Source organism: Sceloporus occidentalis, unplaced genomic scaffold, assembly GCF_023333645.1.
Source record: "Sceloporus occidentalis isolate IW3139 unplaced genomic scaffold, rSceOcc1.0.p SCAF_3, whole genome shotgun sequence".
Classification (NCBI taxonomy): domain Eukaryota; kingdom Metazoa; phylum Chordata; class Lepidosauria; order Squamata; family Phrynosomatidae; genus Sceloporus; species Sceloporus occidentalis.
The window spans coordinates 22,131,399-22,275,577 of NW_028316983.1; the positions used below are offsets into that span (position 1 = coordinate 22,131,399).

Sequence of the window (144,179 nt, forward strand, 5' to 3'; positions counted from 1 at the left end):
GGAAGCGGTCATCTTGGTCTTCCCCTAGGCGCTGGGTAGACGGGCCCTACGGGGTGCTGTCATGACATGCGAGGGGCGGCACTTCCAAACGGGACTCGCCCCTTGCACGTGATGAGGGCGTCAAAATGGTGGTGCCCTGTACATACGGGCGCCACCATTTTGACGTGACGGACGCATAGCGTCTGCATGTCCCGGCGCCTTTGTGATGCTGCAAGTGCGCCATTGGTGCCTTGCAGCATCATAATGGCGCCGCAGAAAGAACCTGCTTTTTGCGGGTTCTTTTTGCTGCGCGAGGGAGCTGCGTGGTTTGTCCGCTGTGGCTCCCTCGCACAGCAAAGCAGGGCAGCGGCAGACCACCCTTTTGGGGCAGTCTGTATCCTGCCCTAGATACCAAAATGTTTTCTGGAAAGAGCTAGTCTTAATAAAAATATTAAAACATTGTTATCTTTACTCTTCTTAACCATTTCAAACCAGGATCTGAAATTCCAAGCTTTACATACACGTACACACACTTTGGAGCATCAGTAATTTTTAAGAGATTTTTCTCTTTATAAAACAAACCCAGAAACAGCAGCTGTACTGCAATGTTCTGCATAAGAAATTGTGGCACACTCACCTAAGTGCATGAAACACATATTTACAAGAACACATACAGAAGGTTATGCTGTAAATTTATTATTAACTTTCTCTGCCAGACTAAGACCACAAATGATACTTTGCTCTACCAAGCTACATTTTAGCCAAAGCTTAAGCACCTTAAATTCCATGTACTGAGAGAATTAAACATCTCTGTCCTTTTGAAAACTGTGAGACATAAAGTGCTTCAGTTGAATGGGTTATGTGTGTATGTACCTCCAAGTCACCTGCCAACTTATGGTGACCCCATTAATTTCATAACATTTTCTTAAGCAAGAAATATTAGAGGTGGTTTTCTCCCTCTGAAATATAGCCTACAGCACCTGGTTTTTGCTGGTGGTCTGCCATCCAAGTATTAATCAGGGCTGATCCTGCTTAGCTTTCAAGCTCTGACAGGAAGGCTGCATCCTCTTTTGTAGCTAGGAGCTGTGGATCTATATCAAATCTAGAATTTTCTAGCTCAGAATCAAGTTTGTCCTGAATTTCTGAGGATGATCCACATATGGAAACAGTCCTTGGTGCAACCTGAAACCATTTTTTGTACCTAGCAGGATCTAATCTAATTAAGTCTGATTGTCATCTAATCTAATTAACCTTAAAGTTAAGTATGCTACAAAAATACAGAAACTTCACATTCAGGAAACAAGAAGTGATCACTGCTGCTGCTGCTAAAGAAATAGATTGTTGAAGTTGAAGGCTTTCATGGTCGGCATCTATAGTTTTTTGTCAGTTTTTTGGGGTATGTGGCCATGTTCTAGAAGAGTTTATTCCTGATGTTACACCAGCATCTGTGGCTGGCATCTTCAGAGAATGCTGACCTGGAAAACAGTGGGTACCATGTATATATATACTGTGTGAAATCACCCAGGGTCAGAAGCCTTCCCAGCAAACAATGATCACCAATTAACAGACACCAATCCTCTTTTGCATATCCTTCCATCCTGAGGCCCTGCCATCCATAACAGAACAATACACAGATTAACACGGGAATCACTTCTCCTTACACAGGGTCATACAGTATATATATACTCACTCTTTTCCAGGTCAGCATTCTCTGAAGATGCCAGCCATAGATGCTGGTGAAACATCAGGAATAAACTCTTCTAGAACATGGCCACATAGTCTGAAAAACCCACAAAAAAAGATTGTTCTTTAAATGTAATAGGACTGTTAAGAAATTTGAAAGAAAATACTGTAAATGCAGTATTATCAGCAGCATCTACTGGCTTTTCCATCCCACCCTGTTTTTCCTTTCCCCACCATTTCCACTATTTGCTTGCTTGGTTAACATACACCCTAAAAAAGAGTTCAAGGCAAATGCACATTACTTTGTAACATGTTAAGTGATCTTAAAAACATTAAGTCTTGACACTGCTTCTGAATTTCTTCTAGATTTGGGGCTCATGCACCATTTATGCACTCCCCTTTTACATTACCACAACTCACTCTATGTGGGGTTACCCTTGGGAAATGTTTTAAAAGCCTATGCTCGAGCTCCATTTAAATGAATGGGGCTCGTGCAAGCGGCGGCGCAGCAGTGCACGCATGCCATGGGTGCGTGCCCCATTCATCCCTATGGGATGCACTGTCCCTTCTCCCCATGCGGCTTTCAGCATATGCTGAATGCTGTGTTAAGCGCGCCCACATATGATGTGGGTGCAGTATACTGCTAAATATCGTTTCCCATTACACAACTATAGTACCATAATTCCACTTTAATTGACAGGCCAACATTCTATGAAAACCTGAGGTTTAGAGTGTAGTGAGGTGCTAGAGCTCTCTGGTCAATATTTTGAAATATTTCTTCCTAAACTACAAATTCTAGAATCCCATAGCATGCTGCAATGGGAGTTACAGTGGAATCAGAGTGCTGTAATACGGAACAGCTCTTGGTAGATGTTCTCCTACTGTTGATCCAAACTGTTTTGTACAGGTAGGGGCCTAAACTTACTCTCCCCCCCCCCTCCCCATAGAGCTTCATTAATTATTTAGCAGCCAAGAGAAGGGAGGCCAAGGCTTTAAGAAGTTACGTTTTAAAAAAAAAAAATTACAATTTATAGAATCCCTAGCCATGGGGCATTCTGGAGTTGTAATCCAAAAGGTAACTTTCTCAGGCTCGATCTGGGTGAGTATTTCCGGATAGAGGATTAGCTTACACAAATCTAAACTAGAACAGTATTTTTCTTTAGGGAGTAAAAAGGAAAATGAATGAGGAAGGAGGGGGCGGGGGAATACACTACCTTAGTGCAATGCTCAAGTTCAGCAGCTAAACCACAAGAAATCCCTCTGATGTTTGTAGCTTAAAGGAAATACTTTAAATCCAAACTCATAATGTACCATGAGACTGAAAGTTGTGCCCTGTTGTAGCCAATTCTCATTCTAGTATGTTTTTTTCCACAAATGACCCCTTTATGGCACAGTGGTAAATGTTTGTGGGAAAATGTACTGTGCTTATCCTACCATTAAAAAAAAATACCGGAAGTCATGAAACAGGAAGTATTAACATTTTTCTCACTGTTTATACAATGACTAGATAAAATATAGCTGTGTCTTTTAAGGGCAGCTTTTGTCTTTACTCCTAGCTTGATTTTAGCAGGAACACAAGTAACCCACTGTTTTTGTTTGTTTGATGGCTGTTGAACAAATACAAATTCTTCCCTCTAAATGTTATAGTACAACAATTCCATATTTTCCCTTAACTGATAAGAGATGTACAGTTTATAGAATATACCACTTTTAAATTTAAAATTCATACTGGAACCCACCCTTGCAGCAGAATTTAATTAAGGTATAGTTAAATAATCTGCATAGCCAGCATGGTGTAGTAGTTCGTGTGGGATAAAGACTCTAGGTAACAAGGGTTTGAATCCCTACTCAAGTGTGGAAATCCACTGGGTAATCTTCTGCAAGTCACACTCTCTCAGCCTCAAAGAAAGGCAATGTCAAACCTCTTCGGAATAATCTCACTGAGAAAACCCTATGACAGGATCAGAGGCAACCTGAAGACACATAAATAAGTAACCTAGTGACATAAAGCTCTTTTCTCCTGCTCTCCCTCTGACACTTTCTGGGCCCAAGTGCTATAGAAACAATTAACTGAGCTCCATGGCTTCCTTCATCACCACTGTGATGAGTGCAGAGATAGATTTCATTCTGACAGTCCTCTTGGATCCAAGACTCCAAGGAAAATTATTTATTGTATTAAAATATCCCATCCTATCTAGAAAAAAATTTGAGGGTGGCTTATAATAAAATCAATTAAAAACCAGTAAATAAACAACAACAACAACAATATCTATAATAGTAATAACTATTTTATTGCACTAATGTTAGTATTTTATTAACTATATTTTTATACTGTATTGTACTATTTTATTGATGTAATCCTGCCTTGATCTGCAGGGAAAGGCGGGAAATATAAATAAAATTATTATTATTATTATTATTATTATTACAAAATATTTAAAAAATTAAATAGTTTATCAACTAAAAACCTGACAATTTAAAACCAGTGAGAACATATATGAACAGAGTAACCATAGGACATGACCAGCCTGAATAAAATCAGTTAGGACCACAGTCTTTAATAAAAAACCAGGTTTTAACTTGGTGCTAAAACACTGGTGTAACTGGGCCTTTAAGGGGAGGGAATATTGTCTCTGATGACAACAGAGATGTCATGACACCATTCTTCAGACTCAGTTTACTGCACTCTTATTTTTCTTTCTAATACAGAAAATACATAAAAGGAGACGTGGGGTGGAACAGATCACTGCGAAGGGGCAGTTTGAAGACTCACCCCTGAGAAAGGCAGGCAGAGGTTGCAGTCCAATAACATCAGGTGGGCTGCTCATTGAAGAGTAAGTCCTGTTGTTGTTGTTGTGTGCCTTCAAGTAGTTTCTGACTTATGGTGACCCTAAGGCAAACCTATCATGGGGCTTTCTTGGCAAGATTTGTTCAGAGGTTTGCCATTGCCTTCCCCTGAAGCTGAGAGCATGTGACTTGCCCAAAGTCACCCAGTGGATTTTATGACTGAATGGGGAATTAAACCCTGGTCTTCAGAGTCTTAGTCCAACACACAAACCATTATGCCACACTGTCTCTCAATCATGGCCCCATTAACTTCTTGCCTATTACCAATGCAGCTTCTTATATGACAGAACATATACAGGGTAATATGTAATAATTACAAATTCCAAAGCCCCATTTATGATACTTTAAAATACTAATTTTAATAATGTATTTTCCCATTTACTCACATTTTCAGCATGGTACCAAAATGTGCAGTTTTGGAGAATAAAAATATCTGCTTGTTTTATTATTTATTTATAGTCCCTCTCTTTCTTTAATGAAATCTAGTTGGTGTACATAGCAATGCAGCACTAACTCACCCATAAGTACAATAAGCATAATTGCTATGTCATGGGCCTTCACAACTGTTTCCTGATGCTGTTGGTTCCTTGCCATTTCTAGTTTAGTTACTATTTTGCTGAAGAAAAGCATATCTTGAGTCTCCAGGGCAGCAGTTTTTGGCTAAAATTCAACTTGTGACACTTTCAATGGAACTGCCTCTGCATCTCTGGGCTATCTTACATGTTACAGCTGCGTTTTTAAAAAGGCATGTGCATGCTTGAAAACACGTGATATATATGCACCTGAGAAATTTAAGAAATCATGGCTCTCATGGGCTTGCTTTCTATGTGTTTTCAGTCATCAAAATGCCATGAACATATTATTCCAATGTGGTTACAGTGGTTGGATTGTTCAGGTGTGACTTGGGAGATCCAGGATCAAGGTACTACAAAGCCACAGAACTCTCTCAGGGACCTTTGGTCAGACTGATCTACCTTACAGGGTTGTTGTAAGGATAAAATGAGAACCATGTACAGTATTTCATCATTGAAAAGCTGGATTCGATGTAACAGTGAACAAATAAATAAATGGGGATTGACACGCTGGACCAATAATAAATATAAAACTGGTAACATGGCTCTCAGACAGCCAGCCAAGTTTCAATACAAATAATAATTGGATAGTTAAAGTGAACTATCTTCTATATTGGCTAGCCTTCAAAGTAATCTAAGCTTCAGTGACTTCCTGAATTCCAATATTTTGGGAAAGTCTATCTTTAACATAAGGTGACTTTTATAATTACTGCACCCTATTATGCATGCAATAACATCTCATAAAATTCATTTGCCAGTTTTCAGTGTCATGAACAGCAGATGAATTCTCTTTCCAGCAACAAGGGTCAGAAATCACAAGTTCATCTAGAAGACAACAGTTAACTGCATGGCTAGAAGGAAGCTTCATGCAAAAAGCACCCAGTGGGGCTGGCACTCACAGAATTATCAGGATGCTAGCAAGAGTTGAGATCTCCTACCTTCTCTCACTTTCTCTTTAAGGGTGAGATTTCCTAAAGGCAACCTCCTATGCCATCATGCAAAATGTTCCTCAGATGGAGACCACTTTAGTTGCATCCACACTGCATAAATAATCCAGTTTTGATACTACTTTAACTGTCATGGCTCAATGCTATGGAGTTCTGAGAATTATAGTTTTGTGAAATATTTAGGCTTCTCTGCCAGAGAACTCTGGTGCCAAAACAAACTACAGTTCCCAGAATTCCATAGCATGGAGCCATAGCAGTTAATGTTTTGTCAAACTGCAATATTTCTGTATTGCAGATGCAGGTTTAGTTCTCCTAAATGCTCCTATATTCAAATCGATGAGAGTTAAGCACAAGTGCTTCATTTTGGCCGAATTGTCCCTTTACTTTTTCCTTGCCACAAGATTTTTCCTGTTGCTGTTTAATAGGCATACACCCGGTGCTCCTCCCTCCATGCTGTTTTTAATTTACTTCTGTAAAAAGCCTAGACAGTGCCTAATTGTTATTAAAAGAATAGATCATTTCCCAACCCATAGCACTGAGCCATGGCAGTTAAGTGGTGAAAACTGGATTAATTCTGCAGTTTTAAGGCAGACTTTATCAGGTTTAGTGAGGTATGTATTCATAAAATTATTGATTTCCCACTATCCCGCATCCTTGCTTCATCAACAGAACTTGTAAGGATGCAACCAATGAAATAATATAAATATAATATAATCTAAATCTAGGACATAAAATAGCAGAACAAATTTCATTTAAAGCAGGCTCACAGGGAGAGAGAGAGAGAGCACACAAAGACTTAAATACCTATTTAAGCAGAGACTAAATATAATCAAGCAAGAATCTGTATGAGCCTTCCGACAAGATACTTCCACAGATTTGGTGCCATGGATCAACAAAGCCTTTTTTTCCCACTTTGTAGGGGTCTTCTTTAAAAAAATAAACAAAACATAAATCCAATGCAGGGAGAGAAGGCAGTTCTTTAAAATATTCTGGAGATAAACAGTTTACTGCTTTAGAAAACAATCAGGAGTCTTGTGATATGTTAAAAGACCAACAAATTGATTATCACCTATTCCAGCCTTTATTGCCATGGTGATCTCCTAAAATTTTGGACTTCAAGCTTCATGGACAATCACCGCTGGAAGTGTTACTAGGAGATGAAGTCCAAAAATACAGAGGGAACCCAAATTTCAGAAGACTGACATAAGTTTTCATGAGCTAGTGTCTATTTATTAGATGCATGAATCTGATAATTCTATAAAGAGTTTAAAATATAAGGTAGAGAAACACCTCAACCTACAATAAAAGCTGTTTATAATTACATAACTATCCTAGATTTGTTGTGCTAGTTAACACTTAATTAACACCTACAGTGAGAAACCTGGGGCAGAACAGACACAAACTTCTTAATAAGGAACATAAATGAATCACCTTTCTTGATCAACTTCCTTTCTTTTTCCTGGGAAATTGAAATGTTCTCCCTCAGGTTTCTGTAATACCAGTTTTGTGTCTGTATAGACCTTTGTATAGACAATGAAGTGTTATCCTATATAGAAGCCTAATGAGCATCGTTAGCATGCAATAGCATATAATTAGCTTTCCCCCACACCTCCAGATGTATTGGATTATACCTCCCATCATCCCCAAAGAACACAGCCATCAGTCATGCCAGTTCAAGGCAACTGAGCAACTGCTACTGGACAATTACCAGGTTGCAGAAGGTCACAAATATCAATTGTGTATAAAGTTAATGAGCACAATTTTCAATTCTGCCTGGGAACAGTCAAAACTATTGCTGTTCCATTAGGTGTAATTTCCAAAAACTTCTCCATGCTAGTTCTGCAGAAAATGTGCTCATACATATTACAGACAGATTACGGCAATAACAGTCAGTGTCGTACAGTGGTTTAAGTGTTAGACTACAATTCTGGAGACCAGTGTTCAAACCCCCATTCGCCCATGGAAACCCACAGGATGACCTTAGGCAAGTCACACTCTCTCAGCCTCAGAGAAAGCAAATGCAGCCCCCCAACAAATCTTGCCAAGAAAACCCTATGATAAGGTTGTTATAAATTTGAAAGTAAAGAGCAACAACAACTTTCCATATCTTGCTTAATTTAATCTGTTGTTACCCCCATACCCTGCAACATTTCATAGATAAAACCTGGGACACATCTGTCCAGGCAACATTAGACAGTGTTAATATGGCAAAAGTTATTAATCAGGAAGAATTGATAATCTAGAAGAGGCTGCAGAAGTTGGCGTTCTGCCTGCACATACTGGGAAAAGCATAATTATAGCCCTGCTCTCCCTGCTGGGCTAGCAGAGATATGAACTACTTTTACACTTTGAACTCAGTTTGGAGCAAAGAAGTAAGCTGAGGATAAAGGGAGAAAGTGGGAGGAGGAGAGAGAAATTGGAACATTTTAACCACAGCAGAAAAAGTGGGGTGACAGGATTAACTGGGACTGACTCTGTCAAACTGGGGCAGTTGGAGGGTATATCCTCTACACTTCCAGACATATAGTACTATTTCTCCCATCATTCCCAGTGAGCACAGTCACCTTCAATACTGTTATTCCTTCCTTTCTTGGTTTCTTTGGATTTATATCCCACCTTCCTCCCAGAATGGGACCCAAAGCAGCTTACAATGATTTAAAAGAACATTACTTTGAAATCTTATTTTACAAACAAGGGAAATGGTTTTAAGGAGGGAAAGGGCAAAATAAATAAAGTTAACAATTATGGTGTATAAGAAACTGCTGAGGTATTCGGTTGGGTCTATTTGGATATTTATATTATCCTAAGGATATCTATGCTGTTCTTCAGCATACAGAATTTTCCCAACATGGCATACAATAAAAGCATTTTAAAATATAATGAAAATGTTCAATTAAAGGAGTGCTATAAAACATTCCCAACTAGCAGTCTCAACGACAACAAATATAAAGGAGCAACATAATTTTATATTATTTAAACTGCCACCAACCCTCTTTTAACAAAAGGCAGACTGAAATGAAAATGTTAAATGTTCACTTGAGCAGCCTCCTTTCTCTTTCATTTTCATCTACCTCATTTGCTCTTTGCCAGAATAAAAGAATGTAATAACATCCCTGGTAAAACTATTGTATCTTGAGTATGTTGAATAAAGGGTGGGATCATAATGTAATAAAATAAACGATGTCACTTCACCTGTGTTCATACTAAGACAGTGATGGCGAACCTATGGCATGTGTGCCAGAGGGGGCACGCGGAGCCCTTTCTGTTGGCACGCCCACCACTGCTCCAGTTTGTTATGGCTCTCCTGTCTTCCAATTACTATTTTCCCCTTCCATTAATTGTTCAGAAGCATAGCAAGTATAAACTTTTACCTTTCAATAAAAAGCTGTATGCATTGTGTTTTTCTTTTAAGATAAAAGATGTTCCTGTAACTAAAACCTCAGTATTCAGGTTAAATTGCCGTGCTGACACTTTGCAATAAAGAAGTGGGTTTTGGGTTGTAGTTTGGGCACTCGGGCCCTAAAAGGTTCACCATCACTGTACTAAGGGCTAGAGTCTTCAATTAATATAAATATATACAACTTCACGCCTAATTGTGCCATCAGCACTTCACATTTTAATCTCTTTCTCTTTGTAAAGGTGAATTGCACAGTCCTGCCTAAAGGTTTATCTAAATTAACTTGTCTGTAGCTATATATCTCATTTTGCAACATAGCTGCAAACTATTGGATTCCAGTGATTAGTCCTGTGTTTGTCAACTCACATGCTAATGATCCAATTTCAACAGATCTTTTTTTGAACTACAAAACCTTAAGTTATTTTCATGCCTGAGGAGTTTGGAGTAACAGTGCTTTTTCACATGAGAAGGACATTATGAAAGATGGAGGGAGAGAACTTTTTAAAAAAATCTTTACCATTCATGAATGGATTTTGATAGTTGATTAAATTTATTAGTTTGTTTAGTTTAGTTTATTTAATAAAACAGTGCCAGGTGGTACTGTCTTGGTACTGATGTTAGACCCCATTCATGAACCTTATAGAGATTTTTTTAAAATCCCCTTTCATGGGACAATACAACAAAATCAAAGAATAGTATGAAATTAGTTTTAAAAAACTGGTTCTGGGAGCATTTTCCCCACCCTTCTGAAACTACAGGCAGCAAAAATGTTAAATTGTCCTACAGATTATTCCTGAGGGGTCTGATCTGCCACTAGAGAACTCCTTAATAATACCAAATAGCATATAATTTTTAGCTGCTTTTCCTAAACATACAATGGCTTAAAATAACCATGTATAATATATTGTTTTTAGGTCTTACTTTGTTCCCCCCACCTCCCCGCCCCACTTTAGAACTGTATGTATCTCAATTGTTTAACAATGCCAGTCTGACACTGTAAATATATGCCCAACCTCAAAATAAAAGAGCACATTAATGTATCCTAGAGCTGTTTTGCTCTTTGACCCCTTGCTTCTTAAAATCCACAGCCACAGTAGGTCAAAGTACTTGGATCACAGCCCAAATCAGATTAACTTCTCAGCACACTTTCCTGGCAATAAATGCCAATGAATTCAATGAGGGTTTGCTTCCAGATAAATGCATTTAGTACTGAGGTGCCAAGAAGTTCTGTTGTCAATCGTTGCTAGTTCATCCAAAAAGTTTTATTTTATTTTTACAAAAGTTGTATGGATTTCCCCCCTAAACCTCTCTTTCTTCTGTTGTATCCATTTAGTTTTCACTACTTGGGCAAAGGAATAAAGGCTGCTTGCATTTTGGTGGCTTAATTATATCAGGGCTATCTTCAGTTTTAAGTGAGTCCATGCATAGCTTGGAAAGTTACTTTTAAAATAAATTACATTTAGAATTCCAAAGTCAACTCTTATGATTATAATTAAAAAAAATACTTTCTACTTTCTAATTTTTCAAAAACAGCATACATATTATATATGTGTGGGGTGTGTGCATATACAAACACATGTTATAGGGATGCATGTATAGAGCATATGCGCACACACATATATCTCTCATATAGATCTCATATTTGTTATGGTAGAGAATATACACACACACACACACAGTCATATATTCTATATACTGTAACATATATGTAATTATATGTTATAAAACAAATAAAATCTGGCATGTGACCAACCATTGTCCTCTATAATGTAAATCATACATTGGTAGTGAATCTCCCTGTGTCCCAGAGCTAGAAATGTTATTTTGAAAGACATCCAGGATCCTCCAGTCAGCATGACTAGTGACTATGCTGGCTGGGGGATTATGGCAATTGTCCACAAAACTAACTTTTCCACACTCTGCTGTAAAATGAGGAAAAAAACACATAAATGTATGCCACAAAAAGGAAATAAAGTCATATATAATTCTGTTACAATAAAGTAATGTTTATTGCTGAGAATAATTAAGTACAAGTAACTTGTAACTCTAAGAGGCCTGAAGACACCAGATCATGTCTGATCTTAGAAACTAAGCAAGGACAGACCTGATTAGTATTTGGATGGGAGACCACCAAGGAATACCAGGTGCTGTAGGCTATATTTCAAAGGAACTAGGAAAACCACCTCTGAATATTCCTTGCTTAAGAAAACCCTATGAAATTCATGGAGTCCCAAGATGTCAACAGGCAACCTAAAGGCACACACACAAACACAACTTGTAACTCCAGTAACTCTAGTGACTTTAACTTTGTTTCTCCTACAGTGGGGATACTATTTAAGCTGCTAAAGGAACCAATATGTCAGATTTGTTGATGAATTTATTTGGATTTTTGATCATGTCAGTGAATTGTAGTATCTTTTGATTTTTCTAATAAATATATTAAAATCTTTTTTCTTTTCTTTTTTTAAAGTAGCTTGTAATTGAGATATCGTGGTTTTGAGTGTTGGACAAGGAGTCTGGGAGACCAGGGCATGAATCCCAGTTTAGCCATGACAACTCAATGAGTTACCTTGGCCAGGTCACACTCTCTCAGCCTCCGAGGAAGGCCATGGCAAACACTCTCCAAATACATCTTGCCAAGAAAAGCCTATGACAGGGTTGCCTAAGTGTTTCCATAAGTCAGGTATGACTTGAAGGCACACAACTGCTGCTACCACCACCACCACCTTGTAATTACCTCTGAGTTCTGGTCCTTTTCAAGTACCATCTGGGAACCCTTCTATTATGGTGGCAGACCCCTCTGGACTAACCTGTTGGTAGTGTGCAGGCAAAATCAATAGCACAGGCAGCACCAGGCAGCTGGGCCTGAGACACCAATATAATTTCCTAAAATGTTAAAATAGTAAACTGAGAGCAATTAGAATGGATGGTCCAGCTGCCAAGAGCAGGGGCCTAGGGTGTTACCAAAACCAGGCTGCTGGAAGACATTTCGCTCAGAAACACTTCTCTTCCTTCTTGGCAGGAAAAAAAGTATAATAATTAAATCAATTTACTACCAATTTGCTGCCCTTTCACAAAAGCCTGAGGCAAACACCTCACTCTGCCTAATAATAGGGCTGGCCCTGAGTAGGGCTGCTGTTGATTGATGGAAGAGGCTGGAAAATGACCTGGTTTTGGATTGCATTGATTGGGAAATTCTGGAAGTTTAATTCAAAAATAGTAAATATTCAAAATTCTGTTCTGAAGTTCCTGTTAAAAGAACAACAAGCAATTAGCACTAAAGAGTCAAGAATGCCTCAAAGCCAGCCAGCCATAGTAATAGATTTGATGTTATTCTTGTGTGCCTTCAAGTTGATTTATGGCGACCCTAAGGCAAGTCTATCACAGAGACTTGTTCTGAGGGGGTTTTGGCAGTGCCTTCCACGGAGACTGAGAAAATGTGACTTGCCTAAGGTCACCCAACAGGTTTCCATGGCTGAGCAGGGATTCAGACCCTGATCTCCAGAGTCACAGCCCAGTGATCAAACCACTACAACACCCTGGGTCAGTAATAAGGTTAGAGTGGCTCAAAGTGCCCTCCCTTCTTGTCTACCTGTGATATAAACTGATACTCTTAGTGATGTCTTTCTCTCAGCTCTTCCCTAGAAGGTAGCTATTTTTGATTAACACCCTGAGTAACTTTCCTATCTTAGAATGACGATTCTATAATAAAACGTTTGGTTTGTTTCTCCAAACCATTGGTGTGTTTAATCCTTAATCAGGATCTCTAAAGTCGAATCTACACTGGAGAAATAATCCAGTTTAAGACTGCTTTAACTGTCCTGGCTCAGTGCTTGAGAATCCTGGGAACTGCAGTTTGTTGTGCTACCAGAGCCCTCTGACAGACAATGCTAAATGTCCCACAAAACTACAGATCCCAGGATTCTCTAGCACTGAGACAGAGCAGTTAAAGCGCTCTCATACTGGATTATTTCTGCAGTGTGGATTGGAACAATGTGCTTCATATACTCTGTCAGTTGCTACTGGTTCTGATGGGTAATTCTTAAAAGCCACAGTACATATTCTGAATAAAATTCTTATTTTGTAAAAGTTCAAGAAACATTTAATAAGTACAAGAAAAGACTGAATGGGAATTCTCCTGGTTGATGCTCTTGAGACATATATTTAGTTAAGATTATAATAGGTTTTCTATGTATTAGTTTAGGAGGGGAAATAAAGATCTACAGCTTTAAGAAAGACCAGGATTGTGGGAAATCCCAGGGTCTTATGCTGTCTCCCTCTAGTTAGTTTCAGTGTGTAGTAAGATTTCAGCCAAGTCAGACCTGGAGAGAGTATTTTCCTTTGACAAAAAGATAAGTCCACAAAAAAGATAAGTCCACAAAAGAAGAAAGATAGTCCTCAGAAGAAGAAAGATAGAATCCACCAAGAAGAGAGCAAGGTATTCAGGAAGGACTATTGAGAAAAAGGAGATCAGTTTCGTGTTTGTTGTGTTTATAACCAGTAAAGCTTTTGGAAACTTAAGAAATTTGTGGACAAGTCTTTTGTTCTGGCTGTGATCCCGAGAGGCAGAGGCCTTACTACACCCAAAGTCCGTAGTATTGCTCTTGGGACAAAACACTTTCCCTTTATTTATAAATGCAAGGGGGGCATTGTTATTGGGCTTCTCAACCTGATTTTTATAGTACTGTTGCTATCTGAATAGAATAGGTCTACCTCATTAACAAAGTAGATATGTTTCTAGGTATTATTTCTTTAACAGAAAATTTGGTACCAGATGTAGAAATAACATGAAAAGAATAGGTTGCTGATGAGGCAGGCTTATCTCTTTTCCCCTTTCCACACTGTTTTGCTATTCACACATGTTCAGTGAGGGGTTTGCTGTTTACCTGGTGAGGGCAAATTTACACAGCTACAGTAGTATCATCATGTGTGAATTCTCCTGGTTTTAATGTTTAGTAAACTCCTCTTACTAAAGGTTTGATGCTGAACATAAAGAAAACAAAAATAATGATTACAGAAGAAATACACAAATTCAAGGTAGACAACCAGGAAATTGAAACCGTTAAATGAATTCTCATATCTAGGTTCAAACATTGACCAGAATGGAGACTGCAGTCAAGAAATAAGAAGAAGACTAGGAATGGGAAGGGCAGCTGGGAAAGAACTGGAAAAGATAGTGAAGAGCAAAGACAAAGCACTAAAGTCAGAATCCTTCAGGTCATTGTTTTCTCAATTATCATGTACGGATGTGAAAGCTGGGCAGTGAAGGAAGCAAAGAGAAAGAAAATCAACTCATTCGAAATGTGATGGTGAAGAATAGTACTTAGAATACCGTGGAAAGCCAAGAAGACAAACATGGGTTCTTGAACAGATCAGACCAGAGCTCTCCTTGGAAGCTAAGATGATCAAGTTGAGACTATTGTACTTTGGCCACATAATGAGAAGGCACGGATCACTAGGAAAAAATAATAATGCTAGGAAATGTAGAGGGTAGAAGAAAGAGAGGAAGACCACAAACCAGATGGATAGACTTGATCAGGGGAACTATGGCCAAGGGCTTGCAGGATCTGGGCAGGGCAGTGGAAGATTCTGGGAGATGTCTTATCCACATAGGGATGCCATATCCCGCCTGTAGGCAGGGCAATCCCACTTTTGGCGGTGCCAGCCCGGTCCCGGTCCAGTTTCGCGCCAAAACCAGGACTGCCCCGCCCGCGGCCAGCTCTACCCCCACGCGCACCTTCTTTGTGGCCGCGGGGTCCTCCAAGGCCTCGCTGAGGCCTGGGAGGGCTCTCCGCGGTTGGAGCTCCGGCCGCGGAGACGCTCCCTCCTGGGCCCCAGCGAGGCCTACATATCAAAATGTAGGACTTTTAAAAAGTCCTACATTTTGATATGTTGTCCTACATTTGTCCCGGTTTGGAGGTCTTCACTTATGGCAACCCTATATCCACAGGATTGCCATGAGTCGGAACTAACTCAAGGGCAGCTAACAACAACAACAAAGTTCCCGCGATTAACAGAAACCCAAACTCTGTTATATATTGTTTACTGCAGACATGATGCTGCAACCCAATACCAATGTATGTTTTTCCAGACCGCCTTCACCATCCTCCTAATACCAATGTTTCTAAAAAGCTTCCAGATGACGATAAGGAGGAAAAGAGGGGGATTGAATGGCTATAAAAAGTCTTTGTAAAAGGTATCTTCCTTGTCAGAGACTTTGGTTCAAAACACACTGAAGAGATAATCCAGTTTGAGAACGGTTTAACTGCCCTGGCTCAATGCTAGAGAATTCTGGGAACTGCAATTTTGTAAAACATTTAGCCTTCTCTGTCAAAGAGCTCTGGTGGCACAATAAACTATGGTTCCTAGGATTCCCTAGCACTGAACCAGGGCAGTTAAAGCAGTCTCAGACTGGATTATTTTTGCAGTGTGTTTTGGACCTTTGTTAACTGAGGTATGTCTGTAGCAGAATAATCAGTTTGGAAGGGAACTGAAAGGTAATCTAGGCTAACATCCTCACAATGCAAGCCATTGCAGGAGTTCTTTGGAAATGCTACAGGGCCTAATCATTGTGGCGTAGGAGCAGGGACGTAGCCAAGGGGGGGGTTCTTGGGGTCCGGACCCCCCCCTTCCATTAGAAAAATGAATGGTGTGTGCTGCTGCGTCGCCGCACTCAAGCCCCATTATAATGGTGACACTTAGTCTGGAACCCCCCCCCCCCCACTCCTAAAATCCTAGCTATGTCTCTGGTAGGGGAGAGAACAAACTTGTAAAATGGATCCGCTCTCACATTCATTTCATAATCTCCCCTTATTCATACAATCTCACATGTTATAGAGAGAAAGATTCTATTTCAACTTTGAAACAATGTATTCTAAAGTTCTGAATTTAGGGCCCAATTTGGAACTTTTCTACAGTACCTCTGCTAATCCCTCCCCATGGTTTTTGTTCTTTTTGTTTAACACATTTATTTATTCATGATATATTGAATTATTTGTTTATTACCTCTCAGCCTGCTAGCCTCCTCCTCCAGGTGATGTACAACCTGGGGGTGGGGGGCATATAAAAACATTATTATTGAACAAAATGAAACTTGTCTGTATGTACAGCGCTGTGTAAATCTACAGTGCTATATAAATAATAATAATAATAATAATAATAAACCATTCCCTTTAAACAACAGTTTTAAAATCATACACAGCTAAAGTAATGTTTGTGCACTTTCAAGATATTTTGATAAAATGAAGAAAATATGTTCGTTTTATGTTAAATATATATGAATACTTTGGTGTGCGAATGTGTACCCCTTGATTTATGGTGACACCACAAATTTCATAGGGTTTTCTTAGGCAAGGAATAGTCAAAGATGGATTTCCCAGTTCCTTCCTCCGAAATATAGCCTACAACACCTGGTATTCATTGGTGGTCTCCCATCCAAGTACTAACCAGGGTTGACCCTGCTTACCTTCCAAGACCAGATAGGATCTCCTGCCTTTAGGGTACCAAGGACTAATCCAAGGTGTAAGAGCCAGTGGCAATACAAAATATTTGCTGTCTTGGCTGACCTCTGCAAGATGAAAAGGGACAGCCACCCCTCACTTTCCTTGGGAAGGAGTTAAAAAAATTCGCATCTCAAGCCTTATAAAGCTGGTTGGCAACTTTATAACTTTTTGTTTGGTTATAATAAGGGTATCATTATCCTATTGATGTTTTTATTTATTTTACTCCAGGGGAGTAACAGAGACATTACCATTCCATAAAGGGACTAATTCACTTTAAAACTTTATTTTAAATGTATTTTTCACTCCAAATCACATCAAGCCTTCTCTCTACAATAAAACATACAATAAACAAAATAAAGGAGTATTACTTTGCTGAAACATCTTTCAGCTTTTTACACCACCACCTGCAGTATTAAAAAATCCACAGGGTTATGTACACTTACTGAAAATAAGTTTAAAGATCTTGTGTGCTAACAAGTGTGTTTTGGTAAATTTCCTTTGCTAAAAAGTAAATGCAAGTCATTCATACCTTAGGAGTTTGAAACTGGATTATAACAAGGTGGGTAACGGCAGCAGAACCAGTGTGACGTATTGGTTTGAGCACTTGATGACGACTCTGGAGACCAGGGTGCAAATCCTGACTCAGCCACAGAAACCGACTGGGTGACCTTAGGCCAGTCACACTCTCTCAGCCTCAAAAGGTGGCCATGGCAAACCAGCTCTAAAGAAAGTTGCCAAGAAAATCCCATGACAGGTTCACCTTAGGGTCACCATAAGTCAAAAATGACTTGTAGGCACACAACAACAAACAGCGACTGTGGCCCTAAAATGTGTTGGACTTCAAGTCCTATTACTTGTCACCATCTGCTTATGCTGACTAAAGCTAACTGGCATTTATTCACCTACATCTGGAGGACACAGTTGTTGTCCACCATGGATTACATATGTGATATTCACAATCTACATTCATTATGCAATCACAGTTCTTTATCTTACTTTATGTTCTGTGCTCCAGAACTAATAGGTAAGCTTTTGTTAACCTCCATACAAGCAAGAAATTTGCATACGCAACAAGTATTCAAAAATTTGTTTACCTTTCCCTTTTTAAATATGCAAAATGTATCCATACAGCACTAGTTCTGTGTAAACATGAGTCTATTTTCTACTTCATTAGAAAAAAATGGAGGGAGGAAGGATGAGGAATAATCTTACCATGTATTTCAGTTTGTAAAGTGCCCTAGTGGAATGCTTTAAAATAAATCCGGATACCAATACCTACAGAAATGGTTGCTCAAATTTAAATTATGGTAGAACTTGGATAAGGTATTTGCAAGTTCAATACCAACAAAACGGCTCAAGCTTGACTCAGGCTTGCATCCTTCTGAGGTCGCTAAAATGAGTACCCAGATTGTTGGGGGCAATTAGCTTACAGTTGTAAATCGCTTAGGTATAGAAATGTACTTGTTATTGCTATTGCTATTGTTTTTAACTATGGTCCAAAACACATAGGAAAAATAATCCAGTTTGAGACCACTTTAACTGCCCTGGCTCAGTGCTAGGGAATCCTGGGAAATACCATTTATTGTGGCCCCGGGGCTGTCTGACAGAGAAGGATAAATGTCTCACAAAACTACACTTCCCAGAATTCCATGGCATTGAGCCAGGGCAGTTAAATCAGTCTTAAACTAGATTATTTCTGCAGTGTAAATGCAGCCTATGACTCAAAAAATCCTCCAGTCAGCATTAATCATGGAGGTGGGGGGATTCTGAGAGTTGTGATCCAAACGAATAAAGTTCCCAAGCACTAAATGATACTGTATGGGTTGAAACTAAATGTACAGTAGTCCTATTATAGCAGACCCCCTGAGAGTACAATAAGCCTTTGCAGAATGGTGGTAAGCTAGTTATGGCTACCTGCATCCTATTGACCTTAATGGTGTACTCTTTTGACTAGGTCTGGATCCAACCCTGTTCCTCTTTTCTCTATTTCATGCAATGAGATTTTTGCAAAACGTCTTTTAAATAAATCTCAATCTTTTATTTATTTCTATTATTTAATTTAGATTCCACCTTCTGCCCAGTCCAGAACCCAAGCAGCCTATAACATAAATTAAAGGAAAACAGCTAAAATAAATTAGTTACAATATTAAAGAATAATTACCGTAAAAACAATTAAGTACTTTATCAACCTTGCCCAGACCCAATGGGTATCCCTGGGCAAGTCACACTCTCTCAGCCTAAATAAAACCTTGAATTAAAATATTTGCTTTAAAAAGATCACTGGCATATACTAGGACTCTGCCAATATGACAGAAAATGTTGCTGTGCTACCATGTTGTCCAACGCATTATGCCACAAATCTTTGCCATTTGCTATTTAGCTTGGGCTAGCTAGTGTGGAAATATTGGCATCTATAGCGGGATACAGACCGCCCCTTTCCCCGATAGATCGGGGTCTCAGCTGCCACAGCAGCAGCCCCAGAGGCCCCAATCCGCCGCTTTTCCTGGCCTCGGAGAAGCGGCAAAATGCCGCTTCCCCACAACCTGGAAAGGGGTGTCCTTGGGGTTTCATGCCCCAAGGACACCCTGACTGTGGCAAGGAAAGGGCAAAAGGGGCCACTCAGCCCCTTTCTCTTTGTATCACTGGCGCGGCCGTTTAAAGGCCGCACCAGCGATGTGCGTGGCCGAAAGAGCTCAGAAACGGAGCTCCTTCTGGTGCCGCTGAAAGGGCATCACAAGAGCCTTGCAGTGGCGCCACGACGTCATGTCTGCGCCGCGCTGTTTGGCTGCAGCACGGCCATGACGTCATAATAGCGAAAGGGCACCGCCATTACAACGTACTAGGGTTGCGGGGTGTCTGGAAAGGATGCCCCGAGGCAACCCTAGTATGTATCCAGGCTGGCACTTTGCGCCGGTCTGGATACTGCCATTGTGTACCTTTAAGTCATTTCCAACTTATGGAGACCCTAAGGCAGGCCTACACAACATATGACCCGGGTGCTGCATGCAGCCCACCAAAGGATTTCGGGTGGCCCGTAAGAATGTGGAGTTAAAGCCATGTCAAGCTGCATTATTTCTGCAGTGCAGATGCAGCCCTAGTCCAATGCTTAAACCACTATACTATGCTGGCCCTCTTTGGGAATATTTGTCAGCCTTTATGTATAAAAACTTAAAATACTCCATTACCTAGTGTAAACATTGACACACTGCATATTCTGCAAAGGTTTAAAAAATAGCAGTGTACAGAGAAGTCCTGGCAAAACTCATAGTGGCTCAAATATTTAAATCTTCACAAAGATTATTTTCTCTCAGCAGCCCTTCTGTGGGACACTCTTTGGGATTGTGTTAACTTAATTATGGACAGCATATATTCAAGATGTATCTTGTAGAAAGAATTTGCATGTAATCACCAATTTAGTTGACAGCATTGTACATTTTGTCCGAGTCAAGGAAATGTACATAAACAGAAGTAGTTAAAGCTGCAGTATTCTTTTTAAAACTGTATAATTGAAGATTTCAGATTTAAAATAAGTCAAGATTTTCAAGGAATTAATATTATCTGTAGACTCAGAAACACCAGTATATGCAAGAGTTTTGCTAAAATCCACATATGAATCCCAAGAGCTGATTTCAAAGGCTTCTTTCTTAACAGAAGTTACCTGGCTTTGTAAACTTTATAAACAACACAGCACAAAGAGGAAACAGAATGAAGCATAGTCTTACTGAGGATGAGACAATCACCAAAGTTTGGAATTTCTTACTTTCAAAATAGTTTTGGAAGCCTTCCTAAGACAAGGGCAAGAACATGTCCTTACCGGAAGTACATTTTATCACAACCTTTGCATTTGGTTTTGCTGTGATAAGCAAACAAGGAACTTGAATTATTTTAATCAGCTGCAAGAAGAAAACATGTGACAATCATTAAACCTAGAACACACCATTTGCCTCTGCCACTTATGCCAAAATTTGATAGCTGCATATTTATGACATTCAGTTTAAAAAATTAACTTCCCTGCCATCAAAGCATAGTTTACATATGGTTTAAACACCATACACAGAAATTAAGAGAGAGAAGGAATCTATCATCATTCAGCTGTTATAGAGAAACTGAGTTACTTACAGAACCAACATGGTGGTAAAATTAGTATGTTGGCATTAAAATGTGGGTATCCTTGTGCCTTAATTTACAGGTGACAGCCCTGTTTGAAAAGATGTCCAGTCCAAGTCTGTTTCAAAATAAAAGACAATAAGAAGGGACAGTTGGGATTTAATGGGTGTGGACAGCAGACAGGTTACAGCCTTCTCCAGTACTGTAATCATTTATAAAAATCAGATCACACACACACACACATATTACATATTACAAATTGTCCCCTCCTTCTGTCACCCCACCACCACCACCATTGTGGCATTGCTTAAGAAGCCACTCTACAGTTTATCAGAAATGCAAGACCCAAGGCAAATCCTGCTTTGTTACACTGACTAGGTCATGGTGAGGCAACCTTTTTCCTCACCCTAATCTACCTTGCAACATTGTTGTACGGATAAAAGAAAGAAAAGAAATAGGGCCAACTGACCTTTAGCTCTCTTGGCAGGTTGGATAAAATCATAATAAAATAAGTAACAATTAAGAAACAATTAAAAACGCATCTATTCCAGTTGGCTTTTTCACTTTAGGTAATAGTGTTTTTTCTCTGCTCCTTGCCCTCTGTTTTTCGACCCCGGATTAGTGCAATATATTGTCTTTTTCTTGCCCCTAGTGAATTGTGATTTGTATAGATTCCCATTCCTACCTCTAGTAATGATGTTTTTAAACTTTTTATATTGTGATGTTTTACTTGTATTTTATTGTTTCTTGTCTTGTAAGCCGCCTTGATCATGCAATTGGAAAGGCGGGATATAAATAAAAATTATTATTATTATTATTATTAAAAATCCATGGGGACATGGATCATTCTTTTCTTTGTGTGTGTGTGTGGGAGGGGTCCTGACAGATGTTATGCTTGTTTACTGATCATCAAGAGAACTCAGCAGAATAGTTAATCCTTTGATTAGTCAGTGGTTCAAAATGCAGTGACCTGGACCCTCTCATCGGAGCTCTTGTCTGCAATTTTGTAAGCATAATCATGTGAGACTATTAGTCAAATCATCTACCACATCAAGATGAGCAAACAGCCTATGTAACAGGCACTTCCTGTAAACATAATACTGTGTATAATTTCACAGAGGCAAGATAGAGAAGGCAGAACTCAAAGGCAAGAACTATTCAACAAGGAAATATGCTGCCTTGGAGTGTGGTAGACTCTCTTTCTTTAGAGATTTTGAAATAGGACGGCTGGATGGCCATCTGTCAGGAGTGCTTTGACTGTGTACTCCTATATGGAAGGGAGTTGGACTGGATGGTCCTTGTGGTCTCTTCCAATTCTATGATTTCAAGATGTATTCACTTATTTTTTTATGCAGTTTGTCAGTGTGCTAACCTCAGAACAGTCCAAAACAGGAACACTCCAATATTCCAAGAGACTGGCAAAGGAGGAAAAAAATTAGCTTGAAGGAGCATAAAACAGGACTCAGTGCAAATTAAGTATAACTTTTGTACACATATTTGCTCTTAGTGATAGCACAGTGAAACCAAATACTCTACCCCAAACAATGAGATACTGGGGACTTCTAATACTTTGCCATGATCTACACATGCCCTTGTATTTCCTGGCCCCACTGTTTGGCAGATCAATCTTGCCCCTGCCTGGCTGGGTACTGACATTTTGCTCAGAACTGGGACGTATTACCTCTTGGACCACAACTCCCATAATCTCTCAACAGCAATGTCTGGAGATCCTGGGAGTTGTAGTGTAACTCTCCCTATTCTGCCCCTAGCCCAGGGAAAGCTATTTTTCAATAAATATTCTATACAGACATCCAGTTGTAAACCATAGCCAACAATTATTGTAAAACATACATTAATTTTACACATAAAAGAAGAAGAAAGATCTAGCCATCACATCAAACACAATTATCAAGAGAGTTAATTGTATCTAACAAGGCCCTCCAGAATCTCCAGTACATACCATTACCCTCCTTTTTACTATTTACATATTCAGCAAGGGGCAGCAATGTTTCAATGAACATATCCTTTTTTTCTGGTAAAACCTAGTTGTTTGCAGTCATTTTTTTTATTTAAAGTGAAGTCCCTGATCTCTTTCTACCATATAAATATTTATATAGCTTTCAACTTGGCCACCACAAGTCTTATGAGTTAAATTACGTAATAAAGAAAAAAGATGCCAGGGAGGGCTATATGTACTTTTTTCAAGTATCCAACCAGAGCAGGTATAGAGTCATTTTGCTATGTGGGCTGTCCCTCCTCTCCTTTTGTTAATGTTGGTCACAAACAGCACTTAGAAGAAACAAAGGGGGATTAAACTCTTGTCTGGAGACCTGTAGTAGTAATGTGATGGTTTGCAATCCCTTGGAGTAGGACAGGGGAACATACTGTGTGAGTGTGTCCCTATCATCATGCATCAATTTGCTTTCTTTTGAGCTGGGCAGAATGAACACATTGCCAGTCCAGTGGTGGTGTACGAAGATTACCAAAGTCACATATCTTCTTTTCCATCATTTTTTGTATTTATGTATTCTTCACAGAGGCTAGAAAAAATCCTTTGGGCTATATTTGCTTGCTGCCAACCTCTGCTTACTGCTCCCTATGAGGAGTCTTGATAAGATATCACAGCCGTTCCACCACTTGAGTTTTAACATATCTCTGGCCCACCCATTAACATGGTGATATTATAATTGGTTTGTCAATCTAGGCTTTAAACTCATTCAGCTGTTTTATTACTGGATTTCCTCCCCTGTGATTTGGACACACTCCCCTTGCCTCCCTGCTTACAACTGGTAGTAATTGAAAGTCTTATTCTGTACTTATAATTGAGAACTGTGGGTTTCTTAAATATGGACATTATGTATTATAAGAAACCGGGGTGGGGGGGGTGGGGGTGGAAACCAATAATTTAATCTGACAGATCCCCCCCCCCTTTAAACTAAGCATCCTCCAACTTTCTTGCTCAAAAAAGTCTTCCTTCCAATTTAATATGAATTAATTGAACTAAAGCTTTCTTTATAATTTTCAGATTTGGTCTGTATTTTACTATCTGCTAATCTTGAAAATCTCAGAACTTTTAATTTTTTTTGTTTCTGGCTATATTTTAAATGATTTATTAATATATTTTATACAGTAAATAAAATGGCCAGAATCCTGTATGGTCTTTATGTATGTGTAAGCACTGCAATTACAGTGTTATGCACTGAATTCCAGTGCATTCTTCCCACAAACAATCCTCACTTACTGGATAGCAGCTACAACAATTGTCTGTTCCTGTTGCCTGGAAAGCAGCTGGTTGCTGTTTCCACTCCCTCCCATGATAGACCTGCCTTGTGACAGGGAGAAACAGGAACTGTGTTGCAACTGCTCTTCTTGCCAGAGTTGACTTGTATGAGGGGCAGTGAGAATGGCAATACGTGCAGGGGAACAGACCCCCATTAACTGCAAAGGCTGCTGACCACTAAGTGGAGACTAAGGGACTTTCATGGTCCCTATGTACCATGTAGTGGAGTCTCCTTCCTTGGAGGTCTTTAAGCAGAGACTAGATGGCCATCTGCTGGGGATGCTTTGATTGTGATTTCCTGCATGGCAGGGGGTTGGACTGGATGGCCCGTGCGGTCTCTTCCAACTCTATGATTCTATGATTCTATGAATATGTTAACAGTCATGACTGCATAACTCCAGCTTTTGCATTCATAACTATGATAAAGTATTCTAGCCAATATTGATAAGAAAAGTAATAAAAATAATTAAAATTTGTCATTGTTATACATTTGTTATTATTAAACCCTACTCTTCTTCCTCAGTGCAGAAAAGATCACATAAAAGCATACCTTTTAACACAAATTTATCAACATTTTACAAATGGGAGAACCAGTACTGTCAGTACTGCAAAAAATCTTCATAGGTCAGATCAATAAAATGTGAAAAAAGAGACACTTTGCTCAGGGTAGCCAAAATCTGTAATTGAGGGCTAGATTTAAAACAAACAAACACCAGAAAAACAATTATTGGGGTCATTTGTTAGTGGTTTAGGCTGTAACTTCCTGTCTTCCAATTGTTGCTATTGTGTGCCTTCAAGTGTCTGATTTACGGTGACCCTAAGATGAACCTATCATGGGGTTCTCTGGCAAAATTTGTTCAAAGGGTGTTTGTTTTTGCCTTTGCCATCCTCTGAGGCTGGGAGAGTGTGTCTTGCCCAAAGTCACTCAGGTGACTCAAGGGTTTTCCATCTCCAATGACCTAATCCAAAGCTAAAACCACACCACCACACTGGAGCACTATGTCTCCCAACTACATGGGAGTAGATCCCATCTGAAGCTAAGCAGGGTCAGTCCTGGTTAATACTTGGACTAGTACTAAAGAATGCCAGGTGCTGTAGGCTGTATTTCAAACTAAGGAACTGGCAAAACTACCTCTGCATATTCCTTGAAGGAACATACACACTAGCTCAGTCAAAGCCAACTGGGATTACCGTTGAATAGTCATGCACTATTTAAAGCTTGCAATACAAATCAATGTATTTAAAGCAGCAGTGGGAAAAATATGGCCTGTGCGTTGCATATCATAGAATTGGAAGAGACCACGAGGGCCATCCAGTCCAACCCCCTGCCATGCAGGAAATCCAAATCAAAGGCCCGTTACAGGTGGGCCTTAAAGTGCGCGCTCTTTGCGTGCTAGGGTTAGAAAGGGGTGTTGTTTCCGGACGCTCCCAACCCTAGCACGCACGGAGCGCACACAAAATGGCGGCGGCCGTTCCACACAGCCGCCGCCATTACAACATCATGACCGTGTCGCCTCTATACGGGGCGGCGCAGACGTGACATCGTCACACCGCGCCAGGGCGCATAGTACGCCCCTTCCCCAGCCACAAAAGGAGCTCCGAAACGGAGCTCCTTTTGCCATTTGTGTCTCTGGGTGCAGCCTTCAGACGGCTGCGCCCAGCGACGCAAAGGAGAAAGGGGCCAAGCGGTCCCTTTCTCCTCCTTCCCACAGCCGCGTGGTGTCCTTGGGGCTTGAAGCCTCAAGGACACCGCTTTCCAGGCTGCGGGGAAGGGGCCTTTTGCTGCTTCCCCGCAGCCTGGAAAGCGGTGGATCAGGGCCTCAGCAGCTGCTGCTCTAGCCGATGAGGCCCCGATCTGGCGGGGAAAGGGGCGGGTGCAGGCTGCTGCTTTTCGGCGGTCTGTAACGCACCAAAGAATCCCCGACAGATGGCCATCCAGCCTCTGCTTAAAGACCTCCAAAGAAGGAGACTCCACTACACTCCGAGGGAGTTTGTTCCACTGTCGAACAGCCCTTACTGTCAGGAAGTTCCTCCTAATGATGAGGTGGAATCTCTTTTCCTGTAGCCTGCATCCATTGTTCCTGGTCCTGTTCTCTGGAGCAGCAGAAAACAAGCTTGCTCCCTCCTCAATGTGACACCCCTTCAAATATTTAAAAAGGACTATCATATCACCTCTTAATCTTCTTTTCTCCAGGCTAAACATCCCCAGCTCCCTAAGTCGTTCCTCATAGGGCATGGTTTCCAGACCCTTCACCATTTTAGTCGCCCTCCTTTGGACACGCTCCAGTTTCTCAATGTCCTGTTTGAATTGTGGTGCCCAGAACTGGACACAATATTCCAGGTGGGGCCTGACCAAAGCAGAATACAGTGGCACTATTACTTCTCTTGATGCCATAGGATCCCCATGTGTGGCTGTACACCCCCCCCTGTCAAAACTCCAAGACTATTTTTTTATTTACATTTTATTTAAATTTTAGTTTAAATTTTATTTTTTATTTATGTCTATTTTTTTCTTTTTCTTTTTTCTTTCACTTTCTTTGTAATTGCTTACACACAGGGAAAAAGTTTACCTCTGATAGGATCATATTTTCTTTTATCTTTACAGAACATGATGGTACAACTTCATGCTATGTAAATATACAAATACTAATTAGAAGTCATTAAGTTTTTATTTGATCTTCTAAACTAAACTGTAATGTAGATTTTCACTTATGTATAATTCAAATAAATATTTTAAATTATTAGTAGCCTATTAGTAAGCAGGACTTATAAGAATATTCTCTAAGCCCTTAGGTTGGACTGATATCTTAATACAATTAATACCAGGAAAGATTCTGGTGCAGATCGTTAAACAGAGAGTCTGTGAATATCTAGAAGGCAATGCCATAATCACAAAAAGTCAACATGGGTTTCAGAGAAACAAGTCATGCCAGACAAATCTGATCTCTTTCTTTGATAAAATTACCAGCTTGGTAGATGAAGGGAATGCTGTGGATATAGTATATCTTGATTTCAGTAAAGCCTTTGACAAGGTTTCCCATGACATTCTTGCAAACAAGCTTGTAAAATGTGGGCTAGACAAAGTAACTGTTACATGGATTTGTAATTGGTTGACCGGCCGAACGTAAAGGGTGCTCAACAATGGCTCTTTTTCAGCCTGGAGAGAAGTGACCAGTGGGGTCCCACAGGGCTCTGTCCTGGCCCCAGTGTTATTCAACATCTTTATCAATGACCTGGATGACAGGATTGGGAGCATACTTATCAAATTTGCAGATGACAGCAAATTAGGAGGAATAGCTAATACTCCAGAGGACAGGATCAACATTCAAAATGATCTGAATAGACTAGAAAGCTGGACCAAAGCTAACAAAATGAAATTCAACACAGAGAAATGTAAGGTACTGTACTTAGGGCAGAAAAATGAAATGCACAAATATAGGATGGGAGACACATGGCTGAATGAAAGTACATGTGAAAGGGATCTAGGAGTCCAAGTAGACCATAAGTTGAACATGAGTCAACAGTGCAATGCGGCAGCTAAAAAGGCCAATGCAATTTTAGGCTGCAACAGTAAAAGTATAGTGTCTAGATCAAGAGAAGTAATAGTACCACTGTATTCTGCTCTGGTCAGGCCCCACCTGGAATATTGTGTCCAGTTCTGGGCGCCACAATTCAAAATGGACATTGAGAAACTGGAGCGTGTCCAGAGGAGGGTGACTAAAATGGTGAAAGGTCTGGAAACCATGCCCTATGAGGAACGACTTAGGGAGCTGGGGATGTTTAGCCTGGAGAAGAGAAGGTTAAGAGGTGATATGATAGCCCTGTTAAAATATTTGAAAGGATGTCATATTGAGGAGGGAGCAAGCTTGTTTTCTGCTGCTCCAGAAAACAGGACCCGGAACAATGGATGCAAGCTACAGGAAAAGGGATTCCACCTCAACATTAGGAAGAACTTCCTGACAGTAAGGGCTGTTCGACAGTGGAATACACTTCCTTGGAGTGTAGTGGAGTCTCCTTCCTTGGAGGTCTTTAAGCAGAGGCTAGATGGCCATCTGCTGGGGATGCTTTGATTTGGATTTCCTGCATGGCAGGGGGTTGGACTGGATGGCCTGTGCGGTCTCTTCCAACTCTATGATTCTACGAATTACAATATTTTATGTTTTAAATTGAAAAGGAAGGGACAATCTGACAGCCATTAACACAAAACTAGGAGGATTACTCTTGGCTGTTCATCGTTGTTGTTGTGTGCCTTTAAGTCGCTTCCAACCGATGGCGACCCTAAGGCAAACCTATCATGGGGGTTTCTTGGCAAGATTTGTTCAGAGGTTTGCCATTTCCCTCCCCTGAGGCTGGGAGCATATGACTTCACCCAGTGAGTTACATGGCCAAGCAGAAATTGGACCCTGGTTTCCAGAGTTGTCGTCCATGCCACGTTAGCTCTCTCTCATATACATTAGGCCAGTTTTAAAAACAAACAAATACACAGCTTATGCTGCTATAGTTATGTTTAAAAGGTGGAGAATACTGCCTTGAGCCAAGGCAAAACAAAATAAGAAAATAATCTATTTGCACATGTTAATAATAATAATAATATTTTTTATTTATAGCCCACTTTTCCAGGGTAGATCAAAGTGGGTTACAATAAGGCAAAAGATATACAAAACAAAATACAAAACATACAATATAAATATCATAAAAACAGCTCATTACGTTTAAAAACACTATAAAGATACAGCAGCATAAAAAAAACCAGAAAAAAACATACTAGCTGAATGAAACCATTGTACAACAGGGGAGAACAGCATGTAGTGTAGTGGAGACAGTTCTTATCTATTAAAATGGCAAGAGCTACAAAGCCCTGTAGATTTTCATGGCCAGTGAAATTAATCAGCAAAAAGTAATGCAATTTATCATAATTGACAGTACAGTACAGCATTTGTGATGCATTTTAAGTGTTCAAAATATGTGACTGAAATCTTTACAGAGGAAAACCACAAACAGATCAAAATGGTATGCCTTCACCAAGCTATTAAACTAATTGCACTGTGCACTAGTTTTCTGTATTGGTAGAATTCAAAGATATAGCTGTGTTAGTCTGTAGAATCAGTATGTAGCGAGATCTTGTAGCACCTCTGGGACTAACTGAAAGAAAGGAGTTGGCAGAATGAGCTTTCCTAGAAGTAGACTGAAGTCTACAAAAGCTCATTCTGCTAACTTCTTTCTTTCAATTAGTCTCAAAGGTGCTACAAGATCTCTCTACATAGTTTTCTGTATGAGGAGCTTAATTTTGTCCTTTGGAGGCTTGCTGGGGGGTGGGAGGGGGGAGGGATGGCTTGTTTCCTGTTTATTTCAATTCAGGAATTGACACTCCAGTTCTAATCAGAAAAACTGGCTGATTTGAAAGGCACTTATTTCCAGAAAACTAGGTTTAGAATTTCAAGCTCCTGATCTGATTAGAAGCTTCAAACAAAGAAGATACTTGCATGGAAGGAATGACCAAACTAGATTTTATAGGTAGAGTTATACTGGACAGCTGTAACTGAAGTAGTAGCAACAGGGATAATTTCAGTCAGATAATCAGGGGTTGCTCTAACTTCCTGATACTTTTCCTTGCAATCACCTTTCCTGACTGTTCAGCTGTTCAGTCTAACCCATTAATGTGAGCTATAAGAAGCCTAAATCTAACTGGCAGTCCTCATAAATACACCTACTGAGTTAATAGGCTTTACCCAAGTGTAACTCATCAACTGATTCAGTGGGTTTTCTCTAGACACAAATAAGAAAACACAAATAAGATGCAGGCAATAAAGTCAAGTCCAATATTTTTTTCTTACCTTGGGATCTCATCTAGACTGTGAGAAAAGAAATCTAGTTAGGAGAAAAATGATTCAAGAGGGTTATAGGGAGAAAGGAGCTGAGGGTTTAACACTCCATTCCAATATCAAATATTTGTGCAAAAATCACTGTATCTTGCCAGTTTACAGCTTTTTAGCACAACTTACACTCTCATTTCTGTCTGCCTCAACATTGTGTAGTTTGGTTCCAAGGTTATAGCCATTTATAGGAAACTTTTTGCTTTCAAATTAAATATTTGGGAGTCCAAACTGGATCTATGACAGTCTGTAATCACAGCTGTTCTACAGTTAGCTTTCTGTGTGAAACAGCTGGTGCCAGATAAGCACTGTGGGCCCTAATCATGATAATGCAGTGGTACAAGAGAATATGACATCTTGTCAACATGAGGAGGAGAGCCAGCCTGGTGTAGCGGTTTGAGTGATGGACTATGACTCTGGAGACCAGGGTTTCAGCCATGAAACATACTGGGTGATCTTGGGCATGTTACATTCTCTCAGCCTCAGAGGAAGAGAAAGGCAAACCTCTATAAACAAATCCTGCCAAGAAAACTCCATTATAGGTTCGCCTTAGAGTCACCCTAAGTTAGAAATGACCTGAAGGCACACAACAACAGCAGCAACAACTGTGGCTGCTGCGAGATTGTGGAACTCCCTTCTGTGGGAGGTCAGGTCAGCATCAGCCCCCTCCCTGCTCTCTTTTCCCAGCTGAAGTCATTCTTACTTAGACGAGCTTTTGGTGTGTAAATGTTACGTATGCAGTGTCTATAACTGGTGAGCTGTTTTTAATGCATTAATTTCTTTAATTTTTTAATGGTTTTAACTGGTAGCTTTTAATATTAGTATTATTTTATTATTTTTTAACTCTTGTAGTTAATGTTTCAGATTATATTCTTTTTAAAATTATTGTAAACTGCCTAGAATCCTATTTTGAGGGAAAGGAAGGATACAAAACCTATTAAAAATAAACTACATTAGGAAAACTGCACATAGTATCATCTACATTTAACATCTTGTCCCAAACATGTTCCTCTTTAGCCATCAGTATCTAACCCGCACCAGGCCTGCACGCACTATCCTGAAATGTAATACAGAAAGCTGTTTTATAGTAGGTCAGATTCTGTCCCTCTTTAGCCCATACAGTGTAATCTGACTGTCAAAGGTTTCAGCTAGAGGTCCTGCTTGTGAAAGAATTGGGACTTTTTGTATGAAGACATTCTAATCCCAAAACAAGAGTGGGAAACCTCTTTCAGTCCAGGGCCCCAATCTCAACTGCAAGGCAGTTCTCATGAGATACATTCATTTGTGGTGAAGCAAGGTGGTGGGACCAAAAATACCAGCACATTTTAGTTTAAGGAGTTTACTGCTCCTAACTAAGTCTTAGGAGAAGTATGCCAATTGAGGGAAAAAACATGTAAAAGTTATGACCCACCACCACCACTAATAGTGTCACGGACAGGGTAATATGGGTTACCATTAAACAATGGTGCCATGGAAAAGAGAGCGCAACTGGAATTGCAAGAAGGGTAGATTCAACCCCTGCCCCTGAGGTTTCTTACTCCAGAACTAAGCCATAATACATGCCTATGATGTCTTCCTGGCACAGCATCCATCTTGATATTATTTTATATTTTGTAACTGCTTGCTGAATTACTTTGTTCCCTAACCCCCCATCCCAGCGTATTTATACATATTGAATACTGCCCTGTATTGCATATACCTGACATTCAAAAGCATAATAAATTACCCCAACATACATGCTTAAATTTAGATTTTAAATAATATATTTAGATTTATAATTTCAAGAGATTTGTCTCTCCTCCAGGAAGAATGCTTTAAACTTGAGTCCTTAAATGAAAATTACCGTATTTTCCAGCATTTAAGACGACTGGGCGTATAAGACAACCCACAACTTTTCTAGCTAAAATATAGAGTTTGGGATATATTCACCGTATAAGACTACCCCTCTTCCAACGCACACCAAATAAAAATAAAAAAACCATCAGATTTGATTTCAATATGGTAATTTTAATTCAAATGCTTATGACATACAGGTACTTAGCAGGAAACTTTGTTGTATACAAAGCCTGCTTGGACTGGTCAGCTCTCCCTGCCTGCCCAGCCTTCCCTGTCTCCAAGACTATCAGAGCAGTAGCTGCTTTCATACGATCGCCGCATACGGTGGGGATGTGCCCGCGGCCATTTTTGAGCTCCCCCCACCATATGCAGCGACCACAGATTCTCCAGTCTGCCTTATAAGATGACACCCGGCGTATAAGACGACCCCCGACTTTTGAGAAGATTTTCCTGGGTTAATAAGTAGTCTTATACGCCAGAAAATATAGTAATTCCATCATTTCTAGAGCCTGTGGTTCAAAGGGGTAAAGATGTTAATAAGATTTTAAGTTCAATTGTGAGGAGTTTTGCACCCCAGTCATACTTCTTATTCTTCATTCTGAGAATTTGAATCTGGGAAGGGTACTGCAGAGCAGAAGGTAATTTTCAAAGAACTGGTATGTCAGGTTTAATACTCAGTGAACAAAACACCTCATCTGCATAGTACTGGCAACAACAGTTTTCATTTACACAAGGCTACTCAAGTGAGCAAAATTATGCATGTCTAAGAGTTTTGAGCCCACGGAAAGAATAGATAAGGAGCATAAACAATGTTTCCATGGTGCAATTTGTAGTGGACTTAAGCAATAACAAATAATACATGAAAGGCTTTGTAGCTTCCAACTCTTACCACATGTTTACTGTCACTTTTCAGTTATCTACAAGAAATCTAGAAAAGCTATGCAATGCCTAGTTGCCAATAGCTACGTATTATTGAAGCTTTGATAAATTGTATCAGCAGAATCTGTATAGGAATACCATCAACAGAGGAAGTGTGGCCCTGTTGGTGCTCTTGGACCTCTCAGCAGCCTTTGATGCCATAGACCATGGTATCCTTCTGGAATGCCCTTTGAACAAATCTTGCCAAGAGTATTCTGTGATAGTTTCACTTTAAGGTTGCCATAAGTTGGAAATGACTTGAAGGCACACTACAACATGCCCAAACTTTCCTTTGATGCTGAAAGAGGCAACAACAAAAAGAAAGATGGAAACCCCACACTGTAGCACTCCCCTCCCTACTCTTGCCTGGGTCTTCATTGGCATAACCGGAATTTCCTGTTGTGCTTCCCCTGGTAGTCCTGTGCCAAGCAGCCATGAGTTCTTGTATAGAGTATTTACATGGTTTTTGAACTGTATAGCGAAAGTGCAATGGAAGTTATACTTTATGAGGATGCCCTTAATTCCTATATTATATGCAGGCAAATATTTTCACACAGCTGGCAACAACACTCAGGCTGTGGGCACAACTGAAAAACATAGCTGTTATTAAATAATAATAATAACAACAACAATAAGAGCACAGACAGCTCAGATCTCAGTTTCCCCACTAGATTCCATGGGACAAAGTAAATGGACAAAACATCTTCAGTACCTTTGGCAATACCACCACCCCCCTTTTACCCAAACAGTCATAATTATAAGAAATAAACTTTCCTGATAATATTTAGCATTTATGTTGCAATTTTTTTATAACCTCAGGATTTTGACTAAGAAAAGTCAGTATTGTTATCCTCATTTTGTTGACCATATAGACTGTATGCTTGCCTAAAGACAGAGATTTGAACTGGGGTGTCTCCTAACTTGACAAGTCTCTCCTAACTTGACATTCCTGCATTTAATCAGCTATGTCCAGTCTTCCTGCATAAAAACCCTATAAGCTTTTCCAGCATTCCACCATGGCATTAGTTAATTAATTAATCAGTACGCTGATGACACCCAAATAGTCTTCTCTCTGTCTCCGACTGATGCAGTGACTAGGGATGGCATCTCTCCGCTCAATGCCTGTCTGGAGCAGTGTTGCCAACAAGCCTGGAAGATAATTCCCGAAAAGGTTTGTCCAAAACACGCTGAATCCCCCCACATCACACGGAATATTCAGTCACAATTCCCGGAAAATTCCCATAATGTTAAAATGGCGGATGTTTTGCAAATAAACGTAAACATAATTGAATAAAAATAATTGTAACTTATTTCAACTCTCAAAATCACCATTGAACCAAACAAAGAATCTTTCAGTCCTTTTAAGATATTTATTTTGACATGAAGGGGGTTCAGGAAGCTTTGTGCCAAATAGAAATGTGTTCGGCTGCAACCACACTGCAGAAATAAATCCAGTTTGACACCCTTTTAATTGCCATGGCTCAATGCTAGGGAATCCTGGGAATTCTAGTTTTCGGAGACATTTAACCTTCTCTCTCAGCAAACTCTGGTGTGACAACAAACTACAGTTCCCAGGATTTCATAGCACTGGGCCATGGCAGTAAAAACAGTATGGAATTGGATTGTCTCTGGAGTCTGGAGTGAAGATGCAGCCTGAGTTGGGTCCAAGACACACTGCAGAAATAAACCAGTTTGAGACTGCTTTAACTGCCCTGGCTCAGTGCTAGGGAATCCTGGGAAGTGTAGTTTTGTGAGACATTTAACCTTCTCTTTCAGCAAACTCTGGTGTGACAACAAATTACAGTTCCCAGGATTTAATAGCACTGGGCCATGGCAATTAAAACGTGAGTGAAGATGCAGCCTGAGTTGGGTCCAAGACACACTGCAGAAATAATCCAGTTCAAGACTGCTTTAACTGCCCTGGCTCAGTGCTAGAGAACCCTGGGAATTGTAGTTTTGTGAGAAAGAGCTCTGGTGCCACAATGAACTACAATTCCCATGCATCTGAGGAAATACGCTTAAGTCTAGGAAAGCTCATGCTGCCAACTTTTCTTTCAGTGAGACTCAAAGGTGCTACAAGATCTCTCTATCATCATCACCATTATTATCATTATTAAATCCAAATGCAGCTGAAGAACTGGGCTTAAATTGGCAACACTGATATCCTGTAGACTCATTCTCTGGGGCTGTGGTATGGAAGTGTGCAGGCAATTCCTTTGTTCAATCAGGGAATCCTGGGAATTGTAGTTTGTTGTGACATGTTGAGACACTGCTTTTACCGGCAGCCAGGGCTCCATGCATGAAATTCTGGGCTTGGTGGTTTGTTGTGCCCAGAATCCCATCATCGCAGGGAGCCTTGCAGTTAGAAGCAGTGCCAAACTGGATTATTTCTGCAGTATGGATGGCAATGGAAAAGAGAACGAAAAAGAGAGCCACAAAACAAAATTCTGGGAAGACAGGGCAGGGATGCCAACTTACCAGGTGCTCTGCCCATGCTCAGAGGCATATTTAATCACTAACACACACACACACACACAGGGACATCACATTCACATCACACAACCCAAATGGTCCTCACAGTACAACAACAACCCTGAGAGGTAGGCTTGGGGCACTCTGCCCAAGCTCAGGAATTCAGAAATTCAAATGTCACTCTCAGGCACACACAGAAGTCCACAACATCAAGCCATGATACCTTTGTCAACTATTGCCTTTGTGTGCCTTAAAACTTATTTCTTACTTGGAAATCCAAGGCAATTGGGAAGCCAGCGAAGATCCCTCACTCCCTGCCTCTCTCTAGCACTGCAGCCACTTTGCTTTGCCCCTGGAGCCTGAGAATGCCTGAGGGAGGGGGGGGGCAATCACTGTCCTCTCTCTGATTGGCTGAACTGTTAGTGTGAATGTGATTCCTCCAAACAGTTGGGGTTGGTTGGGCTTGCTCCGTCCTGGCTCTCAGAGGGAGTCATTAGAGAGAGAGAGAGAGAGAGAGAGAGTTTTTTCTCCAGCCCCCTTGGCTGAAAACTGTTACACTCCAAAGGGTTGGTTGCTCTGCAGCAGTCTGGAGCTGAAATGGGCCAAAGTCGCGGAAAAGGCACTGAAATAGAGCCAGGCGCGAAAATCACACGAAAAGCTTTGAAAAGTCACCGTTTTCGTGTGAAAGTCGCAAAATTGGCAACACTGGTCTGGAGTCGGTAATGGGCTGGATGAGGGAAAATAGACTCAACCTGAATCCAGAGAAAACGGAAGTACTTGTGATAGGCTCCCCCAGTCCCGGGAAGGAAATTTGTCCACCCGTCCTGAACGGAGTCACGCTCCCCGTGAAGGACACAGTTCGCAGTCTGGGGGTGCTTCTGGACTCGTCGCTTCACCTGACTCCTCAGGTGGATGCGACAGTTAGAAGTGCCTGTTATCAGCTTTGGCTGATACGCCAGCTGCGACCCTTCCTGGGTCGGGGGGGACCTTGAAACAGTGGTATATGCACTGGTAACCTCTCGACTTGATTTCTGTAATGCGCTCTACATGGGGCAACCCTTGTACCAAACTCGGAAGCTACAGTTGGTTCAGAATATGGCAGCAAGACTGGTCACTGGCAGCTCCAGGGCCAGCCACATAACACCTATATTGAAAGATCTGCATTGGCTGCCAATCCGCTTCCGGGCGCAATACAAAGTGTTGGTCGTTACCTATAAAGCCCTAAATGGCTTGGGCCCAGAGTACTTGGAGGACCGCCTCTCCCCATATAATCCGCCCCGCACTCTCAGGTCGGGTGGGAGACAACTTTTGAGAGTTCCTAAGGTGAAATATACAGCGTCTGCCCATAGGGCTTTTTCTGTTTTGGCCCCGCGGATTTGGAATTCTCTCCCTGATGAGCTCCGCTCAGCCCCGTCCCTCGATTCTTTTAAGAAAAATCTCAAGACTTACCTCTTCTGCCAAGCTTTCCCCCACATGTCCTAATCACTATTTTTCTCCTGTGTATTGTGTGTATTGTATTGATTGAATTGTCTGATTGTTTTTTTAACTGGTTTTAATGATTGAATGATGCATTTTAATTGATGTATTGTACTGTTTAATATGGGGGACTTTTGCTAATGTAACTTGTATTTTATTATTCTGTAACCCGCTGTGATCGAAGGAACGGCAGTATATAAATAAAGACTCATTCATTCATTCATTCATTCATGGCATTAATTTCACACCACATACAAGCATTTTGATATAAATGATGTTTTTGGCTGAACAAGTTACCCATGTTTATGTGCAGAGGTCATCACGCTGAAGATTAAGGCTTAAATACAGTCATTAGTTCTAATTAGAGTAGATCCACTACATCTGTTCAGTTTACCCAAACACTGATTCAGCAATTAATTAAGTAATCAATTTGGGATGAACTACTGGATTTATGCCTCCATCAGGGCTAGTCTCTCAGGTGTTTGTAGTCTATAATTCCCATGATATCTCACCACTGGTTTATGGTAAGTAGGGCTGATGGGAGTTGCAGTTCAACTACAGCTGGACTGAGAGCCAAAATTTGCCAGTCCCATTTAGTCAGTTTGCTCCACACCATTGCATTCCACCAAGCAGTTCAAGAGACATTCAAAACAGAAGCTTTGTGCTAGGTCACTGTTGCTATTTCTTAAAATAATTGTTTGTATGAACATTATTTACAAAAGATTTTCACCTTACGCTTTTGCATTAAGAATGTCAGAATGACATCCTACAGGGTGAATGTAAAGTGAGTAGATCTATTTAAAAGCACAGATCTACCTTATCATCATCTGTAGTTTTTAGCCCTAAGGCTGTCCAGCTATCAGGAAAAGTCTGTCTTAGCTCTTTTGTCTCTTTGGAGTTTATCAAACAGGAGGAATTTCTCTTAAATTTCAATGAAAAGAAAGTGGGGCCAGAACGCATTCACTTAAAGTCTCTAGTTTCGCGCAATTATGTGAATACGCATTGCATTTGAACTGGCTCCCCATTGCCTGAAAATAGCATGCCATTGCCCAAATTTGCATGTGACAGTCTATCACGCAATAACATGAAACCCCATGATTGTGCTCGGAATGATTTCTCATTGCCCGAATTTGTGTGTAGTGGGTTATCACGCAATAACATTAAACCCCATGATTGCATTCAGATTGCCATTGGATTATATGTCCAATTCCCCTTGTCTGATAAACTTTCTCTCCCTGCAAATGTGGAAAGGTATATATTCTAAGAGAGCCAGCATGGTGTAGTTATTTCCACACTGCAGATGTGGAAAGGTATATATTCTAAGAGAGCCAGCATGGTGTAGTTGTTTGAGTGTAGACTGGGACACTGGGAGAGCAGGGTTCAAATCCTCGCTAGGACATGGAAACCCACTGGGTGACCATGGGCAAGTCACACACTCTCAGCTTCAGATGAAGGCAAGGGTAAATTCCCTCTGAAAAATTCCATCAAGAAAATCCTGCGATAGGATCACCTTAGGGTCTTCATAAGTCAGACGTTACGTGAAGGCACACAAAACCAAATGTATTCTAAATAAACATGTTATTGTCTATGGATATCTGACTTAAAACTACAGGAGGGCCTCATACAGACAGGCCAAAATATAGTCACTTCGGGTCACTTTGGTGTGCTGTTTAAATGATGCATGTGTACTAAGAGTCTGGAAGCCGCACCAAAGCCTAAGGACTAGAGAGCAGCTTTGGCACAGCTTCCGGACTGTTAGTACACCTGCATCATTTAAACAGCATACTTCCAAAGTGACCTGAAGCAGCTTTATTTTGGCCGGTCTGTATGGGGCCGAGATGTGGTAGAATGTGACTTTTACAGTGGCCTGCTTCATTGTTGCTGCAAAACAGCTCTTCAGAAATGCTCACTTGCTGTTCAAGTACCTTAAAGATGATTTGCCTAGAATGATAGTTTTTAAAATAAATAAATAACAGAATCATAGATTCCTATTATTTTGAATTTACAGAATACTGTAGTATTTTGTGCATATAATTCCCTCAAACATGTTAAACTCAAGTAATCATAATAAAATATAAATTGGTTATGTCCTCACTATTTAATCTTTTCTGTTAATTCAACAAAGGCATAGTCTTGTAATTCTTTCTGTTCTGGTTATTCTCTGGCATTCTGTCACATATTGCTTTCTTAGGAGTACTGTAACACAGATCCAAAATATACTGCAGAAATAATCCAGTTTGAGACCACTTTAGCTGTCCTGGCTTAGTGCTAAGGAATCATGGGAACTGTAGGTTAGTGTAAAATCACCAGAACTCTCTCACAGAGAAGGCTCAATGTCTCACAAAACTACAGTTCCCAGAATTCCCTATCATTGAGCTAGGGCAGTTAAAGCGGTCTCAAATTGGATTATTTCAGCAGTGTGTTTTGGAAGAAAAACCTTTCTATTCATGCAGACTTTTAATATGTAACTGCACCATGGAGGCTTCTTACTGAGGTGTTAGCTTTTGTATTTTTTAAACTTAGTATGTTTTTAATAATTTTATATTTTAAAACTGTTGTATTAATATGGTGTTTTTAATTTTGTTTTCAATTGTTTTCCTTTTTAAAATACCTCTTGCGAGCCGCCTTGGGACCAATTTAGGTGAAATGGAGCATATAAATAAAATAGATAGATGTAGCAGCTATCAACGGAAAGGTCCTGGGTTCACATGACACCTCACTCTTCATACTTAGTAAGCCTTCATGATCTGACCTGCAATATGAAAAAAAAACTGGTGTTGACCTCTATGTACGGTTATTTTATGGCTTACTGCAAGACACTAAACATTTCAAACACAGACACTTGTAAAGATGCTGCTGATCTACATTATAATGTTTTGGTATGGCCTCTTGGAGGATGCAAAACTTTACAAACACTCCAAGTCTTATAACTGTGAAATGTGCTACGTATCAGTGAACCAGAGAGTCATCTACTCAAGCAGTAAACTTTCCTCAGCTCAACTATTGCCCTAAAACAAGCCAATCCCAAATTCACAGATCTAACCTATCCCACAAATGTTTAAGTCTATAAGGGGACAGTTCTATTTACGTCTCAGCTGTGCCAATCGAGAAAAAGTTAGATTAAGCCAATGAGTAGGAAAGCAGAACCATAAAATACAAAATCAATTCTGCTTTCCTCCCAAACCTAAACCCTCTAAACCCCCAAGGAACGCATTTACTTCCTTTTTCCTAATTACTGTATTTTCCATGTGCCTGAACACCCATTTTCACTTCTTAAGTTTACGTCAGCAGAGGAGGGGGGAGAGGAGATTATCATTTACAGGTTGTCTCTCCCTTATCTGGAATTCCAAAAATATTCCAGAAAACAAAAGCTTTTTTTTAATGGGTGGCTGAGTCAGTGACATCTTTGCATTCGGATGGTTCACTGTACACAAACTTTGTTTCATGCACAAAATTATTTAAAATCTTGTATAAAACTAAATTCAGGCTATGTGTATAAATGAAACCTATGTGTATAAATGAAATGAATTCTGTGTTTAGATTCTGATCCCATCTCCAAGATATCTCATTATGTTTGTTGCTTTGTGCCTTCAAGTCATTTCCAACTTATGGTGACCCTAAGGCAACCCTATTGTGGGGTTTCCTTGGCTTGTTTTTTCAGAGGAGGTTTGCCATTGCCATCCCCTGAAGCTGAGAGAGTGTGACTTGCCCAAGGTCGCCCAGTGGGTACAACATTCATACCACTACACAACACTGGTTCCTATTTCATTATATGTGACCTTGTGTTTCTATGTGTATATATGTATATACATATACAGTCATCCCTCCATATTTGCGGCTTTGATATTTGCGGATTTGATTATTCACAGATTTCATTAATATGTTCTCTCTAGGACTGTCTAGGTCCTCCAGTGCAACTCTGTGGTCAACCTTAACTAAAAGTTGCACTGAAAAACCATTTGTAGCTACATCAGTGCCATTCTATGGTCAGTGTATGTTGGAAATTGACCACAGACTTGCTCTGGAGGACCTAGAGATTCCTAGAGAGGTGTCCTCTCAGGTAAAAACTGTTTTTGTTATTTGCGGTGTTTCCATATTCACGGGGGTCTTGTTCCCCTAACCTTAGCAAATATGGACAACTGTATGCATATATATGTGTGTGTGTGTGTGTAGCCAGTATAGTATAGTGGTTTGAGCACTGGATTAGGATGCTGGAGAACTGGGTGATTTTGGGCAAGTCACACCCTCTCGGCCTCAGAGACACACCCTCTGATGAAACCTGTCAAAAAAACCCCATAATAGGGTTGCCTTAGAGCAGTGGTTCCCAACCTTCCTAATGCCGTGATCCTTTAATACAGTTCCTCATGTTGTGGTGACCCAAACCCATGAAATTATTTTTGTTGCTACTTCATAACTGTAATTAAATAGGTATTTTCCAATGGTCTTAGGCGACCCCCATGAAAGAGTCATTCGACCCCCAAAGGGGTCCTGACCCACAGGTTGGGAACCACTGCCTTAGAGTCACCATAAATCAATAATACTACTAATAATAACAACAACCAAAAATAAAAAATGACTTGGAGGCACACAACAATGACACACACACACACACACACACACACACACACAATCATGGGGGGGGATTTTGGTAAACCTGTATTTGTTTATATATCTCATTATGTAGTAGAGACAAGTATTCCAAAAATAAAACCCCAAACACCTCCCAAGCATTTCTGATGAGGGAGACAACTTGGATTTTAGGCTTCTCCAAACATTAGGATGCTTGTTGTTGTTGTTCTTGGCAAGTTTCTTCAGAGGGTGCCATTGCCACCCTCTGAGGCTGAGAGAGTGTGACTTGCCCAAGGTCACCCAGTGGATTCCCACGGCCTAGCCAGCATTCGAACCCTGCTCTCCAGAGTCATAGTCCAGTGTTCAAACCACTACGCCAGGCTGGCTGTCCTCGCCATAATTTTCTTGAAAGGCTTCTTCCATAATAGAGTTCCAGAGTCCCACCGGCCGCCAAAAAAAAAAAACCCCTACCAAGGCCTTTTCAACTAGGCCACTTTGGGCTCTCCCTCACCCGCCATTTTACCCCCATGGCCCTGGGCAAGGCCTCAACATGCCCATGTTTGTATTTGTGTAAATCTCCTCAGACCAGGCCGCTCCTTTTCCTTTCAGCCTCTGACCTGCTGCTAAGGCCTCTGCAGGGCCAAAGAGGCCAGGCCCATGCCTTGTTGTGAAGTAAACTAGGCCAAAGCCTCTCCTCCTCCCTCCCTCCATGATGGCAAATCTTCCACCAGAAGGGATACTGTAGAACAGTCTCTGCAACCGTGAAGGGGGAATATTATGGGAAAGTCTCTATGCCTCTCCTTGTTATTGAGGGACAATGAGCCCCCCCTCCATTTCTAGGCCTCCTTTTGGAGAGAGATGGACCTCGGGGAGACAGTTGTTTCCCTGACCAAACCCTCTCTTTTTCAGAATAGGTCCCTGAAGGTTTACACAGGCTTGCATTTACAGGTGAAGCATTTACAACAGGATGGGAAAAAGAAAAGAAAGGCCCCCACCACACAATATTTAGGTTGTTTCCTAAAAAGTATTTTCGGGTGGTGGGTTCGAAAAACACCATAAAAATGTCACACTCCACATACTCCTTTCACAAAATTTATCCACACATGCCCTTCACAAATTTTATTCACACATATCTTTCACATTTTTTATCCACACCTTTCACCAATTATATCCACACACTCTTTTCACCGATTTTATCAACACATTCCTTTCACAAATTCAAATTCACCCAATTTTATTAATATATCACCAATTCAGTTGTTACTCCACTTTGATTTTAAGAGTGGGCACTGGTGCTCCAGCACAATTTCTTTTAGTTCTTTTCAATGGTTTGTGTGTGTGTATTTGTGTTTCATATCAAATAAAGTGTTTTGAAAGGCTATTAGAAAAGTTTTTTACAGTTTCTTACTCTTCGCAGGATAATTCTTTGTAGGACCAATTCATTCAGTCATTTATTACAACTTGGAAATGCCAAAGGAGATTGCGAAAGAAACTGTACATGGTGGAGCAAACCTGAGGACATTTTTGATTTAGAAAACCCAGTTCCTGTAAAATTAGCATGCATTTAAAGAGTTTTTATGGCTTCTCAGGTTGTATTGTTGTCACTGTAAAACAAAAGAGGTAACCAGGGCAATCATGGAAGTACAGTGTAAGGTCTATAGATTTTAACAATGTGCTCACTCCCAGGTAAAACAGCCTGAGGCCTTTTGAATAAACAGTGTATAATCCCATTGTTTTGTTGTTGTTCCTCAAGGATGCCCTGAACAGGAGTGAATGGGAAAATATCCCACTCTACTTGCAGTCCTCAGGTCAATTCAGTAGGATTTACTCCTGAGTAGACATGCTTGAATCCTCATTTACACAGTGCTTTGCTAAATATTATAGGTCCATGCCCTTGTGGTCTTCACAGTTTATAAAGACAATGGTGTGGAGCCAGGAAAGGAAGCCTATTAGGCAACATAGTTGCCATTTGAAACCTTTTAAAATACATATATGGACAGAGAAACAGACCTCTACACTAAACCCATCCATTGATCTCAAGGGTCTCTGCCTAACTCCAGCCTATATACAATTTGTATATTGTATATAATTTGCATTGTATATTCTATATAGGCTGGACTAAGAAGCATAAATTTGCATTTACAGTTGGCGCTTCTTATCCACAGATTCCCCCCCTCCAAGGATTCAAGCATCCACGGTTTGAAAATATTTTTCAAATATATAAATTCCAAAAAAGCATACCTTGATTTTGCCATTTTATATAAAGGACACCATTGTATTTAATGGGACTTGAGCATCCACTGATTTTATTATCCATGGGCGGGGGGGGGGGGGTCCTGCAACCAAACTCTAGCGAATGCCAAGGGCCCACTGTATATCAGTGTTTTTAACTTTTCTTTTGTAATATCCTACATTATGCAGTGCCTGGTCCTCCTTTGTGGTTATGATATCAGATCACCCCACCTTGATCTTAAGGGTCTCTGTGATCCTACTATCTCTCTCTCTCTGGCTTTGCTTCGCGAACGAAGATTCAGGAAGGACTCATCCCGCGCTTTGTACAAGCACGTTGGTGACTAAAAAGGCCAATTAGAGATAAACAGGTCTGGTTGCAGAAAGCACAGCAGAAAGTTTCCTTGGGTGATGTTTCCAGGTTGTGGTTCTTTCTGTGTTGTCGTTTCTCTTCGAGGCTCGTTCGGCGTGAGCTTTCGAAGGAGGCTGCAGCGTCATGGATAGTGCGTCTCCATGCCTCCAAACTGTATATTGTAACATTCATAAAATACCATAGGTCTGTGCCCATGAAGTCTTTACAACTGCCATTTTAAACCCCTTTTAACGTGTATATATATATATATATATGGACAGAGAAACACACCTCTAAACTCAACCCACCCATTGATTTCAAGGGTCTCTTTGCGCCTAACTCCAGCCCATATACAATTTGTATATTTTATATAATTTCCATTGCATATTGTATATAGGCTGGACTAAAAAGCATGAATGTGCATTTATATGAGTGTTTTTAGTTTTTATTTTGTAATGTCCTACATTTTGCAGTGCCTGGTCCTCCTTTGTGGTTATGATATCTGGTTACCTTGCCTTGATCTTAAGGGTCTCTTTGGTCCTACTATACACAACATACATGGAATTATTGGAATATAATGTAGCCCACCTCAATCCATAGGGAGAGGCGGGATAAAAATGCTTATTTATTTATTTGTACAAACTGTATATTGCAACATTTGCAAAATACCATAGGTCAGTGCTCATGAGGTCTTTACAGTTTAAAATAGACAACGGGGTGGAGGAAGGGATGGCTGAGTTGCCATTTTAAATGCCTTTTAACATATATATGGACAGGGAAACATACCTCTACATTCGACCCATATTATATTGTATATTATATTGTATATAGTAGAAGCAAAGAGACCCTTAAGATCAAGGCAGGGTCACCAGATGTCATATCCACAAAGGAGGACCAGTTGCTGCAAAATGTAGGACGTGACCAAATAAAACCCAAAAACACTCATATAAACTCAAAACCCATGCTTCTTAGTCATGCTCAAAATGGGAAGACGTTTTGGGAAATCCCTCTTGGGCAGAAGGTTGAAATGCAGGGCATGTCCTGGAAAAGGAGGACTCCTGGTCACCCTTGTGGGCTGAGTTCAGCAATGTGTTTTGTGTGTCCATTTTGTGTTCCTCCTGGGGAAAAAGAGGGTATACAAACACTTAAAAGGCAAACCCAAACAAACCAACTCGGTTGAATGGATTAGTCTCCCCACACCCAAAATGGCACCCCACCCCTTGCTCTATTGTTTGTCCCCATCTTTTTCCAATGGATTGCCCCTGGGTATATTCTCAGGGAAAGCATCCCACCCTCTTTTTCTCCCTCTGCTCTGGATCTTTCACTGGGAATGGAAAATGTGTTCCTTCAAAATCTTGCTTTTCCTACCTCCCCCCTTTTATCTCCCTGCCTTATTTAGTGTCAGGAGGAGGACACAAGGCAAAAGAATCAGGTGTGTTTGTGTGTGTGCGTGTGTTTTCTCAGCAGCTCATGCAACCAGCCTCAAAAACTCCCAATATCCCTGCTTCCTCCTCCTCCCCCAAGAATCCCTCCTCCTCCTTCTCTCTTTTCTCATTCAAACGCTGCAACTCAAGTTGTGTGTCAGTTTTATCTCTCCTCCTCCTCCTCCTCCTCCACCACCAAGCACCACCACTAGGCAGAGAAGAATCACCAGCAGCAGGTAAAGAAACCCATTTCTTTTATTGTTATTATCATTGTTATATTTACACCCTCTCCTTTGTTTTGTTTTTATTTGGAAAGCCTCTTAAGGCTATATTTCTCTGCCTCCCCCCATTTTTTTTCCTTTCCACCAAAGGCCAGCCTCTCCCCCTTTTTGCAAAAGAGGGAAGGAGGCAGATGAGGAAGACGAAGATTATAGCTTCTTTGCTTCCTCCTAAAACTTCTTTGCTGTGAGTGTGATTTCTGCTTGGCCTCTCCTCCTTCCAGCTTCTTTCTCTCTCCCCCCATTCCTGAAGATGTTTGCTAAACTACCATTATCTAGCTATATATCTATCTATAGGTATTTGTTTTCCAATATTATTAGTGTCTGTCTTAAAGAGGGAGGGAAAGGAAGGGAAAAAAGGAGGACCATTTTATTATTTTTTAAATGTGAGTCATGCATTTTCCTGGAAGCAAGGTTGTGTAAATGTTTTTGGCTCAAGGTTGTTGTTTTTGGGGGGTTTTAAGGAGGAGGGGGGGTCAGAAATGATAATGAAAACTTTATTGATCCGTTTTGTCAGTTTCGTTTAGAATGCTGCTTATAAGTGGAATTGAATTGTGGGACCATTGTAATGTTGTTGTTTTTTAAAAAGAGGCTCTATTTATATATAAAGACTTTATTTTTTAAAAAAAACTGGGAGGAGAAACTCTATTTTTTTAAAGCAAGTAAATAAATAAAAAACCCAAGCTACCCACTTGGCTCTGGGAAACAACAATAGACTTAGCCAGAAGAGGAAAATCCATATTCATAAAGAGTAGGAGTGTGATTTCACTTCCGTGTCCAGATGTCTCACCTATATATATATATATATATATATATGGAGATACTGTATATTAATTCTGGTCTAATAGGGTTGTTTTTCAAGTTTTTGTTTATTGGAGTTGGAGGAAGACTGTCTCGCCCAAAGGAGAGTCTCAACATGCAATCCCAGGAACCCCCCCCCCCTTTTCTCTCTCTGTTTCCCCTCCTTCCCCATGTTGTGTGTTTGTGTGTGTGAATCCCCTTGTGAGTCCCTGGATTGAAGTGTAAGAAGAGTTTTTGAAGTCGTGGGCAGCAAATGTCTAAGCTGGGCTTCATGGGTGCCACAAAATAACCATTCTCTGTTGTGTTGTGTGTCTCTCTCCCCTAAATTGTCCTTTCCAAAATGACCTTGAGAGCTTTAAAATACCACTTCTCTTCCTAGTAGTAGTAGGTGGGAAAGGGAGGGGAGGAGGAGAAGAAAGACTCTTTAAGCAGAGAGTAGAAAGCAGAAGTAGGAACTTCAGACAGCAGCTGAAGTGAAATCTTTTACAGAAGAATGTGAAAAGGGAAGTTTCTGTATGTGAAGGAACAGAAGGAAATAACATACTTAAAAAAAAATGTGAGAAGGGCTGGGTTGGGAAGCTCATGCCATTCTTCATAATGGTATCAGGCCTTGAAAGCTTGCCTGATATAGGAGCAGGGAGGCAGAGAAATGAAATGCCTAAGTACAATTGAATGCCAGCCATTGACTTGGTCTTCACTGTATTGGTGTGTAGAGACTGGTTTTTGTGTGTGTGTCTGCAAAGGTATCTGAGCACTGTCCTTATAACAATGGCTTTCCAAATGTTTCCTGCCATGTTTTATTGCACTTCAGGGGATCTTCTGTAGATTTGAGGTGTGAAACCCCTCTCGTGTGTGTGTGTGTGTGTGTGTGTGTGTGTGTGTGTGTGTGTGTATATATATATATATATGAGATAACTGGGCTTCTGATGAGATGTTTTCTTGGAGTAGAGGAAAAAACTCAACTAGGTTAAACTGCTTTCTTTGGAAGTGGGGGAGGGAGAATGGGTGGAGTTTGATTCCTTCTCCCCCCCCCCCCTTACTTACTGGTTTTATGTGAATTGATGACTCAGTATTTAAGATCTGCAATAGGAATGGGAGCTTGGGATGGGTCATCAGTTCCTTGTTCTTAATATGAAGAACTATATCATTCACTGGAGAACTCTGAAATGTTATAAAACCTCACTGGGGGGGAGTAGGGGTGTGAAACTAGGAAGGAGAATTCCCTGAGCATTCTTCAAATGATGGGGACTCTTGGAGGCTTTATTTCAAGTTGGGATCATGCATAACAAATGGATGCAATTGAGAGGATTTTATAGTAGGCTGTTGATCTGACTTAACATGTTATGCTACTTTTGCAAAACTCCAGTTGTTGTTGATTTGAACTGAGCTGTGGTAATGCCTGCCTGTGATTTCCAGATTTTTTCATTCAAAGGGAGAATAGTGTTGGGTTTTTGTGTGTGTGTGTGTGGAATTTTTAATGTGCTCATATTGGTATTTAAGAACAGTAGATCTGATTTTTTTTGGAATAAGGTTGATTCAATTATGTCTTCATCGCTTTGGAGCTGGTTGAATGACTTGACATGAGATTAGGTGCAACAAAAGAGAAGGCAGGGGAACAACAGCTGCCTTCCAGTTCTGAGGCACTATTGCTCTTAGCAGGAAGGCATTTTATCTTTTAGTGCTGTGTTGTCAGGTTTAAACGTTAAATATTTATATTCCTGTGAAAGGTTGTTAGACTACACTTGTGTAAAAGAAGGGGGGGGGGGGAAGGAAAAACATAAGAAACCCCACCCCAGATATTAAGAGCCTTTCAAAAACATGATAGCCTATACATTTCTTTTTAAAGATCTGATGTTAAAATACTGAAATCACCCTAAGTTTTATCTCTGCTGCTTTTTTGGCTGGAGAAAGAAAAACCCATCACCACTAGTTTGTACTTGCTTGGTTGCTGTGTGGTAAGAACTTTTTAAGGTGTGGCTTTAATGGCAGCTAACGATTCTTGCTGGAGAAACAAGCCTCTATTTTTGGTATGTGTATCTCTGGAAATCATGTGAAGCAAAGTGAACTACAATCAGTATTCCTTTTAAAGAAGTAATTTACTTTAACTGACTGAGGAACTCTTTCCCTCTTCAAATTCCTCTATATTGTCATAAAAGAAATAAAGACCATAGCTGACTTTTCCCAGTTTTTGTGAACAGAACACATATTTTAATCTGAGTGTCTTCTGTACAAAAACAAATCAATAAGTTTCCCATGACCTAAAGATATGTTATGTTCTAACAGTGGCAGTGTGCCTTTTGTTGTTTGTTACATGTAGTTTGCTTCATATGGCAACCCATTTTAGAATGAATGGGAAGCCATTTCCTGGATTTGTTTTAAATAAACACTGTTACTTATAAACTTGTGATTTGGAATAAAAATGCAGTGGAAAAGAGGCTAATATTTATAGGCATTTTAAGAGGATGGCTACTGACTTCTTCATTAGGGATTGCATTAGATTCCAGATGGAGAGCTATGGATGGCTTGGAATATCTCCTTTGTTTTGGTGGCAAATGGAAAGGCATGGGGGTGGGGGGAAATGGTGGCTGGGGGAAAAGGTACTCTTCACTACCCTTTTAGGCTAGCTTTTAAAAAAAAACCCTTGGGCTGCATTATCAAATTCTCTGTGTTGCTTAGGATTCCTGTTATACTTTGCACCCATCTATAGAGTTGCATTGGTTCAAGATTTATTTGTTTCACATGTGGAAGATCAAAGGAAAAAAGCAGGCCCCTTACCCTAATCACATTACTTGGAAGTAAATCTCACTGCTATTAGTGTGTTAGTATGTACAGGATATGAGGTAGGTGCAGTTTTTTCTGTGACTGCCTAGAAGACAATAAGGAACTGGAAAGGGAACTGGCAAACCACCTCTGAGTATTCCTTGCCCAAGAAAACCCTGTGAAATTCACGGGGTCGCCATAGGTAGATGACTTGAAGGCAGAGAGAGTGAGCGAGAGAGAGGGAATAATGCATTTTTAAAATGGGGACATTGTAATTAAGCTTTACAGGTCCAACAAGTAGTAATACAGTCCAATTTAAAAAAAATACCAAAAGGAAAGAGAAACTACTTTTGTGCAAGTATGCAGAAATGTTATACATGGCACAAAGGAAATTAATGGGAGGAGAGAACTTTGCTAACACATATGGGAGGGAATGGCTTCTTCTGCCCATTACCTATAGTTAAAATGATTAAGCTTTCTTATCTTTAGGTAAATTTGAAAAAGAAGCTTGACCTTTGAGATTACTTGCTTCCACAGAGGTTTAGGATGATTAAATAACTAGAGCTATTGGACTGTCATTTACTTATTTATCTCATGTCATCCTTTCTAGTTCACTCTCCTATTTAAATGTAGAAAACCAGCAAAATTTCTGCCACAGCAGGGCTGCCATTACAAGGCTTACAAGCCCTCCTTTATTCTCATTCTCTTGATTAGAACATCAGGAGTCCAATACAATTGGTCCCCTCACCCTCTCTTTCACATAATTACATTTGCTGTGCCTTTGGCATAGAAGATATTTATACAAAATGAACACTTTGTTTGTTTTTTAATTGACACCCAGCTCTGTGCAAGCCTACGATAAATAAAAATTAACAGTGAAATAATGCGGAAGAAAATATAAAAGTAGAATGATGGATTATCTCTTCAGAAATTTATAAGGGCTGGCTTTAAGTGGGAAAATCTATATATGCGCAAATGTGTGTTTATAGAGTTTCTGGACCTTAGAAGTGGGGAGAGTAATCTGTACAGTTTTTGTACATAAATGTAGCTTAACAATTGTAAATTGAACTTTACTAGCCCAAAACTATTGAGCTGGCAACACTTCTCCTATTTTTCAGTTTGAGACAACACGTGGTTATTCTTAGTCTTTTCTTCTTTTAGTAGTTGATTAGCAGTTACTTGAATTCTTGATTTTTTTAAAAAAAAGATTGGTTCTTAATAAAGTTAAATAACAGTTTGCTCCACATCCTGTTATTCTGTCCCATTGTAGGGATTGCACAAATTTTAACCTCTGTTTTTATCACACATATCAGCAATTTTAGTTTAGCATCCTCAGATGACACAGACAAATGTTGCATATGTGTTTGAAAAACAAAAAGAAAAACTGTCTTATTGATTATCTTGATTTCATGGGTACTTGCCATTGGTGGCAATTCAGTTTTCCTAGAAGTTTGAATAATGTGACAAATCCTTTCCTGGCACATCAGCAAGGCTTCACATGGTTGATATGTGAACTAACAAGCTGGCTTCAGAAACTGTACAGCTTGCCATCAAGAGACATTTGTGCAGCGGTCCTCTACACACTTACATGCGGAGCAACTCAATGATTGTATGAAATCTCACTGAGCAGAGTGGGATGTCAGAGCTAATATGCCTAAGGGATGTGTCTGTTACAACGTTGTCTTCTGGTTTGGTGTCAGACACATTTCTTGGGTGTACAGTAAAGCATGCAGAATATAAATATCTCAAAATTAAATGTTTGCCTTGCTTCCTCAAAAGTGTTTTTCTCCAGAGGCCTATGCACAAAATCAAAAGAAAGAGCTTGACAGCAGCCAGTGATTGCCTTCTTATACCTCTTCCCTGACCCTAGTTGTGCTTGGAGTAGATGTAGTTCTCAGCCACTGTTATATTTTATGAACACCTGGTTTAAAATGCAAATCATCCTCCTGTTGTCCTGACTTCCTGAAGAATACATTGTGCTTGTAGGTGGCACAAAGGCAGCTAGAAAAGGAACTTGGAACACAGCCAAATTTGTTGCAACATATTTTCACATGACTCTCAAATATATTTGGATGGACTGCACCTATACAGTACAATAAATATTTTTATCCAATTGGAAATCTTCTTTGGCTGCTGTTTTCAACAAAGATGCCTTGAATTTCATGTTCTTTCATGGTTAGAAAAATGTATTTTTCATACTTGTTAAGGTTAAGTGACTAGAACTAGATTGCTCAAAACCTTATCTGGTAAACTGCTCGTCATACAGTATATGTTAAGTGAGGCAGGGAAGGGAGTGGCTTACAGTGAATTGTGGGTCATTTGTTTTTAAACCTATGAGTGCCTCCTTATGTAGCATCCTATATCTGATGTATTGCTGAGGTGGTCATGACAGTCAGTTGCAGTTTTGAATGGGATAATGAATTGTAATTAACTAGGGGCAACTTCATGTAGACTTTAAAAGTGAATGTTTTTGCAGAGCTTCAGTTCTATTTGATTATTTGCAGGGCATGATCCTGATAATATTGAAAATATTTACTTGGGCTGTATGTTGACTAGAGAAAGGACTTTGGACTATATAGAGAAAGGATTCATATCTATCTGTTCTCAAATTTCATGTGTTTTTAACTGTATGAAAATCCTGTGAAATTAATGGGGTCACCATAAGTTGACAGGCAGTTCAAAGATAGACACACACACACACACACACACACACACAAGTATCTTCAAGTATATTGCTTGCAACCTTGTTAGGCTTCCAGCATTCTTCATACAACTTGCAGTGGTAGAAATTCCCACTTGTATGTGAAAATTTGCCACTTTGAGCAAACACTCTCAGTCAGCACTAGGCCCAAATGATGAATGTGCTGCTGACTGCTGTTTTGTACTGTGGGGGTGTGGGAATCAAACATTTGAATGTTTCTCCATATTAAAACTTTGCTAGTTTTTGTACCTGCAGGGAACTGCAGCTTAAAAAAATTGATGAAACATTCAAATATTTTATTTCCTCACCTGCAGTGTGATGTGGTATAATCTACCAGCAGATTAATTCTGTGGGCCTGCTGATCATTTGGCTTTTAATTAACACCATACTATTGTCTGCCAAGCTTATGTGAGATTTGCCAAGCTAGCTGACAACATTTGAATGAATGAAGTAGTTTAGACCTCTGGGAATTAGCCATTTTGAAATGCAGGTGATAGATCATGTGTTTGTGTGTTGCCCTACATCAAACAAGAAGATCAACAAAAAAATCCTTCTCTGCATTGGAGAAAATGGTAGGCTAAAAAAAAGTATCTCCTTGATATGCTGGTATTCCATGAGTAGTGAGATTTTGATTTGAATAAAAATCAGCTATAGAACAAGCAGTTGTTGTAATGGGATTTATTTGAATGTACATATTGATATGGCAAGACACAAATTGGGTCAAACATACCCCTTTTTGTAGCTATTCCATAGTTATGGCACACAGGGGTGGTAATTATGACATTGTTAAAGTCAAGTATAGCTACTTTCTGTTGGTCTGTATTAGAAAGATTCTAGCGTCTATTATATTGTTGGCCATTAATAGTAGTAATAATGTAGTAGGATTCCTTGTTATACAGTAGTCCCTTGCTTTAAGCGGGGGATCTGTTCCGGACCACCCCCCCGCGTAAAGCGAATTTTGCACATGCTCAAGCCTCATTTAAATGAATGGGGCATGCTCTTGTGTGGGGCGTGTCGTGTGCTTCATTCATCTAAATGGGGCTTCCCATCTAGAATCATAGAATCATAGAATCGTAGAGTTGGAAGAGACCGCAAGGGCCATCCAGTCCAACCCCCTGCCATGCAGGAAATCCAAATCAAAGCATCCGTGACAGATGGCCATCCAGCCTCCGTTTAAAGACCTCCAAGGAAGGAGACTCTATCACCCTCCAAGGGAGTGCATTCCACTGTCGAACAGCCCTTACTGTCAGGAAGTTCCTCCTAATGTTCAGGTGGAATCTCTTTTCCTGTAGCTTGCATCCATTGTTCCGGGTCCTGTTCTCTGGAGCAGCAGAAAACAAGCTTGCTCCCTCTTCAACATGACATCCTTTCAAATATTTAAATAGGGCTATCATATCACCTCTTAACCTTCTTTTCTCCAGGCTAAACATCCCCAGCTCCCTAAATCGTTCCTCATAGGGCATGGTTTCCAGACCTTTCACCATTTTAGTCGCCCTCCTCTGGACACGCTCCAGTTTCTCAATGTCCTTTCTGAATTGTGGCGCCCAGAACTGGACACAATATTCTAGGTGGGGCCTGACCAAAGCAGAATACAGTGGCACTATTACTTCTCTTGATCTAGACACTATACTTTTATTGATTATACTTTTATTGATTTATCTGTGTGACCTCAAGTCCATGTATGGGGCGGGCCAACTGTACAACATTAGAAAAATGTTAGAGACTGCTTAATCAGTCTTGCGTTTCCTAATTCTTGGGATGCTGAATTTGTTCCATGTTAAAAAGACTAACTTCAGAAATACAATTTTTAGTGCATAAAGGGACTTTTCTTAGCTTAAGGGATGGAATATAATAGCTGATTTTACTTCTGTTGTACTGGGTCATTTGGAGCTTTAAGCATATTAGTATTAAGGAGGAGACGTGCCTTATAGAAATCAAAGTAATATCTTCTTGCTCCATATTATATAAACTTACCAGCTGACTGACTTAACCTGGTGTATAATTGTTTTCCTCAACCTAATCTATTGATTTATTATCAAAGTGACTTAATTATAAGTGTTGTGTTGTTTTTTTATTTTACATGTTTGTTTGTTTTTTGTCCTAAGGAAGAACTGCATAATTACACCTCTGTTCCTCTAATACAGGAACCAAACACTGGGTACTTAATCCGTATATCCCAGATAGGGAGATACAAAAAGAGGGAGAAGGGATGTTTCAGCTGTTTGTTTCTGCACTGGATCAAGCTGACTTGAACTAATTGGCATGTGCTAGAACGTCCAGTCTTAATTAGAATGTACCTAGTTCAGAGCAGGTAAAGTTTCATTATAAAGATTTTCAGGCATGATGAGCATGCTCTTTTCTCTTAAACTAGAGTGGACACATGAGAAGGAAATACAGGTAAAGGAAGTGTGGTTTTAAAAATTAAGACTCTTAGGCACATTGCCTACCATTAATAGTTTTCAGGTATTCACAGATAGTTATTTCTTGTCAATGACCTGATCTGTTGATATGAGATGATGGTGGTGAAATATTGTCATTAACATGCTAATTCAGATAATCTGGGTATCCAGATTCTAGTAAGAATTTTCCCCAGCTCATAATAAGCCTCTGGCCTACTGTTGCTACTCTCTTACCAGATACAACAATAGTTTGCCATGCAGCATAGAAAGAGTTCTTCAAAACAGAGTTGTCCCCTGCCCCCCCCTCCGCCCCCCCGCAAGCTTCTGCAATGCTTGGGGAGTGGGAAACAATTTATGAAATTTCTTTGGATTTTGACCATTCTGTTTTGTTTATACAGTGGGTCCTTGTTATCTGCTGGGGTTTAGTTCCAGCATCTCCCATGGACAACAAAATCTGTGGAAGCTTAAAGTCCCATTAAATACAACGGCATAGTAAAATTTTGTCCCTTTTAAAATGGAAAATCAAGGCTTATTATTTGGAATATATACTTTTTGGAAATATTTTCAAAGTGTGCATGCTTGAATCTGTGGATAAAAAATGCTATGGATAAGGAGGGTCAACTGTAGATTGAATTGGTTCAAATGGTGGTAGAAAATACTGTATAGAATTAATTCATTTTAAGATATTTGTAGCTGCTATGCAGTGAAATTATACTTAGTGTACTGCATATCTGAAATCCGTGGAAGATTTCATGACCAGGAAAAGATTATTATATATTTATATATAGTTTTAAAAAGACTGAGATGTCAGTTGGTTTATAAAAAGCTTGCATATGAAGTATTATAGTGCAATTGAGAAACTTACCTATTTGTGGTATAACCTTTTATGGACTAGAGCATATATGTTTAAGGTGTGTGTGTATATCATGTGTATATATGTGTGCATGTGCCCGCACACACACGCACACACATTGTACAGTGCACCTGCGTTATACGTGGGCGCACTTTACGCGGTCTTGAGCGTATGCGCTCAAGACGCAAGGAGCGTGTGGGGTGGAAGGGGCGGCGTGTCCCATTCATTGAATGGGTGTACGCGCCTGTGGCGCCACGTGTGCACTCGTGGCGCCGTGCACGAGCCCCATTGTTTCCAATGGGGCTTGAGCATAGGCGGAATTCGCCTTACATGAGGGGGGGTCCAGAACGGATCCCCCATGTAAGGCAAGGGCCGACTGTAGTGTCAAAATGGTGTCAACTACAATAATACAGTCTAACCATACTATTAGAGAATATAATACAGTGGGTCCTTGGTATACGCGGGTGATCCGTTCCGGACCCCCTGCGTATGCCAAAATCCGTGTATGCTCAAGCCCCATTCTGTCCAATGGCACAGAAAAGTCCCCCTCCTCTTTCCCCCCTCCTTCCTAACTTCCCTCCCTCCCTCCTACCTACCTATAACCTACCTACCTTCCCTCCCTCCCTCCCACCCTCCATCCCTCCTTACCTGGCTCGCTGCCGCCACCGCCGCATTCTCGCTGCTGCCGCCACTGCCACAGCAAAATCCGGGTGCTACTCCTGGAGGCCAAGAGACCTTCAGGCTGCACCCGGCCCTTTCATGGTGGCAGCAGCGGCGAGGAGGACGAAAGTTGACCTTGTCCTCCTCGCCACCGCTGCCGCCGCTGTAAAAAGCCCAGATGCAGCCTGGAGGTCTCTTGGCCTCCAGGAGCAGCACCCAGCCGTTTTGTGGCGGTAGAGGCCGAGGCCGCGAGGGAGGAGGCTTGGCCTCGTCCTCCTCGCGGCCTTGGCTTCCGCTGCTGCAAAATGGCCGGGTGCTGCTCCTGGAGGCCAAGAAGCCTCCAAGCTGCACCCGGCTCTTCTTCAGCGGCGGCGGCAAGGAGGACGGGGCCAGGCTTCATCCTCCTTGCCGCTGCCGCTGTTAAAGGGCTGGGTATAGCCTGGAGGATAAGGGGCCTCCAGGCTACACCTGGCTCTTCTTCAGCGGCGGCGGCAAGGAGGACGAGGCCTGGCTTCGTCCTCCTTGCCGCCACCGCAAAAGAGCCGGGTGCAGCCTGCAGGCCTCTTGGCCTCCAGGCTGTCCCCGGCCCTTCCTCGGCAGCGGGGCCGAGGAGGGCGAGGGCCAGCCTGGTCCTCCTTGCCTCTGCCGCTTTTAAAGGGCTGGGGGCAGCCTGGAGGCCAAGAGGCTTCCAGGCTATCACTGGCCCTTCTTCCTCGGCGGCGGGGGCGAGGAGGGCGAGGGCAATCCTGGTCCTCCTTGCCTCCGCCGCTTTTAAAGGGCCAGGGGCAGCCTGGAGGCCAAGAGGCTTCCAGGCTGCCCCCGGCCCTTCTTCCTCGGCGGCGGGGGCAAGGGGGACCAGGCTTGCCCTCGCCCTCCTCGCCCCCGCTGCCGAGGAAGAAGGGCTGGGGGCAGCCTGGAGGCCAAGAGGCCTGCAGGCTGCACCCAGCTCATTCGCGGTGGCAGTGACGAGGACGAAGCCAGGCCTCGTCCTCATCGCCGCCGCCACCGCGAAAGAGCCGGGTGCAGCCTGCAGGCCTCTTGGCCTCCACGAGCAGCACCCGGCCTTTCCCGCAGTGGCGGAGGAGGAGGAGCACGGCGACGGAGCAGGTAAGCAGAGAGGGAGGGAGGGAGGGTAGGTAGGTAGATAGATAGGTAGGTGGGAGGGAGGGAAGGAAGGAAGGAAAGAGGGGAGGAGGGGGATTTTGTCCCCAATGGCGGTGCATGTGCACGCGTGCTGCCATTGGGGACAAAATCCCCAGATTTGCCATGCGCGTATGCTCAAATCCGCGCATGGCAAATCCACGTATAAGGAGGGCCGACTGTATGTTAGCAAATGTGGCTTGGACTATGTGGATAGCTTCTTATACAATAGTAAAGCTAGAAGAAAAATCTTAACCACAGTGGCTATCCTGAAGGGGTTGCTTTCTATTCATATACATTTGGGAGTTACACAGAAACGTGTAGACTGGGTTCCAGCATTGGCAGACATAACTTCATCATTGTTATTGCATCCAAAAACTCACCTTTTTAGTTGGACAGTACACCAGGTGAGGGATTTTTGAGGTAGTACAGATTGGAGCCATTCTTAAGATCTCATCTGGTTGAGGTGTGCATCGAGAGGAGACAGCTGGAGAGACTTGTTGGGATCCTGCTGCAACTGTTTGTCTTAATGTGCCACCCAACTGGGAGAGTGCTGCAGACATCATCTTGTAGTGCCCCTATCTTCAGCGTGTCAAACAGGCCAATTGGGGTAGCTGAAAAAGTAGCTTTTTATGGTCATAGTCATTTGTTAATTACCATAAACATGAGTTCACATCAGTTATGGGACGGTACGTCTACTGTATAACCTAGTAATTACTGAACAGGAGGCAGCTGTGTTATACAATTTTTACCTCCCCTTTCTATGCAATCACATTTAAATGGCTAATAGTATTAAATAAAAAAAATTTCCTAGAGAATCTAGGATTCTCAGAACTTTCCTGGATAGTTTGAGTGTATAACTCCGTTAACAATAAATAAAAATCTGCCTATTTAGTACAATACTTCATACACCTAACAAAGTGTTCTGTAGTCCACGAAACCTACACAGTAATACATCTGTTACTGTGCTGTGGCAAAATCAAAACTGTTATCTCTGCTCTTCTGAAACTTCTGCATGAATGTGTCCATTGGCAAACAGAGGAAACATTTAATAAGTTTTGTGGCCATAACTAAACGGACTAAACTTGTGCGCACTAGGGTCTAAAACAGGGCTGGGAGATTATTCTGTTGACCAATTTTTTTCCTCTGTGGATCTGCATGGTGTAGTGGTTTCAGCACTGGACTTTGATTCTGGAGGCAAGGGTTTGAATCTCTGCTCAGCCATGGAAGCCCACTGGGTGACCTTGTACAAGTCACATTCTCTTAGCCTCAGAGGAAGGCAAAGGCAAACCCTCTGATCAAATCTTGTCTAGAAAACCCTGTGATAGAGTTATCTTAGGGTCATCGTAAACTGGAAAAGACTTGAAGGCACACAACAACAAAAACATCTGTGGCAGCCTATAGCACCATATTTTTGGTTGAAAATCAGAACTAGAGTTCACTGCTGATTTTGGCTCCAGGTTTGTCAGTGTGAATTGGGGTTGGCAGGTTGGGTGTTTCAAACAAAACAGACACTCCTTGAACCCTAGGGGAAGGAAATGAAACTTTGGTGGCATTTTTTTTTTTGGAGGAGGAGGGATTGTGGGACTTGAGGACCCACAGAGGGGTGGGGATCTGTTGAGTTCCCTTTCCCCATGGCTTGCTTTTTTTTATGGCTAACAATGACTTTAAAACTTCTGTTTCTGGTGATCTATGCACATGGTGGCTTTGTTATAAGAGCAGTTTCTTTTCAGTTAATTTTGGGTCTAAAATGTGATGGACCCTTTAGAAATATTTATATGGAGTTTAAGGGTCAAATTCCTAGACTGAGAGTAGCCTATCTTGATCTTCCCTGCAGCTGAAACAATATGTTCAACGTCATTTCCTCTTTAAAAAGTGAAGTTTTTGTATCTTAAAATGCACTTTAACTTTCTTAATCATATAATAATATTAATAATAATAATAATAACAATAAATTTTATTTAGATTTCCTGCCTGTCCCTATGGATCGAGGTGGGATTACATCATAATAATATAGATAATACAATTTACAAATATAATCAATAAAATCACAACAGTTATTACAAATTGCTAAAATGACTGATTCGTTGTCTGTTTACAATCTTGTTAATAATCGGAAATGGAGGTCTTTCTAAAGTCGCTCATAAGAGATTAAGAGGGTAGGCCCGCCGGAAGAGATCTGTCTTAAGTGCCTTTTTAAAGGCATCCAAGGTGGTGGTAAGGCGGATCTCTTCCCGTAAATTGTTGCGTAGTCTGGGGGGCTGTGGCAGTAAATGCCTTATGAGAAGTTGTTGTTAACCTAGTTTTTGAATAATCCAATATGTTTAAGTCACGTACCATGTATTTTTCACAGAAGGAATACAGACCGCTTCCATGCACGCTATGTCTCAAATAGAAAGAGCAATTGGTTTCTGAAATGTAGTACTGGTCTAGAACATTTTTTTCTGAGAGAAGTCATTATGCAAAATATTAATTTTACAGGTTTTTTTTTAAAAGGGTTTTGAAAATTAATGTAAGAACATTTGCTTGAAGTGGGGCTCTTTGCCCCCTAATGTTCTCAAATACTGTTACACATATATGGGAAACAACTAGATTATATGGAGATACTTAGCTCTATTTTTTTGAAATAGGAAAACCTAGGTTTTAAAATGATAAAATGCAAACTTAAATTTTTACCATTAATAGTCCAGAGGACTATTTCTGGTTATCTCTGGTTATCATTTTGGTGTGAAATACTAAAACTTCTGACTGAGCAATATGAAGATAGTCTGTTTTACACTGTACAGTTCATCCTCCACATTCACGGTTTCAGATTTATGGTTTTGACTACCTGCGAATTTGTAACTGCTGCTTCACCCCTCTCCCCCTCACCCTTCCTTATTTCCATCCAGCCATAATCAACACTGTTACATTCCCCTGCTTTGCCAAACTTTGTATCCCCCTCATTTCCAGAGACTTTCCCTTTGAATCCCGTGTTTGCAGCCACCCCAGGAAGATTCAATTTCTTTCCCTTTCTCCTCCTCCTCCCACTGTCTCCCAGCCAGACAAAAGCAATACCCTACCTTCCCTTTGTGGTGATGGCTGCAAACATCAGATTCAGAGAAGAAAGACTTTGGAAATGAGGAGACTGCAAAGTTTGTCAAAGTGGGGAATATAGGATGTTGCTTTTGTTTGGCCGGCGGGAGAGGGAGGGGGAGGAGGAGAGAAAGTGGCTAACATCAGATAGAAAGTGGAAGCATTTTGGAAATGTGGGGGACACACTATGTGTTTCCAGGTTGCAAAAAGAGTTATAGGTGGTGCTCTTGGTGGGAGAGGACTCATGTTGGGGAGGGCTAACATATTTGCAGTTTTCCCACTTTTGTGGGGGGAAATTCAAACACATTGACCATTTACTGATCTACCACCAAAGCTTGGAGTAGCTTCAAGAGTCTTCAGATGTAATGGTCTCTTGCTAAAAGACTAAAACCTGAATCAAGTATAGTCAGGCAAATCCTTCATTTTTCCTCTTCAAGCTGAAACCATGTTGTTGACACTATATATTAAACTGTTCTTGTTTAATTAAAACAGGCCTTTCTTAAAGAGTTACATTATGGTGCACACTAAAGCAAATATTTCATTGCCTTTTAAGTTAGTGAAGTTTTAGGCACTGAATGCAAAGCCAGGTCAAAAATCAGAGTGGGGTGCCAGATCAAAATTAAGCAATATTATAGGGCAATCTGTTCTGAAGAACTCTCTGAAACAGTAGTGTTCTGTAGTAAAGGGTAGAACAATAATGTCCTGCAATAAAGGGCAGTAAAATAGTTATGTTCTAGGAAGCTGTCACAGGTTGGAATAAGTACAGTGGCTCTTTTTACAAAAAATATCTGTCAACTCTTAATATAAATAAAATATTGCAAAACATTTTTATTAATTAAAGCTAATTAAAGCGTTGGATTTGATTTTCATTAAATTTGTAAATACATTTGCCCCTCCATTTTCTCTGAATTGGAGTCCGCATCCCTCACCCATTCATGGGTGGCAAACGGAGGGGGACAACATTGGGGGAGGCGGCCTGCTGGTGCCACAAGGCACACACCACCATTCATGTCAATGTTGCTTGAATATTGACGATTTTTCATTTTCGTGGGGAGGAGATCTGGAACGGATGCCCCACGAAAATGGAGGCACAACTGTATAACACTTCTCGTCAAACTTATCATCTATCTATCTATCTAAACTTTGGATACCAATGTATCATAGAAGAAATATGTTTATTATACAGTTGGCCCTCAGTATCTGCAGGCTTGCAGTCGGCGGATCCAAGCATCTGCATATGGCAAGCCCACATTTTCCCAGGTGGTGGCTCGACACATGATTGTGGTGCCATTAAGTTCCATTGTCCCCAATGGTGGCATGGCCATGTGCACATGCTGCCATGGGACAATGAGGGCTGTCCCTAATGGGGGTGCAGCCACATATACACATAGCCATTGGGGATAATGTGAGCTTAAAATCCATGGATTTTGCTATCCGTAGGGGGATCCGGAATGGATCCCTTGCGAATACCAAGGGCCACCTTTATTTTATGTCGGTGTCCAGTAGAACTGGCAATAACATATTTTCTTTCTTCCTGTCACCAAAAGGTGATATCAGATTATATAGTGAACTTCCAAAACATTATTTTACAAAAAGGTAGCAGAACAAAACTTAACAGGTGTGGTAAGAGCAAGGAATAAAGTGTTACACCTAGTTGTAAGGTTTAAGGGCCTGCCTGTTAACAGGGGTGGAGTCTAAAGTAATGGCTATACAGTTATATTGTATATCAGTTTTTCTTGATTTGATGACTTCGAGATGTTTTGAGTTTACGGTAAACTCCCAGGATTCATTCTCATTGGCCACTGTAATTTGGGCTGATGAGACTTGCAGTTTAATATAGCTGGAGAGCACAGGTTGGGGAAGGTTGCTGTGTAGGAAGAAAGTAGTTGCATAGTTGTTCAGAGATTAAATACATTATCCATCTCCTAGACAGTGGGAACTTCAAGCAGCTATACCTTGTTCATGGTTAATATTTCAGTACATTCATTTAAGTAACACAAGTGTCTTGTTTTTATGAAATGGAATAATGGAAGAAAAGATCAATAGGTTTCACTGGTGTGTTGACTGTAGCTCTTCTATGTGATATGTTTATTGTGTGAATTTCAGTGATGAGCATGCATTCAATTTGCGTAAATATTGAGTTTACATAATGAGGCAAGGGCAAAACTAATCTACATAACAGAAGTTACTAATTTGATAGAATAGCATTTGATATATGGCAGTCTGACAGTCAAAAATCTAAAGTGGAGATATTAGTTGATTATCTGGCACCCTGTGGAAAGATGAGAAACACTGGTTGATGCTGTATTTTATTCTGTGTTTTGTCTGCACATAAGCAACAGATGCATATCATAGAGATGTTTACTGGCTAAGGTACACTTGAGTTTGTGGATATTATACAGAGAAATTTGAATATTTAAGATTTTGTTGTTCTGGTAATGATCTCAAGATCCATTGACTGAAATATGGAAGAGCTGATGTTCAAAGTGTTTCTGAAAAAGAGTTCTAAAAATCTGTTATCATATCTCCAGGGTTGACCACTCCTCCCCCAGGTGTATAGTACAAAAGTTCTCTTCGACAACTGTCTTTTAAAAAAGTTTATTAACTTAAACTTAAAGAGGTTTCAAGATGTTCTGAGGATTTGGCTAGGGTGAGTGGTGACAGAAGAGGGTGTTTGCTACACGTCCTGGAAGCCTAGAAAATGGGAGGCATTAATGACCCCCCACAATAGACATCTTCCTGATTCTCAGTATTACACATTTTAAATCCAAGATGCTTTTGGGGCTTGAGCTTGTAGCTAAATACTGAAGTAAAAGCCAGGGTATAACCTGATTACATGAGAGCAGTTGTTTGGCACCTTAGGAAAACAAAGCTCTGCAACTATTTATGAGTAGATCATCAACAAAATGTTAAAAGGAAATCACTAAGGCAAATTCTTATTTAATAATTTCTTTGGAATCCAGCTAGAGTTCCAGAGAAGAAAGTGACTAGTTGCAAAAAGATGAATGACACACTGTTTTTCAAATAAACAATGATCCACAACCAGTTTATGTTCCAGCTGTTGTATAGAATCACAAAAGTTGGAAATGAAATGAAAAGTCACCTAGTCCAATCCCCTCCCAGTGAAGGAATCCACTGTTAAAGTACCACCAACAAGTGGGCCTCCAAACTGCAGTGTGACCTTGCCTTACGCGGGATCCGTTCTGGACCCCACCGTGTAAGGCAAGGTCCGCATGTGCTTGAGGCCCATTGAAACTAATGGGGCTCGCGTATGCACCATTGACTGTCACGTGACTTTCAGTGTAAGCTGAAAGCCGCATATGGCATGGATGCGCTGTTAGAAAACCTCCAGCAATGAAGAATCCATCACCTACCAAGGGAGACAAATAATTCTTAACAAGTAATTTCTTTTCTTTTCTTCTTTCTTTCTTTCTTTCTTTAACTATTTTTGGGAATCTCATTACCTGTAATTTGAATCTCCTGGTTCAGGATCCTAACATAAAACTGAACTTATTTTCTTCATTGTATCATTATATCTGGGTAGTTTAAAAAAACCTCGGCATGAGTGGATTAAACATTAAAATCCAGTCAAGTTGAACCGGTAAAGTAGTGTAGAATGATCTGAAGCTTGAATTTATAGTATGGGGTTATTTCAGCTCTGAGTCTATGAAAAATCTAGAATTTGTTCAGAAAATAAACTAGAACATTCTTGCTCTTTTCTCTATTCCCAATCTAGATTTCATGGGTTGATGTTGGGGTCTGAAACCAGATTATACTTACCACATTAGCTTTTAATCTGTCTATACCTAGAGCAGGGATGGGAAGTGAGTGGTCCTCCAGAGTTTAGCCTGTAATTTCCATTAGCGCTGTGATGAGAGTCAGTCTCTAACAACTCTGGAGGTTGATATGTTCCTCACCCCTGACCTAGAGCAATTTGTACATCACACTTTCATCAAGAATAAATAAAGTAATGGTGCTGATGACTTCTTTGATTTTAATCTCTGCTTTCACTGTATAAGCACAGTATAGCTTTCCTTCCATTATGACTATAAAGAACTCTTCAAAGTATATGAGCAATGCTTACTTGAAATTTCAGAAAACAAATGGCTACAGAGATTGGGGTCAGGCCATAGATATTGTTGCCTCTCATGTCACAAGACCTCAGAATTTGGAGTAGCTGGCTGCACTTTAAAAAAGGGGGGGGGGCATAGAAGTCTTACACTGCTGGAAGATATGTTTTGTTTCTAGTTATTCCATTACCAGCCTATATTTATTCAACTTTTTTTAATATGTGAGAATGTCACTACATCTGCTTGAGCACAGAATCCTAAAGTTAGAAAATTCTTGTGTTGATTTATTGTCCAGCCTCAATTTTCAATAGTGATGTACTTGGGTGTCATTTTCACATAAAAAGCCCTGTTCTTGCTCCTAAAAGCTTCCTGTCTGGAAAGTGTGGGAGAGAGTCTGGGGCTGCTGTCTGGTTGTTTCAGTCTTCATATCTTTCCCCTTTAGGTTGGTTGTCATCTGCTCTGTGTTAAAATGAAACGGGCTCAGTCTGAACAACTAATGCAGCATATATACATGTGCTGATGTTGGAAGAGGCATTTGTATTTTAATGGGCTATAAGTTGTTATGCTGTCCTCTTTGTCATAAATGGCAATGCTTCTGAACTTAATATTCATCCCAGTTGGAAAATCTGATGTATATTTTCTAAAAGGCCTTAGAAGACTTGTGTCTTCAGATGAAGCGAACATTGAAATTCTGTTCTGACTTTTACACATACAATCTTTGGCAGACTGGAATTCAAAACGTGTGTAGTGGCCTTGTATATTTTTTGAGGTCATTCTAGATACACAAATGCTGTGCACATTTCTTAACAGAAACATGTATATTCCTACTGCATTGTGATTGGGACTGAAAGCAAAGAAAACTGAAATCTAAAAAAACTAGCAGGCACATAATATTTGAGAGACATAATGATAACTGATTGCTTAAATCTGGTGATGTAAACAATAGAGACAGTGTGGTGTGGTACACATGAAATGTCAGATTAGGACTAGAGAGACACAGGTTTGAATCCACACTTGGCTATGAACCTTACTAGATGGCCCTGAGCCAAAGACTATCAGGCTAATATTTCTCCCAGGGTTCAGAACCTGGGTTCAGTGGTAGCGCTGGTTGATACTGGTGTAGATGTGAGGATCAGAAGCAAAATGTACTCCAGAAGGGAATGGGACATGTAAGGAATTGAGGATTCTGTGATCTGCTGCCTTGGTTAACCATTCAGATGTATTGTCTCCTCTGGTTGTTTAAGCCAGCTTCTTTTTAACAACTACAACATAAGATTCAAGGCTAAGAAGTAATGATGCACCACTCAAGTTGCATAATTTTGATTAAATTAGGTGCAAATGAGTTTGTACCTAGTTCTTCTCCACCAAAAGCTGGTACATTCACTATTTTCGCACACTAGTTCTCAGCAGTCCCTGCTGTTAATCTGATAAGTAGACTGTTTACTACCTGTAAACAATGTTCCTGAAATAAACAGAATTAGGCCTTTTGAAATGGAAGTGAACACAGTCTTCCTTATAGGCAATTACTGAAACAGTGCAACTTCATTGCTTATTAAGCCACCTTGTTATATGCTAGTACCTTGTGGCAAAGTGTTGCAAGAATGGTTAAGAACAGAATCTGAGAAAAACAAAACAGTAAACTAGTGAATGTGCTATATACTGTAAAAGAAAACCTTCCCATGTGCTGCAGATGATCTGTATTGGGTGAAATTAATTAGACATTAGAAATGCTGGTTTTCACCTCCTCCTCTACAGCATGCGAACAAAAGTCTGAACTTAGTATAAATACTAGTAAATTCCACAGTCCAGGCATATATGTGTTGGCATGTGTATGCAGGTGTATTATAATAGCTAGGACAGTGCTACAAAAGTTGAGTGACCAGACTATGTGATTTACAGATAATAGCATGGAAACCTAGGGGCACATATCTCCAGTAGTGCTCTTTTTGTCACTTTAAAATCATGTCCACTGAACTTGGATTTTCTTCTAGGTGGACTCCAAACCCCACAGTATGATTGTTGCTTGGGCATGATGAGAGTCAAACTTGAGATTTCATCTTACAACCTGGGCGATTAAGTTTTCTCTGACCTTCATTTCTCTTCACCCAGCCTGCAAATGCTTTGTTTGCTGAAAGTTGTTAATAAGCATTTTTAAAGTTAAATTATAAATTATGTGTTTATTTCAACAAGAGGACACAGATCCATTAAGAGTCTAGCAGCAATAAGCTGGCAACAGAGATCAGTCAAAGGTGGAAAAATCTTAACCTGTAATTTTTTGAATGACTCTGAGCATATGCAGAACATTTTTCTGCATGTTTGAATCACTTCCTCTGCTCTGCCTTGCCACATTCACTATAGAAGTAAAGACCAGGGGTGGGTTACATGTTTCACAAACAGCTGATGGGGACCCCCAGTTCAGTCAGTGGGAATCCCTGTTCTGAACTCTATTCAGCTCTAAGCTCTAAAAAATTAGACTGACAAAAATGTGCAAAGGAAAGGGTTTCTCTACTGAATAATCTTGGAAAACAGGTTTATTAGAAATAGATGCAGTAATTCTATCCCACTTACCTGATTAACCCTCACTTAGAACAATCATTTTTTTAAAAAATGGTGGGATGGGAGGACATGGATTTAACTCCAGCCTTACCAAACCCTTCCGAGTGTATAAACCTCTAAAGAAGGTGATGATAAAAATCAGAGTGGAATGGAAATGGGAGGGGTGAAGGCTAAGAGTAGAGGAAATGTGTTTGGAGGTGGTGGTGAAGAAAGCTTTTTCCATATTTGTGCAAACATCTATCAGATATACTATATACTTTCAGCTCAACCCAAATAATACAGTCGGCCCTCCATGTTCAGAGATTTTTCATTCACTGAGTATATCAAGTATATACAGTCATCCCTCCATATCTGTGCTTTTTTAATCCACAGATTCAAGCATCTATGGCTTGAAAATATTTTTTAAAATACATAAATTCCAAAAAGCAAACTTTGATTTTGGTATTTTATATAAGGGACACCATTTTACTATGCTATTGTATTTAATGGGACTTGAGCATTTACGGATTTTACTATCCATGGGGAGTACTGGAACCAAACCCCAGCTGATACCAATGTCCCACTGTAATGGGATTTGATCATTCACGTATTTTAGTATCCATGGAGCTCCTGCAATCAAACTCCAGCAGATACCAAGGATCCAATGTATACAAAACAAGAAAATGAATTAATTTAGATTAGAAGAGAATTGGAAAGACTCACAACCCATCTCCCTTCTCAATATCCAGAAAAATTATGATAATTTCCATATGGATCAGTAGGTAGGGAGAAGGACCTTTCTTCAGCCCCAAAGGGCCTATTCTGAAAACCATTTTCTTGCTTTTTAGCCACAAAGCAACAGACGGCATAAAGCCTGTGACGCAGTTCCTCCAATCCTAACCATTTCTGCTAAGGGTTTATTGTTTTCCTGAGTGTGACCGAGAGAGAGAGAGAGAGAGAGAGAGAGAGAGAGAGAGAGTCAGCATGCCCCTTAAATTCTCACTCATTTGTTAATGTATAGGATTAAGTTCAGTGCAGAGCTGAAAATTTACGGAATTCAGCCATGTTAGGGGAAGAATCTAACAGTTTGATAATCTAATAAGCAAGTTTTTTAACCAGTCATTTTATAAATTTTTCAACCTCTGTTTTTATTATGGCAAACTGTAGTCTTGCAACCTGACAACCCCTTGTTAATAACCTTTTACTTTCTGTATTGGAGTAACTGCCCTGAAATGTAGATTAATAGTTCTGATGAACCTATAAAAGGAGGACTTAGAATCTTCTTGCTTATAAGTATGTTTTAAAAGAGGTTAATACCTATAATGGATGGCACATTCATGTTTTGGGACTGACTATGGCTTAATTTCCTATCTGAATTCCCTATTGCTGATGTAATCCATAATCTAAAGTGTAGAAACTAAAAACTCATCAGATGACTGGCTATTGTGATAGGGGTTTGGATTCAAAGTGGTTGCCAGATCAGTCCCATCAATAAGTACATGCTAAGAATAAAACTACACCAAACATTCAGTTATTCTTGTGAAGTGAAAGCTTGCAGAACACAAATCTAATTGTGGTTTGGAAGTATGGCAATAGTATAGTATCTTCAAAACAGTGGAACTCTGCTTCACATGACTGTGTTTTTGTTCAGAATGAAAATTATAGGATTCTACAAGTGGATAAGCCTGATAATTACACTTCTTTCACTGAGACAGTTTCCTCCATATGAGTGTTAGACGATAATCTGAAGGTTACAGTAAGTCCCTTAAGGCAGTTTCCTTGAAGAGATTAGTAACTTCCTTTGATAGTTGCATCATTTTAAAGATAAATATTTAGTAAGATGTAAGTTCACTAGCTGTATTCACTTGTTCTAACCATGGGTTATTTGGGGACTTGTTTTTAACTTCTCATGCAAACTATTAAAAAAAAACTTATTCGAAATCCAGAAAGAATAATGTTGATTATTATGAAGATAAGGAAGAACTGTAAAGTTAATCATCTGACTTAATTGGAATATTTGAAGGCTTTCAAAAGAAAGCATTTAATAGACTGCTTTAGTAGAACGTGCCTGTTTTAAAACTTGTTTTTGCTTCCATTTTGTTTCTTTGGTTAATGTTTATCTGTGTTTTATCCCATAGGTGGTGGTGATGGTGCTACTTAAACCATTTTCCTATTTCTTCAGCATCAAGAAGACTTGAATTATTACAAGTGGGGATATACATAGAATAGTTTCTTTGAATACAAGTTAAATCAACTGGAAAGAACTGGAAGGGAGCACAAAGAATTCTACACTTTCCATGGGAATGTTTTTATAAATAGTTTGTGTTGTGTGTGCTTAGCTGCCTTTACAGATGAGCAAAAACATTCAACAAACTTCTATTGGAGGAGCAGTCTGCTGTCAAACGTTTGCAAGCAAACAAGTGGAAAACCATTGAAGTGGCCTTATTTCCACCATAAAAGGCCTCCCTCTGCCATTCATGTTGATATCAACAAAGGAAATATGCCTACTCAACCTCTCTTAGCATATATGGATGGGCCAGATGGAATAGCCAGTACTGTTGGTTCACGTATGGAAAACAATGATGCCACTATGCCAATAAAAGGGGCTAACACAATCTCATACAAGAACTTGCAAGACAAGTTCTTAATGCAAGGAGAAGGGTGTATGCCTTTAGATTGCATGTTTTGTGATCAGACTTTCAAACATCCAGAAGATCTTGGTAAGCATGTCTTAACACAGCACAGGCCAACACTTTGTGAACCAGCTGTTCTGCGTGTAGAAGCAGAATATTTAAGCCATGTTGATAAAGGACAAGTGAAGGTGGATTTGCCATCCTCAAATATCAGTGAAAAGGATAGCCAAGATTGCAGCTGTGTGGTTTGTGGACAAACATTTGACGCAGGTTTTGATGTTGAGGCTCACATAAGGAAACATAAGGACTCTTTTACTTACTGGTGCAGTGTGTGTGGAAGGAGATTTAAGGAGCCTTGGTTCCTCAAAAATCATATGAGAACACACACTGGTAAGCCTGGATCTAGAAGCAAGACCCCCCAAGGATCTGAGAGCCCCATAACAATAAATGAAGTGGTGCAGGATCAAATAACAGAGAGCATTACATCACCTTACAAAATCTGCATGGTTTGTGGCTTCCTATTTCAGAATAAGGAAAGTTTAATTGAGCACAGTAAAGTACATACCAAAGATTCAGTAGCCAGTGCTGATGGCACCCAAAACAATGAACGTGGCAAAGGAAATAAATCACCCAGGGAAGAGTTTTTGCAGTTTCTAAACTTAAAACCATGTTTGCCTCCTGGCAGCAACAAACAAGAAAAGCCTGTGAAATGGATAGCAGAATTAGATCCATTTAGTACATACCAGGCATGGCAACTGGCTACCAAAGGTAAAATTGCTGTTGGCCATGGACAAATAAAAGAACCAGGGCAAGAGGGAAGTACAGACAATGATGACTCATCTTCTGATAAGGAAGAGCTTGGGGAAATTTGGAAAGCAAGCAAAGTGACTCAGACTGAAAGCACAGGAAAGACCAAGGCAAGCAGAAGTGGAAATTATACAGGGATTGGTAGTGTGCCACAAGACAAATTCAAATATCCCTGCCGTGAAGTGCCTTCTATGGAGATAGACTCTAAATTGTCCCAGAACAAAGATAAGCCCACACATTGTTCAGAGTGTGGCAAAGCCTTTCGAACATACCACCAGCTAGTCCTTCACTCAAGAGTACACAAGAGAGACCGAAAGAATAGCCTAGAATCCAGTTCTGTTGAAGGAAAGCAGGCAAGAGCAAATATTCCAGACAGCGTGACTCTGGATGAGAATGGAGCAGGTGAACAAGTGGAGGGAGTCTCTGAAGATGGATCCGAGGATGGTTCAGAGGCTTTAGGTAAGATGAGCTATGAAATATGTACAAAACTATTGAGTTTCTTTTAGTTCACTTGTTTTCCTTCTTTAGCATAGTTGGAAAGAATACTTTTTTGAGCTACTTATTCTAATAATGATAATAATAATTTTTAATTACATTATATAATAATAATAATATCGTCCTTTCTCCCAAAATTGGGACTCAGAACAATTTACAATTTAAAAGAATAGTACAATGAAAACATACAGAACTGAGGATTAAATAGACCCAAACTATTATAATATTAAAATAGATAAATTTTTAAAAGAATAAACTACGGTTAAAAAAGATAGAAGCATTTAAAAGCAGTAAAGTTTAAAACTGTACAGCACCCCCAGTCTGTTCTTTAAAGACTTTCTGTTTTAACTGTACTTGCTGGTAAAATGTGGAAGCTGGAGTCTAAAGTGATTTTCCTAGCTCAGTGATACTTAGCAAACATAATCATAATGCAGCTTTTAAAATAAAAGTTATTATCAAGGAGAGGTTTTGCTGTTAGAATATTGACACCCTTCTTCCTAAGGGCATGATCTCACAATTTCATGCTGAAGTCATGGCATAATTTCTTCCTTGTATCTGCAAAGGATACTTTCACAATCCTTAGTACACAAGCAACATACAGCATGGACAAGATTGCATCTCATCCTTTTCAGCAATGCACAGACCTGTGATGGTGTGATAGAGCAATAGGTGTTTTCTTGATGTTGAATTTATTTTTCCCTGTTTTATTATCACAGTTGTTTCTCAACTGGATATACTTATTTTAATTTTTTTGGCAGTTGACATTGAGTTATAAACACGATAGGCGCCAGTATTAACTCATAATAGGGCAGGTGTCAAAATTTGGAGAAACTGAGGGCTCCCCCTCAACTCCAGCACCCCACAAAACAAATGGTACAAATATTTTTTGGTGGAAAAAGCATGTGGAGCAGATTCCATGTTACAATGCAAGGGGTGGGGGGGAGGCAACAAACTTCAAAATACCCAAAGGTGAGTAGTAGTAGTGTGACACCACTTCTGGTCATCCCCAAATGGTGGTTGTTGTGATAAATGTATGGCTCTCCAAGTTCTCAGAGAAGGAAAAATGGTGCTGGTTTGGAGCATGCCCACTTTTATATAGAATCATATTTAGCAGTATTCTGAGCCTAGATGGTCAAGTCCAGAGCCTCCTTTTTATATTCTGACTAGTTCAGTTTTCTAACCACTTTCCCCCCTGAATTCAAAACTTTTTTTGTTCTGCAGTCACTCCAGTTAACCAAAATTAGATGCCTTGCAAATGCAGTTGTTAACAATTTAAGTAACTATCCTTGAGCATAATATTATGGTTGCTGCTCTCTAGTGGTAAAGTGTGGGAATTGCTTGTAAGAGTCAGGATGAAAACAACATCTTTTGTTTTTTCAAAGTTTTTGTCTAATTTGATAAAGATGACTAATGAATATCTTTTGAGATGAAAAGTACATCAGAAGAAGGTAAAGGTTTTCTCTTTAAGTGCTCAGCATCTCATTATATAGAAATCCACTTTGGTGGGATGAATTTTTTTAGTCCAATACAACACTTGGAAAAATATATATTATTCTGTTCCCTAAACTGAAGGAGTTACATATTGATATGAAATATGAAGGCATCCCCCACTTACAGGTTACAGTATGTAAACAGATCTTTTTGTTTTGAACAAAAATAGTTGGTCTGGAGATATTGTTATTGTTATTATGGTAGTCCATGCTGTCCACTTTAGAAAGATGGTTCAGTTGGCTTGTTTCAGATTATTTAGTGACTCATTTCATTTTTGTAGCTCATACATGCTTATTTTGAATCTTGTTTTGGTAGTGGTTTTGTTGTCATAGGTCCAAAACACATTGCAGAAATAATCCAGTTTGAGACAGCTTTAACTGCCCTGGCTTAGTGCTCGGGAATCCTGGGAATTCTAGTTTATGTGGCACCAGAGCTCTCTGACAAGAGAAGGCTAAATGTCTCACAGGACTATAGTTCTCAGAATTCCCTAGCATTCAGCCAGGTCAGTTAAAGAGGTCTCAAACTGGATTATTTCTACAGAGCAGTGTGTTTTGGACCATAGTTTCCATTGAGAATGATAGTCCAACTAAGGCCTATTACAGACTGCCAAAATAAAGCTGCTTCAGGTCTCTTTGGAGGTATGCTATTTAAATGATGCATGGGTCCTAAGCCAAAGCCACACTCCATTTCTAAGCATGAGTGCAGCTTTGGTGCAGCTTCCGGATTCTTAGGATGCATGCATCATTTAAATAGCATGCCTCCAAAGAGACCCGAAGCAGCTTTATTTTGGCAGTCTGTAACAGGCCTAACTTAGTATATCCACATATACCATCCCATTTAACACTCCTCTTTGTATGTTTCTTGTATTATCTGCTTTTCAGAATTGGACAGATAGCATAGAATGGTACTTGTAGACTAGTAACTCCTCCAAATCTGTACCATGGAAATTGGTGAAAGGAGTCTTCAAAAATTAAGCCACTTTGTGGAATGTATTCATCAATTGCATCTCTGTTGAAATAACCCCAAGTTCTGTTTGCAAGCTGTACCATAGGCAGGTTTACTCTTTTATATTTATTGTTTTTATGTACAGCGCTGTGCAAATCTACAGTACTATATAAATAAAGAAGAATAATAATGATAATAATAATACCTTAGGGGTTAATTTTGTAAAGAAACTGTGTACCAAAATTAACCATTTTGCTGTTAAACAGTGGTGTATTTGTGTGTAGCAGCTTCTAATTTAAACAGACTATTAAAAGCATATTAAACAATTTGACTTGTTTAACTTATCAATTTAAAATGGGTAGACACAATTTAAGGCAATTTAAAACCATGCACATTGCAGATTTGGCTGAAATTAGTAAGGCCCTGAATGTTTTGGAGAAAGCCAGGTTTTTATGTGGTGCCAAAATGACACCACTGATGACACTGCAGAGATGGAAAGTAGTCCACAGTTGGGTGATCTCTCTCACATCATATTATTCTCAGAGGATGGCTTTTCCAGCATACCCCCATCCTTGGGCATGATTGTATTTATGTGCAGTTGTTCTTATTTTTGCAAAACTTACTGGAAGCTTTATAATGAATTTTTTTTGTCTCTCTTTGTTCTTTTCCTCCCAAAAAATCTAAAGATAAAAATGAAGATGGCATGGAAAGGGCAAAAGTTAAAAACCTTGGTGCTTCAAGAGAATGCAGCTATTGCGGAAAGTATTTCCGTTCAAACTATTACCTCAATATTCATCTCAGAACTCACACAGGTAAGGAAAAGTGGGTGCTTTAGCTGAAGCTTGGGTATGAAAAAGAGGGCACCACCACCATCATCATCACTATTATTATCATCCAGTCATCCATTAATTTATTTCCTGTCCCTTCCCTGATACTGGGGCTCAAGGCAGCTTAAAATATATTTTTGAAAAAACAAATTAAAATACGTACAAAGATATCAGTAAAAATATATAATTGCCATTTTAAAATACAAAAAACCTTTCAAAATAGAAAGTATTTAAACATCAATTAAAAACATAGGATAAACAGAAGAAGTTAATTATGGTATGAGTAAGTCTAGGTTTGGTATTGATACTTCCAGAAAATAATTCATTGCAAGCTGAGGTTCCCTCTCCTTAATAGCTGAGACCTCCAGATAGATAGGTTGATTAAGAGGAATGCTAATTTTAACCTATAGATATTCAGGTTCATGTGTGAGTACTTCAGAATCTGGAAAGGTTCTTAGAAATTTGAGTGATTAATAATGACTAATAAGAGAGGTGTCATCCTGTGTGTACTTACATGGGTGTAGGACACTTGTAACACAGCCAGCTTGGTTGCTGAGGAGGTTATCAGACCATGATGGGACGGGGACAGGAGCGAAGCGGGTCGCTCCCCCATCCTTATCCCATCTTTATCACAATTGCATGAAATACAGTCACATGTCATGCTCATTCAGTCGGTGTCCTGTCAATGAATTGCCCTGTCATTTTGTATTAACAAAAACATGCGTTAATACAAAATGACAGGAGAATTACACTTCACTGATGGGACACTAACAGAATAAGCTCGATGTCGTCTGAAAGTTTTGTGCAATCGCGGACAATAGCATTTCACTGATGGGACACTGACAGAATGAGCAGAACTTCATCTGAAAGTCTTACCGTGATCATGCGATAAGGACAGGAAAAGGACGGAACAAGGACACCCTTTTCCCTATCTGATAATCTCCTGTGAGAACAGGACGTTAATGGGTTCTGGTGATTGCTTTTTAAAACACCATCTTTTGGGGTGCTGTTCTGGTCTTTTAAAGACTGTTTGGAACTAATGTTCAGAATTAAAAGGGGAACATTTGGGAGTCTAGGGGCTATTGCATACCAGTTCTGATGGTAGCATTTTACCACTTTTCCTGAAGCAAATAGCTCCAAGCTTGTACCCCACTTTTATGGCTGAACAGCAGTTATCGCTTGCTGTAATGAATTGTGGTCAGAAAGTACCAGACATGTGTTTTGCCTATTCCAGAAGGCTGTTTTAAGTGTCTGCCACTTCTTCCTCTGTGTTATGTGTTTGTACTTGCCTCCTCCAGCTCCCCGGGCCATACAGTGAAATATTTCTGCATCAAAGCTGACAGACAGAGTTAACAAAGTCAGTTCCAACTTTTGGCAGAATTCTGATCTGCCTGTTAAGTTTAGTAGAAGTTAGGAAGAAGAGCATAAAGATAATTTTATAATCTTATTGAAGTACAATGTATTTCTCATATCTGGTTCATAAATCTTTCAGGTGAAAAACCATACAAATGTGAATTTTGTGAATATGCAGCAGCCCAGAAAACATCTTTGCGGTATCACTTGGAGAGGCATCACAAGGATAAACATACAGACGCTGTAGCAGAAGTGAGAAGTGATAGTAAAAGCTTGTTATCTTCTCAGGAGATGGGTATCATGCCAGGCAACAGGCGTGGTCCAGAAGCCAAAAATCTGAAAAGGCTCCTAGAAAATGCCAAAGAAGGCCCACCAGTAAAAATGCAAAAAGAAACTCTCTCCTCCATTCAAAATGCACCGAAAAGTATAACTCAGGATGCAAACAAAGGTACAGACAGTGATGGTTCAAATGCAAGTGCAACAGTTCCCTCACCTGAAAACATAAAGTTGGAAAAAAATGCAATGGAACTTCAGACAAGCAATATTGTTATTAGGACTGAGAAAAGAAATTCTGTATCATCAGAAAGTGTGCTTAATACCAGTGCTTTAAATGGCAAAGTAAATATGAATTTTCTAAGTGATATCACCGAAAACTCAAAAAGTATCCTGATAGTACAGGAAAAACCCTTAAATTTATCTACAGGCTCTTCTCAGGATGCTCTAGTAACCTCTGTTTCCCGAGGCTCCTTAGCAACCAGTACCTGCCCCTTTTGTACTTACCGGACATTATATCCAGAGGTTCTGATAATGCACCGACGACTGATGCATAAATCACCCAGTAACCCCAATGCTATTAATAAAAATAGTTTCAGAAATAGGACCATTTTTAAAGGCAGGCGTACTGGATGTCCACCATGTCTTTTGGGCAAGGATGTGGCGCCACTGCCTCTGAACTCTGGGAAAACTAAGGCTTCTCAGTTTATTCATTCAAAAACCCCACATGTGGAAAAGGTTAAACAGTGTCTTGTTTTACAGAGCAAAGCACCCATTCTTACAGGGCTAAATTCCAGCAGCACAGCACCAAATAACTTGAAATCATGCAAACCACAGATGTTTGGAGGTCACACGAATAGCTCCAGACAACAGCATGAAATGCATCTTACTCCTAGTACTACTTCAGTACAAGATAGAGGAAAAAGGTTGGATGCTAAAGCAAGATTTTTGGCTTCTCAGTTAGGTGTTGTGAGTAGCAACATCAGTGGCTCTTTTGAGACTCCGTTGAATGAAGCTGCTTGGACAAGCAACCGAGGAATAGAATTTCCCTGTAACAGACCTGCTGGGAATGTAAACTTGGAATTTGATGGACAGACTCCCAAAATAATGAGGCCTAATCTCTTGGCTTTGGAACAGATTGACTCTACTCTCTGTCGGAGAGGGAACGATGCTGTCAGATTACCTATTGCAGGCAGATATGAACGTCTGCTACCTGAAGAATGTTCACACACCAAACCTGCCACTCCTTTTCTGCCAGCCAAACAAGGGTTCAGGAGCTCTGAAGTAGATGCTATAAATCCAGTGACTATTCTAAAGCCATATGAAACCTTTGGTCCTGGGCCACTTTACAGTTCCAGTGGATCAAGCAGCAGCCAGATCCCAAGCTCTTCAAAAGAAGGTATGTGTGGGTTTCGGCAGTGGGAGACAAAACAATGATTTTAGGTTGATGAATTACAGTGTGTTATACTACTACATTGTCCATAGGAGAGAACTAGATTTTCAGTAGACATTCCAATAGAAAAATTCTCATTGTTTTTTAGAATAGAATAGAATTTTATTGTTAAAAGCTAAAAGCCATCTTAAATTGTTTTTAAGATGTCCCCTGAATTGCCATGCTGTTGTTCTGATATCATTTAATCCTGCCCTAGATTAGAATGGTACAAGTTTTTCCCCCTCAGTGCAGATAGATATATTTTATTTTGTTTGGGATACACATTTTTTGATAGCACAGGGATTTGAAAGAGCAATATGTTCACATGTAGGCTGATGCATGCAGCTGAACAAAGAGGATGTGGAGGGAGGTCATATTACTAGTTGACTAGGAGAGGAGGGGTTTTTTTGAGGGGGGGGGGTTGGAGGCTGCAATTTTTGATTGAACATTCAAAATCAGCCATATGGTCTCCTCACCCTCCTTTCTGGCAACTTGGAGGTAACAGATATCTTCTCTTTCAAACTACCCAATTATAATACCACTTTAAATGCCTTAGCTGCACCATATGAAATCCTGATATTAGTAGACTGGAGAGGCACTGGAGCTCTGTGGTAGAAAGTGCTAGATATTTCATGAAACTACAATCCCAGAATTTCATAGGATGGAGCCATGGCAGTTAAAGTGGTATCAGAGTGCTATACTTGTGTAGTATGAAAGAGACCTATGTTGGCATTAGCACTGTTTCTGTTTGTTATGGTTGGTTTTTTAAAATTTAAAGAGTTGAATTTCCTGTGAAACCTAGATTAGAGCAAGCCCTCATGTCTTTTCCTCCACCTTTTCTTTGTGGTAAACATACTTGTGCTGTCACAGTCATATCAGAAATCTTGGTTGCTTAAGGCTGCTCCTACCTTTACCTAGAACATTTTCCTTTTTAAAAAATATTTTTTATTGTTAATAAAGCCTACCTATACAGATTTCAGTTTGACTGCTTTGCATATTTTCATTTCATTATACGTAACAGAAAGTTTGCCATAAATGTGAAAAGAAAGTGACACCTTTAACTACTTCCTAAAATTCTGCTTCATCTGGCTTTATACAGTGGACCCTTGTTATACGCTGGGGTTTGGTTCCAAGATCCCCCGTTTATAACAAAATCCGTGTATGCTCAAGTCCCATTAAATATAATGACACAGCAAAATGGTGTCCCTTATAAATGGAAAATCAAGGTAAATTTATACTTTTTTGGAACATTTTCAAACCGTGTATGCTTGAATCCGTGTATAAAAAATCCGTGTATAAGAAGGGCCAACTGTATAACATTTATTTAGCTCAGTAGTCTCAACTTCTGATTTTACTGTCATTTCACAGTCTCAACAGTTTAAAATCCATAAAGCTCAGCTTTATGATTATTTCCTCCTTATATTCTTATTTGTCTAAGTTTCCCATTTCCCTTTGCATAATTCTAGAATGGGGTTCTATTCTTTTTCAATAATATTTAACTTTTTATTGTTTAATCTTGCTGTTAGTTTATCCATTTCACACATGTCAGTAAGTTTCAATAACCATTCATCAATCACTGGTGTTTTTTCTGATTTTCAATATTTTGCCCGTAATATTCTAGCTGAGGTTACCATGTAGAGTATTTCTCTCCAGTGTTCCTTCTCAATCTTTTCTGGCAAATTGTTTGTCTTATTAAGCAAGTACAGTTCTGGTGTAATCTTAAAGTTAACTTTATATATAGTGCTTATTGTCATGTGTATTTTCCCCCAACATTTCTTGATTTCTTCACATCTCCACCACATAATGGATCCAAGTACCTTTTGCTTTTTTACATCTCCCAACATTTATCTAGTTGAGTTTTCTATATCTTTGAAATTGTTTGTAGTGTGAGATACCAACGTTGTGTGATTTTTAAGAAATTTTCTTTTAGGTCCTGTGCATAGCTGAATTTTTGGGTCTTTCTCCTTGCTTTCTTCCAATTTTCCAATTCGATTTTGTTTCCAGTACCTTTCACCCATTCGATCATTGTTCAATTTCCAACTCTCTAGAAGTAAATTATAGAATCTTTTATTTTTTCCTCCTCTTGTCTAAATATGATTTTATCTAGTTCATTTTGTATTTCGAATCCTTCCAGGTTGATATCCATCTTGAATCTTTATTTTAGTTGTAAAATATTAGAACCAATACAATTTGTAGTCTATCCTTCCTAATTCTTTGATTGGTTTTATAGTAATCTGATTCCTCTGATCTCTTTAATATGTCATCATATTTCAAACATTTGTGTAACTGTTTCCACCTTCCTTGGAATGCCTCTTGCAGTGATAACCAGCCAGGAATTCTTCTATGGAATTTCTTTTTTAATTTGATCCAATTTATTAGTAATGGCTTCCTTTTAAAATGATTTTCAAAATCTTTGTGGACTTTTGCTTTACCGTATTTACCAAAGGTACATGTGCCACCCATATCGGTTATCGAATCCCTCTAATGTTAGTACTCTTTCCTTTTCCAATTAGATCCAGTCTGACACCCACATCAATGCACTTGCATAGTAATACAGTCTTAAATTAGGGATGTTAACAATCACCATTTTCAACTTTATCTGTTCAGGTCTTCCATTTAATTCTTGGTTTGCGACCTGCCCATATGATTTTTTTAAAGATCTCTTTGTCATTCATTAAATGGATTTTCATTAGTTATGATCAGGATATTCTGAAACAAGAAATTTATCTTTGGAAGTACTGTCATTTTTATTGCCACAATTCTTCCTAGTAGCATTAGATGTAGTTTAGTCCAATTTTCCATGTTTTTATCGTCTTCCATAATTGTTTTCAAAAAGATCAGGATTCCTTTTTGTAATCCAAATTCCAAGATACTTCACTTTCTTCATAATTTTATAGCCTGATCTCTTTTCTTCTTTTTCTGCCTTTGTAATATTCTTTGTTATGATATTTATTTTAAATCCAGAGAATCTACCGAATTCAACCAATCTGTTGATTAATTGTCCAATTCCGACTTCCGGTTGCAATGGCGGATCGTCAGGACGTCCTTTGAGGTAGCTCTCAAAGGAGCGGTCCGCTAGACGCGGTGTTGGGGCCGTCCTCTTTCAGCCGAATCTTTCCTGGGTATAGGAAAGTCGGATGGCACTCTAATCTACCCTGTTGGGTTCCAAGGGGACCGAGAGCAGATAGCCCATCTTTGCTCCTCTCCCGTAACCCCGGTAAAAGAGTAGCCGCGGCCGCGTCTATGCTGCGCCGAGTGCGCGAAGAAACGCCTGCAACTTTTTAAAGAAGATAAAAGAAGATCTGAAGATCTGGAAAAACTGCTTTCCGGTAAAGAGGGGAGGAAGTTTGAGTACTGAACTATTAATACGGAATATACCTTCTTGCTGCCTAGAAGAACTGTGAGTTATGCACACGAAACGTTAAAGGTGTTCTGATCTTTAACTTTTATGGATGAACTTATATAAATCCAAGGGACTGTATGCTGGACATTATAGTGGATTAATCGTGGACCAGTCAAGCATTGAGTTTACCTCTTTATGTGTTGGCTGCCTGATAAGGCAGATATTTTTGATATTTTTTCTTTCCGTGTGAAGTAACGAAATGAGTAACGGGAGACACAGCTGTGTCTCACCAGGAGGCTGCTCGGCTTGATTAACAGCTGGCGTAGCTTGATTGCTTAGGAAAAAACAACAACAAAAAACCTCCAGCTGGACTCAATAAGCTTAGCTCTGTTTTTTGCTGGGGCTCTTTTGTGTGCTTTTTCCCCCCTCCCTCTCCCTTGTTATCTTGTGGGGAAGCAAGGTAACCTGATTGTTACATCTATATGGATCTCAAAAAGAAGAACGTCGCGGGGAAACCCCCAGCGGCATTACAAAATAGAAGACCGTCTATAGAACAATCTTTATCTATTGGAGAATCTCATCTGAGCATTCTAACTATGTTGGAGGAATTGAAGAAATCTATACTGGATTTGGGCGATAAAGTCTCCAACTTATCAGCCGATATGGCATCATTTAAGTCAGAGATCAGATCGGAGCTGAGAACGGACTTGAGGGAAATGAGGAAATCAATGGATAAATCCGTAATGGAATTGACAAAAATTAAAAATAAACTGGACTCTGTGGAAGAAAAATATAAGTCCCAGGAGGAGAAAATTGCGGAAATAGGTGTTATACAAAAGTCCCAACTAGAGGAAGGACTGAAATGGGAATGTAAGGCGAGAGAAAAGTCCATTAAAATCAGAGGCTTGATGGAGGTTGATGGGGAGGATTTGATGAAGTCTTTTGTCCCAAAATTGGCAGAATATATGAATTGCGATGCCCAGCTCTTTGAAGCAGGGATAGATCGTATATTTAGATTGAACTCATTAATAGCGAAGCAGAAGAAAGTCCCAAGGGACATTGTTATTGTTTTTTTGAGGAAATACTCAAGGGATTTGTTATTAAAACTGCATAATGAATCTTCGCTATTTATTGATAACCAGGCTCTTCAAGTTTACAAAGATGTGCCTTCTAAAATTTTGAGGCTTCATAAAGAATATTCTTTTCTAGCGAGCCATCTTAGAAAAATTAATATATCATATCGCTGGTTGTTGCCTGAAGGTCTTTCCTTTTGGTTCAAAAAAAGGAGATATGAAATTAGATCGGTGGAAGAGGCGAGGACAATAATGTATTCCTTGTTCAGATCCCAGAGGAAAGATCCTGACCAGGGCTTGATGAAAGCCCCTGCAGACGGTGGAACTACTAATGATACAGTGCGAGACTATAATCTCCGTTTTCCAAGGCGCAAGAAAATATTAGATCAAGCTGGTGCTGATATCTCAGCCGCGGACTGTAAATTGATAACCATGCAATCCCACGAGTTGGGGAGCAAAGACACACTGTCCATGGAAGAGGGGAAAAATGGAACTGAGGATGATGAGAAGAATCCGCTAGAAGAAGAGGATAATAAATCAGATCTTGATGATAATCCACCCACAGAAGAAGAACTGTTTGGGGAAGCTTTGGGTCCAGTTTCATTAGCAGTAAGGGACAGATTAGACTCTGTGACTTCCAATGTTACAGAAACTTAAATGTGCCTCATGGAACGTAAAAGGTATTAATAGGAATATTAAGCGGAAAAGAGTGTTCCATTACTTATCAAGCTTAAAATATGATATCTTGTGTCTACAGGAGACCCATGTGAAAGAAAAAGATATTCAATATCTAAAGAACTTCAAGCTAGGGCAGCATTATGTTTCTGCTGTTGATAAATGTAAAAGGGGCGTGGTGTTATATATAAATAATAGTTTAGAATCTGTAGAGGTATTGAATGACAGGGAAGGTCACTACGTTGGGGTTACAGTAAATCTGATGGCTCAAAATGTCGTAATCCTGGGGATATATGCCCCCATAAATAATGAGTGTTTTTATAAGAAACTTTTGAATAAGATCAAAAACATTTCTTTTGATGCTGCAATTCTGATGGGGGATTGGAATGGAGTATGGTCACCATTAATAGACAGATCATCTCCTCGCCCAATTAAACCTAAACAAGGGAGGCTCCCTAAAAGCTTTTTTGATTTGGTAGACTTTTGTTCTTTAATTGATATATGGAGATTGAAAAACCCAAATGTAAAAGATTTCTCGTTTTTCCCCCCGGTACATAACTCTTGGGCAAGATTGGATATGTGCTTGGTCTCATCGAATTTGTGTATAAATGTTCTAGATGCGGATATACTTCCTAATTTTACATCGGACCACAAATTAGTTACTTTGGATTTGAAAATAGGATATAGTAAATACAATTGGAAGCTTAATGAATCCCTGTTGAATGATGAGAAGATAAGATGTGAAGCTAAATTAGCCCTTAAGAATTATTTCAAGGAAAATTTAAAGGGGGATGTACCTTTGGAAACGGTGTGGGATGCCTCTAAGGCTGTATTAAGAGGATTTTTCATCAAGAAAGCTGCCGAAAAGAAAAAGACTAAGAATAAGATTTTAAAGGATTTATATGCTCAACTAAAGGTTAAGGACCGAGAACTATTAGGAGATAGTGGAAATAAGAAATTAATGGATGATTGGAAAATTATACAAAGACAGATTTCATTGGTTTTGACGGAACAGTTAAGTAAAACACTTAAATTTAGCAGACAGAAATTTTTCTTTTCGGCTAATAAGCCTGGTAAATTTCTGGCATATAAATTGAGGAGTGAGCAAAGAAAAAAGTTAATTTTGAAATTAAAATATAATGGTACAATTATCAACAAACAGAAGGAGATTGAGACTGCCTTTATTAAATATTATACTAATTTATTTAAACGTGATAAGATGTCTGAAGAAGTAATTGACAAATATTTAGATAGGAAACTTATCCGTATGATCACACCCCAACAAGCAGATTTGCTCAATAAGGAGTTCACTTCCCAGGAAATTCATAGCGCTATTTTGGAAAGTAAATCGGGAAAAGCCGCGGGCCCAGACGGCTTTCCCGTAGAATACTGTAAAATCTTTTCGGACGAATTGATGAATCTGTTGGTTTCTGTTATGAATAATATTAAGAAGGGAAATCTACCAAATTCTTGGCGGGAATCAAACACGGTCTTGATTCCCAAACTGGAAGAAGATGCGCTGGAACCTAAAAATTTTCGCCCCATAGCGTTACTTAACGCTGATTACAAAATTTTTGCGTCTGTCCTAGCAAAAAGATTAAAACTTATTTTGTTGGATTATATAAATAGTGACCAGGTAGGATTCCTACCGGGTCGACAATTGAAATACAATATTAGACACATGCTGAATATAATTGAACTGCATGAGAAACGCTGTGATAAACATTTAGCTTTATTATTTATTGATTTTGAGAAGGCCTTCGATCGGGTCAATTGGTGCTTTTTGAAAAAGGTCTGTAAGAAAGTTGGCCTCGGTGCTTGTTTTGAAGGCTGGGTGGATTTAATTTACCAGAAGCAAACTGCATCTTTAATTATCAATGGGGAGAGGACAAAGTCAATTGATATATTTAAAGGGACTAGGCAAGGTTGTCCCCTGTCCCCCCTTTTATTTATTTTGATCCTGGAAATCCTGAATGATAGTATTTGGCTTAATCAAACGATTAAAGGTATTAAGCTAAAAGGGTCTGAAATGAAACTGCGAGCTTACGCAGATGATCTGGCGTTGACACTTTCAAATCCCCTTGATGATATTTGTGGTGTTAAACAAGAATTAAATCAATTTGGTAATGTTTCAGGTCTAACAGTGAATCGTGATAAAACTGCATTACTAACTATGAATTTAAATGCCAAAGAGAGAGAAATGCCTCAGGAATGCTCTGGTTTTAAGATAGTAGATAAAGTCAAATATTTGGGGATTTGGATCACCACAAAAAACTCAGATTTGTTTAAAAACAACTATAGTAAAATGTGGCAAGAAGTAAAAAATGACCTTAATCGATGGGGCAAGATTGGCCTGTCCTGGATGGGCAAAGTCGCAACCATAAAGATGATGATCCTCCCTAAAATTCTTTTTATGTTTCAAACCATCCCAATTCTGATGAATGAGAATCCCTTTGTACAGTGGAACAAAGATATAAATTACTTTATCTGGGGTGGCAAGAAACCTAGAGTGCGTTTCAAGGTTATGCAGGACGAGGTATGTCATGGAGGACTAGGGTTACCAAATTTGAAAATCTACTTCCATGCATGTTGCTTTGAGTGGCTTGTGGAATGGTTTAAACTGGAGGACAAACAAGCTTTGAATTTGGAGCTGGCAGGCACTGTGTTTGGCGTTCATGCTTATTTATTTTATAATAAGACCAAAGTCAATAATGTGTTCATGCAACATTTCGTTAGGAAACCCCTTTTAAGAACATGGGAAAAGTATAAAAAAGTAATCTACCCGAAGTTCCCTTTGTGGACCTCGGTTAATGAAGCGTTCCATAGGAATGATGTGATAATTCCTGACCGCTGGGTTACTTATAAAGATCTCTTGATAAAAGATAAGAAAGATAATTGTATATCATTTAAATCTTTTGATATGTTAAAAGGAGAAGGTTTTTCCTTGAATTGGTTTTTATATTGTCAGCTGAAGGAAAGATTCACAGACGATCTGAAAATGGTGGAGTTTGAATATGAGTGCCGATTTTGATAAGATAATTTTTGGAAAAAAGTGCAAGAGACTATCTAGATTTTATAAATTCTTGTTAAAACTTGATATGCATGAGGAACTCATTAAACCATCTATGATTAAATGGGCGCAGGATTTGGGCGAAAGTTTGCCGTTAGAACAATGGGAACTAAATTGGACTCTTCGTATAAAGTATACTGCGTGTGTAGCAATTAAAGAAAATCTTTTTAAAATGCAGAATAGGTGGCATTTGACCCCCTTGAAACTAGCCAAAATGTATAAAAACCAAAACCCCCAATGTTGGAAATGTGGCAAAAGTTTGGGATCTTTTATCCATATGTGGTGGTCGTGTGAATTTGCAAAACAATACTGGTCTCAAATTCACCAGAAGATTCAATTGATTGTATATCTTAAACTCCCATTAGACCCAAAAATGTTTTTACTGAATATGATTTCGGACAGAGCTATTGAAAAAAAAAACATGGGAAACTATTATTTTATATGTTTTCAGCTGCCAGAATGGTATATGCTTCCCATTGGAAAGGTGCCGAACTGCCGTCCTGGAATGATTGGATTATGAAACTGCTGGAATTCATGGAATTAGATAAACTTACCTGTTATGTAGAAAGCTTGGACTGGGAAAGACCAAAGTAGTGTGGCAGCCCTTGGTTAATTTTATGAGCATTGAAAATATATCCTCCAACTTTTGTTGGTAGTATATGACTTATCTTGCGGTGGCCAGTTGAAGGTTAGACTTGTATACTCAGAACATGTGTATATAGGAAGATTCAAAGGCCATAGGGGAAAATTCCCTAAAGATATCTCTAAACAAGTTAGAAGTTGATATAATGTTGGGATGTGTAAAGTATTAAGGTCCTTCTCTTGGCTTAAGCAAGTCTCAAACCCTCTCAGGAAGTGAACGACCTTTATTTTTATTTTTCTCCTGAAGTGTATACACTTTGCTTTTCTTTCTTTACGATATGTCTATGACTACTCTATTCTATTTTATTCTAAAGCAGTGTAAGAATTATCTGTGTTTATACATATATGTTCATTATTTGATAACATGTATCATTGATATGTCTTTTTAATGTAAATACTTTAATAAAGATTATTATTAAAAAATAATAATAATTGTCCAATTCCATTTAGTGGGTCTTCCCAAAATTATCGCCAAATCATCTGCAAAGGCTTGCAATTTGTATTCTTGTCCTTTAATTTTAAGTCCTTGTATTTCTGAGTCTTTCCTTATACCTTTATTCAGTATTTCTAACACCATGATGAATAGTAGAGGTGATAAAAGGCATTCTTGTAGAGTACTTTTTTGAATGTTAATCTCTCGTCTCTTCCCTCCCCTGCCCCCATTGATCATTATTTTAGCTGTTTGGTTACAATAAATTTGTTCCATCCAATTAAAAAAAATTGGTTACAACAAATTTGTTCCATCCGATTCAAAAAATCAGTACAATATAGTATTATTTACTATTGGCAACCTTGTGTAGGAAATACAGCGTTAACTCCAATTATAATGCCAATTATAATTTTTTCACCACATCCTCAGATCCTTCCCATATGGTTTCTGCATTCCTGGAGATTTACTTATATGAAATATTTTGCCCTGCTCTTCCTTATAGAGAAGCTTACTTATATAGTTCATAAAAACAAGACAGCTCCTGTCTACAGACTTGCAGTCTAAATTATATGGTTTTAAAGGGAAAAGGCATGGGAAGTGAGATAAAGAATCTTGTGTACCAGTTCTTAAATCATATTGCCTACAAATGACTGGTTGAACTAGAAATATGGTTCAGATTTAATGATTGTATACATGGAGTCCATGATGTTTATAGCAATAGCAAGTACATTTCTATACCGCTTATCAGTGCACTTAAGCGCTCCCTAAGCAGTTTACAATGTGTAAGCCAATTGTCTCCAACAATCTGGGTACTCATTTTAGGGACCTCAGAAGGACGCTAGGCTGAGTCACCCCTGAGTCCCTGGCTGGTATTGAACTCACAACCTTGTAGTTTGCGAGTGAGTGGCTGCAGTACAGGTATTTAACCACTCCACCACCAGGGCTTTTTATTTGCATTTGTTTTCTTTTGTATAAATCATGAAATTCCTGATGTCCACTGTGCACTGAGGTGCTTTGCTGCTTCAGGTTGGAGCTTTGGACTTTATAGCTTGACTAGGTCTAGTCCACAGTTCTATTCATGTTTTTCCTTGTTTGTGGTGATTACTTCTTTTTAACATAAGACATTTTGTTTTTAAAATGTGAACAACCAGCCTCCATTCCATATCACAAATTGCCTTTTCCAAAAGCTGTTGTCTCTGTAAGAAGGTGCTGCAGGAAGGGTGCTGAAGGAAACACACACCATGCTTCAGTGTACACAAACTTTGCTTCATGTACAAAATTATTTAAAATATAATGTATAAAATTATCATCAGGCTGTGTTTATAAGTTCAGTGAAACCTCGCCTTACGCAGGGGGCTCATGTGTGCGGCGGCGCGGGCACATGCCCCATTCATTTGAATGGGATGTACCGCGTATAGTGTGCCCGCGTATAATGCAGGTGCACTGTTCTATACAAAAAAAATATGAATTTCAGGTTTAGACTTTTAATTTGGGTCCTGTCTCCAAAATACCTCATTATGTATATGAAAATGTTTCACAAGCTGGGGGAAAAAAAACAAAAAAACTTCTGGTCCCAAGCATTTTGGATAAGGGAGACTAAAGTTGTATCATGTACCTGAAGAATGGTAGAAGAATAGTGTTGTGTGAAGTTCAGAGTTCCTTGAATTACTAATGTAACTATTTCTAGCCTTTATGCTAATGTCTCCCAATGATTGTTTTTATCAGGAAAAAGGCCAGTGTCATACCAGCACTTGTCTAGCACCATACTGCAAAAGCGAAGTTACGAGAACTTTATTGGCAATGCAAACAATCGGCTGAATAATAAGCGAACATGATTAGCTGCAATAAACGGTAAACAACCTTTTTTTAAAAAAAGATATATATATATATATAACTCAGAGTTATTATTTGCAATTGATACACTGGTCAGAGTAACCTGTGGAAATACTGATAAAAGATCAAATCATTGTATTTTTAAAAATGTAAAACGTAACTAAGATGTTGTTCAGTATGTTAGCAAGATGCAGCCAACTGTATATATTTGATTGTTTCTTTAAATTTAAAGCACAGAATTATTGGTCTAACTGGTGCATAGTTGTGATACCTAAATGATGCTTCTATTTGTTCATAACTAACTTTTATTATTGAAATGTCTGCTTCAGGGTAGCTAAAATATGTTCTGTGGGTATAGTTTTGCTATGCAAAAGAGAAGTTCTGGCTGATGTATACTTGAGAAACAGGTTTATTCTGAGCCTATGCGTTTTCTCAAGGTTCTATATGGATGAGGATTGATGTACAAGTATCAGTCTAAATGACTGATTCTAGGAGTTTTTAGGCTTCTGGAGAGCAATTTATTTCAGGTACATGGTCTGGATAATACATTGATTAGGATTGGTCTTTTGTACTATCCCAATAATCTGCTTTGTCTACCACCTCCCTAAATACTTTGAATGTTTGTATGCTGGTGTATCTCTAGTAATGTTCTTGTGTAAAGGTTCTCTGATTGGATCATTGTGTACTCTGAAGGTCCCCCCCCCCCCCAGGAAAATGTTTCTTTACTTTTCTAAGTCTGTGTCCGGTATTTGCCTTGTTTGACCATGTAATATAACACATTAATCTCTGGTTTAGGAAAGAAGTTTGTAGTTGAGGCTGTTAACTGGAATTTAGTTTTACTATACCCTCTACATCCTCCTGCTGGCAGATTTGGGAGAAATATTTATATGATAATGAAGATCTACTTAGTAAGCAGTGCTTCATACTACATTGGAGAATTTGCCCTGAGAATCACAGCAGCCTGTAACATGTAGCTTGTCCTCAAAGAGTTTCATTTTTATCTGAAAGATCAGTATAGTTTTTCCTCATACTTTGTAGTAGCAATATTAAGAATATAGGTACATTTAAAAGTTCTGATTTTCTAATTTCCAACTGCAGTAAAGTCTCAATTATCCGACATAAATGGGCCAACTGATTGTTGGATGACTGAAAACGTCGGATAATCCAATGACGGCATGTGTGCACATGCATGCGCTTCGTCATTGGGACAGTGGCTCCCTTGGGGCTGAGGGAGTCTAAGCCTCGGCTCAGCGCAGCTTGGACTCCTTCAGTCCCAAGGGAGTCCTGATTTCCCTCAGCTTGAAGAGAGCTCCACGGAGCTCCCTTCCAGCCGAGGGAAAGCAAGCCGCCAGGGAGGGGACTGGGCCAAGGCCAGAGTCCCTTCCTTGGCAGCCTGGTTTCCCTCCGCTTGAAGGGAGCTCCACGGAGGTCCCTTCCAGCATAGGGAAAGCAAGCCGCCGGGGAGAGGACTGGGCCAAGGCCAGAGTCCCTTCCTCAGCGGCCTGGTTTTCCTCAGCTCCCTTCCAGCCGAGGGAAAGCTAGCCATGGAGGACAAGCCTGGGCCGAGGATGCAACCTCTTTGAGGAGGCTGCGTCCTCGGCCCTATCCTGTCCTCCTCTTCCCAGACCTCCCCTTTACTCCAAAGGGCTCTTCGGAGTCCTTTGAGGGGAAGGGAAGGGAGGCAGGGCAGGAGAGGACTTGGCAGCTACGGAGGAAGGTGGTAAGTAGGGAATGAGGGAGGAAGAAAGGAAGGAAGACGGAGAGAGGGAGGAGGGGAGGGGAGGGGAGGGGAGGGGCGTCAGATAATACGGAGTGTCGGTTAACCGAAGGTTGGTTAACCAAGACTCTACTGTATGCTGTTTTTATGTCTGTTGTGCAAGAGTCATTGCAACAGAATCTTTTTGTTTGTATGTTGCAGGAATGAGGATACACATTTTGAATTCCCTTGCAGTTCATCTCTTGAGAATAATGGATGATGAAAGCTAAGCTAAGCTGTGATTGTCTGTGTATAGAGGAAAAACCCCACACACTACAGTTCCGTAATGGAAGTTCTGATTGTGTTCATATAATGTGGACACAGCCATCATTGTCCAAAACTGGGTTACAAAGAACTAGCAGAAATGTTCATCAGTTCCTGATCTGGAGTAAATTTTTTTTAGAATTATGATAGACCAAATATTCAACATAAAAATATATATTTTGCATACTGTAGTGCTGCTGAAAAGATATCTTATTTCTGAAGATGTGTGTGTAACCTTTGCACCTCAGGTAAATTTGTGCATTGGAGGACTTTTGTATAAGGGTAATTCTTTGTTAAATTCTGCTTTGTGCTTTAAACTATGTAATTTTTTTAAAAAAAATAGTTTCCAAATGAAGTGTGTACATTTATATTCATCTTCACAATATTCACAATTTTAAATATTCTCAGAATAAGACAGGAACGTGGAAACCAAACAAGACCACAGTCTGTTCAAATAAATCATATGTGTCTTCAAATTGATGCCCATTTTTGATTATCCTTTGGGAGAGTGACATTCACTGACTGAACTCTCTATTAAGAGAGAACAAGATTTTTTATAGCCCAATAATGCAAGTTCAAGATTTCTAACAGAATGTCTTTTGGCTTCAAAGTATTGCTGGAGTGAGTTGCAGTGTTTACATCTTTTTCTAAATACTCCCATTTTCTCCTGTATCCCTCTCTCTCTCTCTCTCTCTCTCTCTCTCTCTCTCTCTCTCTCTCTCTCTCTCTCTCTCTAATGTTTTGCACATATGTCCAAAGCACACAAAAAAGCATTCCATTTAAAACTGATGCAACTCACCATTACACCAAATAGAAATAATATTTTTATTTGCAGATGTGGTAGCTCTTGTAAAGTGTAGCCTGGGAGCTGTTTTCTTCCTAGAAGCCAAATTGCCTACATGATGATCTGGCAAATCCCTTGCTTTCACCCTACCGGTCATTTGGCCCTTCTCTCTTCCAGATGCTCATTTGCACTTCCTCCAGGCAAGGAGAGGTCCAGGGCTTCATGCTTCTCCCTACATGGCAAGGGTCCCTTTGCACATCCCTTGCTGTAGGTTTAAGGTGAGGACATGCAAAGGGAATTCCACCCACCTGTGTCACCTTCACAGTTTGGAGCGTGAGCAGGAAAGGAGAGGAATAAGTGACGAGATAACAACAGGATTCCCTCAGATACTGCTTGTCTGCTGAACTGTCAGTATCTCTCCCCTTCCACTCCAAATCAGGATACAATGTTGGATGTATTCAGATATATACGTTGGGTAGGAGGTTCTGTGTCCACCTATAGAGAGATCCAACAATCAGCCCTCTTCAGGGCTACATTTTTGAGCCACTTGTTGACATTTCCACTTTGAAATCATGGCCTGCCCAGTGCTATTTTTGTCAAAACCACCAAGGGGTTGTGGCTATGTTCTAGGATTCCCTCCCACACATGTATCCTGTGTGTAAAGTCCAGCTACAAGTTAGTGTGATACGTTTGTCAAAGAAAAGTTGTTTTGGGAATTTAAATCATTTTTCCACTGTGTGTGATAGAATATTGAATAAGATACTGAGGCTTTCTCTTACAAGCCAAGGAGTTATTCCTAGTGATGGTAGATATTCCAAACATCTTGTTAAACAGCCCTTTTAAAACATTTTAATTTGAGATTAACATGCAGTTGTTTCCAGGACAAAAATGGTTTCCAAAATATTTTTTGCACTGTTGAATGTGTTTATCAGATATATATATATATATAAACCCATAAACATTCCCTGTGCTTTGATATGCAAATTGAATATGTTTTAAGTAATTTTTGTTACTTCCTTTGTATTAAGGAATATGTAATTTTGATGTCTCTGTAAAACTGGCAATGTAATGAAGTGCTGTGTATCAGGAAATTGTACAATTTATTGTTTTCCTGTTCATAAGCTGAGCCATATGTACATAAAATCTAGATTTGTTCTCCTAGTTTTGCACTTTTATAGCATATTTTTTGAAGATGAATACGCTTGGAAGATATTTAATCTATTTTTCCGGATTCTTCCATGAGTCTTATAGGATACGTGCTATAACTCATCTGTGTCTTTCTCTTGTGAGTGCTCCTGTTTTTTTCCTTTAAGTAACTGATTGTAAGGCAGTAGGAAAGACCAGAGCTATATTCAATAAGTTACCCAAAGAGTCCCTTATATTGTGGAGGTGCAGTCATCTCTCTGAGGCTTCCAGGTTTCCCCTTTCCAAATATAATTTGGGAATGCCTTTTACTACTTTTTGTAGTATAGGATCCATTACAGCATAAGCATCTTCTTGCCTCATATAGGTAATATTGAAAGCACTGGATCACACATTTGCACCTGCCTATGCCAGTGCCAGTGGAGAGGGTGGAACACTTGCAGGAACAGGAGCCATGGTGTTGGCTGTTGCCATGTGGCCCAGGTTTTCTGATGTTATCTTGTAGCACATGATGAAGAAACCCCCCACATTGTGAAAGTAACATGGGCACAGTTAACCATCTATGTCTGCATGGAAGTGCAATGCAAGTCCTGTTGTAATGGACAAGATTTTGCGCAACTGTGCTTTATAGATTGCATTCCTGGTCTCTGAAGTAGGTTTTGCCCATCAGTATTAACTATGGGATACTACTGTGTTTGTTTTCTTGTTGCCAATAGCTGCAAATATACTGGTACAAATTGTTCATATGTTGTATTTATTTTCTTCCACCTTGATTTATTTTAATTGTGAAACTCTTAAGATCTTGAACTGTAGACACATACAAGTCATTTTAATTTATGATGTGTTTTCAATTTAGTAGAATATGTTACTATATGTGGATGTAAATACAGACTTTGTGTGGTTTTTTTGTGCAAATACTCCTCTTGTCCTTATTTCATACTCTGAGCATGTTTAAATGTACTTCACTGGCAGAGCTTTTATTTATCACTATGATGTGGAGGTGCTCTAAATATATTTATAAAATGTGGGTACCTAAAACCCTTGGGGGATTAAAGCAGCATCCATTGTGTGGGTTAGGGAAGAGGATGTCTTGGATGTGTTTAAATGTACTTTTCTACTCCACATTTTTGCTAAAACAAAATCAGTGTTCTCCTTTGACAAGTCTGTATGTATTTATAAATCACTTTTCTGTCCATCTGGGCCCTCGGAGCTGTGTAACATGAAATCACCACAGAAACGTGCAACAAAAACAAAACTTCCTTTCGGAACAGGCTAAAAACAGTTTTAAAAGATAAAGGACATGACAGTTTTGATCAATAAGGACAATGTCAACCTGATTTTCCTTGGAGGTAATGCCATAATTGAGGCCCTGTGTCTTGGAAGTGATTAAAGTAAGGCGTTGTCTGTCCTGCTCTATGGCAGCACCACTAGTGGTAATCAACAACTCTCTCTTCCAAATCATATACATGCAAAGCTTAACATTAGAAGTAAAGCCTGTGAGCCATGTATGGCCATTAAACCACACTTCTATTTATTTATATCTTGGGGGTGAGATGAGATTTTTATGTATTTTTGTCTGAAAATTACTCTAATCCTTCAAAATGTGCAAGAACATGGGCGATCACCACCCAAATCACTTCTTTTTTGGCCATCCCTTGCCAAAATGGTCAATGGTATTGGTGCCATCCCACGTCCAGCAGCCATTTTTGCCAGAATGTAGCTGAAAACCCATTTCTGTCTACTGCCACCATGGTGTGGCCCCTAGAGAGTTACAGTTTGGCCCTTGATCCATTTGTTGAGTTCCATCCTTGGTTAAGAGGACTGTATGGCAGAGCTTGGGAAAGTTACAATTCTCAGAAGCTATCACCCAGTGCTGGTGGCCATGCTAGCTGGGGGATTCTAGAAATTGTAATCCAAAAGTGAGAATGTTTCCAATTTTTTTTTCTATGATACTTTGGTGTCCAGTCTCCTTGACAACTGGTGTTGATTATGGTGGGCAGACTTAAGCTTTAGAATTCAATTCTAACTGCACATGTAAGTATCACAATGGCGTTTTAATATTTGAGGCAATGCAACATTGCAGTGCAAGTTACAGCTTTCTCTTTCCTCAAAAAATGGGAGAAAGGTCAAATAAGTGCACACATTTATTGTCAGATTGTATCTTAGCACAAAGAATGGGTCAAAACAAAAGACCATATTAAAAACACTGCTGTGAAGATAGCTATACTGGTCTGTATGAGTAAACCACTGATTCCGCAGTTATCTAATACCATTGATGTATTAAATAAAAAAATAAAAAATAAAATTTTTATTTATATGCCGCCCTTCCTCCGATCAGGGCGGCTTACAACACATTAAAATACAACAATTAAAATACACAGTAAATAAAATGCATAAGGAAAACAAACCAACAGTAAAAAGCCCCATAGCCCAACCTCTTGGCCACGAAAGAGGAGGGAGGCCCACAGGATATTTATTCGGGGAATGCCTGTTGGAATAGGAAGGTTTTAAGATCCTTCCTAAATTGGGCCAGGGTAGTAGACGAGCGGAGCTCCGTGGGCAGCGCATTCCAAAGGGCTGGGGCAGCTATGGAAAACGTCCTCCGAGAAGTGGAGGCTAACCTAGCCCCAGGCACCTTCAGTAGCTGCTGCCCAGTCGTTCTGAGGGTGCGAGGCGGAATGTACGAGGAGAGGCGGTCCTTTAGGTATCCTGGGCCCAAGCCATTTAGGGCTTTATAGGTAATTACCAACACCTTATATTGAGCTCGGAAGCGAATGGGCAGCCAATGGAGATCTTTTAAGACCAGTGTTATATGGCTGGTCCTGGAAGCACCAGTGACCAGCCGGGCCGCCATGTTCTGCACCATTTGCAGCTTCCGAGTTTGGTATAAGGGTTGCCCCATGTAGAGTGCATTGCAGAAATCCAATCTCGAAGTTACCAGAGCATGTACAACAGTTTCTAGGTCCCTCTGGGCCAGGTATGGGCGCAGCTGGCGAATCAGCCGAAGCTGATAACAGGTGCTCTTGACCGTCGCATTCACCTGAGCAGTCAGGTGAAGCGACGAGTCAAGGAGCACCCCCAGACTGCGCACGGAGTCCTTCACATGGAGCGTGACCCCGTTCAGGACAGGTGGAACCACTGCCATTCCTGGACCAGGAGAACCTATCACTAGTACCTCCGTTTTCTCTGGATTCAGCTTGAGTCGGTTTTCCCTCATCCAGCCCATTACTGATTCTAGACAGGCCACGAGAGGAGAGACGCCATCCCCAGTCACTGCATCAGTCGGAGACATAGAGAAAATGATTTGGGTGTCATCAGCGTACTGATAACCCAGCGCCCCATGTCTCCGGATGATCTCTCCCAGCGGTTTCATGTAAATGTTAAATAGCATGGGAGACAGAATGGCCCCTTGAGGGACCCCGGTTTTAAGGGGCCTCTTGTCAGAGCACACGTCTCCCAGCTGCACCATCTGGGACCTCCCGGAGAGGTAGGAGCGGAACCACTGGAGCGCAGTGCCCCCGATCCCCACCTCTGCCAGGCGCCCCAGAAGGATACCATGGTCTATGGTATCGAAAGCCGCTGAGATGTCCAAGAGCACCAACAGGGACACGCTTCCCCTGTCGATGCTCAGACGGAGATCATCGACCAAGGCGACCATGGCCGTCTCAACCCCGTAACCCGCCCGGAAGCCAGTTTGAAATGGGTCCAGATAATCCGTTTCATCCAAGACCGCCTGAAGCTGGATAGCAACCGCCCTCTCGATCACCTTTCCCAAAAATGGTAGCAGCGAGACAGGCCGATAATTATTATGTACCAGGGGGTCGAGGGAGGGTTTCTTTAGGATCGGTTTTACAATGGCCAATTTAAGATCCGATGGAAATAGCCCATCCCTCAAAGATGAATTAATTATCCGGCGCAACAATAATGTTACCACCGGTCCCCCCTGGGCCGCTAACCACGAGGGACAGGGATCAAGAGAGCAGGTTGTTTTCCGAACACTTCCAAGGATCTTGTCCACATCCTCGGTACTCACCAACTCAAACTGATCCAGTTTAACATAGTCCACGGAGGCTCTGGACACTTCTACCCCAGGTTCTGCTATAATGTCGGCGTTCAGACTTTCGCTTATACGAGAAGTTTTATCCGCAAAAAAGTCGTTAAACAAGTCACAGCAGGCCTTAGAAGGATCAAGGATCTGGTTCAGGGTGGAAGGGAGCTGAGTTAGCTCCCTGACCACCCTGAACAACTCTGCCGGACGCGACTCAGCGGACGCAATACGAGCACCATAGAACGAATTCTTTGTTGCTCGTATTGCCTCTCCATAGTCCTTTAACAGTTGGTCTAGGAGAGTCTTGTCGTGTAAGCGAAGGTGTTTGCGCCAACGGTACTCTAGCCGTCGCAGAACTCGCTTCCTTGCCCGGAGATCTTCCGTGTACCAGGGCTTACGCTTGGAAGCGGGCCTGAGAGGGCGCTTGGGAGCGATCCTGTGTATAGCCCTAGAAAGACCGGTATTCCAAATACCGGTGAGGGCATCAACAGAGTCGCCGTCATTTCCAACCGTGAGCCCCTCTAAGGCTTCTTGGAACCTCTCAGGTTCCATCAGCCTTCGAGGGTGGACCATCCTAACAGGTCCACCACCCCCGGGGGGGATCTGGGTAGAGGCCTTGAGTTTCACCTCTACCAGGAAATGATCCGTCCATGACAGGGGGGAAACATTAACTATTTCCACCCACGGATTCTCCGCCTCCAAACAGAAGACCAAATCAAGGCTATTACCCGCACAATGCGTAGGACCCTGTATCAGCTGGGACAGGCCCATGGCCGCCATGGTCTCCATGAATTCCCGAGCCGCACCGGATGGAATATAGCTGGCCGTGAGGGAGATGTTGAAGTCACCCAGGACAAGAAGCCTGGGTGTCTCCAACATCAGCTCAGCGATCAGCTGTGTCAGCTCGTTAAGGGAGTCCGCTAATGCACGGGGTGGCTGATACACTAACAGAATCCCTAGACTGTCCCTAGCCTTTAGGGTCAGGTAAATACACTCGATATAGGAGGTCTGTCGGATGTGGTTCCTGGAGAGGGGCACGGTGTTCCTATGTACCAAGGCCACTCCCCCCCCCCCCGCCCACCTAACCTGCGCTGGTCCTTCACCGAGTACCCAGCCGGCAGGGCCTGAGCCCACACAGCGTCCCCTTCAGGCCCCAGCCAGGTCTCGGTAATGCAAGCCAGGTCACACTTAGAGTCCTCCAACAGATCCTGGAGAATGTGGGTCTTGTTAAGAGACCTGGCATTGCACAGGAGCAGCGACAGGGTTTGTGGCACGGTTGGAGAGATCCTCAGGTCCTTCAGGTTGGGAGGGGGACAGGAAGGCGAGATAGATATGATGCATCTATCACGCCTTCCCCTGGAACGCAAGTCCCTTCTCCCACCGCCATACCTCCCCCTGCCCCACACAACCTCAATTGGAGCTCTGCCCCCCAAGGTGTTATCCCCGGTCCAGGCATCCCCTGTATCCCTATCCTCCCCCCACCCCTCTATGGCTACTAGAGGAGCAGAGGTTAGCCACTACAGGCATCCTCTGCTCCCAGGGCCAATCCAAGCCTCCCACGCCAATAAAAGCTGCGCAATTGCGCAGGTGCGCAGCAGCAGTGCTCCTTAGTCCGTGGGCGGCGCTCCCGGGGCGGTGCGCAGATGCGCACCTCCGACACCCCGGGAGGAGGCCGCCCGGCAAAAGGCGCAGTCCTGGCAGCAACAGCGACGGCGGTGGTCCGGCGTGGAGGCAAAAGGGGGCGTGCCAGGAAGGGCCCGGTTTCCCGGCTTTATCCCCGCCGCTCTCACCTGGCGGGCTCCTCCCTAGCTTCCCCCCAGATGGTCCTTAAAGGCCCCACGCAAGTCTTTTACTCCAAGTCTCAACTTTCAAATCTCTTGCAAGTACTTTCGCATCAACTCTCAAGCCTAGTCTCAAGTCTAGGAGCCAACTTTAATGGGAAAAAGAGTGTATGAGGGTTCATTGAAGCGACTTGAATCCAAGTCAGTTGATTTGATTCTACATCACTGGCTGTTGGTCACCACATCAGACAGCATGAGGAAAATATTGTTTCAAAGGGCCTTGCATGAAGCCACTTCACTCAAAGATTTTTCCCCCTAAAAAGCATCTCTATATATTTGTATACAGAGCCTGCTTTTCTCAGCTGCTGCTGCTGCTGTTGTGTACATTCCAGGGTTCTTCAACTTATGGTGACCCTAAGATGACTCTATAATGGGGTTTTCTTGGCAAGATTTCTTCAGAAATTTGCCACCCTTACCTCCTGAGGCTGAGACAGTGTGACTTGCCAAAGGTCACCCAGCAAGTTTTCATGGCTGAGCAGGGATTTGAACTGGTCTTCCAATGGCCGTACATCACTCAAACCACTACACCATGCTGGTTCTCAGTATGATTCTGGACAGTACTAATTGAGACTACAGATAAATGGATCATTTCAAGCCGTGAATGCTTGAATCCGTGGATAAAAAAATCTGTGGATACGGAGGGCTGATTGTACTGTAAGGGAGAGTACTCAAAGCCTCCCTTTCTGATATGAGAGAAGGAAAATTTTCTTTTGTTTTTGTTTTGAAGATCTTATTCTGAGTAGTGGGTATAAGTTACTTAGCTGTGGTACACCTGATGGTTGCCCATAAGAATAAGACAGTTTATTAGTATTAACAAAGTGGAGTACAATTAAGTGTCAGTTTCATGGGATGAAAGTCCTGCTCATCCATTCCCTCTGGTGAAACTAGATATATCCGGGTAAAAATGGCTCTCTGGAGTCTACATCATCTGATCATCCTGTGTTCCAGCTTCCTGTTAGCATTCAGCTTGTTTGGGGACACTTGTAGGTCCCATATGTAAGATTCAGACCACATTTTTTTTTTCAGATTATGAGTCGCACAAATAGGAGTCCCATCTACATTCATGCAAGCTTGTACATTCTGATAAATGTATGAAACTCAGGAACAGCCCGCAGCACCCTTCCCCATTTTTCCAAAATGAACACTTGGTTGATACAGCATGGTGATTCCCAAACTCAGGTCCTCTAGGGCTTTTGTTCTTCAGCACCCAAAAGCCTAATTCATCTTGTCCAATGGTCTGGGATTTTTGGAGCTACAGTCCAGAACACCTGGAAGGCCCGAGTTTTGGAATCACTGAGACAGCATGTCATGGCTGCACTTTTTTAAAAAATGGGACTGTTAGAGAGGACTGGGTGAGGGTCAAGTGAGACTGAGGGATTGACCTGAAGGGCAGGAGATGGAAACATCGGAGTGTGTATGGAAAGGAGATCCTCAAAAGTTAGGCTGGATTGGACTGGAACTGCTGCATCAGTGTCTGGTCTGCTTGATCCTGGCCTGGAGGTATTGGCCTACTAAGATGACATGAGGTCGGGGAGAATGCAGGCCTTTGGGGATGTACGTACAGCCCCAGTGTGGTGTATTGGTAGAACAATTCATTGGTTGACCTTGGGCAAGCCAGGTCAGCCGAAGAGGTGGGCAAACACAAACCATTTTTAATAAGTTTCCACTCCAACAAATGCATCTGAGGAAGTAGACTTAAGTCTATGAAAGCTCATGCTGCCAGTTTCTTTCAATTAGTTTCAAAGGTGCTACAAGATCTCTCCATCTGCCGTTTTTAATAAACCTTAGCAAAAAAAATCAACCCCATAATAAACTTCACCTTAAGGATCACCATAAATCAGGAACAATTTGAAGGCACAACAAAAACTGAAATGCCTCTTAGGTTTATATTGGCAGAAAGGACGATAAGCTAAAATATGTGGAGGCTTTTGCTCCTACACTTTTGTTCCATTTGCCACTGCAGTTTGGTCCTGAAGAAAATCTCTGAAATGGAATTTGGTCCTAGATGGGAAAGAGATTTGCTGCCCTTTCTCAAGAGCTTCTTGCCTGTCAGTATAGGGAACATCAGGTTTGGAGGACAAATGATTTGGTCAGATCAAGTCAGTATCTATGGAATGTCTTCCATTCCGATTCAAAGATTTGGGCCGAATGATCAAAAAAATAAATGGGATATGGAACTGAATGGCATTTGACAGGTACCGGAAACTGCTGTTCTGTGGAAAGAGATCAATAGTGTCTCCTAAAATCAACAGTATTATGAAATATTCTTTTAAAATGTTCTGTGAGTCTTGGAACCACAAGGTGGCAGTATGAGATTATGGTTTGGCACCTGATTTCTCCCATGTTCATGTGAAATAACAAGTAAGATTTCTCCCAAGAGGGTAAATGGACCAGGAAGTTGCAATATTTGTTGCTGTAGTTTTTTCATTTTTGATCTCCCGTCCCACCGTTATCAGTTCAAAATATTGTACACTATCCTTCACTTCACTGTATGATACCAGGGCACTTTAAAAGGTAGCAGTGCAAGTAGTAGAAACAATAAGAACAACAGTCAGAATTCTGTATCAGCTACTTAATTACTAAGAAACTTCTACTGGCCCAGCACCACCTCCAAACCTGATGGAAATGTCATTCGCCCATCTGATCACAAGCAGAATGGACCTCTTTCATACCATGCAGCTGATGCCTGATAGTTTGGGGTGGGGTGGGGAGTCAAAATCATGACTAAATAGCAATCATGAATAGGAAACAGTGACAGAGGAGTAAAACTAGGTAATTGTTCTGTACTCACAAACACAATTTATGTTTTTGATACTAGTACCACAATTATACCCCCCCCCCCTCCAACTTACTTTACTGAGCATCAGTTTCATGGGGAGAAGGAGGTCCATTCTTCTGGCAACGAGTATGGTTGAATGATGTTTCCATTAGGTTTGGGGTGGACTCACCCAGGAAAAGTTACATAGGGGTGGAACAGATGAGCAGGAAGAAGCAACTGGAACCTGCATTTTGCAGAAGCAGGTCAAACCCTCACTGTCCGCACCGTCTGCTCCCAAGGCAGCCCAAATGCACATGGTCTGCCTGCTTGACACTGTGCCGCTGGGTAATTTTTTTGGTCAATTCCCCACCATGCATGTGCACCATCACACAATCACACTATCATCAACTGCCTTCTGCCTAGATGCCTTCCCATTGGATGGCTGCCCCTTTGATTGGCCACACAGTGATACCTGTGATCCTTCACTGGAACAGGGCATTGGAACATCAGTGTGCCCAGTAAAACTCTGGCAAAGCACAATCATGCAGGGCCCCCCTACATACCCCCTTCAAGCCATCCCCCTTCTTGGACTGTCTGGTTTGTGTATATTGTACTTATATACATTGGAGATGTCACACTCACTTTTTTGCATTGCCGCCCCAACTGCTTGGTTATGCCATCTCCATCCTTTTTTAATGTACATTTGCACCAGTGCATTTAAATACAGCTTTAGGGTTAGGATGGATCACTCCTTCAGAACTGCTCTTGCATTTGTGGCATTTATATGCAGGGTTGAAAGTGCTCATTTTCCACCTTATCGCAACTTCATTTTACTCCATTTTATAGTCCCGGAGCATGGCTTCAATTCAGTTTCTGCCCACTTTGGAGGCATGTGTCATCTAAACGCCCCACCTTCAAAGCACTTTGAAAACCCCTTATTTGTTTCACCCCTGAGTTGTTTGTTAAGGGTTCTCAACAAAGTAGCTACTTCAGATTCCTGGCCAGTGTTAACAACAACAAAATGATAACCCTAAATGTATGAATGTTCATGAGGTGTGTGTGTACACATGTAGATGGGGACAAGTGTGTGTACCAAAGAGGGATCAGACAAGACCCATGTGTTCTGGATGTATGGTGCTTGAAATATGGGCACATACTGACATCATGAGACATCTGTCAAAACTCCAGTGTTGACATCATGAGACATCTGTCAAAACTCCAGTGTTGCTGATCTGTGACTACCACTGCTTTGTTACTAGATGGTGGAAGGACTAGAGTCCCCTTGGAGATTTTGACCCCCTTTCCCTCTTAATGCTGCATCATTACATTCAGGCTAGTGGCCACAGCTGGCCTTGACATTAAACAGTGTCAGTTGATAGATGCTGAGGAGACAGCAGTGGCAGCTTCCTAGATTTTTCTGTAGCATTCCCTATTTGTTTCTTCTGCATGGAAAAAAAACCCTTCTTGCCCCCACCCCGCAAACTAGCCTGCTGCCTCAACTGTGATGGAGGACACCATCATGTCTCAATCTTGTCTAATTTCAGAAGCTAAGCAGGATTGAGCCAGTTAGAATTTGGATGGGAGACTGTCAGGAAATACCAAAGATCTCCAGGTAGAGCTAGGGAAGAATTTTTCCTGAAACCCAGGAAATCTTTTGCCATTCAGAGTTGACAAAACTGCGCTATTGGTGGGTTCACTCAGTATAAGCCTCCTTCCTAGGTTCTTATCCCATTACCAGTGTGTTAAAGTAAGATTAGACTGCCGTTACAGCTGCCTTCTGTACAGGGAATGAGAGGCACCATCTTGGTTTTGGCACCTCCTTTCAACAAAGAAGAAAATCAGGATTTAGGGTGTCCTATACAGCCTATACATGGAACAGGACTTCTAACCCCCAATATAGGATGTCTTGAACAAAATGGGATTTCTGTATGGTAATCATCTTTAAATACCGTCCGCCCTTCCTTTAGGCGGTTGATCCATGCTTGAGCCCCATTTAAATGAATGGGGCTTGTGCACACGGCAGCGCAGCGGCGTGCACGCACCACGGGTGCACACGCCATTACCCCTAAAGGGGCACGCTGCCCCTTTCCCCAGCATGGCTTTCAGGTGCGCCTGTTTGGATTTTCCTCTGGACTTCTGTGTGTTACAGTTGAGTTGCCATCCCGAGGCCGCTGTTACCCCAGCTATACATACTATAATGAATTCTACTTAAAATATATCAATTTGTGGGCATCCTTCCTGGACCCCAGCATTTTGGGTAACACTTTCATTTGTCCATAGTGCTGAAACTAGGGGAAAATCCTTTCAACATTTATGTTGTGTCCTCAAGCATCCCATTGCCTAGCGTGTTGCTGTCCTTCTCCCCTCTGAGAAACAAAAGCACCCTGAGCATTGGGAACAAGTCTTGACTGTTGCTGCTCCAATGAAAAAATAACTTTAGAAGGATCCAGCCTATCCCCCTATTTGCAACAAGGGCAAACTACCCAATAGAAGGGGAACAACAAACATGGTACTATTCAACAGGCATGGAGGACATTTTGCAATTCTTCCTGGACTGAAGATCAAAATGTAAGAAATGTCTTGGAAAAGGAGGATGTTTGGACACCCTGTCTAAATGCCCTTTCCTAAACTGCAAATCCTAGGGTTCCAGAGGAGGCAGCCATAGCAGGTAAAGCGGAATAATACTGCTATAATAGTGCAGAATTATATCATCCAATACACAGAACACCTGGAGATTATTTGCAATTTGCAGCAACAGATCAACAAAGCCTTGCAAAACTGGAGCAAGTTGCTGTTCCATTAGCTGAGCTGGTGATCTGTACACAACTCTTTTCTCTTGCCAAGAACTGAGCCTCCCCAGCACTAAAAAATACTGGACAATGTTCACCTTTGGAGATGATCCATGAAAAATGAAGACTGAAGGCCAGTACCTGAGATCTGGCAACTCATCTAATTGGGACTAGCCATTGAATTAAGGGCCAGGATTTCCAGTATTCAGTATTCCTAATACAGTGTTTGGTATTCCAGATGCACTGACTTCATGAATCTCTAGACCCAGGAAATGGTTTCTACCTGTCTGACAAATAAAATAAAATAAAATCCATGAAAGATCCTAAGGAAACAGCTAAGAATTGTGGGTATAATTTCCTAGATAAATGTGTGGCCTTGCTGTCCAATGATGCCAGTAGAGTGTGTCTCTCTCTCTCTCTTTCTAGAAAGCAGATGATTACAATGAAGAAAGGGATTCCATTTCATGGCAATAGACAGTAGACGGTAGCACTTTAAAACATGGCCTTGGTTTCTTATGTGAAATATTTGTTTGTTCACCTTCTTCACAGAAAGAAGAGCAACAAGGGGAGGCAGCTACTAAAAAGCAGGAAAAAATGGTTTGTATTAAAATCTCCTCTGCACTTAGGGCAGTAAATTACCCATGGATTTGAAATGGACCATAAATTGAGTATTTTAGTGTAAGTGAAGTGGGTTCCAGGGCTCTAAAGTGAGCTTAAAGTGTGTTTTCCCCTTTTGCTTCTCTTCATCATCCAGCTGTTCCAAAAAGCATTTCATCTACTTGATAGTATAATGCTGTTTGCAGGGAAAAGAAGTGTATTGTGGTGTGCATGTGTTTTAAAAATGTGTGTGCAAGACTTTTGTTAGATACTGGAAGAATCAAAGGTTAGAGCAGGACTTCAGAGATCAAGTTTCAAGTTACATCCAAAATAATCAAATATCACTGGGGACTTTGCAAGTTGTTGTCCAAAACGTAACCTTTCAGAGCTTTGGCCTTGAACACATAATAGCTTCTGTAGGACTAGCACATAAATAGTGCTTGGGATACACTTCACTCCATGGGTCTCAGCAGAGGCCCCTCTAGCTGTGACTACTGATGTATTTGTTAGTCTGGCTCAGCCAATAAGTTGCTGATGTCTCTTCTGGAAAGTGACCATTTTTTTTTCTAGATAGAGTTAAGTCAAGTATGCCAGACAAAAGCCCTGGGACACGTTCTTCAGGGGTCCATCCTATTCAAGAGATGAACTGGATGATCTAATGTTTCTTTTCTATCTCAAGCTTTCTATGATTCATGGACTATTCTTAGCTATCTCTCTGTGCATAAATGTTTTATTTTACCCAGGGGGAAACATTGAGAAATGTACACAATCAGACTTCTCCAAAATGTTCACTTGAAAACTGGTGCTACATGAGTACAAGGACCTTCCAATTGATCAAAATATATGCTAATTAGAAATACACATAGTCTAATCTAGGAAATCTTATAGGTTAGTGTGTGTGTGTTGATAACCACGTCACAATCAGAATTTGGAGAAGTTCCTCTTCTTTTAGGTTAAAACTCCCAGAATCCCTGAGGCATTGCATGCTTTGCAATAGGCCAGAGGTGAGCAATTTTTTTTTTAATGTTGGGGGCCATTTTCCTTTTGGATAATTTGTTGTGGGCCATCTCATACCTTCCAGCGTGGCAGGGACAGTTTCAATTAATCCTGTGCCATCCCACTTTTTCAACTGATTTTAAAGTGTCCCTTTTTCCTCCTCCCACTTTCTCCCTTTGTCCTCAGCTTACTTCAGTTGCTGCAAACAGTTCCAAGTGCAAAAACTGGAGGGAGAGGAGGGAACAGAAACTTGCTGTTCCCAGTAGACTTGGCCAAAAGAAAACTTTGGTAGCCTCTCCTAGCTTGTCTGTTCTTCCTCATTAATAATTTTTGCCATCTTGATCACATTCTTGACCGTGGGCTAACAGACTCCCTAGCCGAGCTGACACAGCTTGTCTCGGAACTGGTGCTGGAGTCTCCCAGACTTCTTGTTCTGGGGGACCTCAACATCCCTTTCGAGGCCGGCTCACAAGATCTGACAGATGCAGCTCGGGAGTTCATGGCTTCCATGATGGCCATGGGCCTGTCCCAGTTAGTCTCGGGTCCAACGCATTGCGCAGGTAATACGCTCGATGTCGTCTTTAGTATGGATTGGGATAATCCGTGGGCAGAGGTATGTAGTACCTCTGCTCTGTCATGGATGGATCATTTCCTGGTTGAGGTCCGACTTAAGGCAACTACCCACATCCCCCCTGGGGGTGGAGGACCTATTAGGATGGTCCACCCTCAAAGGCTGATGGAACCCAAAAGGTTCCAAGAAGCCTTAGAGGGGTTTATGGCTGGAGTTGACGGCGATTCTGTTGATGCCCTGACTAACATCTGGGATAATGACCTTTCCAGGGCTATACACAGTATCGCTCCTAAGCTTCCTTTCCGGCCTGCTTCTAATAAGAAACCCTGGTATACAGAAGATCTCCGGGAAATGAAGCGGGCCGCGCAATGACTAGAGCGCAGCTGGCGGAGACACCAGCGCTTATCGAATAAGACACTCCATCAGGCTATTTTGAAATCTTATGGAGTGGCAATAAGTGCAGCAAATAATTCTTTCTATGCTGCACGTATTGCATCTGCAGAGTCTCGTCCAGCAGAGCTGTTCAGGGTTGTGAGGGAGCTGACTCAGCTTCCTCCCACTCTGAACCCTATTTTGGAACCAACTAAGGCCTGCTGTGACAATTTTAACAACTTCTTTGCAGATAAAATCTCTCAGATAAGGGCTGATCTCGACGCTGGCAGTTTAACAGAAACAACAGAAGAGGTATCCAGAGTTTCCGTGGACTCTATTAAACTGGATCATTTTGAGTTTGTTCATACCGATGAAGTGGACAAGCTTCTTGGAAGTGTTAGGAAGACAACGTGCTCTCTCGATCCCTACCCTTCTTGGCTGACCACCCAGGGTGGTGATGCTGTAACATATTTGTTGCAACTTATAATTAATGCATCATTCAGGGAGGGAAAATTTCCATCTAGCTTGAAATTAGCAACAGTTAAACCATTGCTTAAGAAACCCTCCCTAGACCCCCTGGTAAGGAACAACTACAGACCGGTCTCATTACTGCCATTTTTAGGTAAGGTGATCGAGAGAGCGGTCGCCTTCCAACTCCAAGCAGTTTTGGATGAAACCGATTATCTGGACCCATTTCAAACTGGCTTCGGAGTGGGATACGGAGTTGAGACTGCCATGGTCGCTTTAGTCGATGATCTCCGTCTGGGTATCGACAGGGGAAGTGTGACCTTGTTGGTGCTCTTGGACATCTCAGCAGCTTTCGATACCATCGACCACGGTATCCTTCTGGAACGCCTGAGAGAGTTGGGCATCGGGGGCACTGCGCTCCAGTGGTTCCGTTCCTACCTCTCGGGTAGATTCCAAATGGTGCAGTTGGGGGACACTTGCTCCTCTAAGAGGGAATTGACATCTGGTGTCCCTCAGGGAGCAATTCTGTCCCCCACTTTGTTCAACATTTACATGAAACCACTGGGAGAGATCATCCGGAGACACAGGGCACGGTGTTATCAGTACACTGATGACACCCAAATATGATTCTCTGTGTCTCCGACTGATGCAGTGACTAAGGATGGTGTCTCTCCTCTGAATGCCTGCCTGGAGTCGGTAATGGGCTGGATGAGGGAAAACAAATTCAGTCTGAATCCAGAGAAAACGGAAGTAATTGTGATAGGTTCCCCAGGCCCAGGGAAGGAAATTTATCCTCCTGTCCTGAACGGGGTCACACTTCCCCTGAAGGACGAAGTTTGCTGTTTAGGAGTACTTCTGGACTCATCCCTGCAGTTGACATCTCAAGTAGATGCGACGGTCAGAAGTGCTTGCTATCAACTTCGGTTGATACGCCAACTATGACCCTACCTGGGCCAAAGGGACCTTGAAACTGTGGTACATGCTCTGGTAACCTCTCGCTTAGATTTCTGTAATGCGCTCTACATAGGGCTACCCTTGTACCAAGCTCGAAAGCTACAGTTAGTACAAAACATGGCAGCCAGACTGGTCATAGGGGCATCTAGGTTTGACCATATAACACCCATTCTGAAAAATCTTCACTGGCTGCCCATTCGCTTCTGAGTGCAATACAAGGTGTTGGTTATTACCTATAAAGCCCTACATGGCTTGGGCCCGAGTTACTTGAGGGACTGCATCCCCCCATATAATCCGCCCCGCACACTCAGAAAATCCGGGAAGAATCTGTTGGAAGTCCCTTCATCCAAATATGTCTCCACTTCCCAAAAGGCCTTTTCAGTGGCGGCCCCGTGGATGTGGAATAATCTTCCCAAGGAGCTCTGTCTGACGACCCCCCCTAGAAACATTTAAAAAGAGATTGAAAACCCTTCTCTTTTGTCAAGCCTCCCCCCCGAAGAATGAAGCTGTGTATTCTGTTGCTATCAATTCTCTGCTTTACCCTTTGAATGATTGTGTTGGAGTTTTTAGTGTTATATATTGTATATTTGTAATATGGATTTTTATGAGATGTGTTGTACTTGGTTTTATGTACTTGGTTTTATCGACTGTAAACCGCTTTGATCTTTGGAAAAGCGGTATACAAATAAAATTTATTATTATTATTATTATTAAACCAGGAAAATCCTGCTCCAAGTCTGCATCAAATTCTGCATGTAAATCATTTAGTTACAGCATCTACATGGAGCCTGAAGTAGTGTTCAGGATTCAACAGAAAACACACCCCTTTGGCATGGCCACCAGGTGAGGGAAGGAAGTAGGCCTCAACAGCCCCACAGATGGCTTGCTGGGTCATCCCAGTGGTAGTAGCTTCAGAGGGAGCCTGTAATGTAGACTGGGAGGAGTCATGGCAGAGACAGTGGCCTTTGCCCGTCTCTCTTTCCAGCCTCTCACTCACTTGTTCCATGCACCCCACCCCTCACCACCTCTGAGGGCACCTGCAGAGGACATGACAGTGGATTCACAAGGCAGCACCCTTCCCTCCTACAGCCAAGCCATAATAATAGTCAGATCAATACTAATGGTTTTTGGTGGCCATGGCACCTTTGTAGTTCATTTCTAGTAAGGAAAAGTAGGATTTCAGATTTAACACAAAAATTGTACAAAGTAACTGTTACATGGATTAGTAATTGGTTGACTGGCTGAACCCAAAGGGTGCTCAACAATGGCTCCTTTTCATCCTGAAGAAAAGTGACCAGTGGGGTGTCACTGGGCCCAGTGCTATTCAACATTTTTGTCAATGACTTGGATGACAGAATTGGGGGCATACTTATCAAATTTGCAGATGACATCAAACTAGGAGGAGTAGCTAATACCCCAAAGGACAGGATCAAAATTCAAAATGACCTTAATAGATTAGAAAGCTGGGCCAAAGCTAACCAAATAAATTTCAACACGGAGAAATGTAAGGTACTGCACTTAGGGTGGAAAAATGAAATGCACAGATATAGGATGGGTGACACCTGGCTGAACGAGACTACGTGTGAAATGGATCTGGGAGTTGAAGTAGACCACAAACTGAACATGAGTCAACAGTGCGATGCAGCAGCTAAAAAGGCCAATGCAATTTTAGGCTGCATCAATAGAAGTATAGTGTCTAGATCAAAGGAAGTAATAGTGCCACTCTATTCTGCTTTGGTGAGGTCCCACCTGGAATACTGTGTCCAGTTCTGGGCACCACAGTTTAAAAAGGATGTTGAGAAACTGGAGCATTTCCAAAGGAGGGTGACCAAATTGGTGAAGGGTCTGGAAACCATATCATATGAGAAACGACTTAGGGAGCTGGGGATGTTTAGCCTGGAGAAGAGAAAGTTAAGAGGTGATATTATAGCCCTGTTTAAATACTTGAACAGATGTCACACTGAGGAGGGAGCTAGCTTGTTTTCTGCTGTTCCAGCGATTTGGACCCAGAGCAATGGATACAAGTTCCAGGAAAAGAGATTCCACCTCAACATTAGGAGGAACTTCCTGACAGTAAGGGCTGTTGACAGTGGAACACACTCCCTTGGAGTGTAGTGGAGTCTCCTTCCTTGGAGGTCTTTAAACAGAGGCTGGATGGCCATCTGTCGGGGATGGTTTGATTGAGAGTTCCTGCATGGCAGGGGGTTGGACTGGATGGCCCTTGAGGTATCTTCAAACACTATGATTCTATGAGTCTATGAAAGATCCTGGAACAGATCCATCATGTAACATATAGTCTGACCAATTGTATAGCTCCTTTCAGATGTTATTCACCAAGGTTGCTTGAGCATGAGAGTGGCAGAGTGTCTAGCCCTGCCTCTTCCATCTTCACTCTCCTCACCTGGAAATTAACAGATCTGAGGAAGAGGATAGATTTCTGGTCACATGGAAGATTTCCATATCAGCAAGATGCCTGATTTTAAGATATATGATAGTTATCAATTAAGTTGAAAATTGTCAAAGTTGGAAAAGAGGCAAATTTATTAAATTTTATTTTTTAAATTAATTGATTGACTTAAGTTGTCTGATAGTAGGGCTGACCCAGGGCTGGTCCTCTGTAACACAGGGGGCAGTTCTATACAGCATGACCCTCCTCAACAGGTTGATTCAACTGTTTATTCTCATTAATAATGTCTGCAATCTTGACCCCATTCTGATGTTGCCTGTGCCCGAGTTTTCAACCATAACAAGTTGGAGAGGAAGGTGGGCCGGTACCTAGACACTGTGTGGCAATCATGGCCTAGTTAAGGAGAGTGTTACATACGAAGGTTTTGGATCTGGATGGAACAAATTCAATATTGAAGCAGTACCCTGTCAAAATGGACGGATCTGTACAAGCACCAAAATGCATATAGCTTTTCTAGGTGTTTCCAGTTGCAGAGTGCTGTTGTATGGAGCTGCTATAAAAAGGAAAACCAGGCTTTGCAGGAAGAATCAAAGGGAATGCTATTAATTTGGGATAGATGCTGTGGATGAGCAGTCAGGATCTGTGTCACCTCCTCTGAGTATCCTAGGCCTTTTACTGTAAATTAAGTGAGAATGTTTATCAAAGTTAGAAGTTGTTCTGTGTTTTGGGATATTTTAATAAATGGCTACTTGTGAAGACACCAGTGGGGGGTACTGTTTACCATACTCAAAGGCTCATGCTAGCAGTTTTAGCAGGCACTGTGCAGCTATTCTTTTTCAATATAATGGATTTTCTAATAGCCAGAAGAAACAGTAGGCGGGGGGAGGGGGGGAGGACTACAAGTGGAAAATCATACAGTATGAAGTAGTGGTAGCTGGTGAGATAGAAATCTAATCTTGGGTTTTAGGTTGTATCCTCACTACATAGTTATAGCAGCTTGATACCACTTCAGCTGCCAAGAATGCATCCTAAGGAGTACTAGAATCCATAATTTGGAAAGGTACTTCAGATTCTCTAGCTCACTTCCCTGAAGTATAGCATTATTTTTCTGGCAGAGAATTTTAAGTATGTCTGATTGTTGTTGTGTCCCTCCAAGTCATTTTTTTTTTAACTTATGGCGACTCTAAAGAGAACCTATAATGCGGTTTTCTTTGCAAGTTTTTTCAGAGGGGGTTTGCCATTGCCATCCTCTGAGTCTGAGAGAGTGTGATTTGCCCAAGGTCATCCAGTGGGTTTCATGGCCAAGTGGGAATCAACCCCTGATCTTCAGAGGCATAGTCCAACACTCAGACCACTATGCTATGCTGGCTCTCACAAAAGTACAAATCTCAACATTCCATCCCACATTCCAAATACCGTGGTATCAAAATATATAGTGTGGATTCACCATAATTAGGGTGCTGCAACATTGGAAGAATCAATGCATTTTGACACTGTTTTATTTGTCATGGCACTATGGAATCCTGGGATTTGTAGTTTGTTGTACCAGAGCTCTCTGGCAGAAAAAGGTTAAATATCTCACCAAATGATAAACCCCAGGATTCCATAGCATTGAGCCATGGCAGTTAAAAAGATATTGAATTAATTTTGCAGTGCAGATATCTGCCCCAGAGTGTCCTGGCCCCACAGCTGTCCTGTTACCTTAGCCTCTCTTCCCATGCTGCTCATCGCTCATTCTGAGGTCAGAATGAGGTGCCCAACCTTGTGCCCATCGCTGGGTGCCTTGCTCTGACATCAGAAGTGAATGACTTGTGGCATCAGCGGATGTGCTTGGTGACTCAGCAGGATGCCTGGGCAGACAGCTATCTTCCCGCAAAATCTAGAGCAATAAGTAACTTACTGTGGATGCTCCACTTGGGTTAGGGGCACAGGACCCCTGTCATAGTGGGAAAGCCACAAATAAAAAACAAAGAAACAATTTTTTAAAAACCTGAGAGAACATCTCTAGGAATTTTAGGTGCTCCAGGGCAATTCTGTGCTCAAGATCTGTCAGAAATTGAGCATAAAATTGTGATGGAGGACTTACAAATGCCTAGAGAAGTGTTCTCTCTTGGGATCTCTAGGTCCTCCAGCATGACTTTTGGCAACATTTTGACAATGGAGTCACATTGGAGGACCTAGAGATTCTTAGAGAGAACATAGTAATAAGATCTGTGAATAATCAAATCCGCAAAAGTCAAAGCCTCAGATTTTTTCATATTCCAGTTTCATATTCCAATTCCAGTGCCAGATGTCATCTGGATTGCTTGTGCCACAGGGGTTTGGGATGTGCATTGTCCTTTTGGCCCATCCAAACAAGCCTTCAGATTTAGTCTGAAGTTATTTTAAGGTATTGAATTCCATCCGCTAGAATAGATACCTTGAAGATTATGTGCACAAGGCCTGGTGATGGCATGATAAATGCCCTCTCTGCAGACATTCCACTGTAAGCCATTTCTGTTTTCTTCCAGTCCAAGTTTTCTACTCTAGTTTAGTTGTAATGATAACTAGTGGAGTTTCTGGAAGAAGCCTGTGTGCTGCCGTTCCCATAAGTCCAATGACATCTGTCCTAATGTGATAAATAAGAGGCTTGCAAAAGTTTCTGTCATCTTTGTTACTCTGCTCCATCTGCACTAAAGAAAAAGAGGGGGAAAGCCCATCTAAATTATTCCTTTTCAGAATATTGGCTTCTGCTTCAGAACTCCAGGATGTGAAGCATCACCCAATTCGCGAAGAACATTAAGGGAAACGAGGGAGTGCTTAGGGAAACTAAGTGTTAAACAGGGCCATCCGTCTGAAGTAGAGCAGGGGAGAGGAGAGTACCGTTGTCTCAATCATGGCTGGTTTATGGCCCACAATCCTTGAATTTGTGTGACAGCAATCCAGTGCCTTACATAGATTGCATCATAAATAACCCAAGTCCGCAGTGGTCAGAGAATCTAAATGAGAGAAAGGAAAGAGATGTAGAAACAAACAGGGAGTAGCGAGCAAGGTGGGGAGAGTTACCTTGACTTTTGCATTTCTAAAAAATCAAGACGGAAAAGGCTATGGAAGGAAGAAACCAAACATCAGTCCCTTTTACAAATGAAGTGTCTCAAATGGGGCTTTGTTTTTTTGCTTGATGGTGTGTGTGTGTATGTGTGTGTGTGTGTGTGGAGTCATTGAATATGGTTAATGCAGCAGGCCATGTGGAGAAAATGTAATTCAGTTTTATGACCATAATGAAGGATAATATATGTTGTGTTGTTTTTAATTATATTGTGTGTATTTTTTTTTACACAGCACCCTGGAATCCATTTGGAGAAAAGGTGGTCTTAAAAGAAATAATTTATCTTATAAGACTCTAATTCACTGTTTAATATCCCCAGCAATGATAGTCTAGAGATTTTGTGGAATTTCCTCTGTTTGTTTTTTTAAAAAAATACATCCTATTGTAAAATTGGTGGTTTGAATGGGGTAGGATTAATGGGGGCTGAATGACTTCAGATGTTCCTTAATAACAGACATTAGAGAATTAATTTTTCTGGACTAAACCTCCCAGAATCCCCAGCCACTGGCCATGCTGTCTGGGAAATTCTGAAGATTTTAGTCCAAAAAAGCAAACTTCCAATAGCTGTGCTGGATAAGGGATTCTGGAAGGTGCAGGGGCATCACAAGGGGGTGCGGTGGGGTAAGCCACACCAGGTGACACCCTAATGTGGGGGTGATACCACTGCTTCCCAAACATCTACCTTTTGGCAGAAATGGGTCATGGCATTCATCTGCATCCCTTTAAAATGCTAAAGACATGGGATGAGTGGGACAAGGCTCAGTGGGAAGAGAAAGGAGAGAGCCAGGTTTTTTTTAAAAAATAAATTTTATTTTTTAAAAATATATTATTCTTATTCTTTTAATATTATTTTTTTAAAAAAACATCACATCTTACCAAATTTTCCCTTTAACTACATGACAAAATGTACATGTAAATACATTGGGCTGTGCATATGATATTGTAATTTAAAAGTATAATTTAATTTTTCCTATTTCTTTATGTTACAACAACTGCCCTTACATTTAGTAATATAGAGGAATCGTGATTTATTAGTGATATTAGCACAGAAAATGAATGAATGAATTTGAGGAATCTGAAAAGTGGCTGGAAGAAAGTTCAAACCTCCAATAGCTGAGTGTTGGAAAGCTAAATACCCTAAAGACACCAGATCTTGTCAGATTGTGAAAGCTAAACAGGGTCAGGCCTGCTTAGAACTTGGAAGAGGGACCACCAGGGAAAACCGGGTGCACTAGGTTGTATTTTAGAGGAGAGCAATGGCATACCGCCTGTGAATATTGCTTACCTAAAACAATGCTATAAAATACATGAGGTCGCCATAAGTCAACAGGTGACTTGAAGGTTTGACTTGAAGTCACCTGTGCTCCTCCTGTAAAAATAAAAGTGAATATGCTAATAAGCTCTATAGAATTTATTCCAAAAGTTATTCCATTACACCTGTGGAACTTCTCAGCTTCTCTGGGTAACAGAGGCCATCATAATGCTATTTTTTCTTCATGTCCATTCTCAAATTGTTATTAAAGTTGGCTAAATTGTCATTCTTTCAGGTTCTGCTCCATCTCTCGAGTGTTCTGGAGCAGTCCTCTTCAATTAGGTTCTCTTCAGGTATGTTAGACTACAACATCCATCCCCTCAGGCCAGCAGTGTACTAGATTAGGGAAGGATGCTTTGCTAATTAAAACCTTGTACATGTAGGGAAAATTCCATGCGCATGCACACTAAAGTGCCATGCAGTATACTGCCTACCATTCCACACAATGCAGCTGCTCAAGTTCAATCTGAATGGTTGAGAACATATTGAGACAGGTTTTGGACTTGTATTATTTTGTTTTGTTTTTCTTAATAAATTATTTACCCAGAGACACCTCTTAACTTTTTAAACCCATGTAGAAGATGCAGTGCAGATGAATTAAAAACATATAGCAAATAGAGCTGAATTTTCAGCAAGATACAATAGTTTATGTAGGTTCAGAATGCGATTCTTGGAATGTGCAAGTGTTTTCATCTTTGAAATGTCAGAAGATATTCCATGAAATGTGTATATTCAGGCTGGGTTTGATTTATTTCTTTGAAGGAGGAGCTTTTTAGCTTAAGTTACCAATTAATACAAGGTCCATATGTTGCCCCATTCATTTCAATAGAAATCTGTGTCTGTTCTTGTGAAGCACCAGTGTTGTCTTCTGCTGTAATGATCGGAAAGTTTGAAATGACCTGAGCAAAATTTATACCAGTGGTATAGGGGCCCTGACTGCCAGACCCTCAAGATGAATCCTAATAATGCCAGCAGTGATGCTGACCTTTACCAAGAAACCCATTTCAGCAAGGTTGATTTTCTCCAGGAGCAGGTATTTTCTAGCAGCAATTAGTCTTAATTGCCTTTTCTATTCTTTTCTTTTTTCAAATAATCTTTATTAATTTTCAGTACATAACACTTAAGGAACACAAAATCTAGTTCATATACTCATGTCCCGTTGATCTTCATTTTCTTTACTTCCTGTCTTCTCACTGTTTCCTTGAGTTGCTTCTTATATGTTTAATTCTTTTCTTGCAAATAATTCTATATACAACCCCAGATCACCAAAAAAAAGCTTCAAAATAATACATTTTTCCTTCTAATACAGTTGTATAACCACATGTGTTCTCCAATTTCTATCTCCAATTTCCATAACCTTGTTCTTTCTTTTCTATATATATTTCTAACCCTGGTCCAGATCATTTCCTTTTTTTATACTGTACATCTATATATCAAAAGTAAACCAGCTTTTATCTATACACCATCTTTTTTCTAGGAATATCGCAATTTGTCTCCATTCTTTTTCAACATTTTCCTTCTTTTTATCATCTATTGCACATGAGAGTATGTCTAACTGTCTAATTTCATTCAATTTCCATAACCACTTATCTATTTGCAGTTTTCCCTCTAGTTTCCAAATTTTAACTATAAGTACTCTAGCCAACGTTATCATATATAAGATAATTCTCCAAAGTCTTTTCTCATCCTCTGTCTTTAAGTAATAAGTCATATTTAATAAATACAATTCTGGTCTTTTTTATATTTAATACCAAATATTTGCTGTATTATTTTATGTATTTCGTCCCAAAATTCTTTTACCTTTTTGCACTTCCACCACATATGAACCATTGTTCCTTTTTCTTTTTGGCACTTCCAACAGATAATCGGCTTTTAACATCTTTCTCAATCTGGCAGGTGTATAGTACCGTCTGTTACTGATTTTAAAAAAAAAATCTTTTAAAATTTGACTTTTCGTGAATGAATTTGTTCTTTTCCAGGCTTTTCCCCATGCTAACAATGGTATATTATGCCCGAAATCCTTTGCCCAGTCTATCATATATTGTTTTATTGGTTCTTTTTCCAATTCTCTGTCTCTGAATAAATTATAGAATTTTGATATTTTCTTTTCTTCCTCATTCATTATTATCTTATCTACTTCTGTTAAATTCAATTCAATCCCTGTTGTTTTTATGTCTTTTTTAAATCTACATCTAATTGCCTTTTCAAGACCAACAACAAAATGCATGGCATTACTATAAGGGCAAATCAAAATGGAAATATTGTTGTTGGGAGGAAAATATCCCCCCCTCCATATTGTGAGGGAACACAGAAGAAACAGAAAAGCTTGAGGTGATGGCAGATGTTGTATAGTCAGCCCGCACCGTATGCAGGCTTTGTTTAATAATAAAAAGTTTTATTTATATTGCTCCGCCTCTCCCTTTGGATCGAGGCGGGTTTACAACCTGATAAAACCATAAATACAATCATAAAATGCAATACCATAAAATAGAATTTTACATGGCTTTCAGCTTATGCTGAAGCCACACTACAATTGAATGAATGGTGTGCGCATCACATGCACATGCCTCATTGTTTTCAATGGGGCAGGAGCATACATAGTTTTCCCCTCACACAGGGGGTCCAGAACGGATTCCCAGCGTAAGGGAAGGTCTTACTGTATTGTCCCTGTTGAACAAACAAAATCATCCTGGCACTTTGATCCTATGAATACCACTTTCATACACCACAAAATGACATTTTGATTAAGAAACTGGTTTTGAAGACATTCGTTGTGAAGATGCTTAGCTGCCATCTTACCACAGAAAAATGATACCTGGGCTTTTTGGAGTGTACAATTTCTCCTGCAGTAGAAAATGGTGGACATGATATTTGAAAGAAGGGTGTGAGTGTGGGCATGTGTAGAGCCTGTGAAATGTACTTCTAGTGGTCAATGAATGGCTGGAGTGGCAGAGGTCCACCAGGTGCTGTCTGGCTTTTGCTGTGCAGCCACAGAAAAGGCATTGCATAAGGAGGTTCTGGATACCTTCTTGCGTATCAGTCATACTTATGCTGATATAACACTGGTCACACCAGTGTAAATTATCTATATCTATATGTCAGTATCAGAACGTTAATATCAGAGCATGCTTGTCTACACATGTAACCTATGTCACTGGTTTTCAACATTTGGTCCCTCTGATGTCTTGAACTTCAGCTCTGCAAATTCCTGACCATTGGCTGTACTTGCTGGGGGTTCAGGAAGTTGAAGTCCAAAATGCCTGGAGATAGGGCTGCCATAATTGTCCACTTTTACCAGGGACAAAATGTAGGACAAATTCAAGACCAAACTGTAGGGCAACTGCAGGACAAAACTCAGCTCAAAATGTAGGACATTTAAGGTCCACCATTTTTCTTCAATGTCCTACATTTTGGGCTGAGTTTTGTCCTGCAGTTGTCCTACAGTTTGGTCTTGAATTTGTTCCACATTTTGTCCCTGGTAAAAGTGGACAATTATGGCAACCCTACTGGAGGACCAAAGGTTGATTCCAAGGTGGTGTTTGATATTTGAACACAAATGTAGGAGGCTCAAAAAGAGAAAAATTGAGAGAGTCAGCAAGAGAATATGTTTCTTAGATAAGTAGTTATAAGACTTTGGTCTTATTTCCTCTTGAGGTCAAGGGGATTTCCCCCCGTCTCTAATGTAAGGGGGAAAGGGAAAAACCACACACACAGGGAGAAATCAATCCATCAAATGTCATTACAGATTTATTAAGCTTGATGTAGAAAGACTTTTTAACATCTTCAGAAAGCATAAAAAGAGCACTTCCATTCAGACTTGTGCTTTGAAAAATCTAAATATATTTTTATCATATAAATAATTATTTTTCTGTTTTTTAAGTGCATCTGTGTTTTTTTTAAAATTATTACTCCTTCTTCAAATTTTCATTTTACAATTGGCCCAAACCAAAGTCTGCCTTGACTGAAATGAAGCTATTTGCAAAGCTAATGATGTTGTGGAGCATGTCTATGGCAAACCGTATCAGCTAGATTTCAGAAAGGTAGTTCAATGAGGAAGGCATTAAAATGAGGGACAGCCTCCAGCAAAATCATAATTGAACACACCCAAGCCCTTAATGTCTGCAGTTGGGTTTCCTGATGCAAATTATGATAACATTTCAGATGGGTACAGTGGCTTTCCAATAAACGCGGTAAGAAAGAGATGTAGTGTTTCTCTCTCCCTTTTCTGTGCTGCCACTGAGCAAAAAATTGCTATGTTTCTGGTTTTTTAAAAATGTAAATAATATATTTATGGAAATCTTTTCCAATGAAAATGAAGCATTCAGGATTAAATGCATACCAGGGGAATTAGCCCTTCCTCTGAACACTGCTGTTAAAGATGGTGATCTGCCTGTTATTTGGGGGCTTTAATTACTGCTATAAAATCTGAGCAGTTTTATTATCAAATATTCATATAAAATATACAGTGTAATTTTCAAGTTTTTTAAAGGGTGTAAAGGTGGTGTGGGAGGAGGACAGGAGAACTTCAGTATATGATGTGACAAAGTAACTTTATCCACTCCCAGTTTAATAGAGATTGCAAAGTTATTGGACATTGTTCTCTCCTGAGCTCTCTGTATCTTGAATCGTACACAAATTTGCTTCCTCTACAACAGTCACTGCTTTGCTTTTAATTGAAAATGATTCTTTGGAAAAAAATAAGTTACTAAATACATTTGGGCTTGATTGATTAACACTGATGAGGGCTTGTTTTGTGGAAATACAAAAATAATTGAAACCATATGACTATAAATTTTGAGGAATCCATCTAAAAACCCTCCTTCTGATAAAGCTGCCTATGTTTTTTAGTGTCCCCAGTCTTAGTGAAATCCTGACATATACTCAGTCGGCTGAATTCCAGTAAAGCTTACTCTAGAGCGAGTGTGTCAAGATTTGTCACCCATATTGTTCCATAGATTGCCACATTTTAGCATCTCCTTGATTGTGAAAAGAAGTGGTTTCAGCTGGAAAAAGCCAGGTCAGCGATGGTCTCTAGTATTTTGTTTTCTTTTAACCCACTGGGTGGTGCTAGATTCCTAAAAGTGGGGGCCCTGTGGTTTAATTTCCTTTTCTCTGTTTTTAAATTTTATTTTAACTGTAAGGACCATTCATAATCATCAAAACCAAGTGAAACATGGTTTTGATTAAAACAGCCTGTTGGCTCAATAATCTTAGTAATTTTAAAAACATCCTTAATGTGGAAGAACAGTACTACAATGTCAGCTATGTCCTTGGGGCCCATTAGAACAGCAACAAAATAAATAAGAAGGAGAAATGTGAGGTCATGAAAACAAAATTAAGCTAATGTTTCAAATTTTGACAATTACGAATTGTTCTTCGGAGAAGACTTCCATCTCCCTTGTTTTTCTTTGAACAGGGAAAAATAAAATAAATCCAGGCTCTATTAGATAAAATACAAAGAGGGTAATTGTACATGTATGAGTTTCCTCATGGGGGTTAAGCATGCCTTCAAAGCAAAACTTGGACATATTATTATTATTATTATTATTATTATTATTTCCCTGTCGCCAGAACTGGGCAGGTTTCATGCAAACACAGACTTGTTTTCTCCATTGTTCCTGTAAACTCAATTTTAATTCCTCGCTGCAGAATTAAGAGACGATGAGCAAAGAAAATAACACCGGTAACAGCGACAACAGAAATAGCAAGCATAATGGGCCAAGGTTGTCAGGGGCTGGGGAGGATGCATGTTGTCTCTTTTTTGTTTTGTTTTGATTTTGACTTTTTTTTAAAGGAAACGGAAACAAGCAAATATAACAAAAAATCTGTTTTCATTAACATGGCAATATAGTTAATTATATACAAATATGTACAGTATAAAAAATGCATCAAAGGCTTCAGTTTCCATCCGTTCAAGCTGCAGCACACACAGAAAAGCAGCTTGCTTTTCTTCATTTCCCCCCATCCCCTGCCTTTGTCTTTCTCCCACCTCCCAAGCCACCCTCCACCCTTTGCCCCAAGTATACAGGCAATAGCATCTATACAGCATGCAACTTGTAACAAATGTAGTGCAGATGCACCCAAACATTCTTACAGATACATGGGCTGTAATCCCCCCCTTCATTAAAAGAAAAAAAAGAAAGAATTTTAGATGGTCCCTTTCAACATCTATGTTTGGAAAAAGAGGTCTGTCCCATTTGTGTGTGAAAGAGAGAGTCGCCAGGTTTGTATGCTTTATTGAAAAGGCAGGCACTTTTGAAAACCCACTTTTTGTAGGTGATTTATAAGCACCTCTCAGGCTGCATCTACACTTTAGAAATAATCCGGTTTGACATCACTTTAACTGCCATGGCCTGATGCTATGGAATTATTTCTGCAGTGTGGACATAGCCCAAGAAGTGATAGAAAATGTTCCAAAGATGCTACAAATAACTTGCTGACTGAAACTCCCAAGAAAGAGAGAGTTAGCAATTTTTCACTGAGCTCCCCGTCACCACGGCTAAGTTTCTGTTGTTTTAAATGGGAAAAGAAGTTTGTGCTTCATGTGTGAGATATTCATGAAAATGGAAGAAAAACCTCCTCTCTCTCTCTCTGTGGTATAAAAATAAGAAATTCATGAGTGATACTGATTGAAAAGCAATATTGTACCAGAGGTTATGTGAGGGTTAGGAACTCTGTGTAGATTGAGAGCAGTCCAGGTTTCAGCCTCTGCTTCACTACTGGATGAAATGCTACTAAGAGGTATTAAGGAGCTTTATATGCTCCTGAGTAAAGATGGCCAACTTCTGTTTTCCCAGAAGCTTTGCTATTCTTATGGCAAAGGCCTCACAGTGATAGAATACATATGTTCAGGCATGGCTAAGGGCACAAAGTGTGAGCACTAAAGAAAATTTGGCTCCCCAACCCCTTTGCACACACACCATGTTGATATTTTTCTAGAATGGAAGCAGAGAAATCTGTTCTTTATAAACAAAATGCTGGGGCAGATATTGACATTACATTTAAATTAATTTAAAATAATGATTTTTTTTTAAAAAATTAAAATTGCAAAGTATTAACAATTGCCTGGACCTGTTTGAAGCATTTTAAAGAACTTTGCAGACTGTCAGTTAGTGAGCTCTGCAAACAGAACAAAGCATTTGTACTTTCACTACCATTTTATACATATGTATTTGTAGATAATATAGCAGTCATTGATACATAAATCTCTCCAAGTCTGTAATATGGATTGTTTAGTATGATTAAAAAACCAGACATTCCAACATAGGCATTTCATAGTGGAAATTTAGCTAAGCACTGAAATCTTGAATTTGTTCCCTTCCCTGCAACTGACGTTTTTTTATTTTTTATTTTTTTTTTACTACCTGGTCAATTCCACTTAACACACAACACTTTGCAAAATTAAAACTCAAGAAGAAACAAAAAGAGGAATAGCACTTAATCTGTTTCCCTATGCAGGACACCCTTACAAAAGGCTGTTGAGGTTTCTGAAGCCAGGATGAGCCTATGACCTAGGTAGATGACTTTCCAGGATAAGCTGAAAAGCTCCTGCGTTGATATAAAGTTGTTTAATAAGACAGGACTGAACAGCTACACAATCCTTGCATACTGTATCATCTCTATTGGGGCATATGCTAGCTACATATCCTTCACAAATAAAAATTTGAAGAATATCAGCTGTTTGATTGACAAATCAACATTTAAAGAAGGAGTTAGAATCCTGGATAGTAGAAAAGTGTGAAATGTGGGTGAGAGAATATGTTGAAAAGAGGTACATCCTCTACGATCTGTTATAGAATGATGGAATTCTGCACATTTGGCAGAATCCAGCATCTCACTTTTGTTAGCAGCACTTCAAAAATTTTCTTTTTCAGACCATCCAACTTTCAGAATCCCTCAGCCAACATAGCCTCTAGGAATTATAGTAGAGCAAAATAGTTCTCCAGTCTCTTAAATACCGATTTAGTAGTCATAGAACTCCTGTTCACACCAGCTTCTGCTTTCATTTTCAGTAAAAGGAGCAATGGCATACAAACAAGGGAGTGTGGGCTACAATGAAATCCAGTGTGCCAGTGGGGCAACTTATGGTCTGCTGCTGCAAGATTTTTCAGGAGTAAAGTAGCATTGTACAAATGTAGCAGTTTGATATTCCTTTAATTGCTATGGCTCCATCCTGTTCAGTCCTGGGATTTGTAGGTTGGTGACATACTTCTGTGTTCAAAAACTGTACACTGTGCTGAAGTGCAGTATTATTATTATTATTATTATCATTATTATTATTAGTATCCTGCTCTTTTCCCAGAACTGGGACTCAGATCAGCTTCACAATGTTAAAAGAACAATACAGTTAAAAACAGTAGAGTTCTTTCCCAGATAATTTCTAGTTCTTTCTCAAACAACATGTCAGATGATTCTGCATGATGAAGCCATTGAAGTTAAAAGCATCTCAAACCTTTACACTGATATAATGCACACATGTATACCTTTCTAGCAAGCATGAAAGGAAGGAGACTAGGGATCAGACTTCACCATGGGCCAGGGCTACTAACATAAGCAGGGGTGGCTAGAGCAAGCACAATACCAGCGCTTGGAAAGGTTATTTTTTGGAATTCAATGTACAGACTTTCCCAGTGACTGCAGTGGCTGAAAAAAGCATGCCTTCCAACATTTCACAGATGAAAACTGGAACAGGTATGGCCAAGTAACCTCAGAAGATGGCCAAAATGGCAAAAATTATTAATGAAAAACACACAAACGATAGCCTTTTGGGAAGCCTATTGGGAAGGGCAAGATTCTGTCCTCTCCTCTCCTCCCCCCCCCGCTGAATTAACTGAGTACAAACCGCATTTGCACTTTGAACTCAACTTGCAACAGTTGATGCAAGTTGAGGACAAAGGAGGAATGTGGGAGGAGGAGAGAGAAACTGGGATATTTTAAAAGCATTTGAAAAAAATGGGATGACTAAGGATTAAATGGGACTATACCTGCCAAATCGAGATAGTTGGAAGGTATGAAAAAGTAACCCCTTCAAGCTCTGCTCATATCTTCATGTTTCTAAACATGAATGGAAAGAACACAACACCCTGCCCAACACCCTCTCCCAAATGAGGTGTGTATTAGTCATTGAACTACTACACTGAGTGCCATCAATGAAATCTTACAGAAATTGGAAATACTAGAACAAAACTCCCACATGCTTTTATAGACTCATATGGAAAAGAACATTTAGGCCTAAATCCAATTTATGACCTAGCTGTTAGTCGCCAATAAACTCAATGCTTATTTAAGTTTCCTGGATTCACTGGATCTGCTCATTACACAGTAGCTGGGACAGCTGAATTTAAGCCTTAAAAAAACACACTATATAATTGATAACGTTCTGAAGTATAATCTAGAACTTTGATGGTGGCCTTCATGGTACTATATGCAGTGGATTTTACTTTCTACCTGATTCTTTTAAATGGAACTGGAAGCGCTTGAACCTAGAGCCTTCTGCATGCAAACTGTGTTCTCTGCTAATGTTGCATGACTTCTCTGTCTTGTGGCTTAATAGAAGAATAGATGAGAGGGATCCTAGCATTAGGCTGACAGAGAAAAAACTGGAGAGGGCTCCTATACTTTTGATGTCTGTCTATAATAGGGAATTTCAGCAGGTGTGTGAGAAGCAACACTTGCTGAAATTTTTTATACTGTACAGCGATTAAACTAAGGTACAGGATACCTCTCCAGTTTCCACTGTGGCAACCCTACCTAGCACATAATCATTCTATTTTATAATTAAGAAAGTTATACTTAGAAACATACAGTTGTAGAGCCAATATCTCTGGAGAAATAACCCATGGCTTACTAGATTTCACTTTGCGTTTTACAAATATTAATTTCTTGATTCACTGTAGGCTTGATTTTTTTTTAAAAAAAGCCTTCTTTGAATAATGTTATGATAATTTAAATCATTCTGCTCATTTTTATTAATGTCAGTTCTGTTGTCAGAAAACCACAACTTTTTGGATCATCAACCTTCTTTCTTCTTTTTATCAACTGAAGGTTTCACAAGTCTGGGAAATCAAAAGGTCAGACAATATTATTTAATGGTAGTAGAGTTAGAATTCAAAAAGGTAAAAAAGGTTTATTAGTATGCTAAAATGTAAATTGTCAACATTGTGTATTGCAATATACAAATATGCTTGCATCTGTGAATCATGAATTTCTAGTCTTCTGTTCTAAGGAAGAGAAATAAGTTCTAAAGCAGTTATTTTATGACTTTACTTACATATACATTTTTCTTGTTGATGGATTTTTTTTATCCCTTTGTGTGGGAAGGTGAAATTAACATTTGCTGTAAAAGTCTAATTCTGCCTAGTGTATTTATATCCTAGTACATATGGTGCTTTATTTATTGTTAAGTAATAAAGAAAAAAGATAGTTCTCCTTCATTTATATTGCTGGAAATATCTTTGACTAGAAGTCTTCTCCTGTAAATGTTTTTGGAGAGGCATTAATATATAACATTGATTTTTTAAAAAATGTCCTAATATACTTTAAGGTTCTAAAGGAAACAAAATGATTTCATCTTTAACACACTTTTAAAATAAGGAAAGAATACAATGCAATTTTTGTAGTAGCCAACATGCAAGTGTTGAAGCTGGGATGGAATCATTCCATGGACTTGTATAGTGGAAAGAAGGGAGATGTTACATTTAGGTGTCAGAGTGAACATCTGAAGAGTTCAACATGTCAGGAACAAGTTCTGTGACAGCAAAAGCAGAATCCACTGTGTAATGGTTACCAATCTTCTTTCTTAGCTTCATTCAAGAATTCTGGGTTTGGGCTTATCCTAAGGATTGTAGGGAAGATATGTCAAGACTTACCTTTTTCTATTTATAGATCTAGGCCATTGCTACACACAGCTATTAAACTACAATTTCACTGAGAAGGAAGCAGCTTTGGTGATACTCATTGCACAGTGACACATCCGACCTGTAGCTGCCCTCTCCCCAACCCGTCCCTTTTCCTTCATGGGGGAAACTCATGAATGACCTGGCAATCACACAATTCCGCAGGTATGAAATGTTGCTCCCAGGGCAGTTGCATGATGATCAGGCATTTGGTGTCAGTCTCCCCTCTTCCCCCTTCCTCAATATTTCAAAGCACCCTGGTAACCTTTCTGTATTTTTCTATTTTCTTTCTTTCTGTCTGTCTGTCTGTCTGTCTTTCTTTCGACTTAAATCATGGCAGCAGAGCACCAGAATTGTAAAGGGACCCCCCAATACCTCTAGAGCAGAGGTTCTCAACCTTTGATCCTCCAGCTGTTTTGGACTTCAGCACCCAGAAGCATTTGCCAGCATGGTCAATGATGAAGCAATCTCAGAGATGAAGTCAAAAACATCTGGAGGACCAGAGGTTGAGAACCACTGCTCTAGAGGCATGATGAGTAGGACATAAGGCAGGGCGATGGGATTAAGGGAGAGGTCAGGAAGAGAGTATGATGGAGACAGAGGCAGCCCCAGTTGCATGATTGAGAGAGTTGTTGTGATGGCTGCCTGAAAAATTGTATGCTACCATTTTATTATTACTTGCACGACTGCTGTGAAAACAGAGCTTATGCGGAAGAGTCCCTACTCTTGGCCTTAATACTACCAGAATACCAAAGTCAGGATTGTTTATGCCATTTTAGTTCTGATTTCTATGCATGGTAACAGTGAAGAAGGCTGTTAGGAAATGCTTCAATTCATTTGAAATGTAGTGCTTGAGGAGAGCTCTGCAGATACCATGGACTACCAAAAAGACAAAAGAATGGGTCCAGATCAAATCAAGCCTGAAAGCTCCCTAGAAGCCAAGATGACTAAACTGAGATTGTTGTACACTGGACATATTATGAGAAGAAATGATTCACTAGAAAAGACAATAATGGTTGGTAAGATAGAAAAAGCAAAAGACCTCATTACAAGTGGATAGTCTCAATCAAGGAAGCCACAGCCCTGCATTTGCAAGATCTGGGCAGGGCTGTCATTTATAGGGTTGCAATAAGTCAAAGTCGACTTGGCAGCAATTAGCAACAACGAGAGCTCAAATTAGTACTGGATGTCCTGTCCTGTATATTAGTTTACATAATCTTTGGAGAGGTGAGGGAGTGGGGTCAGTTGCCCTAGGCTTCAGACCAACATTGTGTGAAGGGCCACATCAAAACTGATGAACAACTCACAAGAACTGGGGAGATGGGATTGGCACATGACACAGGATGCAATAAGAAAGAAGGTGGGTCTCAAATTAACACTCAGCCTCATATCTATTACAAGATCTTAACATAATGATCAGGGTATTCTCAGTGGTGGCCTTGCCCCCCCCCCCTTTTTTTTTTGTCCAGGGACATTTTTATTTCCTGCAATGCTGGGCAGCAGTGGTGGTGTGAAGGCACTGTAGTATATTTAAAATGCAGGCTGCCGTAGGCCATTCAGAGATATACAACTACCATATAAGCCCATAAGGAGAGAAAGGTACTAGTGTAGAAGGGAGCCAGCCTAGTGCTAATGGTGCCACAGACCCCAATCAAGTCCCACATTTCTACAATGGAGCACTCTCCTGAAGGAGGCCCACCTGGTTCAAGCACTGTTATTTAATCAGCAGGAAAAGGTACTGTATTTTGAAGCAAGCTGCTTCAATGCCTTTTTTATAGCCTTATATTTTGAGAGTTTTTGATATTGTGTGGTTTACAATGTGTATGCTATCATGTGGCTTGTATTTTGTGAGTGACTTTGTGTGTTGTTTTGGCAGAAAAATGTGAGAGAGAGATTTAAGCGACGTCAATAAAGGTACAATTCTGTAGTTTGCATAATATGTGTGGCAAAATATTTCTTGTTAAATAATATGTGGCTGAAGACACTAGTAACAGTTAAAGAGCTATTACAGTGGTTTCTCTACTAGTGAGATTAGTTCTTTGGTTTAAGAGTGGAGTAGACAAATTGTGGTGGATAAGGCCATCATAGTCATGAAGGCTATAAATTACTACAGTATCAAGGAACTGTGCCTCTCAGTAACATTTACTGGAAAATGAGAGAGTCCTCATGGCCCATTGTGGGCTTCTTAGAGGCATCTAGTTGGCCCTGTGGAATCAGTATGCTGGACCAGATAGGCCTTTGGTCTGATTCAGTATGGCCTTTCTGTTTTTCATTAAGTGCCAGCAAACATCAAAAGTTACTTCAGTCATTAGCCATGATCATCTCCTCATACAACAGGCTGGCCATCTTTTGTGGATGTTGATAAAAAATTCTTCAAACATGCCTACGTATTTATATATTCAGTCCTGCTGTATATTAAAAACACAGAGTGCAACAACCATTTTGGAAGCAGCTTCAAAACCTGCTCCTACAAATGAGAGAGGAATGATATTTTGATGGAATGGGTAGTAGCCAATTAGTACCATCCACATCCAATTTTTGCTGCAAATTTGGAGAGCCAGTGTTTGGGGGTGTGTTTTTTTGTTATTATTTTTGATGTAGGAAAAAGAAAACTACATTTCAACTGAGTGCAGTAGGACACTTGCAAATCAACCACACCATTCTACAGATATTACATCTGTTTTCAGTCCAAGTTACCAAGGATGTAAGTTTCATGGTGCAGCATTAAGAAGCTCTTCCGACATATACGTGAGTATATATTGATTAGCAGATGCGTTTTATGTAGATCAACTGACTTGAACCCAACCTAAATGGGGATGCAAGCCAAGATGCTTGCATTAGTGTCACAAAAATTGCTTCTGGTCCAGAATAAATGGGTTAAGCCTATTTTACTAACATGGAAAAGTTGTGTGATTGGGATAAAGTCATAATTTAAATCTCCTCTTTCCCACATTTGTATTTTTATACAGCAACAAAAAAGGAACTTGTGTTTCCGAGTAAATCTTTCCATGCTGTAGGTGATAGTGACAACCCCTTCTGCTTTATTGCTGTGTGAGAGAGTAAACAGCTGGGATATATGGTATATCAATATGCCACTTGTTAATAAGCAGGGATGCAAATCATAAATATTTGGAAGTTTGATCACCAGTTTTTTTAATTAATGTTTTGATGATCTCCAATAAGAATAAAAGTCAGGATGATAATATTGAACAAAGATGACAGAGAAAAGATGCACTGATTTCTCGCAACACCACCACCCCCATTACCTGATTTATGTGACAAATAAACTACCAGCTCATCCAGGTTTATACTAAGAAAGAAAGGAAATAAGTGTGAGAGGGGGAAGTAATTTTTAAATTTCATTTTTGAATACTGATTGTTTTAAACAAGACCACTTTATTCAAATATCTTCCTAAAATGTTCTTAAATGAAAGCAAAGCACACAAAATGATTGGGTTTTAAGGGTGCAGTTTGCTGATTTGTAGGTAACATTTCAAGGTTTCCAGCATGAGACTTTCTATGCTTCTTGTTCTGAGAAGTAAATAACACCAGGGTTCATCCTTTGTTGTCTTGCTGGGAATTCAAAATGGACAAAGCTGTCAAGCTATCAAAGGGTGGTTAATTGGCAGGGTAGTATTTTGTGTGAATGCTCTGACATATCCCAGACACAATAAGAAAAGCTCAGGGTGGCTCACTCCCATATTTGAAAGGTATTTGAAGATATGGAAAGCTATAATCTCACAGAGCTTGGAAAAGTTACTTTTTTGAACCATAGCTTCCAAAATCTTCTACTGAGCATGCTGACTGGAGGATTCTGGGAGTTGTAAAGGGTAACATTCTCTAAATTTTGCAATCTCACCATGCAGTGTGCTTGAATATCCAAGCAAATGGTGACCATGATCATGAGGGGGTGTTGTTGCTAGCAGCAATGAATAACAAGAGCAAGGAGAGAAACAACTTGCTCTGCCCTCTCCCTCTAGTTCATGGTACAGGCTGAGGCCACAGGCAACAGGTAGGAGGAATCAGGAGGAGCTACTGGCTATTTGAAGAGGGGTTCTAGGATACCCGCACCACACAACAAGAAACCAAGCCAAAATACTTTAGAAGACACATGAAATACAGAGACATTATTCTTCTCTTAAGGAGATGCAGTAGAATTTTGAGATGAGGTATGATTTAGACCTAAACTATACTGCTTAGGCCTGGGAAATGGTGACAGGAGAGTTCTCACCCACATCTTTACCACATGTGCTGGCCATCAGTATTTTAAATTTAGCACAACAGTGCTGCCCCACTTGGGCCAAGGATTGCTGATCAGCATATGTGGCTGGTGCATTTAAACATAATCAATCATGCATGAAAAGCTAATGTGTGGAAGTATATTTCTGTGGTCTTCACTACGTATGAATTATTCCTTAGACTACTGAGTGGGGAACACAGTCATGAATGCTCTCCTGCTTTTTTTTTTTTTAAAAAAAGTCTAGGATATTAATTGTGAGGAGGATTATGCAGAGTGCTTTATGATGTATTATTGTATTAATTTTATTATATTAAAGACACTCTGTTATTAGTATCAGTATTAATATCATAAATCTGCCCTCCCTCCTATAGGTTGGCAAACTGTTAGTGGTATATGCAGCTGTAAGCCAGTCTATGGTCAATGCAGAGGCTGGTATTCCCTTTCTCCCTCTCCACTGACTCTCCAACTTACTGTAATGCTACTGCAGTACAGTCACTCCTCCATTTTTTGCAATATTGGTAATTTTCCATTTTTGCAGGGGGAGGGGTCCAGAACGGATGCCCCACAAATATGGAGGGGCAACTGAAATTACCCCCTACTAATATCACAGTCATTCCATGCCTGATGGAATTGGGGGGGGGGTGGGAATCTGAGAAATATCAGGCTATGTCTCTGTAGCTCAGTGCAAAATAATTATATCATTCACTGAGACATCCAAGGACCACAATGTTCTATGTAATTGTTTTGTCCCCGGCTAAGGGAACATAAGGAGAGAAGCAGTGGTTTAGTGGTTAGGATGCCAATTCTGACGATCGTAAGGTTGGAAGGTTGGCAGTTCAAGGCCCAAGTGTCACATGATGGGGTGAGCTCCCGTCATTAGTACCAGCTTCTGCCAACCTAGCAGTTTGAAAGCATGGAAATGCAAGTAGATAAATAATTACCACTTTGGTGGGAAGTTAACAGCGTTCCATGCAGTCATGCTAGCCACATGACCACTGGAGTCATCTTTGGACAACGCTGGCTCTTCGGCTGAGTAATGGAGATGAGCATTGCTCTCTACAGTTGGTTACAACTAGACGTTCATGTCAAGGTAAAACCTTTACCTTTAAGGGAACATAACTAATTGTTTCTCTGATCTTCCTCTGCTCTCCATCATAAATAGAATGGTGGTGGTGGTGGAATGGCTCAACAGTAATGGCCAGCTGTGGTTTAGAAGGCTTGTTTAGAGTCTGGCATGGCTGCTGGGTGCACGAGTACGAGAGGTGATACCCTTTCTACTCATCCAGCAGCTGCACTAGTTTCACCAGGTGTACCACCCTACCAGATATACACCACTGAGGTGTCACCCAATGTGGTGCACAGCCCCTGCACCCCCTTATGATGCCTCTGAATTTGGGGAGTCTGGACCTTTTGAGAGCCAGAAAAACAGCTGTTCTGGGGGCTGGATGTGATCTCAGGGCAACACTTTGCCCACTCCTGCTTTAGAGTGTTAAAGCTAGAGCCACCCCCAATTACCATTGAGGTGAGTAATGGTTTCAGCTTCCTGGCCTTTACCTCATGATCTTCCTGTTCCCCTCTCCAGGAGGATGCAGCTGCATAAACCACATACTCTGTTGTTTTGCTATAGTTACCCTAAAGTAGTCCCCAGAATATGCCCTTTAAGAGATTTTGGACTTCAGCTCCCAGAATCCTCAGCCATGTTGGGACCAACCTATCTTCGGGACCATCTCCTTCCATATAATCCTCCCCGCACACTTAGATCCTCAGAGAGGAATTTGTTACAGCCTTATAAAACAAGGTTGTAGCGCCCAGATTGTGGAATGGCCTGCCAGATGAGATCCGTCATATTACCACCCTAAACAGTTTTAAAAAAGCTATAAAGACAGATCTCTTCCAGCAGGCCTTTCCTGAATACTTTCTCCGGCCATCAGAAGAACTCTAAGAACTCCGATCACACTTTAGTCACGGTTTATAGTTTGTTGTATAATCTTTTAAATTTTATTCCTATGTATGTTTTAATTCTTACATTGTTTAATTTTATTTTAAGAGGGGGGATTGAGGGTGTTGGAATATATGCTTTTTAATCTTTGTAAGCCGCCTCGATTGCAGAGGGGCGAGATAGAAATAAATTTTATTATTATTATTTATTATTAATAGTCTGGGATTCTGGGAACTGAAGTGGAAAATCCCTTAAATAGCACAGTTTGGGGACTACTACAAAGTAAACCTATCATGGGGTTTTCTTGGCAAGATTTGTTCAGAGGAGGTTTGCCATTGCCTTCCTCTGAGGCTGAGGGAATGTGACTTGCCCAAGGTCATCATGGTTGGATTTTCATGGATGAGCAGAGATTCAAACCCTGGTCTCCAGAGTCATATTCCAACTCTCAGACTGGTACACCATGCTGGCTCTCAACAACTTCTATTTATCATACTGAAAATATGAGATGTTCAAAGTAAGATATGAAATTATTAGAAGCAGCTAAAGCCTGAATCCTATTGGTAGTCTCAGCTATAATAGACCCATTACATCAGATTTGTATAACAGTAGATTCAATTAGTCTACTCTAGTTGGGAGTACCAACAGTTTTCAGGTCATAGTATGCAGTCTGCATGGGCCAAAAGACCCATTTCCCCCTCATTCTGGTGTTGACCTGTTTGGATGACACAGCCCAAACCCCAGCTGTTGTGCAAGCAGTCTGGACAATGTCTTGACATTCTGCACCAGAAGACAATTACAATGTTTTTTAAAAACTTAGATCCTCCATTCCGACCTGCACCATGGTGGTGATTTGCACAGGCATCTTGCTGAGCCACCTAATATTTCCACTGCTGACATGGGTCACTTGCTTTGAAGTTAGAATGAGGTGTCCAGCCATGTGTTTGTTGTTGGCTGTCTCATTCTGACCTCAGAAGTGAGCAACTGGCGACAGAGTGGATGAACCAGGTGGTTCAGTGGGATTCCCATACAGACAACCACTGCAGTGCAAGAATGCAGGGCCAGATAATAGGGGATGTCAGGGCATCTTGGCCCAGACAAGTATTCTATAACCAAAGGTTAGTGGGGGCAGGTGAACCAAAATTTGTATCAGGACAACAGTGCGCAGGAAGAGATTTAATCCTTCCTTCACCAGATGTGACCCTTGCTTGAATCTCCTCCCTTGTGCAACTACTATAGTAAAAGAGCAACATTTTGTTTCACTCTCTTTGCTGATTAACTTGGGGGAGGGGGGGGCGCGGCTAAGTGATAGTTGGGTAAAGAAGGATAGCTCCCTCTTTCCTGAGTATTGTGTTTCCGATCCACCTCAGGCATTTTTTGCATAAAGAAAAAACACATAGGTCAAAATCCTTCTGGTTCCTTGCCCCCAATGTAAGTATGCAGGTTGTGATGGTGCAATAGTAGCAGGAAAGAGAAAAGGCCTTGGATGCAGCAGGTATGAAGGAAATAAGAAAGTAAGGAGTTAAGAAAAAGCCATTGTCTGGAAATGACAAGTGCTAGCTCTAAGTTGTCCATTTCTGGCTTCTGGCTAAGTCTTTGGATACAAAGTGCTCCAAAAGGATGGTTTGGTCAATGATGTGTTCCAAGGCACAGGCAACCAAGCAGTGCTCATACCAGCTGCACTTCTGTAGCCTGGGGTAGATGGACTGAGATATCTCTGTTCATTTCACTTTGAATGTGTGCTGTCATTTCTAATCATTATGTGACTTAGGTAAAAGTGCAACTGGTAGCATAATGGGATGTTGTACTAGTGAAGTGCAAAAACAGGATTCTAGATATCTACACACAATGGTCAACATCTCATACTGGAACATACTCCTGTCTATGCAGTACCATGTCTTTCTCCCCTTCCCTGGCAGCTGTTGAGCCCTAGGAGGGGCTACAGTAGAGAGGGTAGGAGAACAGGCAATTTAGACCATGAAGTAGAAGCTGGATTTATCTGGGGTGTGTATGTGCTGCAATGATGGATGGAGTTCATCCTTCTTTCCCATCCCCTATAATCCCAGAGCAGCTGTATCTTCATGATCTGAATTGTCTCCCCACTTTCTCTCTTTCCCATTGGTAACAAACAGAAACAAAACTGGGATTTGACAGATTCTGGAGAGAGCAAGGACAAGAGGATAGTGCCCTGTACCCCATCCAAAAAGGGACATATCTGCTGTAAACTGCATTTACACACAAGCATACGACAAACAGGATGCTAGCTTATGTATTTAGGGTAACATGTAGTTTCAGTATACAATGGGAATATTATTATTTTTCTGTTAAAGACAGTTGATGAAAGCAGAGAGACAGGACTTTGCCTAAGGCATCCTATTAAGTTCATAATGGAGGTGAGATTTTGGACCCCCCTTTTTTTTCAACATTGTTGCTATGCAAGCAAACAAATTATTCTCAAAGATCACAGTAGATCATATCCAAAGCATACAGATTTTTTACAAAGAAAAATAGTTGATTTCAGATAATGTTACATCTGGTTTCCAGTGATTCATTTCCCTCTTTTAACTGGGAGAGACTCACACTCACTGGAAGCAATATATGAGTTTATTTTCCCAAGGTCAATGGCTTTCTGCATTGATCATACTGCAAATGGCAGAATCTAGTGCATTCATCAGTCTCCTGAATGAACTTTTAATTTTTTTCTGCTGATGCTAGACCAAATTTAATTTATCAAGTGAAATCATAAAACATATTAATTTGCATATTCTGGGCATAATCCTACAACAACTCATTTTGAATACTGCCAATTGAGAACAACAAGAACTTTGCAAGAGCAGACTAGTTATATATAACTGTACGTCAACATTTCTAGTTTTCATCCTTACAAGAGATCTGTAAAGTGGGTCACAGTCTTATCCCCATTTCACAGATGTTGTGATTGAGGCAGGAATCCTGTCAATGCACTACACTAGGAATTGCCCCTCTGAGAAGCTCTTTTCTCCAGTGCTGTAGTTCTTTAAAGCCACTACCTTTATGGCCTTCTTTATTTTTATTTTGCTTCTGCTCCCACCACTTACTGCAGAGTAATGGTACCTGCATAATGCACCAATAATGATGTCATGGCAGAGGCAATATTTGAGCCAGGGAATGCTGATTTGAAGCTTTGCTTCTCTGCTATTGCACTAAAATAGCTCTCTGTATGAACTCACTTTTGCAAATCCTGTTCTTTTCCATGGCTTTTGGGCCAAAGAACTTCCCCTACTGAACTGGATCCTTATTTTATACAATCATGGAGTTTTAAGCATTGCCTACTGTGTTATGTAAAAGTAGACCCATAGCCCTGGACAAAAAAAAAAAAAAAAGAGAGAGAGAGAGAGAGAGAGAGAGAGAGAGAGAAAGAGAGAAAAGAAAAAAAATAAATCTAAAATGTCCTTCTATAGAAAGGAACCAAGGAAGGAGGGGGATTAGAGTTTTTGCATTGGGCATAGACACCATATCTCCCCCAAGTGAAATTTGGTGAATGCCATCCCTCTTGCCGCCTCCTGCCTTCTCTGCCACAAAGTGTTACATAACTTCATTTAAGAATCCCAGCCTTGGCTTGGTGCAATTTAACAGCTTCAGAGGAACCCAATGCTAATGCATTGATTTGGCTTTAATAGAATTTTGTTGTCAGTGGCCAGTGGCCCGCTGCTGCATTGCATGCACGCTTCAATCTTAACCCATCCGAAGGCTCTGTTCATTTTCAGTTGAGCTCCGTTTGTTTCCAGTTGAATAGGTTAAGCAAAGACAGACCTCACTGTTCTCAATTCACTTTATGATCCTCCCATCATAAAAAATAATATCAGCACCTTGCTTTTCATGTCAGAACTACATTTGAGCTGCTATTCCCTATGCCCATGAGTAAATCCCATAAAAGCTGCCCCGTTGTACTGTCGCTATTTTTCCTTGTGGATGATTGATTGATGGATGAGTGCTGACACTTCAATGAAGCTATTTCGACTGCCATCTCAATCCGATGATGTGAGGGGTATATTTTCTGTCCATGCCTCATTACTTCAGAATGACATTCCTGGAACTTCATTTACTTTTCCCCTCCTTCCCTCAAGCGCCATATTTTTTCCCATCTAGGTTATGCATGCCATAAAAAAAGCAATTTGCTATTATATGTGGCATAAGGGCAACACTTTCCCTAGGAGGTAAATAAGGAAGGGATTTTTTTTTATCTTCCCTTTCTATGGTGAGTTTAGGGATCATGTCAAAATTTCTCAGACAATTCTGATGCAGAATTTTGTATGTGTGTATTCTTGAAAAAGAGGAAGTATTTTTGAACTATTTTGTGTGACTATGCATATGGCCAGGTTTACATTTTATTTCAGCCTTACCTTGTACTGTCACTAAGATGCCTGGCTTTTTCCCAAAATATTTGCCATTTAAGCCTAGCTTCAGTTACATATTTCATTTGTATTTTGAGTTGCAGTTTATTACTTGACAACGTCTTATTTCTCCTGTAAGGATAAGGAAACATATTCTTTAAATACACAGACAAATTGTTCCTTATAGGCCGGCATTGTATTGGAAATGCTTAGCTGGAGAAAAGAAGGTTGTACCTGAATTTAAAACCCCCCCCCCCACACACACAATGAGTTGGTGATGGAAAATTTTCACTATCAAAATGTCATGGAAGCTTTTCTGAGTTGACTTAGAACCTGATTTTAATCTGTGTAATACAGTATTCTTGTTAATAATAACATATAATTAAGACATCCCTTTAAAATCCATAATGTTAATTTAATGGAGAAAATCTAATACAGTTCTATTGGAATTTTTACGTTAAATTAACTTTAACGGTCTTTTAATGGATGTCTTAATTAGATCTCATTATTAACGTGAATATTCCACAAATTAAAATTGGGACCTGAAAAGTTTTAATAGCAAAAAAGTTAAAAGTATCATTTTTAAACAGAAAGCTTCCTTCTGTCCCCCATTTCAAGACATCTGAAGCAAAACCAGAATTTAAAAATAGGTAAAGAGGGTTGGTGTGTTTGATGGGCTTTTTCATATTACTGAAGAGCTATACAAATTCTGTTGTCAGTAAGGGAAATGTTCACCACTGTTTGCATTTTAAAGTCTTAATATACATTTTGAAAAACACATTTTTTTGTTTTTGTTAAAAAAACACTCTGTTGCATACATCTTCACATACAGAGTCGTGAAAAATTTTAAATTAAAAGAGAAAAGAAAGACACCATGAACCACAGACCTGAAAAACAACCAATTTTCAACAAATCTTTGGCAGCAACATGGTTAACCATAACTATTTGAACAACTTGCTGGGAAGATTAACGCTGTTCCGGGTTTTTTTGGCTCAGAATCTGTTTTAACTTAATAATTCTTCTACTTACAGTGATGTATTGATCCCTAGTGCAATGACTAGATTGGACAACCCAGGTGCATCAGTAATAGCTGCACCGAGTTGAAACATTTCCTTTAGACAAACTATCCCAAAGGGGTTATAAATAGGAAACGGACATTACCATGAAAAGCAAAGCTTCCACTGTGACTGCATCTTGTGGAACACACTTGGACATTAAACTATGAAGAATTATACTTTTTTTTCCTGTCGAGTGTTACAAATTGACAAAATAAGTACATCAATGTTTTCAGTCATTATCCTACTTCAGCGGTACTTTGTTTTAGTGACAGCAAAAAGGGACAGTGGAGACCAGACAGCCTCAGTGCAGTTTATCAATGAAAATCTAATATCGTCCATAAGCAGGGGAGTGGAAATCAATACTTCATTACCAAATTGTTAGTGAGGATGAAGAAGAATAGCTGGAGATTTTTATTATTCTTTTGGCAGTCTTCTCAGTCCGGGTTGTTGGAAGTTCAATGTCAGAAGTAGCACAGCAGGCGGAGGCGGGTTCAGAGTGGGCAGTCAGAGTGGGAGAGCTGGGGGTTAAGGCATTTGTCCTGCAATCAGAAATAATAAAAATAACAATGCAGGCAACAACTTAATAACTGCTTTTCCACTACCACTTCTCCCTTTTACTTTAAAGTCATCTTTTGAATTAATGTATCTTCAATTGTTCTACTTTTGGAGGGACTGAATATGATAAAAAATCAGATGCACAGATGGACAAGCAGAACCTGGGAAAGTTACTTTTCTGAACAACAATTCCCTGAATACATAAGCCAACATGGCCAGTGACCACATTGCCTGATGGATTTTGGAGGTTGTAGTTAAATAGTAATAATAATAAAAGTAGGTCTCCCAGACTCTGAAGACAAGTTGACTACAAAGTTCTATATGGATTAAAATAGGGTACCTCTAGAACTATTTGACTCCAGTTTTAATACCATAAAACTCTGTTATGGTCATTATCTGCATTCTTCTGACAGCTGAGACTAAGCACGTCCAGTATATAGATCAGATCTGCTCTGTGTGATATCCAGTTTATGGAATACTTCATATGCATGGGCACCTATCACAGTGACTTTTCAGCAGCAGGTGAAAAGTATAACCAGAACTTTCAATCCATTACATCTGAAGTTTTCTTTCTGTTGTGCCTGCCGACAAGCTAGGCTGTAAACAGAATCCTAAAATTAAAATTTGGGACCACCAGTGATTTGCAAAAGTTGGAACTCCATCTGTTATGCTTCACTAATATACTATGTTTTTCTTTATAGATATACAGTTGGTGAACTTTTTGGGAGTGATAACCTGAACACTTGGGGTCAAAGGGACAAAAATATTAAGATGGGGCTGGGGGACATGTGAATCTCTCTGGAGTGCTATTGAACTGAAACTCCGGTTATGCCTCACCATTGGTTGTAATGGCTAAAGCTGATACAAGTTGCAGTCTTGCAATATATGGAAAAGTGTTCCTGAGAAGCTTGAGCAACAGTCGAAAACACCTGAAGTACCAAAGTTGGGGAACCAATGACTTATAGAATCTTTGGGCCTCTCTCCTGTTTAAGCACATGTGAAAAGTAGAAATGCAGTTTTACATACACCTCTCAGACTATAATTCAATGGATGGCCAGGCAAGAAGTTGGGTTTATAACTATGTTTCTGGTGTTCTGTCATGGTTGTGTCACCTGTAAAGAAAAGTGTTTGGTCTAAAGTGGATTTTCAGACTTTTACACACAATTTATTTTTTTAACAACAACAACAACAACACAGCAAACATTTAGAGTTTAAGCTCTCCCCCCACCCTCCCTTCCACAAATGTATCTCTTTGGTGTCATATTTTCAGATTTAGAAACTTTAAACACATAGTTTTCCTTGATTTCTTCAACTTCCTCATAACAATATAGGTTCCATCCTGCTCAACTGTTGCTGTGTACTTCTTTCTCCAATAGACCCAATGTTTGATAGCCTGTTTATTTTCTTTGTATTGCTTATTGAAATTTTTGTGAACATTTTGTGGAAAACAGTCAATCTCCATAACCCTTTCCTAGCTGATGATCATGCCAGACATACAACATAAGCCCTCCTTCCCCACTCCTCTCTTAACCTCATCCCTTCCTTTGGGCAGTAAAAATGGGTTAAACCATTTACTACAATGAGCTGTGGACAGCCAGCATGGCGTAGCGGTTTGAGTGTGGGACTATGACTCTGGAGACAAGGGTCTGAATCAGGGACGTAGCCAGGATTTTGGGAAGGCGGGGGGCTTGGCTGCTGCATCGCCATGCACATCACAGACACATGCGCCATTCATTGTATTCCAGTGTGCAGCTTCCACATAAGGTTTAAATTAAGGAAGGAGGCGGACCCCACGGACCCCCCCCCCCTTGGCTACAGCACTTTCTGAATCCCCCTCAGTCATGGAAACCCACTGGGTGACCTTAGGCAAGTCACACTCTCTTTGCCTCAGTGGAAGGCAAAAGCAGACCCTTCCCCAAATATTGCCTAAGAAAACCCCACAATAGGGTTGCTTTAGGGTTGCCATATGTCAGAAATGACTTGAAGGCACACAACAACAAAGAGCTTCAAGTACATGAGCTGCTGGTTGTGGTAATATATTTAATAATGAATAAGATAAGGAATAGGTAAGAAAGAAATGGAGGAAAGAAAAGGGGAAGAAGTAATAAAGATTATGGCCTACATACAATTGTCACTTCCAGCTACAAGAGACTCACTGAATTAGTGGGAATTTGCAAGAGTATATATATATAAATATATATACAAATATATTTATTTACTTCATTGTTTGCTTAATTAAAATAAAATAAAGATAGAAAAGTGGAATTGCACTGGGATAGTAGCATATGGCTGAATCCTGTCAGGCAATGTTTTGACTGACCTGTAGCTGGTCTGTAGTCCACCCATGACTTTTCATTGTTGAGCGAAGCCCATCAATAGCTGCTGATCACACTGCCATAGCATTAGCTCTCCTGTGCAATAATCTTTCAGCTGCAGTTCCAGAACTGGGCAGTCACGTAGTCTTAGTCACCTCCTCTTTCTCCCTCCCCTTTCCCCTTGCTAGGAGGGAGTGTGTTCCACTGTCGAACAGCCCTTACTGTCAGGAAGTTCCTCCTAATGTTGAGGTGGAATCTCTTTTCCTGCAGCTTGCATCCATTGCTCCAGGTCCTAGTCTCTGGAACAGCAGAGCTTGCTCCCTCCTCAATATGACATCCCTTCAAGTATTTAAACAGGGCTGTCATATCACCTCTTAATCTTCTCTTCCCCAGGCTAAAATTCAATATACATGTAATAAAGAGTGCTCCCAAACTGGTATGTGTGTTTCCTTTTATTAATACAAATGGTGTAAGAACAGGGTTCTCAGAAGTCATAGTCCTGTGGTTACATCCCAAAGTGATAAAGTTCTTGGTAAGTTAACACACATATAAGGTCCATATTAGGTCTCATTCTAGTTGGGATAAACCATTAGATTTAGATCATTGCTTACTTAAAATGTTAAAGCCTATAAAGCCCTAAATGGCTTGGGCCCAGGGTACTTGGAGGACCGCCTCTCCCCATATAGTCCGCCCCGCACACTCAGGTCGTCTGGGAAGAATCTGTTGAGGATCCTGATAACGAGATATGTATCAACCTCACAAAGGGCCTTTTCTATCTCGGCCCCTGGGATCTGGAACACCCTTCCTGAGGAACTCCGCTCCGCCACCTCCCTGGATCTCTTTAAAAAGAGACTCAAGACCTTCCTGTTTCGGCAAGCCTTCCCCAATGCTCCTTGATGATATATGACTCCCCCCTATATGTACAGCATTACCGAGCACATTTAGCTGGCCTGGATTTGATGTATGGTTTTAATCTGTATTCTGAAATGTTTTTATTGAAGTTTTATTTATATATTGCAATTTTTATCCTGTATTTTGTATTTGATATTGCAATTTTTACTGTATACCGCTATGATCAACACGGAATAGCGGTTTATAAATAAAACTTATTATTATTATTATTATTATTATTATTAATAAAATGTTATGTTACACTGGTTATGTGACAATATAGTTTTATGCAGTATTACAGTACCACAAGGTCAACTATGCTAATGAGTGGGGAATGAGGAAAGGAGGCTTCAGTAGGTCTGGGGGCCCTGGAATCTTCCGAAATCTTCATGGATTGCCTCAAATACCCCAAAATGGGGAGGAAAGGTGGTAAGTGACCAGAAATCTACTTCTAATTTTGAATACCAGATATTTTTTTTAAAAAAATGTTAATTCAGATGTGTGCGTTCTGTCACCTATTTCAAATGCAAATCACTGGTGCAGGAGGTTTACACAAAATGAACAGAACTGAGGCAAATAACAGGTTTGTTTTGTTGTTGTTGTGTGCCTTTAAGTCATTTCAAATTTATGGCAACCCTAAGTTAGCCCTATCATGTGTTTTTCTTGGCAAGAATTGTCCAGAGGAAGTTTGCCAATGCCTTCCCCTGAGGCTGAGAGGATATGACTTGCCCAAGGTCACCCGTGGGTTTCATGGCCAAGAAGGAATCAATTCCTGGTTTCCAGATTCGTAGTCCAACACTCAAACCATTATATCATGCTGGCTCTCAAATAATATGTATTCCAATGATATACTAATGAATTTGTGAAAAGTCTGATGGAGCAAATTCAAGCAAAAAGGAGTGCAGCAGCTTGTGGGATGGCTTGTGAAACAGGTTGCACAATCCTTTGTACACCAACTCATAAAGCAGCTTAGGAAATGGCTTCTGGAACAGCTTCTGCAATGGTTTGTACAAACAGGACCAAGTATTAGGAGTGAGAATTATGCATGGGAGACAGTACTTCTGCAAGCAGTAGATGTTTTTTGTTCATGGAATAACACCCCTGGATTTGACCAAAAGTAACCTTTTCACTAAAATAAGAATTGAGAAGGTACTATAAAACTAGACAAGAATGGAATGTTTTCTTGATATACAAAGCAACAGGTTGTGCTATCAGGGGAGGTAAGAAGATAAATTTATTATGGGGTTGCATTCAGATCTAGCCAACAATAAATGTAGACAAAGGTGGGTTTGATTTTATTTTGGTACCTTTTATAGGATCATGTAATGGTGACATTTCAACCAGTTAAAACTGGTAATGCCCATTAGCTGAAACAGGAAAGTTCCCACGTCAAGGACAAAATCCCATTAGAGTGCTTGTATCAATTTAGCTTTATTTTATAAAGGCAAACTGAATGCTGTTCTCATCTACAATTTAAAATAATTTGCATGATTTGGAAGTGTCATGATATAGACAAACCATTTCTAAGTGTCTGGTTTGCAGTGATCCTAGGACACAAGCCCTCTAGCAGCTGGCCATTACAGATCTCCAAAAATTAGGATACACACACACACAGAGTCCCCAAAAACCCACAGTCAGCATGGCCACTAGTTGTCCCCAAAATGTCATTTTCCCAGGCTCTGCTACCCCAAAGTTCTGGGTGCTGGTGTTCCTAATACATCCCTGTGATCTCTTTAATGTCTCATTCTGACAGTTTTTCAAACTACTTCTCCTTTTTCTAGTCCCTTTTGAAAGCCATTATGATCTAATGTACATGCTGATTATTGGGCAATAATTGCACTATCACATTCTAGTTGGGTGAAGTGAAACGATGACTGCCGATCAGCTCTATTACAGAATTTGCTCATCAGGTGAACACAGTGCTTGTCACTAGCAACAATTTAGTAATGAGCTTTTGCATGTGAAGGCTACATGGAATGCTGATTTTCCCAAAAGGTAGAGGGTTGGTTTCATTTGGAAAATATAATCAGTTACATTATCCTATATAATCCACAAAAAACACAATTGCTGATACCCAATATTGGCTACTTAGTTACTAGTTATGTATGTGAACGAGTCTGTCAGCTGCTGATTTGGGCACAAGGAAGATGATTTTCTGGCCTTCTCCCACTACTAAATAAGGCTGCAACAAGGAAATGTGATGAGGTTCTGCTTCTGATGGTTCCAGCCTCACATGCTGGTTAGAGAGGGCTTGAAATGTCATCCTCCTTCCACCCTGATAGCAGGTCAACACATCTCCTTCATCTAATGTGGTTTCTGGCTGTTATGGTGGTTTGGGGGGCATTTATATAGTCTTACAGTAAGCCTATCTAGTCCTACTGAATATAGAGTAGTTACATATCCATAATTCTAGGTTACGAATATGTAACTGCAATACAGATTGCCAGCCTGTGTATTTTACTTTTTACTGTTGTTTCTCCCCCACCCTTCCCTCTTTCCCTTTACTTTCCTTGCTTTTCCTTTCCTATCCTGTCCTATTCATCTGGCCACCAATTTTAATTGTCATACATTTTGATTACATAGCTGATTGTTTTCTAACTTCCTAGATCTTGTGATTTCTTTGCTTTCCAGCCCTTGTCCACACAGGTTCTTCTGCAAATAGGTTTATCCGGGGGGAGGGATGGTATTTCACTTCTTCTATGCATAAATATACTGCCAGTTTCACTCCCCTGGCAAGATGTTTGTGAACATTCCATGGCATCACACCCACTTACACAATCATTGTGAAAGGCTTCAGCATTACCATTGTCCATGCCCAGAAACATACTGCAGTAGGTATGTACTGAAGGTATATAATGTTGAAAGTAATCAAATCTACATAAGTGTAGAATCCTCTGTCAAAAGAAGTCTTTCCTTACTGGGCTACATGAGGTCAGGAATGGGTCAGGAGTATATCAAGCTAATATGTTTTTACTAAGCTATTTTTTTTAAAAAAAATATTTTTCCTTCACTTCCTTTTGACGCTGCCATTAAATTTTCTTTGCTCAACACTGACAAGTTTCCTAAATGAAACATCATATCAACCTTTCTCTTGAAAAAGGAGAAGTTGGCACTGCTATGGAGATCTCAGGAATAGGAATCAACCAGAAAACTGGAAGAAGAAGATACCCTTCTGTCAATTTCATATATGAGAGAGGCCCATCTTTAACTTAGAGGCAGCTTTTGACATACTGTAGCATATCTTTAAAAGAGCCAGCATAGCATAGTGGTTTGAGTGTTGGACTGCAACTCTGAAGACCAGGGTTAGACTCTCTTGCAGCCATGGAAACCCATTGAGTGACCTTGTTAGCCTCAGGGATTTGAAATGGCAAATATCCTGTGAACCAATCTTGAAAAAAAAACATTATAAGGTTGTCTTAGGGTTGCTATAAGTTGGAAACTACTTGAAGGCACACAACACATAGTATATCTTTGCGATTGTGTGCCTTCAAATAGTTTCTGATTTATGGTGAGCCTATTGCAAGTTTTTTTTGGCAAGATTTGCTTAGAGGGTGTTTCCCGCTGACTTTCTCTGAGACTGAGGCCTTGGTGCTGCAACTGTTTATCTCTTTCAGGATAAAGTCAGGTATTATTACACGTAAAATGCTGCCAATGCCACTGCCCAGCTGAATCTTAGCTAACTTCTGGCTAGAATCTACATTCAGCCAGAAT

At 40.3% G+C, this 144,179-nt stretch overlaps 1 protein-coding gene across 3 annotated transcripts; it reads left to right on the plus strand.

Moving 5' to 3' along the window:
* Window positions 1-4,441: 4,441 nt before the first annotated feature.
* Window positions 4,442-91,787, plus strand: ZNF217 (zinc finger protein 217). 3 transcript variants are annotated; one of them, XM_089513805.1, is made up of 6 exons: window positions 45,633-45,699; window positions 68,874-70,634; window positions 73,793-73,918; window positions 75,426-76,958; window positions 87,950-88,075; window positions 89,976-91,787. In XM_089513805.1, exons 2-5 carry the CDS (start codon window positions 69,236-69,238, stop codon window positions 88,057-88,059), a joined length of 3,168 nt encoding a protein of 1,055 aa, XP_089369931.1. In that variant the 5' UTR covers window positions 45,633-45,699; window positions 68,874-69,235; the 3' UTR covers window positions 88,060-88,075; window positions 89,976-91,787. The 3 variants fall into 3 exon arrangements, with proteins under 3 accessions (XP_089369930.1, XP_089369931.1, XP_089369929.1); XM_089513804.1 differs by lacking the exons at window positions 45,633-45,699; window positions 87,950-88,075; window positions 89,976-91,787 and adding exons at window positions 4,442-4,496; window positions 85,604-86,118; XM_089513803.1 differs by lacking the exons at window positions 87,950-88,075; window positions 89,976-91,787 and adding an exon at window positions 85,604-86,118.
* The last annotated feature ends 52,392 nt before the right edge of the window (window positions 91,788-144,179 follow it).

Bases quoted from the DNA above. Each gene is read 5' to 3' on its own strand.
- ZNF217 (XM_089513804.1), top strand. From the start codon at position 69,236: ATGCCTACTCAACCTCTCTTAGCATATATGGATGGGCCAGATGGAATA. The intron at 70,635-73,792 runs GTAAGATGAGCT...AAAAATCTAAAG, and splicing joins GGATGGTTCAGAGGCTTTAG to ATAAAAATGAAGATGGCATG. The intron at 73,919-75,425 runs GTAAGGAAAAGT...TAAATCTTTCAG, and splicing joins TCATCTCAGAACTCACACAG to GTGAAAAACCATACAAATGT.